This window comes from Canis lupus, chromosome 3 (genome assembly GCF_011100685.1).
Source record: "Canis lupus familiaris isolate Mischka breed German Shepherd chromosome 3, alternate assembly UU_Cfam_GSD_1.0, whole genome shotgun sequence".
NCBI lineage: Eukaryota > Metazoa > Chordata > Mammalia > Carnivora > Canidae > Canis > Canis lupus.
The window spans coordinates 61,307,466-61,444,853 of NC_049224.1; the positions used below are offsets into that span (position 1 = coordinate 61,307,466).

At 57.0% G+C, this 137,388-nt stretch overlaps 3 protein-coding genes and 1 long non-coding RNA gene across 11 annotated transcripts in view; 2 read left to right on the plus strand and 2 right to left on the minus strand.

Annotated features, from left to right (window-relative positions):
* The first annotated feature begins 8,832 nt into the window (after nt 1-8,832).
* On the plus strand, nt 8,833-17,350 carry LOC119871229. Its single transcript, XR_005357167.1, has 2 exons — nt 8,833-9,014; nt 16,520-17,350. It is a non-coding gene; the product is annotated as an uncharacterized LOC119871229 (long non-coding RNA).
* A 46,901-nt stretch (nt 17,351-64,251) lies between these two features.
* On the plus strand, nt 64,252-77,180 carry LRPAP1 (LDL receptor related protein associated protein 1). The gene is made up of 8 exons (XM_038533166.1): nt 64,252-64,515; nt 69,067-69,211; nt 71,289-71,413; nt 72,367-72,487; nt 72,885-73,043; nt 74,045-74,127; nt 75,488-75,664; nt 76,853-77,180. Exons 1-8 carry the CDS (start codon nt 64,294-64,296, stop codon nt 76,913-76,915), a joined length of 1,095 nt encoding a protein of 364 aa, XP_038389094.1. The 5' UTR covers nt 64,252-64,293; the 3' UTR covers nt 76,916-77,180.
* A 13,389-nt stretch (nt 77,181-90,569) lies between these two features.
* DOK7 (docking protein 7) lies at nt 90,570-121,359 on the minus strand. 8 transcript variants are annotated; one of them, XM_038533182.1, is made up of 11 exons: nt 120,864-120,976; nt 120,749-120,794; nt 112,997-113,227; nt 111,637-111,837; nt 102,387-102,506; nt 100,582-100,701; nt 98,859-99,565; nt 95,295-95,341; nt 95,072-95,091; nt 91,665-91,793; nt 90,570-91,422 (listed from the first exon to the last, which is right to left on the minus strand). In XM_038533182.1, exons 1-11 carry the CDS (start codon nt 120,915-120,917, stop codon nt 91,286-91,288), a joined length of 1,812 nt encoding a protein of 603 aa, XP_038389110.1. In that variant the 5' UTR covers nt 120,918-120,976; the 3' UTR covers nt 90,570-91,285. The 8 variants fall into 8 exon arrangements, with proteins under 8 accessions (XP_038389110.1, XP_038389105.1, XP_038389106.1 ...); XM_038533177.1 differs by lacking the exons at nt 90,570-91,422; nt 91,665-91,793; nt 95,072-95,091; nt 95,295-95,341; nt 120,864-120,976 and adding an exon at nt 121,286-121,359 and having other exon boundaries at nt 97,660-99,565; nt 102,387-102,621; nt 111,637-111,743; XM_038533178.1 differs by lacking the exons at nt 90,570-91,422; nt 91,665-91,793; nt 95,072-95,091; nt 95,295-95,341 and having other exon boundaries at nt 97,660-99,565; nt 111,648-111,743.
* A 7,806-nt stretch (nt 121,360-129,165) lies between these two features.
* The window catches only part of HGFAC (HGF activator), an 8,252-nt gene continuing 29 nt past the window's right edge, over nt 129,166-137,388 (minus strand). The window contains exons 1-14 of the mRNA NM_001031815.2: nt 137,292-137,388; nt 136,539-136,719; nt 136,290-136,386; nt 135,946-136,025; nt 135,136-135,258; nt 134,899-135,030; nt 134,657-134,767; nt 134,386-134,560; nt 134,094-134,179; nt 133,111-133,366; nt 131,123-131,262; nt 130,496-130,636; nt 130,269-130,417; nt 129,166-129,427 (exon numbers count right to left, since the gene is read on the minus strand). The exon at nt 137,292-137,388 is cut by the window's right edge and continues 29 nt beyond it. Coding sequence (NP_001026985.1) covers nt 129,245-129,427; nt 130,269-130,417; nt 130,496-130,636; nt 131,123-131,262; nt 133,111-133,366; nt 134,094-134,179; nt 134,386-134,560; nt 134,657-134,767; nt 134,899-135,030; nt 135,136-135,258; nt 135,946-136,025; nt 136,290-136,386; nt 136,539-136,719; nt 137,292-137,388 — 1,951 coding nt within the window. The 3' untranslated portion in view covers nt 129,166-129,244. The remainder of the gene's footprint in view (nt 129,428-130,268; nt 130,418-130,495; nt 130,637-131,122; nt 131,263-133,110; nt 133,367-134,093; nt 134,180-134,385; nt 134,561-134,656; nt 134,768-134,898; nt 135,031-135,135; nt 135,259-135,945; nt 136,026-136,289; nt 136,387-136,538; nt 136,720-137,291) is intronic.

Sequence of the window (137,388 nt, forward strand, 5' to 3'; positions counted from 1 at the left end):
GAAGGATGGCACACACAGACCCCAGAAACCAGCCCCCACCTGTGTAGTCACGTGATTTATAACAAAGGTGACACCACAGTGCATTTGGGGAGCAAGGAGGGAATCGTCTTTCAGTAAATAGCGCTGGGTGGATTGGAAACCCAAATGGAAAAGATCGTGAACCCAACCTCACACCACACACAGAAGTAAATCCCTGATAAGCTGGAGATCTAAATGCAAAGTGTCAAACAATGAAGCTTGTTTAGAAAGACACAAGGAAACATCTTCATGATGTTAGCATAAGCAAGGTTTCTTAAACATTACCTACAAAAAACCTTGATAAATGGGACTATGTTAACTTCTTTACTTTAAGATTTTTTTTTCGATTTTTATTTATGCATGAAAGACATACAGAGAGGCAAAGACACAGGCAGAGGGAGAAGCAGGGTCCCTGTGGGGAGCCTGATGCAGGACTCAATCCCAGGACCCCAGGATCACGACCTGAACCAAAGCAGATACTCAACCACTGAGCCACCCAGGCACCCTTTTTTTTAAGATTTTATTTTTATTTATTCATTTCAGAGAGAGTACCATTGGGGAGAGGGGGAGAGAGAGAAGCATACTCCCTCCTCACTGAGCAGGGAGCCCAATGTGGGGTTCGATCTCAGGAGCCCAAGATCATGAGCTGGACGGAAAGCAGACGCTTCACCATCTTAGCCACCCAGGCACCCCTATGTTAATGCTTCTTATCAAAACACACCATTATGATTACTGCAATTCATAATCTGACAAAAAACTCACAGCCAACGTATATCAAGATCTCACATAAATCAGTAAGACAAAGTTGACAAGACCACAGAAAAATGGACAAAAAACTTGAATGGGCACTTCACAAAGGAGGAAATTTAAACAGCCGATAAAAATGGAAAACAGGGGATGCCTGGGTGGCTCAGTGATTGAGTGTCTGCCTTTCACTAGGGGTATGGTCCCAGAGTCCCAGGATCCAGTCCCATATCGGGCTCCCCACAGAGAGCCTGCTTCTCCCTCTGCCCGTGTCTCTGCCTCTTTCTCTCTCTGTGTCTCTCATGAATAAATAAGTGAAATCTTAAAAAAAAAAAAAAAGGAAAACAGCGTTTAACATCATTAATCATCAGAAGATGCCCATTAAAGCCACCATGTGACTCACTCCCACAGCCCCGGGCCAGCACAGTGAGGGCAGAAAGGACCAGTGCTGGCTAGCAAGGCCAGTAGCCGTGGGGCTGCTGCAGCCACTGTGGGAGCCACTGTGGAGACCCTGCATCCCCGAGATCCAGTGCACCATGCCTTGGCACACACAGGTGTTTGCAGAAGGACTTGTGCTGGGATGTCCAGCAGCTCGTGCCCTGACAGCCCCGAGGTAGACACGTGCCCAGCACCGCAGTGGAAGGCACAGAGAAGCCCCGGAGCGGAGTCACAGCCCCTGCGGCAGGCAGCCACACCAGCCCTTGGACATGTGCACTGTGGCAGAGGTGGGCGCTGGTCCACCACAGGGCCCAGGATGGGGCTGCAGTGACCGGAAGGGGCTTTCTGAGGGCTGGTGACATTCTTCCTCTGGGCCCCAGACATGACACCCACCTCACAGTTGTGTCCAGTTTACAAAACTCCGCTGATGACTTGAATTCCACGCCAGCACATGTGCATCCGTTCGCCGGGGCTGCTGGCACAGACAACAGAAACTCACTGTCAGCTCCGGAGACCAGAAGTCCCAGACCAGGGTGTCCGCAGGACTGCACCTGTCCTGGCCTCCACACCCCTCCCCTGCTTCCGGGGCTCTGATGGTGGCTTTGGCATTCCGTGCCTTGTAGACATATCACCCCATCTCTGTGCCTGTCTTCACACGGCCTTCTCCTTGGGCCCTTGTCTAAATGTCCCCTCTTTATAATGTCTAATGGCCTCATCCTGACTAATCTCCTCTGTAATGACCTTATTTCCAAATAAGGTCACATTCTGAGGTTCTGGGAGCTAAGACACCACACACGAATTTTGGGGGAATGCAGCTCAATCTAAAACAATACATGTGTGTCTATGATATGCATTATACTTCAATAAAAGTATTTTTGCATTAATAGTAAGAACAGCTGAGGCTTAGAACGAGCTGGGAGCCGCTCCGTGCACTTCTCATGCAGGACCCCATCATCAAACAGCTGCTCCAGATCCTTGAGAAAGAGGCCTGGATTTGGGGTATGGCAGAGAGAAAGAGAGAGGGTCTGCAGTGTGCCTGAGGCAGGCTGTACCCCCTTCCGGGCACTTGCTCCCAGGAGACATGGGTTTGCATGTGACCCCAACAGCCAGCCACATCTTAGGTGTGGCCCACGCAGAAGGTCGGGCCCACGGGACTGGGGCTTAATGCCTGGGCCTGCCACACCTGCTCCTTGTTCCAAGAGGAACATCTTCCTCAGCAGCTCCTGAGACCCCCACTGCTTGGTCTCCACAGGGTAAGAAGCTGAGCATGGCCACAGGTCAAGTAGTTCGAGAGGCGGGCGTTGCCGATGGGGACAGGACCGCCACCTCCTTATCCTCACTCTCATGGCTGAAACTTGCTTTCTCCCCCTGAAGCTCAAGGCAAGATAATGCAGAACAGAATTCTAGACAAACCCTCCGTGGCTAAGAAGAAACACAACAGCCATAATGAAGTCTTCAAAGCAAGAAGTCAGTGGCAGGGCAGGCTTGACACCAGAGAGAAGCAAAAACTGGTTCAAAGGAGAAAGTTCGAGGAACGTATCCAAGACGCAGATGAACCAGAACCTCTGCTGGGAGCAGTAGTAAGCAGGGCGCACAGGGAGTGCTCCTGAAGGAGAAGGGGAAGCAAGGGGCCAGCGGGACTCCCGGCACATGATGGAAGGAAACGTTCCAGCTCCAGAAATTGAAATTATGGGTAAAAAATGCAGAAAGAAGCTAGCAGGGTAAAATATTTCAATTTCAGGAAGACCAAGGTACCTGAAAAGCTGGCGAGAGAAAAAAATGAAGAGATGACCCTGCAACAGACCACAGGGGAATCATGCTCATTCTCCCCAGTGAGATGGAAGATGCCCGAAGAGCGTGGGATAAGCAACATGGGCCCAGCGCACATTGGAATAACCAGCGTCGGAAACTCGGCGCCCTGAAGTGCTCGTTGTCTGAGAGCACCGAGATGTCCCGCCACCTCCTGGGTGAAAGCTGCTTGACCAGGATTCCCTGGAGACCCAAGGCATCCGTTTTAAATGACACAACAGGGTGTCCTGATGGAAAACAGTGATGTTGGGACCAGATAAAAATAAGAATAAAAGGGAGAAAGTCTGCAACAGATGGGAATTACAACTGCGGTCATAACAGGAGCTCCAGGGGCTCAACCGGTTAGCGTGTGGGGCTGGTAAACACACTATGCTGATGATGCCAAAGAGACAGGGCGCATTTGCAAACCCCGGAGTGACTCAGAGGTGACAGCAAGAAGCAGGAGGTCCACAAGGCCTGAGAAGTAGATGCACCCAGAAGGGGGAGGAGAGCACAGATGGAGGCTTCCCTCCTTGTCTACAAGCGGGGCCAGAGGCTACCGCTCAGACTTTGATGATTAGAGAAACAGAATAAATCTCACCGCAAACCTATCAGGTTTATTTAAACATAACAGATTCCTGATTATTAAAACAAACAAACAATGCTTCAGTGTGTCAGTACTGACAAGAGAAATTATAAAACAAAAGAGAGCAACGTGGGAGGTGAAAGAAGAGGAAAGGCACGGGAGGAAAAGCCAGAGCAGAGATTTGAACACGGCGACATTGATTTTACAGCAAAACCACCCTGCGTTAGCCCTGGGGCCACTGGATGCTCACGCATGCAAATAAAGATGGACAGTGACAGCAAAGGTTTCTGATCTGCTCAGGACAGCAGCCCAGAACCAAAAAGAAAAAAGAACATATCCATAGAGGGGATGAGGTCCAAGCTAGGAGCCAAAATGCCTACAGGTGGCAGGGATCCCAGAGTCCCGGGATTGAGTCCCCCAGAGGGAGCCTGCTACTCCCTCTGCCTGTGTCTCCTCCTCTCTTTGTGTGTCTCTCATGAAAAAAATAAATAAACTCTTTTTAAAAAATGCAAAATTGACACCACCCTTGTTCTCTTACCACGATGTGAAAAACCTACCAATAATGGCAGTTTAGGCGAAAAAAAAAAAAAACTACTTAGAAATGTGAACATTTTGGAGCAAGAAGGACATAAAATAAAGCTCTGTTTGTAATAAAATAACTACAAGGACACTAAATAGCAGAACAAAGGAGACAGAGCCAAAACTGTAATCAGGCGTAAGTCCGTAGCATCAGCAGCTAATGCAATTTTTAAAAGTAAAATGAAAGAAATAAGCTTGGCGTCTGGCTGAGGAGTTTGTGGTTTAAAATGGTGTCTGGCGGGCAGCCCGGGTGGCTCAGGGGTTTAGAGCCGCCTTCAGCCCAGAGCGTGATCCTGGAGACCCAGGATCGAGTCCCACATCGGGCTCCCTGCATGGAGCCTGCTTCTCCCTCTGCCTATGTCACTGCCTCCCTCTCTCTCTCTCCCTGTGTCTCTCATGAATGAATAAATAAAATCTTTAAAAAAAATAAAAATAAAATGGTGTATGGCAAGTGGCCCTTGACCTAGGCCCAGTGAGTCCCCACTGGCGAGGCTAGATGCTCAGAGAAATCAGGGCTCTCACCCCCGCCCTCTTACCCACTCTGCTGGCAAGTGACCCAAGCTGGGGAGACAGGATGGGGAAGCAATCTGCAGCGGCCCCGCAGGCATGCCTGCCTCCACGACCAGGACCAGACACCAGCGTCCCTGTACCTTGTGGTACCACCTTTGGGGGTGATGGTCACACTGCCCCTTACACACCACATCAGCCTGCTCTGTCTTCTCCTGTGATCCAAGAACTTTGTCCAGCTGAACTGGGCTGAGTTGTGTCTCCCCAAAATCTATATGAAGGCCTACCACCTCAGAGTGTGACTGTGTGTGGACATGGGGTCTTTAGATCAGTGACTAAGGCAAAATGAGATCACCGGGGTGGGTCACCTCATCTGACCTGTGTCCTTCCAAGGGGAGAAGATGAGGACACACACACACACACACACACGGATGACGACCACGTGAAGACACAGACGAGACGGCCGTCTACCTGTCAAGCAGAGAGGCCTCGGAGCATCATCCTGCCCACCCTGGATGTTGGACCTGCAGCCCCCAGAATGGGGAGGGTACATTTCTGCCATTCAGGCCATCGTTTATGGTTCTTTAGACTCTGCCAACTAAGACACACATCAATACTGAACAGTGGGAGGGAGACGGTGGCTCAGAGAGGAGAGAGGGCAGACCCAGCCTGGAAGCACACAGGCCAGAAATCAGACTCTACCACAGGTGCAAAGTTAGAGGGAGCAAAATATGTCGAGAAGGAGACATTAGGTGAGCTACAGGTGAGAGCTCCAAGCAAGGAATCCGAGCAGTACACACGACAAAGATGGCTAAGAGGCGTTGGAGTGCCGTTCATGCAACCCAGAGGGTCCCATAGTACATGTACAGGACACCAGCATCACTCTGAGGTCAACCTGACCAGGTGAGCCCCAGGTATGCAGGAGGACACTAGTTTCATCCCAAGGCTGGATCTGACCTAGGTGAGGGCCGTTGGCTCCTGTCTGGAGCTTGTGGAGACTTTTTGCCAGCCTTGGGTCCAAGGATGCAGTGGGGGACAGACCTCCCTGAGCGACCCTCACCAGAGCAGCTCCTCATGGCCTCGACATCTGGCTCAGTTCCAGAAAGGAGGAATGACAAAGACACTGGATGTGTCCTGTGGTCATGGTGAATGAAGCCAAATCTAGGAGATGATCACCCATCTCCAACACTGGTCTGCCGTATAGACAGATCTGCACCTCTCAACCCTGCCTCCCCTCCTTGGACCAGCATGGCTTACCATGACTCACTTAGACATCAGGTACCACCTGTTACAGGTGTCTCCCCAGGGGGAAGCCCGAGGCCTGACCCAGATGAGGTCAGGCTGCATTTTCAGCCTTCTCCCCTCTGCGCTGAGTCCTGGCTGTCCCAGGTGCCCTCGGTGCCTTCTAGGAAATGGGTTTGCTTCTGCTGAGGCTGGCAGCTGGCTCTTCTCATTCTCAGCAGGAGGCAGACGTCCAGGAACATTTTTCATCAAGGCCCCCAAACCAAGACCCAGCCTCAGACAAACCGAGGGCACAGCAGCAGAGATGGTGAGCCCAGCAACAGAGGCAAGCCTGCTGAGTCCCCACGGTGCAAGGATGCGCAGGTCTGAAAGCTGGACGGGCCCCAGGGTCTGCTCTTCCATCAGGGCAGACGGCTTCCAGGAACAGGGGCAAGAGCTCAGTGGGCAGTAGCCAGGCTGGGGCTTTGGGGTGAACGGGCCCAGGAAGCAGGGGGACAGAAGACAGGAGCGTCCCGGGTGGGGAGCAAGGTGCTTCAAGGCCCCAGCTGGGTTGTGACCCTTTGCCAAGCCCAGCAACAAGGCGGTGAGGGGCAGGTGCCATCTAGCTGGGCCAGGGCTCTCCAGTGGGGAGACGGGGCAGCCAGGGAGCACAGCCCTCTGAGAAACCCCGGGCGCTCCAGCCGGTGCCACAGCATCAGCACAGCGGAGCCTCGAGACCCTGGGGATACCTGCTGTGTCTCCCCAATGTCCCACATCGGCCAAGCCAGCAGGCGAGCACTCAGCCTTACTTGGAGGGAGAGCCACAGAGCCATCCCTTCAGACGCCGCTTCTCCCCACATGTTGATTACCTCCGCTTCATCATTAGCCCCTGAAAGGAAGAGCCCACTGAGTTACTCACTGTGCCTCCTCCCTCAGATTGAGGTTGGGGACACAGAGACAGGTCGGACCCATGCCAAGCCGAGGGAAGGACACCTGCGAACACAGTGACCACCCAATGGGAAGAGTCAGAGCTGCAGGAGGACAGGGGCATCCAAGGAGGCTTCCTGGAGGAGGCAGTCCTAGATCTGAGTCTTGAAGGAAGGAATGAGCAAAATGAGAAGGGAGTGTGAGCAAAGCCCCAGGGCAGGACCACAGACGCTACTTTCAGAGCTGGTGTTGTGGAGACACAGGACTGGCAGGAGACAGGGCTGTGGACAGGTCAAGTCAGCAAAGGCCTAGGAGAGTGGACTTCACTCTGCGGCAGGGGAGCCTTTGAAGGATGTTCAGAGGTGATGGGACATGAGCAGGCCGCCACAGTGATGTACGCCTCCAGCCCAGAGAATGAGCATCCAGTCTGGAAACCTTTCCGGGCTCCTGGCTGGGCCTGGGCAGGAAGCCCTGGGGATTGGAATTCCTCGGGCTCATGGGGTCACCACGTGGCAGCCCCACCCCACAGGCCCCCCACACCTACCACAATGGCTTTGGGGTAAGAAGAGGTCTTGGGGCAGCCTGGGTAGCTCAGCGGTTTAGCACCGTCTTCAACCCAGGGCATGATCCTGAAGACCCAGGGTTGAGTCCCATGTCGGGCTCCCTGCATGGAGCCTGCTTCTCCCTCTGCCTGTGTCTCTGCCTCTCTTTCTCTCTCTCTCTCTCTCTCTCACTCTGTGTGTGTGTGTCTCATGAGTAAATAAATAAAAGTCTTTAAAAAAAAAAAAGAAGAGGGTCTTGGAGAGACCAACCCGGTCCTTTAGTGACTGCACCTTCCAGCTGTGCAAGCTGGGGTACGTGCCTGGCAGGACCGGCAGGAGTGGGATCCCAAGTCCAGGCACCAGCACCAGACTCTCCGTGTGACACTCAGCTTCTCCATCTGGAAACCAGGAGGCTGGAGTCTCTTTTGAGTCACTTCTCTCTGGGTGTAGACGTCCTATGGGTGGTGGCCAGGGAACCACAGTCATGCCAGCCACATCAAGAAAGTGGGAACACGCAGGTGCCCGCGCCTCGGCCAGAGTCACGGCAGAGCGTGCCCAGGCACCCCGAGCACGAGGCTCTGCTGGCACCTGAGATCAAGCTCTCAGTGTAGAAAATCTAGAGCCCAACCCGTCATCTTCACAACTGGGGTGCCTGTGGCCTAGTTTGATTCCCCGGTGCCTCGGGGGACGGCTGTGCAGATCTCTGGACCCAGAGGGGCCACCGTCGCTACCCTTGGCAATGATTCAAAATCAGCTGGTCATTGGCAGTCCGGTACAGAAAACCCTACATCAAAGGAAACTGTCAAGAGCAGAATGACCCCAAAAGGATAGAGCTGGCATCTATGACCTTCTGTGTGTAGGGACCTTGGAACTCATGCTTCCTGTCCCCTCAACCTCACACCAGGATCCCCATGTCCCTATGAGAGACCGGAGACTGGAGCATGAAGCCAGCGCGCTCTGCCCGGGGAGCTCTGCTGACAGCCCTGGCGGTGCCCCTGGGGCCTGGTTCCTGAACACCGGGCCAGGCCGGGCACCGAAGCCCGGGGACAGGCCAAGTTCCCAGAGCAGCTGTGCCCTCCTGCTCCTGACTCCTGGCAGTGAATCCCGCAGACACAGGCAGGCAAGAGGGGAAAGGGCCCGGGGCACCCCTCCTACTCCTCCCACAGCAGCGCCCAAGTCCAGAAGAACCGCAGCAATTGGAGTGGTGATTTCCAACATTCCCGGCAGCTGGAGCTCTGCCTGACGGGGATGGGGAGGACCCGCTCCGGGCTTCTGGAAGGACTGGCAAGGTGTGGCACAGGCGGTGGTCACTGAACATTTCTGGACAAGTGGAGGCTGCGGGTCCCTGGGCAGTGGCCCTGATGTGCAGGCCACCTGGGGAAGGTAAAGCTGGGGGTGGGGCCGAGGTCATGCATGCCTCGTGTCAATCAGCTTTTGTTGCGTAACAAACGCCTACAGATGTGCACAGACACAAAGCCAGCCCTGATGTTGGCCGATCCATCTGGGCTCAGCTGGGAGGCTGGCTCTAAGGGACCCCTCGGGTGTGGGTCTGCTCCACACATTGCTCGTCCCTCCTGGACCAGCAGCCTGGCTGGAACATGTGGTTCATCACTGTGATGGCACAGACACAGGAGGACAAGCAGAAAGCCTCGCCACCTCTGCAGGTTTGAGCCCCAGAACCCGCACACTGTCCGCCTGAGGTCAATGCTGGTCATGCCGCTGGGCCTCACCAGGTCCCAGATGTGCATCCCTCTTTTGGCAGGGAAATGGCCCCAGGCGGAGGGCTTGGGCACAGGGCTGTGAACAGCCGCCATGTGTGCCTTCTGCCGTGCCAACCTGAGACACTCGGACATGATCCAGGGAGCTGTAGACAAGCCCAAGGGCTGTGGGTGTGGGTGGTGGAGGCTGCTGCAGGCCATTGTCCAGGGGACAGGTGACGGCAGCCTGGCTCCGGGCCCTGCAGGGGGGATGACAGAGAAGCTCAGAAAGCAAACCCCCTGGCCCTGGAGACTGCTAGGTGCCAGGATGAGGGCCTGCACGTGCTTAAGGATGAACCCATCTCTAGCTGTGAAACTGGGGAGCAGGGGCCCTGGGGGCGCAGAGGCCACGGGGTAGTGAGCCAGCTGTCAGGTCCAGCCACTGTCAGCTGTCAGGGGGCCACTTGCGATTGTGGCTGTGTCTGCTGTTGCACCGTGCATTCCGTGTGTGTCTATGTTGGGTGTTTGTGTGTGGGTGTGTGTGCGTGGTTCTCCACGGAGCCATCCCACTCCAAGGACACGGGGACAGCCACACCCTTCCCATGGATTCCACCTTGCCAGTCACCCCAGATCCCACACTGTGGGCAGGCTACAGCGTCAGCCTGCCGCTCCCTCCCCGCTTAGGTGCCTGGCCCTCCACAAGCCTGGAGACTGTCCTCCCAGCCGGAGGCTAGGACTGGGTCTGGTGGCCTTGAGGGTCACATCAGATGGCCTTGGCCCCACTCCTCTCATGAGAGAAGCAAGAAACAGTTTGTTGCCATGGCAACCTAAGGACCAGCCTCCCCTTGCTGCAATGTACCTGCCTGCGGACCTGGCCCTGACCCCAGCCCACTCGGCCTCAGGCGGCTGTCCGCTCCCAGACCCACACCTGCTGCCCACGGAGTCCCAGGAGTGGCAGGGCAGGACAAACGTCCTCCGGACTTGTGACGAGCCTCACTCACCAGGTCCACTGTGAACACCTGCTTCTCTGCAGCTCCTCCAGGTTCTTGAAGCAGAAGAGTCCACAGGGTGAAATAGGAGACCTGCTGTGTTGGGGGCCCTGCCTCAGATCCACCACACACACAGGTGACCTGAGGGGGCACCTTCCCCAAAACTGCTCCCCTAGGTGTGACCCCCAAACATGGCCCCATAAATAAACCCAGCCACAAGGAAAGCTCTTGTAGCACCGGCCAGGTGGGGCCAAGTCCTCCCCAGGGGAGGACTTGATTCTGCTTGCTGGGGGCCAGCCTGGGGGGCGTACGCTTAGTCCTATGGATCTTGGGTCTGGGCATCTATATAACTATGGTCCTTTGTCCCTGAGCATGCCGACAGAGCCACCTGCTGCCCATCTCCTCCGGAGCCGAGGGTGGTGGGGCAAAGCAGCCCTCAGGCCCCCACCTGCCCTCGGAGGATCACGCAGGCGTGGGTCCTGACGGGGGCTCCCGCTGGCTGTTTGCATGAAGGGCTCTCCAACAGGACCCCTCTCTGCCTGGCCTCAGTCTCCCCACACCTTCCCCACCTCCTTCTAGAGCTCAGCCCCCTCCTTTGGGACCCCCACCCCCACCTCTGAAGCAGAAAGAAAGCTCTCATCCCATCTTCAAGACCAAGAAGTCATAGATGTTGGTTGCACTAGAGACCTGGGGTGCACCCCCACCTGCCGAGGTCATCCAGGCACCACAGCAGAGGGCAAACGGGTCTGTCTGCCCACTCCAGGCCGGCCTGTCCTGAAGAGGGGGCTGATGAGAGAGAAGGGATGTCCCTGCTCCTGTTCAGCCTGGCCATCCTCACAAGGGGCAGGATCAGAAAAACAGGGAACACCTGGCTGTCCCCCAAAACTGGTCCTGCTCAGGGGCCCTTAGTGCATGGAGGCCTCAGGACAAGTGCCCTGTACCAGCACAGATAGAAGAGGGTCAGGGGAGGCCAGGTGGGGCAGCAGGCCACCAGGGCCCTTCCAGACACCAGAACCCATTCCCCAGAATGTCCCCCACCCACGTCCCTGGAGAAGGGAGTAAGAGAGGAGAGTAGAAACTCGAGGAGAGGTTACATCCCTCCCTAGGCAGTGAGCTCACTACCTGTCTGATCTATCAGGACAGCCCAGACATGGGCAGCTCCCCCCGTTCCTGCTCCTCCCTCCTGTCCCTGCCAACCTCACCCCCACACACACACATACACACACACACACGGGGCATGGCGGGGTGGGGGGGATGCTTCACGGAGCTCTCGGGCCCCTCTACCCAGGACTGCCCTGCAGAGATGGGAAAACAGTGCCTGTGTCCCTTGGCAGGAAGGGCAGGGGAACGTGCTGGTGGCCTGGGTGTGGGCCTGGCCCAAAGTCTGCACAGATGGAGGAGGCCCTCTTTGCTTTTCTATGTCCAGCATGGTCAGATGGCCCCTGCCATGGCCTCCCACCCAGTGAGTGTCTCGCCATCTGTGCACGCACTTGGCTGCCAGCTCCACCGCCTTGGCCTGCGCTGGGTCTGCCCCACCGGCCCTGGGCCCACCCTCCCCTGCAGCCCCTTCTCCAGCGAGGGTTTGACCCCATCGCGGGGCTGCCTACAGCCCTCGGTGGCTCCCCAGCACCTGTGGGACTGAACTCCACGCTGCTGGCCTGGCCTGGCTCTGCCCTCCCTGCCCCAGGACCCCCACTCCTGGCCGCCCAGGCTCTGGAAACCTCCGTAGGTGCCTCCTGCCCAGAGCTGGACAAGCCGGCCGGCTGCCTCTGGCCATCCCTCCAGGAATTGCCTTGGGGTGGAGAAACCTGGAGTCTCAGCTGCACTCAGCTTCCCGGGAGCCCCTCCCAGAGCCCCCCCCCCACTTTTTGGGGCTCTAACGCATTTTACCTTCCTTTACACGGACTGTTTCTTCCTTCCTTTCACACTCCGAAGGGCCAGACACGGGCCAGAGCGGTTGCAGAGGCAGGGAGGTGCCGCGACACAGCTGGCATCCCCGGGAGCTGAGGGGCCAGCGGGAGACAGAGCCAGATGCAAGGGGCCAGTCAGTGTCCGGCCCAGAGAGAAAATAATTGTCATCCCCGTGGCTTGTTCTCTGTGCCCACCCACCCCACGCGCCCCACGTGCCCCCCATGTGCACCTTCACACATGCTCGCCACTCCCTCACCATGGCCCTCTGCATGGACAGAAGCAGACACAGAGAGGGGAGGACACTGGCCGGCCATGCAGCAGCGACAGGGCCAGACAGCTGGCTCTGCACCCATGCCCAAGTCCCTCCAGGCTAATTTTCCTGTGAAAGGGGACCCCTGTCTGGGCCGGGTCAGGGGGTAATGCACAGCCGCCTGTAGTGACCAGTGACACTCCCAGGATGAGCTGAGTGGGTGTACCCCCACCAACCAAGCCCCGAGTTCCTGAACCCCACTCCCTCCCTCCCTCATCTACATACCAAGTCCAGCTAACCCTGGTCACGGCTCAGGCCCAAGCTGATGAGACACAACAGGCCCGACCCCAAGCTTGGCAGTCGGGGTGCCGGGAGGGTTGGACCCACAGAAAGAACTGGACACGGGCAGCTGAGCTTGAGGAGGCCTCTCCGGGGCACTTCTGTCCTGGGGGCTGGCTGCCCTCTCCAGGCCTTCAGAGCCACACCATCCCTTCCTGTCCAGGCATCTCAGGGACACTAGAGAACCTGAGGTCTCCTACCGGGCCTGTCACCCCACACCCACTCTGTGTCCTGGCCTGGGAGGGGAGGATGTCATCTGCCCGTGACCTGAGAGATGGCACGCTGCCTGCCTACCTGTCCAGGCTGGCACCAGACACTCTGCTGACTGCTGAGCTTCGAGAAGCCGGCAGACGGGCACAGGGCAGGGGTGGATAGAGCCTGCCAAGCCCTCTGGCAGACGGAGGCCCTCAGGGTGGGTTTGACCAGACCCCAGGCAGGGAACTTGAGGTCTGGGGTCTCGAGAGCCAAGGCAAACTGGGGCACGGAAGTAGGGCTTGTCCCGGCCTCACCCCAACTTCGTGGACAAGAGCAGCCAAGAGCAGTGGGAGACATGGTCACTGAGGCAGCTCCCAGGCACCAGATGCAGCAGAAGCTTAAGTCACAGGGAGCGGCTGCTATGGGCTGGGTTACACACCCCCAAATCCACCTGCTGCGGTCCTAACCTTTGGAACTTGTGAATGCCCGTACTTAGACTGCCCATACTTTAGAGTCCTGGGGTGGCCCTGAGCCAATCAGATTGTGACCTTGCTGGATGAGGGATCAGGAAACAGACACACAGGGAGCGACCACATGAGGACGCAGGAGGGGACGGCGTCAACACGCCACAGACAGAGGCCTCAGGGGAACCAACCTGGCCGCGTCTAGATCCCGGACTCCCGCCTCCGGGACCAGGGGAGAAGGAGTTCCCACTGTGTAGGCCCCCGGCCTGTGCTGGCTTGTTGTGGGCCATAGCAGATTCCCAGGTGGCAGCCCGAGTAGGGTCGCTTCCCGACAGGCTGGGCTCTGAAGTGGCTGTGACCTGGAGCCCCTGCAGCAGCTACAGAGTGGCTCCACTACAGCGGCAGTTGGGGTCCCCAGAGTCCCTAACAGCAGATAAGGCCTCTGTTCCCTATGGGTCTAACTGGGCCTCAGGGAGGCCAGTGGCCTCTCACCAAGGGGGCTATGAGTGCTGAGCCCTGGGGACCCCAAAACTCCTGGTCCCTGATCAGGCACTGGGCTTTTCACTCTCTCTTGCAGGGCTGCAACCATCCCTTCCATGGAAGGGGAAACTGAGGCCCAGGAGGGTGACTGGCTAGTCACCAGTAGGGGCTGGGAGTGGAGTGGTAGCCAGGCCCCCAGGAGAAGAACACAGACGCTGTCCTCGGTGTCAGGCCCTGGGCCCAGCTCCACCAGGCAGGCTGGGTGTTCTGTGCAGCCCATCCCCTCTCCACCCTGCCAGAGTGCCATCCTAGGCTGACCACACCTTCGGGCCACCAGAGGATCATAGAACCATCTTGGGGTAGTGAATACTCACTGCCAGTAACTTTTCCTTTTTTCGTTGTTTTTCTTCTAAAAGATTTTATTATTTATTCATGAGAGACACAGAGAGAGAGGCAGAGACATAGGCAGAGGGAGATGCAGGCTCCCCACAGGGAGCCCAATGTGGGACTTGATCCCAGGACCCCGGATCATGACCTGAGCTGAAAGCAGACGCTCAACCGCTGAGCCACTCATGCGCCCCTACCAGCAACTTTTCTAAACTTCACCTTACACCCTGCTTGGTCCCCTGGGGCTTGGGGGACACCCCCCCTCCTGCCCAGAGGACATGTCCTAACCCCAGCTTAAGCCTCCTGGGGCAGGGATGGCATGGAGGAAGGACCAGATGGAAATACCGTGTCCCTGCAACAGTAGGCTTTCAGGGTGGCTGATGTGCTTCTGTGCCCCCTGCCCTCTCTGGGCACTTCCCAGTGGCCCCCCGGGCCCCTGGCCCTCACCTGACCGCAGAGCACCTCAAAGCGGACGTCCATGTGTCCTCTGCCCTCCCAATAACCCCACCCTGCCATGGAAGCCTACTCAAATGGCCTGGCCTCTGGAATTCCTCCTCCCGAGGCAGCCCCAGTGTCTCCCTCACCGGGGCCCCAACTGCAGGGAGCCCTTGCCAGCTTCACCCCAGGGTCAAGCTCTCCTGAAACGTCCTCCCGGGTAGGCAAGTCAGCCAGCATCCAGTCAGGGATGGCCTCTTGCAAGGATTGCCTACCTCAATATCCCCAAGGCATCTAAGTACAGTCCCCCCAACAAGGCAACACCCCACCCTCACCCAAGCCAAAGCCACCTGCTGACTCTCTAGTTGTTTCTTACATGACCCAGAGGTGAGAGGTCACAGACAGAGCCTGGATAGCCTGCAGGTTGATCCTGCTCACCACTCCCACTATGTAGCCCCTAATGAGGTATCTAGTCACTGTCTGCCTCAGTTTCCCCACTGATGGACACAAATAAGCAAAGTTCACCTCCTAGCATTGAAAGAGCCAATATTTGCAAGGTGCTCAGGACAGTGTCTGGCAGGGAGGACCAGAATGGAGGGTACAGCACCCACCAACCAGGGTGTGTCCAGAACCTCCCTTGAGAGTGTGGGGCACGCCTGCCCCATCCTTAGGTTTGGGGCTCAGGCAGTGGGCACCCCATCCCACATCTGTTACACACACACTACCTTTTATCACCCCTCGGGCAGAAGCCCCAACATTCCAAGGAGGCAGTGGGGGATCCGGCAGGGCACAGGGGCGGGAGGCCGTGACCCAGCCCCACACGATCCACTGCCCTGAGACCCACTGAGTCTGCGCATGGCAGTCCATGAAACCCGGCTCTGGGGGTCAGTTCACACTCTGCCTGGAGCCCAGGACAGCAGGCAGTGCTGCTGGAGACACAAGGCTGCCTACCTCTAGCAGCTAACTGCCAAGCTCACCTCATAGACTGGCTCAGCTAGTGGCCAGCCAGAACTCGAAAACACAGGTGGCCAGGCTACCCCACGGCTGAGGAATGATGTGGGGGAGGCTCTAGGCTCGCCTCTCCCTGACTCCACAACCTCAACAGCTTAGGTCCCCACCCAGTCCACTTGCTCTGTGTTCATCCCACTGGGCCCCCAGGCCTCGGCCCCCCACAGCTTCTGAGCTCCATCTCAGGGGATCCAACTGCCATACTCTTTCTTGTGACCACACCTGCCACCCCCGCTGGTCCTCAAGGGTCCCTGCAAGCCCTTTTTGTCCCTTCTCCCTGCAGGAGTTCTGAGGCCCTACAAGGGGGTTGTGGTAAGTGGGAAAAGTCAAAGGGGTCTTCACAGCACAGCCCTGAGAGCCAGTAGGGCCCTGCAGAGTCCCACCTGTATCTTTTGTGGCCAGCACAGAGCAGGCACAGGGTGAGGGGCCAGCTAATCACTGGATGGACAGATAGACAGATGGGAGGCTAGATGAATGGACAGATGGATGGATGGATGGATGGATGGATGGATGGATGGACAGATGGATGACTGGATGGATGGACAGATGGATGGATGGACAGATGAATGGTTAGATGAAGGGTGGATGGATGGACAGATGGATGGATGGACAGGTAGATGGATGGATCGATGGAAGGATGCTTGGATAGATAGATGAATGGATAGATAAGAGGTGGATGGATGGATGGACAGATGGAGGAATGGACTCAAATGTGTCTCCAATGCAACCGATGTCACTGCTCTCCAAGGCCCAGATGCATATCCTTTCTGTCTTCATCAACAACTATTGGCTCTTAGCCTAAGTTCCTTTTCTCCCCTCAAAGCTCTGGGTCTTCTGCCCCCAACTTCTCCTGACCTGGGTCCCCACTCCCTTGAGCAGAGACATCAGACACGACAGAAGACAAAAGGAGCACTCAGGGCAGATGCTCTGTCCTTCTACCGTGTGCCTTTGGGAAAGTACCTCAGCCTCTCTGAGCAGCAATCCCCACTTCTAAAAAGCCCACTTATTTCCCAGGATCGAGTGAGAGTCAAACGGGACAGCAGCCAATCTGATCAGATGTGGGCTTACAACCGACTCCCAGCACCAGCAGGATCGCACTCAGTACACCCTGCCCAGTAAAGGAGCTCCCGGAGGTCCGGCTGACCAGCACCACCCGGTGGCCACGTCCTGTCAGCCTGCTCCATGCTGCACAGACCTCAGCCCGGGCGTCTGCTCTGGGCCCAGGGCCTCTCCCGCGCTGTGGGCCTGACCGCACATGGGCCTCTACTGCTCATATTTTCTGGAAGAGAAGACTGGACCAAGAGGTTAGCGGCTTGCCTGTAGCCACAGCTCCTAAAGGATGGAGTGGAATTTGAGCCCGGGGGTCCCTGGCTTGAGATTGCCCTTCTATTGACTCCCCTTCACAGGAACCCCAGACACACGCACACACACACCATGCTGGCTGCTTCTCCAAGGCGTTCCTCTGCTAGAATGCCCTTCAAAGTTTAGTGCAGATGGGCCACCTCCTCCAGGAAGCCTTCCCTGACTTCCTATCCTCCACCCATCTGCTTGGGTAGATGCCTTCTCTCTGGCTGAAGCCTTCCAATCACAGGCACCCTGCCATTGGCTCATTCGACACATTCTGCACAGAACCCTGTGCCTGCCCAGGTCCTCTCTCCACCTCCGGCACGCAGTAGGACCGGCACTTTGCTGCCAACTCTGATTTGTCCCGGTCTGAACAACGTCCATCACCGAGCGGCTATGAGTAAGCCTTTGGTACCTTCCGCCAAGATCTTTTCATTAGCCCTGTGTTTGTTTGGGCTGTTTTTGCCCTTTTAAAGTAAAAATAGTTTATTTTTAACATTTTGATGCTGTTGTTTTCTTTTAAGAAGGTGCAAAAAAAAAAAAAAAAAAAAAAAAAAAAACCATGCCTGTTTCTTTTCTTGGCCCAGCATGTCTGCGAGCAGCCTCCTCCTCAGATGCCCCGGAGGCTCCGTCTGGGTTCGCAGGGAGAGGCAGTCAGAAGGGCAGGGGAAGGAAGGAAGGACTCACCCCCTGGGGACAGACCAAAGATGCAGAGGATGCCCCAGGACCCCTCCCCAGCAGGGACGTGAGGCCAGGAGGAGCCCAGAGCCCCAGAGCCTCCCACCACACCTGGGAGCCACTCCTGGGAGCCACTCCTGGTTGCACACTTGCACCCTCCCGCAAGTGCCTCTGGACGCTCCCGCAGCCCTGCCTGCTGTGCACTGGAGCCCGGGGGCAGCCCAGTTCCAACCTCGGGAAGGTCGGGAAGGTCGGGAAGGTCGTGGGCCCGAGAGGGAGGCCGGGAGGGAGGCCAGGAGGGGCAAGGGATGGAGCCGCGAGGACGGGTCTAGAAGGCCTCCTGGAGGAGACCCTCCAGAGCTGAGCCCTGAAGAAAGAGCAGGAGCCCACCAGATGAACGAGGACAGGAAGGATACTGCCAGAGGCACCGGAAGGGTCGTGGCCAGTGTGCAGCGTGTCCGGCCAGGCAGGACCAACTCCGGAACTCCCTGGTGTGGTCGCCCGTTTACTCATTTCTCCAAGAGACAGTCGCTGCCCAGTTTCCCTCTGCATCCCCTCCCCCGCCCCCGAGCCAAAGCCTACAGACACAGACGAAGATCAGACAAGGCCCTAGAAGGTTCTAGATGCTCCCAGGCCAGGATGGGGAAAGAGACTACAGCCCCTGTGGCTCCGAGAGGAAGGTCTGAGTCCTTCCAGGGGGAGTAGTGTCTAGTCTGTCACTTGACTGAGATCAGAAAGGAGGGGCTGGCTCCAGTAGGCACACAGGGGGTAGGTGGTAGGAGGGAAAGGCCCCAGGCAGGGACTGTCCTCACCATGAGGGCAAAGTTGGGGCCAGAGACCCACTGTCATGAATTCGCCATGAGGACAGCACCGACCCAGTGTAGCCACCACCCGCCCACAGTCAGCCAGCGAGCCCCACAAGCACCTGCCATGGGGGAGAGGGGGCAGAGGGGGTGTCCTGGGCACAGACCCAGGGTGTCCAGGGACATCTGTGACCCAGGGTCCACAGGCCCGTGTCTCCCATCCAGGTGTCTCTATCCTTCCTTCCCTGCCCCCTCCCCTGTCTCCCATGAGGCCCAAAGACAAAATGGAGTCTCTGAAGACCCTACCTGCAAGACCACCATCAGTGCTGTCCCTGGCTAAAAGGGTCCTGTCCCTGGTGGGAAGGGGATGACGGGGGAGGGCAGGGAGCAGGAAGAGAAGAGCAGGACACAGCCCAGGGGCGGGGGGCTGGGGGCTGGGGACCAGGTCAGGCCCAGAAGCTGCAGGAGCGCCTCCAGGGTTACCGGCTATGCAGCGTGTGCAGGATTCCTGCCAAACGCCCGGGGATGGGAGGATTCTCAACTCAGCCCTCTGTCACCTTCAGGCCCACAGTGATGCCACCGACCCCAGCAGGGCCCAGAGTGCAAAGCCCTTCTGCACCCTTGGCCCAGAAGGGCAGACGGACCCAACCGCCCACTGGCTCCAGCCCCACCTGCCTCACGGCCACAGCCACCTCTGTGCCCTGCCGCCCTTGCACCCACAACAGGCGGAGTGTCCTTCTAAAGCAAGAGCATCACCCCCAGCCCAACCCTTCACAGCACGTTCCACAGCCCCTGGCTGGGAGGCGGTGGGCAGGGACTGGGGGCTGGTTCTGAATGTCGACTCCTCCACCAGGCAGCCAGGCCGGGCCCTTGCGGGAACCCAGAGGGACCGTCTGCTCCCAGGCCGCCCCCCCACCCCTAGGACATGCAGGCCCACCGGGCCCCACCGCACTCCCGTGTGCTCCCAGGTAAGAAAGCGGCAAGAGAAGCTGGGGAGGGAGGCTGGCTGCCAAACCCTCCGTCGGGGGATGGCAAGCTGTCACATGTGGAAGATTGTCCCTGTCTTTGATAAGACGTGTCCTTAACAGCCAGTCCACTTCCCTTCCCCACTCCACCTGAACTGGGATCTTTGGGCCTGAGGCCTGGGCTGCGTGTCCCCCACTTCCATACAATTTCCTCTGAAAGAGTCATGGCAGCATTTATGAGCCACCTACTGCATACTCGGCCCTAGGACAAAAAGAAACTATAGTTGGGAGGGAAGTTATAAAATGGAAAACACGGTGTCTGGGAGGCTCAGCTGGTGCAATGACAGGAATGAGATATTGAGACGGCCCCTGGCAGCTGTCACTGCTGCCAACAGTCTCCTGCCACAGGAAGGTCCTGTCCTCTGGCCCATCCCTGCCTCCCAGCCTCCTGGCCTCCCCATGTCCTGACCACAGGGAAGGAAGATCCCGGCCAGCCCCCTTCAGCACACACGGTGGGACAGCTGTGCCCCCCACACACACACCCATGCTGGGGACACACACGGGCTGAGGTCCCACTCACGGGTGCTCCACGGCTACCCGGTGTCCACACCGCACTCTCATGGGAAGTGCCGGGATGACATCTCTGCAGGTGGCCCTGCAACCCTCTCCCACGCATCCCAGGTCTGGGTCCCGAGGGCTCCACGGGAAGCAGAGTGGCCCTTACGGCCTTCTGTGACCTTCTGAGGAGAAGACATGTCAGGGCTGAGGGGCAGATCCTGGGAGGGTGAGGCACAGCCCTGGGAGCCAGCAGCACACCGCCCGGACCAAACCCCTCTGACCTTAAAATACGGCTTCACCTTCTGGAAGCCGAGGCCTCACTGGACCTCAGCTTCACTAGTCACCGGATCAAAGGCCTCCATCTGTGGTGGCCCGTCCCATGACTCGGCTGTCACACCGAGGGGCTGGGCTGGGGGCCCGGAAGAGGGGCATGTGGACGTGGTGGGGGGCTGGGCGGTGCTGGCGGAGGGCCTGTCTTGCAGCCCTGCAGCCTCTCTCAGGAAGGAGCACAGCTGTGGCCGCGCCCGAACCGAAGGGAGCCCAGCCCACAGCTCTGTGAACGGCCATCACCTTCTCAGCCATGGGCGGCAGGGGCGTCCTGGGCTCACCCTGCCCTCGACAGCAGGTGGCCTCTCTGTGCCCCCCTCAGGTCCCGGCGGTGACCAGTGCCCACCCCTCGCCCTGCTCGCTGCCCCCGCTGCTCACTGCTACCCGGGCTCCAGGGGAAAGGACCAAGTGGCAGGATGCACACGGACGCCAGCTCCACTCCCAGCTCCAGCCTCAGGCCCACACAGCCGTGGTCTCCAGCCACACACGGCTGAGGTGGAGAGGAGGGGTCCCCCCAGTAAGGCCCCCCAGGAGCCGCCTGCCCTTCCTGCACCACCAAGTCTTCAGCAGTGAAGTAAGACGTGGGACAGGCTGAGGCCCAGTGAGCCCGAGCCCTGGGTTTGAATCTGGAACATGCCGTGTAGGAGCTGGGTGACTGGACACCAGCCTCCCCGAACCTCTGACCGGAGGTCCAGGTCCCACTGGGAAAAGGGAGTGTCTTTCATGGAGAGGAGTAAACAGCCAGAAGGAACCCGCTGTGGGGCAATGGGGTGGGACAGCAGGTCAGAGGAGCTGCCAGAGGCCACCCTAAGGTGTAGAGTTCCTGATAAAACAGAAAAAAAGAACAAAACCCTATAGAAGAAAAAAAGACATGAATAGACAGGACACAGAAAGAGAAATGCAGATGACCTTCAAACATAAGCAATGAGCTGAGCCTCCCGTGGTAGAAATGCAAACTAAAACTCCCCAGGATCCCACTTCTTCCAGGCGCCCTCTGGGCAGGTGTGTGGACTCCCAGGCAGCTTCACTCTCTGCCCCCCAGGGAAACAAAGTGCTGTGGTGCTCCAGGGAACCTTCTGGACAGGACAGCAGCAGAGATGCGGTGACCTTTCAAACCAGCGATCTCCAACCTACCCTGGAGACTCCTGCACAATACAAGCTACGCATACATGCAGACTGCTCGGGGCATTATTAGTAACATCGAACAACCAGAATGTGCCAGCCGTCCTTCCACAGGGGCCTGGCTGGGTAAACCGAGGCCCGTCTCCATAGCAGGGCAGGCAGCAGCCACAGGAGGGACAGAGGCCGACCTTCATGTCCCAGCAGATGTGCTCCCAGGATGTGGCCCACCTTCTGTGAAAGGCAGGTCGGGCACCTGTAGGTGTGACTTCCTGCTGCTACCCCAACCTGGCTGGATGGGACGAACCTCTGTCACATGTGCATGCCAGACAGAATGGACAGAGGACATAGCGGTTTGCAGACGCTCAGCGACAGCCACTGCAGGACTGTGTGCCTAGGACCCAGGGGGAGCTCCGCGTCCTCTCTGCTTTCCTTCGGGGCCACAGTATGGGGTGGGGGGGCAGTGGTCCCACCCAGCTCTGCCAGAGTCTGGGAGTCCAACGCAGCTGGAACCTGAGGGGCAGAGCACTGACCAGTGAGGAGGCTCAGAATGTGCACGGGGCTTCCTAACATCTTCTCAACACTTAGCTGCCCAAGCTCAAGCAAGACACAGTGAAGCCTGGGACCTGGGGGCCCACCAGAGAGTCTGGAGGCCACCCGGTGCCAGGAGCCACTCTCGCCCAAGCCAGGCAGGCTGGGAGATCTTGCGGAGCACCCTGCTTCCCCCCTAAGCCACAAAGGCCAGGCCTTGAGAGCAGGCCCCCTGCCCTGCAGGGAGGCCCTGGCCAGACACCCTCCAGCAAAGCTTGAAACCAAGCCTCAGAAGGATGTGCTGGCACGCCAGCAAATAAACTGCCAGCCAGGACCCAGTTCTACAGTTCAGATCAACACAGGACAGGCCCTTGTGTCTGGGCTACATAAGACGATGAGCGGTGAAGAATAAGGACAACATGACACATCATGGGCAGGGTGGGAGGGGGTGTGGGGATGTAACAGGAACGGAAAACACCAGGGCACTGGGACCGGCAGGTGAGCACCCTGAAACAGCCGATGCCGGCTGCCCGAGAACTCCAAGAAGCAGATGTCCACAGCGAGGGAGCAAGTGGAGTGTCGCAGCAGAGAGCAGGAAGGTCCTAGAAAGCACAGTGGAAGTTCTACCACTATAAAGTACAGCGGGGGTGAAAGTCTCGTTGGGTGAGCTTTAACAGTGGTGGAGACTGCAGAAGGGATTCGTGAACTTCAGACAGAAATCACCCAATAGGAAGGAAAAGCCGAGACAAGGACTGAAAACCAGAGATTCGGTTGCACAGGGAGACACGGTCAGATGGCCCAACACGGGCATCTTGCACAGAGTCCGCTCCCGGGGTTCTGGGAGGGGAGGAGGGAAAGGCAGGAACACGAGGAAACATGGATTTGAAGAAATAATGGCCAAGGTTTTTCCAAACATGATGTAAATACACAGATCCAAGAGGTTTGGCAAACGTGAGCAGAATGCACACACCACCGCTGCCACCACTATCGCTGCCACCACCACTGCCACCAAGATGCTTTATGTTGAAAACCAAAGATAAAAGTAAAATCTTAAAAGCTGCCAGAAGAAAATAAAAACATTGCATATAAAAGAGGAAATAGGAAAAACTCCTAGCTTCTCATTGGAAATGATGTGCTACGATTTGGATATTTACGTCCATACAAAATTCACGTGTGGAATCCAACTCCCAAAAAAGGTGGCACTAGGTCGAGGGCCTTTGGAAGGTGGTCAGGTCATGAGGGCAGGCATCCGCTGTCACACCCCAATGGAACGGGGTTCCCGTGAGAGACCCCAGAGAGCCCCCCTCGCCTTCGGCCCTGGGAGGACTTAGGGAGGCACCCTCCTAGAACCAGGAGAGACTCTCAATCAGCCGTGCCAGCGCCCAGATCTTGCCCCTTAGGACTTCTAAAGTTTTTCTAAGAGAGATAAAGAAGTCAATAGGAGATATCATGAAATGATTTTTTTTAATGCTCTATCCAATCAGAAAAGGCAGGAAAAGAGGGAGAATAAGACAAGAAAACATGCAACCAACAGCCTCAGGTTGTGGGCTCTGAAGGGCAGCATCAAGCAACCCAGCTTTCCTATGGGGAGCAAGGGACTCCTTCTCTCACGAAGGACTCACACCTAACTTCCAGCTCGCAGACCACAGGGGTCACAAGGACATACTGAGCAATACCAGGATGGTACGTGCAAGCACGGGCTGATGCGGCCACCACCCGAGACAGCTGCCCCAGCCCCTCTAAAGTAGCTGCTGTGCAAAGAACAGGAGGGCAGTTTGAAACGTAACCAGAAAAGAACTCCTCTAGGTTGAAGGGAAGAAAGAGACAGCCCGGGATGCAGGGCATGATCTCGGTTCACACAAACAGCCACAAAAGGGACTGGGGGACACTTTGGATGCTCTCTACTAGAGAACTGATTGTTAATTTTCTCCGGTGGGATCATGGAATTGTGGTTCTGTGGGGAATGTCCGTCTCCTTAACAGAGGCAGGTGGCAAGATGAAGGCTAATGGGCCACAGTGTCTGCAGCCTGCACTGAATGTCCAGCAACACCCGGAGGATGAAGGGAGAAAAAGGACATGCAGGGGCAGTCTGTCCATAGTTACTGGGCCCAGGCTGGGGAGGGCCAGGTGTTCATTATACTGTTCTCCCATATTATTCTTCCATTATGAAAATTTTCATAATTAAAAAAAAATCCTGCAGTTATGCACAGATCAGATCTCCAGGAGGCTCAGCCATCTGGTGCACAGGCTTACGCCCAGAAGCAGGAAGGCCTGCTCAGCACCCACCGTGGCAGTCACCAAGCACTCCAGACCACGGCTGCCATATGGGTATTTATTGCTTGAGCCCCAGCATCCACCCCATCTGCCCATCAGCTCTGGTTTTCATTCATGGAGTTTGCAAGAAGCTTACTTCACCCTAATCTGATCATTCTATCCTTTGATCTCAGACATTGAGTCACAGACCAAATGTGATGGACCCAGTCATTCCAGAGTGGACAGGAAGGAATGAAGATGCTTCAGGAGTTGTTGGCAAACAGCTTGAGAATATATGGGAAGCCAACTCTAGGATAAGCTAACCCCGCAAAAGCAGCACATAGAGGCTAAGGATTGTCCTCGGTGACCTCTAGAGCTGCTGGAGCACCCCTCACCTGAAGCTACCACTACTGTTGGGTTACTCTGCTGTAAAGGCCGACAGATCACTTGCTTGCCCTTGCTTGCAACCTAAAGAAGCATCCCTCAGTGCTACACAATTCTACGTGAGGATCTTTCAGGACTTCCCTTATAGCCTTGAATGAGTAAATAAGTTGGTGTACAATTCTGAAATCTGTATCTCACTTCCCAGAACTCAGGAATGTGAAGCCTAAAAACTAGGAAAGGGATGGGCAGCTGCAGGTGGGCATGCCAACACCGTGGAGCAGTGAGAGCTGCATCACATGAGCAGATGGGCTCTCCACGGAAGAGGAAACCAGATGCTCACCCTCGTGCACAACTCGGGAAAGGCAAACGAAAACCACAACAAATATACCACTTCACACCCACCAGCCTGGCAAAAGTTCAAAACTAAGAAAATATCAAGTGCTGGCAAGGGTGTGTGATGCCCAGAATACTTGCACACCATGGGTGGGTGTGGAGATGTGTGGAATGCACTTTAGAAAGCAACCAGGCACATATATACACAGGTCTATACATATATGTGGTTGTTTGTACAAGAGTGCGTATACATGTATGTAGATGGCAAAATATGCACAGTTGGTGAATCTAACTGGAGGGCATTCAGGGGATCACGGTCTTATCCCTTCAACTTTCTGTTCGCTTCAAAAATCTCAAAAATGAGCTGGGGGAAAATAAGCAAAAAGAAGGAGGGGGGAAGAAAAATGTATACAGAACCAGTGGGGAAATTGAACAAAATAAAGCAGGAACTTCCAACGTAGCTGTCCTGGCGCACCTGCCAGTGGAGTCCTGCTCTGGAGCACAGAGGAAGCCGGACTCCGCAGGCTGCACGTGCAGGCTGGTGTGACATCCTGGAAGGGCGACATTATGGCTGTGGAAGAGAGACCCGTGGGCACCAGGGGGTGGCAGGACTCTCTGCTGCCGCAGTGCTGGTGGACACACCACGCAGTGCCCTTATCCAAACCCCCAGAACGGCGGCAGCCCACTGTCCCAGTCGCCTGCTTGGGCTGCAGAACCAAACACGCAGACTGGCTGCTCAAATCAGGAGACCTGTGTTTCCCGCCGATCTGGAGACCACAGATCTGAGATCTGGTGCCGGCGGCCAGGTTCTGGAGAACTATTTCCTGGCCTGGAGACGCAGTCCTCCCGCCGAGGCTCGCTGGCAGGAGAGGCAGAGAGAGCTCTCTCGTGCCTCCTCCCAGGACGGCAATGATCATGTTGGATCCAGGCCCATCCTTATGATCACTTTTAATGTTCCCCACCTCCACAATGGCCCTGTCGCCAAACACCATCTCCCTGGGACTGGAGGCTTCAACACGTGAATCGGTAGGGGTGTGGAGAGGGCAATTCAGTTTACAGCAACCACAGAGTGAAGTTTACTATATGCAAATCATTGTAACGTAGCCACCTTACCAACTCCCCATCCCCCCACTCCATTACCACCATTGAGAGAGCAAAGAACCAGACTTGTCTGTGGGTGGAGAGGGTGAGCACCCACCTCTGAGTGTTTGGAACCACAAGCCAGACCTCGTGGTAGGTTTACCAGCTGAACTCAAGATTCAGGCAGTCCTTGGAGGGCATTATGCCAAGTGAGATAAGACAGATAAAGACTAATACCACATGATTCCACTCACATGTGGAATCTAAGAAACAGAATAAAACCAAAACGCAGACACAGAAACATAAACACAGAGAACAAACTGGCAGCTGCCCCTGGAGGGTGGGCCTGGAGGGATGGGCAAAATCGGTGATTAAAGGGTATACATTTCCAGTTATAAAATCCGTCACAGGAATGAAAAGCACAGCACAGAGAATATAGTCACTACGATTGTAATCACTCCATCTGGTGACTACGATGAGCATAGCGTAACAGATAGAACTGTTGAATCACTATGTTGTACACCTGACACTATACAACACTGTGTGGCAACTGTGCTTCAATTAAAAAAAAAAACACTTGAGTGGTTCAAAAACTCAGGTTAGGGTGGAGCAGGGCTAGTGGGTCTCTAGACACCCAGCAGAAGTGAGCACAAATCCCTTCACACCACAGGATCACCACCAAGTTGTAGTTCATCTAGTGATGCCCCTAGGGTAGTGCAGCGCACAGCCTGCACAACTGTACATGGCCCCCTGCAGGCCTACTTCACCTAGGCTGCAAAGAATTACTACAAATAAATTTCAATTCCATCAGCAGCTCACAATCAAAAATGCCTAAATATACCAAGTAAAAGGCCCCTGAGCTACAATGTGCAGGAGGGAAAAAACACAGCAGACAGGCCCTTGAGGACTTCAGATAATGGCATTGTAACCACAAACAATGAGAAATTAAAATATCAAAAAGGGAAAGATTTGAAGAATAAACCCCTCCCCCAAAACTCATAGAATGAAAGCATGTACGGATGGAAGTTCACACCGAATGGGTACATGCGACTGCAGACCAGACACAGCAAAGGAGCAGATGGTGAATCTGAAGACAGTGTCCCAACTGTAGTGCACAAGCACAGAGACAGATGGTGTGCAAGGGAGAACAAGAGAGGGTGGGTTGGCACAAAAGCCCTGGCACTCATCTACTGGACCCCAGGGGGAGAAAGAGAATGAGGTAGAGAAGATCTGAAAGTGGCTGAGCACATGGATGTATGATCATGTCATGAAAATCCGAAAGAATCTCTAACTAGGCATTAAAATTAATAAGTAAAGTTAGCAGCCTTACTAGATACAAATCAAAATACAAATATCCATCCTATAGCTGTATACCAGCAACAAACACTCAGAAAATGTAATCTTAAAAAGATAAGTGTATTCGTTAGAGTTTTCCAGCCAAGTGAAACCAATAGAATGTGCGTGTAGAGAGTGGTTTATCTTAAGGAATAGGCTCACACAATTGCAGAGGTGTGGGGAGTCCAAAATCTGCAGGGAGGGAAGCAGACTGGAAACTTGGAAGGGTTGTATTTGGAGTCCAAAGGCAGTCTCAGAAGTGCTTCCTTCTACGGGAGGCCAGTATTCATTTTAGTAAGTCCTTCAGTTGATTGGATGTGGCCCACCCCCATGGTGAAGAGTCGTCTGCTTGGTACTCAAAGTCCATAGATTTACATGTGAATCTCAGACAAAATCCACTATCACAGGAACATCCTGACCAACTACCTGAACACCATGGCCCAGCCAACTGGACACACACAATTAATTATCACAGGTACCATTTATAATAATGTTGATAATGTGGAATACGTAAGAATGAATCTAACAAAACATGTGCAAGATATGGAGGGGAAAAAATGAAACTCTGTTGCATGTCATTAAAGGGGCTGACATTAGTGGAGAAAGAAAATGGGTATGTTTAAAAATACAAACATGTATGTGGATTAGAAGACCCAAAAATACTATAAAGACATCAATTTTCCCCTAAGAAATTATTTGTAGAGCCAATGCAAGCCATTGCAATCCCACATGCATGTGTGCACATATAGAATTTGACAATCTGAGGCCCCCCGGTGGCTCAGCCAGTGAAGTGTCTGCCTTCAGCTCAGGTCATGATCTCAGGGTCCTGGGATCGAGCCCTAGGTCAGGCCCTCTGCTCAGTGGAGGACGTGCTTCTTCTCCCTCTGCCCCCGCCACTACACCTGCTTGCTCTCTCTTGTGCTCTCTCTCTCTCTCTCAAACAAATAAATAAAACCTTTTAAACAAAATTAAAAAGAATTAGACAATCTGACTCCACAATCTCCACAGAATCACGAAGCATAGGAATAACCAAGATAATCTAAAGGGATGACAAGGTAGAAGGACCTGCCCCACAGATCCCAGGACTTCCTGGAGACAGTGAGGAACAGGTGCATGGGTGGGAGAAGATTGACAGAGACAGGACAGGTTTTTCCTCACAATCAGTTTGGATACTTGATGAGTCATGGAGGAAAAAATATTACTCAGCCTCTTGCTTCACACCGTCCACAAAAATCAACACCAGGTGGATTAAAGACATAACTAGGAAGGATAAATCCACGGATCCCTTGGAAAGGAATAATGAGGGGAGGGGAACCACATGAGGTCAGGGTAGGGAAATTTCTTGAGCAAGACACAAAGGGTACCAACTATACAGAGAAAGAAGAATTAATTGGGCTGCATTAAAATTTCGTGCTTCTTCCTATTCACCAAACAGCACACGGGAAATGAAAAGATAAGGCACAACGGGAGATGTTTGAAGCATAGATGTCTGGCAACAGCTCACTTAGGAAAGACACGAACAACTCTTAACTGCTCACTAAGGAAAAGATCAAAACAAATTCTTTTTTTAATGGACATAGGACTTGGACACGTGCTTCACAAAAAAGGAAATTCATACAGCAAATGAACACAAGCAAAGATGCGGACCTCATTAGCACCTAAGGAAATGCAAAGAGGAGTCACTAGGTGCTCAAAACATGTGAAAATCTGACAAAGCCAAGTGTTGGGGGGGACATGGAGCAGTGGAGTCTACTTCATGGGTGGCTGTGGGGGTGCACGGCATGATGGATGCTCTTCAGAAAACCTGGCCGTGGCCTCCAATAGCGCGGGGGGGGGGGGGGGGGTGCAGCATGGACACATGGTAAATAAATGTTTGCTCCCAATGCAGCACCAGATGACTTTTAAGTGTGTGCAGCAGCATTGTTTTAAGGCGTGGGGCAGGTGTGGTGCAGGTGTGGTGCAGGCATGGCACAGGCGTGGTACAGGTGTGTTGTAGGCATGGTGCAGGCGTGGTGCAGGTGTGATGCAGGTGTGGTGCAGGCATGGTGCAGGCGTGGTGCAGGCATGGCACAAGCGTGGCACAGGTGTGGTGCAGCTGTGATACTCAGATGGTGTGGGTGTGGCACAGACTAGCACAAGAGCCTGGAACAGATGAGCTCAGCTACACACGTCTGCTTGCAGGCAAGCTGGTTGCAGAGCCCAGAGTGTGAACCAGACAAGAAAGAGTAAAGGGTGTGTGTTTCGGTGGCAAAACTGTAACTAAAAGCAAGAAATGATTGTCACAAAAGCCACACTCATGATTCCAAGATTCAGGGTGGTGGGGGCTTCTAGGGAGCTGCCCGGGCTGGCAGTGCTGCTGGTGGTTACAGCTCCAATCTTGTGTGCTACACTTCCCTGCCCTCCTCACCACCCCACCCCCACCCAGTCCTTCCTTCCCTCCATTCCTCCTCCTCCTCTCTCTCTCTGAAAATTCACTTCCCATGGACCCTACCAACTCACACAAGCTGGAGCCTGGCACACAGTAGGAGCTTAAGTAGTGTCTCCTCCCTCCAGCCAGTGCATTGGTTCTGCACACACCCACCTTGCCCGTAGCACATACAGGCTCCAGTGACCTGAGGTCATCCTGGGGACTGTCCTAAGCAGGTGGCCTGATCATGGAGGGCATTTGAGGATGGCCCCCAAGCTGGAGAGGTTCCCTTGCTGCCACAGGGTCCATCCACCAGGAAAAGCTGCCCCTCTTTATTTCCTGTCACCATATTCCAGCCCTCTTAATTCCCATGATGGCTGTGGTTTTATGTTTGTGTCCGTCATGCCCACAGACAACTCAGTCCATACAGGCACACACTTGCTGGGGGTGGGGGGGGAGTCTCCAACAGGGCATCCGGTTACGGTCCTGACAGAGCAACACTGACCAGCGGCTGACCACACACCACATTCACAGACCCCACAACCCTCATCATGAACCTAAAACCACACAACAAGTAGAGGGAGGAACTGGGATTTAAACTGGAGCTATTGGGGCAGCCCGGGTGGCTCAGCAGTTTAGTGCCTGCCTTCAGTCCAGGGCATGATCCTGGAGTCCCAGGATCGAGTCCCACATCAGGCTCCCTGCATGGAGCCTGCTTCTCCCTCTGCCTGTGTCTCTGCCTCTCTCTCAGTCTCTCTCTCTCTCTCTCTCTCTCTGTGTGTGTGTGTCTCTCGTGAATAAATAAATAAAATCTTTTAAAAAATAATAATAAAATAAAATAAATTGGAGCTATTGGTACCAGGTCTGAGGCATCTACCACTGCACTTGTGACCCTAGATGGTTGTGGAGATAAGGTGGCAAAGTAAAGGGAAGGGGGCAGAGAAGAGAGCGGGGCCAGTGCTCCAGTGCTGAGATGCCACAAAAGTTCTGTGGGTCCAGAGGGAGCTCACTTTTAGTTGCAGTTCTTCTTTCTAGTGTCTGCTGCCTATTTAGGTCCCTTAGACAATAGTTATTGGATGGATGGATGCATGGATGCATGGATGCATGGATGCGTGGATGAGTGAACAGGTAGGTGGGTGGATGGATGATAGACAGATGGAAGGATGGATAGCTGAATGGATGGATGGAAGGATGGATGGGTGAATAGTTGGATGGAAAGATAGATGGACAATGAATGGATGAAGGGATGGATGGATGGGTAGATGGGTGGATAGATGGGTGAATGGATTGTGGATTGGTGGATGGGTGAGTAAAAGATTGGATGGATGGAAGGATGGATGGATGGATGAGTGAGTGGGTGGTTGAGTGGGTGGGTAGACGACAGACAGATGGATGGAGGTTGAATAAGTGAATGGGTAGGTGAGAAGGTTGAAGAACAATTGGACAAGAAGATAACCAGAAGGGAGGATGAAGAGTATGTAAGTAAGTGGATGAATGGGCGGACAAATGAGTGGGTGCATGGTGTTACTGTGAGATTGTTTTTATGTCCTCAAGCTGGATTTTTATACTCAGAAAAGATTACTTAGAAATTAGGTTTTTTAAATTACATTTAGGAAAATTTAAATTTTAACGTATTAATGTTGCAAAACCAAAACCCTTAGTTTTCTCCTTTGAACCATTAATTCAATCTATGAATCTTATCATTATACTTAAAGTCTAATAAATTTTGAAATTCTTTTCCAAGAATTCTTTTATTAACGTTAGGTCCCACTTTCAAACCTACTTAATAAAACACCTTCCAATTTTTAATCACATTAATAAACTTCGTGTATTTTATCTGACAAATCTTCCCAAGTTCACAATTTTTGTAAATCTAAAAGATAACTTCCTTATCTTTGTTGGATGAGCCGCAGATCCCTTTACGTGTTCAACACTGTCTGGGCACCTGGATAGTTCAGCCAGTTAAGCAGCTGACTTCTGCTCAGGTCATGATCTCAGGGTCCTGGGATCAAGCAGGGAATCCGCTTCTCCCTCTCCCTCTGCCCCTCCTCCTACTCATGCTCTCTCTCTCTCTCTCTCTCTCAAATAAATAAAAACATTTTTTAAAGTGTTAAAAAGTGTCTATAAACTTTATGGTATTTCAACTTAAAGTCCCAAATCTAAATCAAGTAATCAAATATGTATCTTACATTTAAATTAAAGGTTGACTTTGCCCAAGTTATCTTGAACATCACAAATGCTTATAATATCAAAGATGCCCAGTTTCCTTCACACAAACATCAAAATTATTAAACCAATAAAATATTTCTATACTTAATTCTAAATATACCATTGGGTTCAAAAGCACTTATTCACTAAGGAAACAACCAAGAGATTTGGGGGGCACTATTTGGTTATCTGAGGTTGCAAAATACTAGCCTTCAAATCTCCTGGTCATTTCCATCTGCCACACAGATGGAACTCACATAGATCTTGATTATAGGACCTCAGAACTTACAAATTTGGTCTTCAGCTCTTGACCCCATACAGAACACCATCCTGGTCCCCTCACACACACATCTACAAACCCCACCCAGAGGGTTCTATTGGATTTTGCATTTATAAAACCCTCCGTGATTATCATAGTCTGCCTAGTGAGACCACACATTTGTGGTGTTAAAATGACACCTGTTGGATGCTACAAATCCCAAAGCTGAATTGGAACTGGTGGATAAGACTTTGAAGATCACATCATTGACATGTGGTGTTCCCATGAACAGATGGGTGGGTGGATGAGCAGACTGTGATCAGATGGGTTGATGGTTTGGTGGGTGGATGTATAAATGGGTATACAGTAGTTTAATGGGTGTGTAAAAGGGTAGTAGGGCAGGTGGATGGTGGGTGAATGGGTCAATGGGTAGGTGGGTAGATGTGTAGATGGATAACTCATGAGTGGGAGGTTGGGTGATGGGTTGATGGGATACAGATGGAAGAGAGGCAGATAGGTATGTGGATGGACAGTTGGTTAAGGGGATGGGTGTGTGGGTGTCTTAAGGGGTGGGTAGGTAGATTGAGAGATGGGTGGGTGGATGAAGTCATGGATAGGTAGATGGATGGGTAGGTAGATGAATTTTAGGATATATGGGAGGAAACATGTTAACTTAGGTTTTTGGTGAATAGATGAGTGAGTAGGTAAATTCAGGAGTGGACGCTGGATGGGTGGGTGGATAGATAAATGGATGGATGGGTACATGGATGGGTAGATGGACGAGTAGAGAATGGATGACTAGGTAGGTGGATGGTGAGGCAGCACATAAGTAAGTTTCTAGTCAAGCAGACTAGTATCCCCCTGAGGACACTCAGAGGTCCTGGGTCCTAGTCCTGGCTCCACCACAAAGTTGCTTTCTGACGTGGAATGAGCACCTGCCCCTCCCTGGGCTGTTTCCCTTCTGCTCCGTGGCGCCATAGAAAAGATGGACTTGATTAGCTCTGCCCTGCTTTGGTCCCCTGGCCCAAGCCTGGGTGCCTGGGAGGCACCCCCAGGACACAGCCCTTGCCACATGGGGCCAGGGTCACCAGCTTCTGCCAGACCCACCCTCTTGGGACAAGCTCAGACAGGGAGAGAACATTCTGCTCTGCTGGTGGTTGCCATGGAAAACCCTTTGCTGCTTGTTTTTCTCCTCCACTGATTAAGGAAGAGACTCATAAAGTGACAGAGCGTCCCTGGGCCTCGCCGCTGGCCAGCTCTGACTTATCCCCTGACATTTCCCAAGGGCCAACTAACCTTTCCTGCCACAAATAGACGGATGTGGGTCCCTTGGGGCAGTCTCGCCTGCACTGGCTCCTGTCTCGGGGGAGTCGGGGACCCAGGGGACACAAAAGGGAGGCGGATAATGATAATAATCAGGCAAGAGGGTAGACTGTACTGTCAGACCAGCCGGCTCAGCAGGGCTTCTGGGGGAGCCGCGGGGAAAGGAGACTCTTGATGGAGAAGTTGGCCATTGGAACCCACTGCCCCGTAAGGTGGTAAGTTCCCCGTCCCTGAAAGTGTTAAAGCCAGCCAACCACCCAGGCAGGCAGGTTGGAGAGTCCAGGGGACAGTGAGATCTGTAAGTTGCCACCCAGTGAATCTGACACTCTCACTCGATTCCAGGATCCTGGATCACCCTGGCAGGAATTAGAGCATTGGGCAGCCACTGTCTTGTCAAGGAGTAAGGCTGCTTTAGCTATGTGGTCAGGGAGGGCATCCTGGAGGAGGTGCTAGTCAAGAAAAGAACTGGGGGAAGCAGCCTGTGCTGAGGCATCATGTTGGAAGGGCTGGCAAAGTCGACGAGGGGTCTGGGTGGCCCAGCGTGGCTGCCAGGGCAGGAAGGATCAAGCAGGTTGGGCAACTCCTCATCACCACCCAATCCCCCTGCTGCCACCCCACAGCAGGAGCCAGGTGGAGACTTCCTGTCTGGCCTCTGCCTCTCACTGTCTCTCTGCCCACAAGCTGGGCAGGGGGAGACGCTGGCAGCCCCCTTCCAGTCTGACAGCCCCACAGGTGCCCCTGGCCTGCTCCCCGCCTCATACACAGCAAAGGGGGCTCTGCCGAGACTGGGTAACTGCCACGGCAGGGGCCTCTTGTCGAAGCTGAGCCTCCAGCACAGATTTCTTGGCCACGATCTCCATCTGCCCGGCTCTAGGGACCATGTGTCAACAAGGGGAGAGAGAGGGGCGACCTTCTTGGGTGCCCCTAGGACCCCAGTGGGTGGTGTGCTGAAGCAGAGCGTTCTGGAGGGGCTCCAGGGGCCATCCAGCGGCCACCCAGCCCTACCAGCAGAGCTCAGGGGTGCTGGGCCACAGGGGATACGGTGGGCTCTCCGCGGAGGGAGCAGTCAGCTGGGGGAGACCGTGGGGCGGGGCCACATTACCGCCTCTGGGCCTGGGCTTCTGGACCAGGGAAAGGGGTGGTGACAATGCCTTGCACCTGCAGGTCTGCCTCCTGGTGCCCAGAGCAGGATGCCCGAAGGACAGGGTCTGCCTCGAGACAACAGCCACCCAACCCGGGAACTGTGCTTCTCGCATGACTGCGGAAGGCCCACAAAGTCTCCCAGTCACTGTGCCAGGGACCCCTCCCCACTCGGGCTCCAGGATTCCCAACTGTCAGCAGGGAACTACAGCCACCCGTCTGCTGGAGAGGGCTCTGGGGATCCAGGGCTGGTGGGGTGGCTGGGGAAGCCAGAGATTCAAGCTCTGCCGTGGACAGGTGCATGCGGACCCTGCAGCCCATCCTTCTTCTGAAGGCACCAGGTCTGGCCCACCAGACCCGGAGACTCGTGGGGCTTATGTGCTCTGGCACCTTGTCTACCCTTTTGGCTATAAATCAAGAGTTAGTCACAGGAGCTGCTGCCTAGATGGAGGAGTGAGTCAGCCTGCACCTGACCCTCCTCCCAGCCCTGTCTGGGCCTCAGAGATAGAGGACTTCCCCCCACAGGCCTCACATGAGGCAAGCAGAGATGCTTGGATTATAGATGGGGAAACTGAGTCTCCAGGACCTGCCCAGGGTCCCACAGCCAGGACAGGGCAGAGCTGAGACTGGTGGTCAATCTCCCTCCTCCTTCCTTCCTCCTTCTCCTTCTTTCCTCCCCCTCCTTCTCTTAGCTCTTCCTCCCTCTCTCCATCCTCCCATCTTCTCTTCCCCACCCTCCTCTGGCTCCTCCACCCCAATCACCTTCTCCTCCTTCCCAACCCAACCACCAGGGCTTGGCCAATCCTTGCCATGTTCCCCACTTGTCTCTGTTTGATTGGGGAAGAACAGCCCCTACCCTGACACAGCAGGAAATGGTTCTGTCTTCAGAGAGAAGGTTCCCTGACCCCGGCATTGGGGAAGCCCAGCACACAGCCCCTAACAGCCCGTCCCCAGTGGTGACAGGCCAGTTCCTGCCAGGCTGTAAGGCAGGCCTCTGTTAGATCAGAGCCGGGAAGCCAGGAGTGCCCGGACATGGCCTGGGGTCTGGCGGCCCCTCCTGGGGCAGGATGTGAGTGGGAAGGCCGCTGCCATCCTCAGAGGACAGCCAGGGATACACAAGGCCTCTGGGGCAGGGACAGCAGGTGGTGGTGGGGGACTGTGCTGTGTCTGGGCTCAAGAGTGCAGGCCAGGGGATCCCTGGGTGGTGCAGCGGTTTGGCGCCTGCCTTTGGCCCAGGGCGCGATCCTGGAGACCCGGGATCGAATCCCACGTCGGGCTCCCGGTGCATGGAGCCTGCTTCTCCCTCTGCCTGTGTCTCTGCCTCTCTCTCTCTCTCTCTCTCTCTGTGACTATCATAAATAAATAAAAAATATATATTTAAAAAAAAAAAAAAAAAAAAGAGTGCAGGCCAGACCCAGTTGGGCCACTCTGGGGAAGTGGGGAAGCCACAGGCTCCTCCCCTTGTATCAACACCCGCATCTCTTCTTCTGGGAGGTGTTAGGCCAGTAAGCCAGGCCATGGCCAGGACGGGGGGGCTTTGTAAGCTGTAAGGTGCCACCACCTGAAAGGTGGGGCCCCTGGCCATGGGGTCCAGCACCCCAGGGAGTGGGGTACACGTGCAATTCAAACAGGCCGAGAGGTGGATCCCTATCCATAAGGTCTAGTTCTATAATTTTCATGATGAAGTTGGAACTGTAGTTTCAGGGAAGTATACCAGGGACCCCAGAGGCTGGTGCTGAGGATCAGGGATGATCCTGGGCCAGCAGCCGCAGTCGCTCAGCTGGCTGCACCTGCCAGAAGTAGGCAGAGCCATCCCAGGGGCCTGGGCACACTCCTGGATCCCCAGTTGACACTCTTCCAAATGTGTAAGTGTCTCACTCCCTGCATCAAATCCATCTCTACTGGAGGCACCTGGAGGTCGCTACTCTGACTGTGAGCCCATAGAGGCCTGGAAACCAGAAGCTTCTGTGGCTCCCCATGCCCCATACCCCAGTACCCCTCAGGGCACCAGCATTTCCTAGCAGGTCCACACCTCATGGCGTGGAAACGAAGGGATGTTGGGCTCTCGGGGGCCGTGTGTGAAGTGCCAGCAGAGAAGGGCAGCAAGGGCCGAGGGGTGGGCACACACACTGCCCTGTCCCGTTACCCGCTGGTCTTTCTTTTTAAGTTGTGTTTCTTTAAGTTGTCTTTTAAGTTGTGGTTAGTCCAGGGTGTCTGAGAAGCGGATGCCGCAACGAAACGCAAAGCACATGGACTTAATTGAAGGAAACATCCCTGAGAGATGATGGGGGCGCGGCTATTGGTGACACAAGCGTGACCTCATTCCAAGGGGGGTTGGCTGGAAGCAACCCAGGCCCCGTGTGATCCCAGAAGGTCCAGAGGCCTGTTCAGGAATCCTAGAGTCAAAGCTGGCTGTCAGAAGGGCCCCCCAGGGACGGGCCTGCCTCAGGCTCCCTGCTGGCCTTAGCACCAACGTGTCTATGGAGCAGCCAGAGGTCTGGCTGTGGTTCAGACCTGCGAGGTGTCCCATGACCTGCTGTGTGTGTTTGTGAGATTGTCTCCCCACAAAATGAACCCTTCGGAGAGCAGGTGCCCCACAGGTGCCCCAGCCCTGAGCTGAGCCACATGCAGACACTTAACTGATGTGTGGACAGGGCCATTGGGGCCCCAAGCCCCCTCACTCTGCAGGCAGCCCCCGGCAACTCCACTCCCCTGCATCAGGAAGCAGAGTCTCTTCCCACACCCCTGCAGGAAGCTCAGCCACCCCGCCCCTTCCACCAGTGGACACCAGCACACGGGAGGCCCTCAAAGGCTGGATGCACACCCATCCAGGGCCGGGACAGCGGGCCGCACCTCTACCTGGGGACACCAGCCAAGCCGTCCCTGTCCCGCAGGCCCATGTGCAGCCCAGCAGATGGGGGAGGGAGGCCACCCAGCCCTCAGCTGCAGCCCCGCCAACAGCCGACTTCAGGGACTGGCAGGTCACCTCCAACCACATGGGCTGTCCACTCGGTACAGACTCCAAGCAGGATATGACAATCAGGGGTGTAAGCCACTAGTTTTGAGGGATTCCAATGTGGTCGAAGCTAACAACCGAGTCTCCTGCTCCTGCCCAGGGTCTCTGTTTCCCTGGAATGTAAGACCCGGACCTTGGGGAGATGTAGACCCCACACGGACCCCCACCTCCAGACAGAGGGCCGGGCTTCCAGCTCCCTTGGCATCCTCCCTCATCACACTCTGAATTCAGTGCATCAGGTTTGCTGGAGACTCAGAATCCCAGGTTGTGGCAATAAACACACGGCCATTTATCACCTCGCTTTCTGAGCTGGGGAACAGATGATACAGTGAGTGCTCGTTCCCCCTTTCTGGGTGAAGGCGCTAAGAGGGAATCAGCCTGGCCGTGGCAACAGCAGGTGGAGAGGCCACTGGGCAGTGTTCGCTCGCAGGCCTTGTCCCTCCTTGTAGAATCTCTGGATTCGTGCACACTGTTCATTCAATGTTCATCATCATATTTCCCAAGTTTGGCCCCCAGGACTCCTGCAGCCTGACCCTTGTGTTGGGGACGTGTCCCCATCAGTCTCCGAGGCCTTCTGTGCTTTCCAGCTCACGAGATGCTACGGGTTCATCCTAGCCCAGGTCTGGCCTTGCTCACAGGGCTCCACGCTCTTGGACATCATTGCATCCAGCTCCCTTCAGGGCTCAGAGCCACAGAATGGATTACTTCCTGGGGATGGTGTGTTCTTCTGCAGCTTCATGTTCCAACACAAGACCCCAGGTTCTTCCCCGCTCTGCGCTCAGGGCTTAGCTCCCACCGCCCACGGAGAGGGCCCCAGTCCCCAAGGACTCACTCTAGCATCTCTCCTACAACCTCAAATACACACACAGCGGCTTCAGACTTGTGACTCAACCCTGTGACTTCCAGCAGCAGCCAGCCCGCAGAGGGCAGCCCAAGGTCGCTTTGCGTTTAGAGAACCATGCCCAGAAAAAGCAGCGGATTGCTCCCGCCCCTGTTGTGTCATCAATTTATTTAGGTTCATCAGTTCTGTTTGGACTCAATTTTAGAGGTTTTTTTATCCTTGTCTATATAATTTTATTTTCTGAATATGAGAATCATACTCATGGTTCAAAAGTCAAAACAATATTGAAAAGTGACCCACAGAATTCTTTCACCTGCTCCCCGGGGACCCTGGTAAGAGGGTGGGCCCCACAGTGGTTCAAGAGTATAAAGTCCATTTCAGAGTTCATCCTGCCTCCAGGTGAGGGGGCTGCTCTCACACCAGCCAGCAGCTGCCCAGGGGTGGCCCCCGAGGACGTGGACTCCCAGCTGGCACAGCTCCTCTTGCTGGGGGAAGAGCACCACGGGAGCCCTGGGCACAGCAGCTGGCAGAGGGCTCCCAGCAGTTGTGAAGGGGATTCGGGGGTCTGAGCAGAGTACCCGCAAGGGAGGGAGCAATCATCTAAGAGCCTGAATATTTTAATGACATGAATCCTGAGGAAGACTGACAACAAATAAAGTAAATCTGAGTTCAGATGCATCAGAGCAGACAGGAAGCCCATCAAACACAAAGAGATTTGCCCAGACTCTGGTCAGTGGTTCCCCACACCCTTCCCTGTCCACTTCCTGCCTCGGTGCTCTATCAGTCCTGGGGAGGGCGACGGGGCAGCAGCACAGACAGACAGGCTGTGGGAACAGAGGAGGGTCAGTGTGGGAGTGCTGGGGTCCCCACTTCATGTCTGCCGCACTCGAGGTCCCTCTCTCCACAAGCAGAGAGAACTGGGAGCTGCAAAATCACATGCAAACCACAGCATACAAACCACAACATACAAACCACAACACAAAACACATGCAAACACAACATGCGAACCACAATATACAAACCACAACACAAAAACCACAACATAAAAACCACATGCAAACCACATGCAAACCACAACATGCAAAGCCCATGCAAAAGAAACAAACAGCCAGAACAACTGGGGTTTAGGAATGGTCTGAGTGCTGGGCCAGGGGTCACAGACCCTGGCATACAACCCCCAGGGCCATCGACACATTCTGTACCTGCAGCCCCAGGGTCTTGTCAAAACGAAAACAATCCAAGTCGCAGCCAGACAGAGCCTGTGGACAGAGGCTAGAGGTGTGTGTCCTGGATGGGATCCTGGACAGGAAAGGACATTAGGGAAAAAAAAAAAAGGAAATCTACAAAAATATGGGCTTCAGTTAATAATAATGCATCGATATTGGTCCTCAGCTGTGATAAATTTACCACGCCAACATAAGGCAATAATAGGGATAAGGTAAAAAAAAAAAAAAAAAAAAAAAAAAATAGGGATAAGGTATACTCTCGTATTATCTTCTCAATTTTTATGTAAATCTAAGTAAACAACTCTGTAAATGATCTCCTGCTGAAAATGCCTGCTGGGTCCCTAGTCCCCACAACACACCCCCCTCTGCTGGGCTCTTCAGCCCCGCTGTGCACCTCCCACCCCCACCCAGGCTCCTGAGAAGGGGGGCGCACCTCCCCACCATGGGCCCCCAAGGCCAACCTCTGTGGGCACCGATGTCTACAGCCTTCCCTTCTGCCCATAATCGCACCCAGACAGCCAAACCCCAGAGGTCCCTGCCAGGAAAGCCACCAGGAGGGTGGCCAGGGTGCTGGGTGGGGGTCTGGGGAACCCCCTAGGAGAGGAGCCACAGCAGGGGAACAGGGAACTCAGATAAGCTAATTCGGGAAGTTGAGTTAACTTTTGAGTTAAAAGTGTGGGTCTTCGGCTTTTAAATCTTGAGGCAAGAAAGTGGATTTTCACTGTACCATCTCTGACCTAGAGTTTGGAGGGATCCCACCTGGAAACTGTTTGCATCCAGAGCTGTGATCATGGAAGCTGAATGCCTCCTGCAACGGCTGTGTTGGTACGAAGTCCCCCTGTCATGCTCTTCCACACAGGGTGACAGTGGGGCAGACACTGGGGGACAATCATCAGCTTTGGTACGAAGGGGCCTCGAGATCAGCCTTGCTCATCCTGGGGGTGAGCCCAGACCACCCTGATGCTGGGGAGACAGGCCCTGCCCCCGGCTCAGCACCTCTCCAAGAGGACCGAGAGGATCGCAGTAGGATAGCGAAGCCAAGGGAGGGAGGCAGAGTATGGAGGAGTTGGGGCACCTCTCCCCGCCCCAGCTCTTGAGGCTCCTTCCACAGAGGAAGAAAGATTGCTCTTCTCCTGCTTCTGCTCGTCCCACTCCCATGCAGGAAGGGGGCTGGTGAATTGGGACAGGGTCCTCCAGGCTGCTCAACCAGCACCCACCTTCATCTCACGCTGGGGTTCAGGTCGGAGGCCCACCCTGCCTTCACGCTATATTCTCTGACCAGCTGACGTCAGGAACAAGGGGCAAACCCACATGGTGACCTCGGTAGGCCCCTTACTCTAAATGCAAACATTAAAAATCATATTTTACAGTTGTGTTGGTATGAAGATGAATATAATCCAGGCTAGATTGTGTTTTCTTCTGTTTTTAAAAGGATTTCAAACATTTCTATGGCCCCTAAAAGTCTCATGGACCTGGCACTGAGCCTGCTTCATCTGGGGAAGAAATCAGCCTAGTAAAGGTTTTGGGGTTTCCGAGTACTGCTTTCTTGCCTTATTTCTCCAGTTTCAGGACTCGGAACAGAAGAGCAGGGTATTTACTGAGCTCCTCAGGGACTTCACGACTCTCTGTCCCATCTCACTGTTTTATTTTCTTTACACACTTATCTTTACACCATCTGAGACCATCCACTAATTATCTGCTCCCCCCAGCAGGAAGCTCAGTCCAGAGAGCAGGGCTCATGACTGTCCTGAGTGACTGTGGGCTCCCAGCACCTTGGCTCGGCAGGTGTTCTGTAAATGACTGTTGGATAAACAGGAAATGGGTGGATGGATGATGGATAAACGGATGGGCAAATGGATGAATGGGATGATGGATAGGTAGATGGATGGACGGATGGATGGATGGATGGATGGATGGATGGATGGATGGAGTGATAGATGGGTGTGTAGGTGGTTGGATGATGGATAGATGAAGTTGATGGGTCAGTGAGTGAATGAAGGATGGATAGGTGAGTGGATGGGTAGATGGATGATAGATACATGGATGGATGGACGGACAGATGGTGGATGGATAATGGATGGATGAGTAGATGGGTGGATGGGTGGGGGGGGGTGGACAAATGGGTGGGTGAATGGATGGGTGGATAAGTGGATGGATAGATCATAGAGTAAAGCACCAGCACCCAAGCAACCACACCGTCATACTTTGCACAAATCCTGTCAGTCCCTGGGAAGGGTACAGTGGGAGTTTACTGAGTGGTGATGGGGAACCAACCCATCAGAGGGATTGAAATGACCCCTAGGCTTAGCCCCAAGACCAGTCCTTGGGGCTTTCCCCGGCTCTTCCTGGGCAGTGCTCACAGGGTTGTTGCTCATGTTTGCTCTCATTTCCTATCGGAAGCAGAAATACAGAACTGGGAGGCCTGGGTGGCTGAGTAGTTGAGCATCTGCCTTTGGCTCAGGGCATGATCCTGAAGTACCAGGATCAAGTCCCGCGTCAGGCTCCCTGCATGGAGCCTGCTTCTCCCTCTGCCTATATCTCTGTCTCTCTGTCTCTGTCTCTGTCTCTCTCTGTGTGTCTCTCATGAATAAATAAATAAAATCTTTTTTAAAAATTGCAGAGTTGATTGACACAGAGCCACACCTCAATGTGGCTATTGGCAGAGCTGACTGTTCATTTCTGCTATGCCCCTGGGAAGCTGGAAGGGGGTCTTGTGACTCTCCCCTAACAAGGGTTCTTCTCTGTGAGCTCTCAGCCCCTCCAACACATCCCTCACGGCTGTCATACGGTCCGGGGACACAAACTCCTCCTCCTTGGTGCCCAGCTCAAGCCTGGTGCGAAGCAAGCTCTCGACACCCAGGAATGAATGAACTGTCCCAGAAAACTGGGGACTTCACACAGTGACAAGAATGCCTGATGCGTTTCCATGGTTTAGAAGGACTAAGAAGAGAAGGAGGCTCCCCAAGGAAAACCCAGAAACCATGCATGCAGCCGTGGCCAGATGCCTGCAAAAGCATGGGAAAGTGGCACATTTTCGCCTTCAGAATGGTGATGCAAACAGTGACGGGCACAGAGCACATCCTCTGTCACTGAGGCCAGAAAGTGACACAGCAATTGTTCTGCCACAAACAATAGCCCTTCCCTCCATAGCATTCCAGAAATAGCAAAGCAGCCCTCCTGAGCCACGGGATTGCACAGGGGAGCTGCTGCTCCCATGTGCCTCCAGCGTGGATCTTCACCAGCAGGGTGTCATTGGCACTCAGCTGCTGGGGCAGGGCCTCCAGGTCCCACTTGAAGCTGTGGAATGCTGCCGAGGAGGAGGGGCAGGTTTGGATTCTGCACCCACCTGCCTGCCCTGCGAGTGGCCCTGGGTGACACCATCTGCATTCAGGTAAAGGCAGCAGCAGGCTCTGGGCTCTGAGCTCTGGAAAAGGCCAAGCACCCACCTCTCTTTGCTGATGGGGAATGAGTCTCAGAAGCCCAGGGACTAGGTGCCCTGGCCAGGTATAGGAATGGCTTGCTCTCCCTCCCGGCATCCCCACCTGGGTCCACTGAGTGGGCACCTCGCCCTTTCAGAAGCACCAGGAGGTGGCTTATGGGCACTCGGGGCTCCAGGAAGGAGGAATGACCCATGGCCCATGGCCCATGGCCGGTGGCACTGATGCAGCCCTGGGCCCTCCCTGAAGACTGCCCATCCCAGGCTGCTCCCCAACCCCCATGTGCCACGGGTAAGCTTAGGTCACCCAGGGAAGGGCCAGGTAAGAAGGCTCTTGTTATCTCTAAGCCCATCCACGGTGGGGGTCCCATCCCATGCTAAACCTACCCTTATGGTAATGAAGCTGTTTTGACCTCCATCTGTCTATGTCCTGTGTCGTTGTTCTTGGTTCGTCCAAATACAGGGAGTACAGGGACAGAATGCTCATAAAATCCCCTCAACAGCTGGTGGGGAGGACAGTCTGACTCCGTGCCATGTGGGCTCTCCAGCCACTTCAGGAGCTTGGGGTGGCTTATCAGACAGAGGGGCCATTGTGTGACCCAGAGCAAACCACCCCATGGCCCCAAGCCCTGAGGTCCAAGTAATGCCAGGCAGAAACTCTGAAGCACACAGACCTGGGCCCATCTGCCACTTCCAGCTGCATGGCCTGGAGTGAGGAACTTCCTGAGCCTCAGTTTGTCCCCCAGAAGAGTAGTCTGGGTCATGATGAATGTGAACAATAACATATCCATCACAGTTTGACTGCATATAATGGACCAGTTGAAACAAAAAAAAAGCATAAGCAAGATAAAAAGTGACTTCTTTCATAAGTGGGAAAGTCCACTAATTCAGGTAGCATGGCAACTCCACAATGGCCTCAGGGACCCAGACTCGGATCATCCGGTCCCCCCATCCTAAGTGTATGGTCTCCATCCCCAAAGCCGCTTCTTGCCCTGAGATGGCTGCTGGAGCTCCAGCCATCGAGGCCATGCGACAGACAGAAGACATTTGGGAAAGCATGCCTTCCTCTGATTCTGCCCCAGGGACCTGCTTCGTGCCCACTCTAGCATGGGAAGCATGCCCCACTGGCACTGCAGCACAGGCTGAGAAAAAGAGCCCCGTTCCCAGGTAGTTGTCATCTTACTTGGTTATTCAAAGGCATCTGAGGGCTCCTGGCTGGCTTGATCAGTAGTAGAGTGTGGGACTCCTGATCCCAGGGTCACGAGTTCGAGCCCCATGTTGGGTGTGGAGCCCACTTAAAAAAATAAAAACAAAAATAAAAAAGCAAACAAGTGAAATGTCTAGTTAAAACATCCAGTGTTTTCAATGTTTTATCATGAAAACCTTCTAACACAAAGAAGAGTAGAATTATTCAGTGAATGCCCCATGGCCTCCACCCAAACTATCACTAGTTGTTTTTCTTTAAAGATTTTATTTATTTGTTCATGAGAGACATACAGAGAAGCAGAGACATAGGCAGAGGGAGAAGCAGGCTCCTTGCGGGGAGCCCAATGCAGTACTCGATCCCAGGACCCCAAGATCACGACCTAAACCAAAGACAGACGCTCAACCACTGAGCCACCTAGGAGCCCGGACTGTCACCAGTCTTTAAACGTGCTGTATCCCATCTCTGTCCTTTTGTCCATTCTCTCTACTCATCAGTCCCCCTTATTTCCGGCCACCTTCCCTGAGCTATAGGTATCAGTACACATCACCTCCACACAATCCAGAACACAAGTGCATGAGCCTGGAGTTCAGCATTCAGCGGAGTTCAGCATTCAGCAGAGTCCACAAACAACAATCACACCAGTTTCCTGGGGCCACGGTCACAAAGTACAAAGGACTTGAACAGCAGAATGGAGGCAGAAGTCCAAGGTCAAGGTGTTGGTCAGGCTGATGCCTCAGGAGGCTGTGCGGAGAACCTGTGCTGGGCCTCTCCTGGCTTCTGGGGGTTTGCTGGCATCCTGGGCCTCCCTGGCTTGCAGCTGCGTGGCCTTAAACCCATGCCTCCATCCTCACATGTCATTCATCCTTGTGTCTGTGTCAAAACATCCCCTTTCTATAAGGACACCAGTCGTACTGGACGAGGGCCCCTCATGCTCGTTCTCACTAATTACATCTGCAAAGACTGTATTTCCAAATTATGTCATATCCTGAAGTGCTGGGGATAAGGACTTCAACATAGATATTTGGGAGGGGAAGGAGGGGGACACAATTCAACCCTTAACAGGACACGGACAAATATCAAGTGTGTCACTAAGAGAGTTTTGACATATGCAAATCCCATGAAGGTACAGAACACGGCCATCCCCCCAGATGCTTCCTTCGAGCCCCCCTTGCTGGTCTCTGCGGCCACACCCTCCAGAGGCGAGCTCTGTCCTGACTTTTCTCACTGTGAAGGTTGTGCAATGTGTTCTAGAACTTCACATGGAACCAACTTGGATGGACACACACAGGCCACCCGTCAGTCATGGACCAGCATGCCACCCACTGTGACCCAGGACTACAGACGCTGAGGAGGAGCCAGTGAAGCCTCAGGACAGGAACGAGTATGCTAAGGGCTTCCAACATTGTCTCAACAGATCCTCACAGGAACCATGGCCCCACACCTCTGCAAGAACCTTCTACAAGCCCAGGGGAAAGCATCTGTTCAAATATGAGCAACAAAATGAGCATGTGCTCCACTTATCAAAGGAGCTCTGTTGTGGTCTCCCCTCCGAGCTCAAAGTCATGCTGGAATATTCCATTATGAGTGTCATTGGCTCACTGGAATACTTGTCTGGTGAGCTTTCCACATCTTGATGAAGATAGCACTCCTTTGAAAAGTGGAGAGCATGCTTATTTTTCAGTTCCTATTTGAACAGGAAGCAGTGTTCCAACATCAGGGCCATGTGAACACCCAAATTGTGATGGATCAGAGCAAATGTTTAAACCATTACTCAGGAAGTTTCTTGAGATAAAGGAAGATGTGCACGGACACATAGAAGTGCTTGCCTTATTCATGGGCAGGTCGGCCCAGCATGGCCACCAGCAGGACAGAGCCTGGGAGAAGCACCTTGGAGGGATCCATCCCAGCCTCTGATTCAGGCAATAAGCGGTGAGCCCTGGCGCTGCCCTGGCCACCTGCTCCACCCCGGGAACGCGAACAGAGCACAGAGCTCTGGCCAGGTTTGCCGCCAAGCAGATAAACTTATCACAAGAAAAACCGATAACTCAAGAGACGAGAGCTTGGACAAGATGAGGGGAGAAATATATTTCAGGTGCCGCAACCAAGGGAGGTGGTGGGCTTGAGCCTCAACACCCAACCTCTCCGGCCCGCAGGTGGACACTAGCATTTTCGAGGGACAGATTCTGCAGCACCTGCAGGAGAGCAAGTAGGGAGTGCATGGTCCCAGGTGGGGCTGTGTGTGTCCTGCTTGTGACCATGGACAGAGAGAGGGACACGTCAGGCATGGTGCTCGAGGTGTTCCATCAGTGTCAGGGCTTCTCTGGTCCGGCGTTGGAATGTTCTCGTTTGATAAGAAATAACTGCTGGGGTGTGTAGCTGGGCAAGGGGGCTCGCTGACAAAATTCCTGGACTTCTAAGGTAAAGAAAGAACCCCAGGATACAGTGCGGTCCTCAAGGAGAGAAAGTGCAAGCCAAGGGCTTCCTGGCCAGCCTGGCTGTCGCACGTGCTCCTTGGAGTAACTACTGAGAGTGAGTGCGCTCTCGCCGCCAAAGCGCCACAGAGAGAACTTGGGCAGAGGATCAGCAGAGAGCAGTAAGTGCAATCAACTGAAGACATTTAAGAAACTATCCAAAGGAGGCATGAGAACAGCATAATAGAAAGTGCTGGACCACAAAAGCACGTGGTCCATCAACACAGCAGCAGCAAACCAAGGCACTGGGGAGATTCAGGGACCATGCAGCTGGCTCTGTCCAGCTCTGTCCTAGGAGCCGAGCGTCAAAGGACAACAGGCTGACCAGCAGTAGCACATTCAGCAGGACAGAGGTAGAGCCTGACAGCGGAGGAGGGAGGGGATCAGGAGACACAAGCGTGGCATCCTGCCAACCCCCACACCCAGAGAGACATGCCCCAAGTACCTGGGACAGCCCTGTGAGAAGACAACAAAGTGTGCAGAGCAGGGCACACATAGCCCCTCGTGCCCATCCTGCAATAGCAAGACCCCCTTCTTGTCCAGAGACATCCCTCCCCATCCTGGGCTCTGCCCAAGGCCCTCTCCTGTGTGTTGTCCCATAAACACGGCCTCACAGGGGCCCCACAGGAGCTGAAGGGACTAGAACCCTCCCCCAAGATCCCAGCATGGAAGGGACTGGAACCCCCCCCTTCCCCCACGAGCTCAGGGTCCTCTGCCTCAAACGGGGTTATCACTGCCCTCAAACTGACTTTCTCAGCTGAGGGTTTGATGACCTGGTGTAGCCACTTCTTTGGAGCAGGGACAGTGAAGAGCCCAGAGTTCCCTTAGCAGTAGTGGGTTTCAGGCTCTGAGATGACAGTGGGGGGCTTGCATCCCTTAGGGCCCACAGGGAGCCATGCCCTTACCAGGAGTAAGGACGAGACCCTCCTCCAGGGACCACAGTGGTTCTGGGCTCCTGGGTGTCCTCCAACCACTAGGAGAGGCAGTGTGAGCAGGGCCATGGAAAGGAAAGGGGAGAGTGAGGTCTCCTTTCCCACCTCTGATTTTAGACATGCCCAAGAATTATTTGGCTGCTTGGACTTCGCTGAGCTTTTTCCACCTGGGGAATGAGGGTGATCGGGGGACCCCAGAGGCAGCCCTGCAGGGACGAGGCCTGGCCCCGAGGCTGAGAGGTGGGATGCAGGGCCTTCCCAGAACTCCACCAGCCTTCCGGGGAAAGGCCCGATTGGTAGGGTTTGCCACCTTCCACGATATAGACACTCCCACCATGGCTGACCTCAAGCCACTGGCTTCAAACCTGTTTGAAACCTTTCATAGTAAAAGGCTGGAGGGGAAAAGACCACTCTCTGCAGAAACGTGCGTATCACTAGTTCATATACCCATTTATAGCCACCTTCCCAGGCAACATGTTCCAAAAGTGACCCCCAGAACCCAGTTCTGCAGGGAGCCCGGGAGGAGTTCCCTGGGAAGAGAGCACAGCAGCCCTGAGTCCCCACCTTGCCCAAAGCACTTCCCTCCCAGGCTGGTTCTGACTCACAGGTCACTGGAAGGGCATAGCCAGGGGTAGGCACGGTCCCCACCCACCCAGGGAGAGGTCCTGGTGCTGCGCTAGAGCCTCCACCCCACCAGGGGCCGCATGTTTCCCCATGGGTCCCTCCCTGGTCCACAGTGAGTCTGGCCGGTCCGCATCCCCTGCCCAGGCCCCCACCCCCCAGCCCCGGGAGCCATCCACTGGTGTGGCACAGATGGAAGAGATCCCAGCCCCCTCAGTACAGAGGAGCAAACTGAGGCTCAGAGATGTTAAGTCAGAGCCCAGGCGGCACAGCCCAGATGCAGAGTAGCAGGGACCTGTACCCACACCTGCTCCCTTCTCACAAACACTCAGCCCCACGCCCAAGGGCAGTGCAGCATCCCGGGCAGCAGGACAGGCCACACAAACCCCATCTGGGCAGCCAGACCTGGAGGCTGAGAGCAGGGAGGGGGGCCACGCCTCAGCACCCCCTTGAGTGTCTATGGGCCTCATGGGGTACAGGTTGGCCCAGGCCAACCTGCTCCCCCACCTGCAAGCAGACCCTCATGGCCTCCCCTGCAGCCTGGGTGTTCCACTCAATGACATCACCCCAGGAAGATGCAAAGAGGCCCCGAGGACTCATTAGAGTAATTTTCTCTCCAATTAGCTAAGTAATATGTTCTGAGAGATCTGAGCAGCTCCGCCTTGTCAGGGGTCCCGAATAGGAATCTCATGGGCCAAGCTCAGAGGGTCTGTAGGACCTGGAGCCTAGATTCCAGAGGACCTCCACGGCTGGGAGTGTGGGGCAGAGCAGGGGGTTGGGGGGGTGCGGGTGCTGGGAGGGAAGCACCCCAGCCCATTTTCTTCATCTGTAAAATGGGGCAGGTACATTTCCTTCTTAATTCTCAGAAGCTGGCGGCACAAAATCAGAATAGGTTAGAACATCCCCCAACACAGGGGACTGTGAGGTGGGAGCAAGAACCCCTGGCCACCATGGCACTGTCCCCTGCACTGCTCCAGAGACCAGCAGCAGTGTGCATGGCCAGGGTGCCTCCAGGTCTCCAACAGCCCTGTTGCCAGCAAGCTTTCGCCTCTGCACCAGGGCCCCCCTGTCCAGGCCCCTGCAAGACGCTTAGCAGTGTCCCTTGCTCCACCGTGAGAGGTCTGTAGCAAGGCCCCCACCCAAATGTGATAACCATCTTTTTTTTTTTTAAGATTTTATTTATTTATTCATGAGAGACACAGAGAGAGAGAGGCAGAGACATAGGCAGAGGGAGAAGCAGGCTCCATGCAGGGAGCCGGATGTGGGACTTGATCCAGGACCCCGGGATCACTCCCTGAGCCAAAGGCAGACACTCAACCGCTGAGCCACCCAGGCATCTCATGTGACAACCATCTTATCTCCAGGCACTGTCAACCATCCCTGCAGGAAAACTGCCTCCCCTCCCCCCGCCCCAGCTGAGAAGCAATGATCCAGAGCCAGACTGTCCTCTTTACCGTGTCTGACTCCTGCAGTCTGGGGTATCTCCAACACAGCTCTGGTCCAACTTGGCTCCTTACAACCTTGTCCAGCATTGTGCTGACACTTAGCAAGGGCTTGGCAAGGAAGGGAGGGAGGGAGGAACAGAGGAGAAGGCGGGGGGGGGGGGGGGGGGGGGGGGGGCGGCCTCTGCTGTGAGCAGGAGCAGCAAGCCTCAGGCTGACGGGGCAGAGAGCTCCCCTGGGTGGGTGGAGGGCACTCCAGATGCCAGGTGCTAGCTGAGCACTGAAGGTGGTCACTTCCAGGCAGGATTCTAGGATTCCATCAGCCACCAGACGGTGCAAGGTACACAGGCCCCATCCTAGCAGGACCCAAGGGCCTCCAAAGCTCAAGGAGGACAACCACTCACCACGGTCCCCCCACCCCGAGCTTCCCAGTGCTCAGTGGTTGAGCATCTGCCTTGGGCTCAGAGTGTGATCCCGGGGTCCTGGGATCGAGCCCTGCACCAGGCTCCCCACAGGAAGCCTGCTTCCCCCTCTGCCTGTGTCTCTGCCTCTCTGTGTCTCCCATGAATAAATAAATCTTAAAAAAAAAAAAAAAAAAAAAGAATACAAACGTACAGAATCAAAACCAGGTATGAAAGTGGATGTTGATTCAGAGTGAGAAAAAAATTAAGACAACTTCCAAGTTTTAAAAATCTGAGCAGCACCACAAACATACACAATGTGGGGGGAGGCATATGTGCATTAATTAGCCACCTGGTCCACCTCTATGATACTTTTTCCTGCATTTCTGGGCCACATACTTTGAGTCATCCCAGTGCATGACAATTTTACATCATGTTTCACACAAGGAACAGAAACAGGAACATAGCTGTCTTCCTTATAGCACGGCTGGTTGCAACTTGCTTTTTCTCATTTATGGTTAGGATGCAGGATGCAGCCCCCAGCCCGGGCTCCAGGCTCACGCTGTTTGATGCACAGCCTGTTCCTGGGCTTACCCAGCAGGATGTGGAATCAACTCTACTTGAGAAGAGTCCCACGTTTTGTGAGGTTCACACGTGTAATTGTGTTGAATGCATTCTTGACAGCATCTCCCTTCTGACCAGGTGTGGCTGCGCACCGAGCGCCCTGCAGACACCTGCATGCATCCGCCAGCTGTGCAGGAGGGCTCGGCTCATGGGTCTCATCTCATTCCCTCCGCCACCCGCGTACTTGCAGCTTGTGGTGTGTGTGCCGTCCCATATCCACCCTTGCCCTGTACCTCGAGGTCATGTTGCCAAAGAGGTGTCCTGGACCTGAATCTTCACTTATAAGGGTGAATGAATGATGACACAGAGGCCAAAGCCACTGAAAGATACACTCGGCTGCACTCACAGAAACCTAGACCAGAGAGGCCCACAGCCCCTGAGCACCACTGCAGCAGGAGCATCAGGTTTGGGGCGAGGGAAGGCCTTCCTGGCCTCCACTGGGGTTTTTTCCATGGGAACCAATGGCAGAGCAGGGAAATTGCTTCGGAGTGACTCGATTAAGTACTTCCAGCAGGCTTTGGGCATGAGGCGGTCCACATTTATCTGGTACCTGGCCCCCCGGGTGACACTGATTTGGGAAATGTCAGCTTGGTATGTGCACGATTGGTTAGGAGGTGGGTCAGAGAATGGGCTCTGGATCATGGGCCAAGGGGACACAGACAACCTCGGCCTCTAGTTTTCCCATGTGACGACTGGATGCCAAGTGGACAAATACCAAATGAAGGAAAACAGAATGGGGGATGGGGAGGGGCTTATGTGGGAGGAGGGGAGCCTGGGGTCCTCACTCCTCTGGCTCCTCCCTTCTCAGGAGGAACTGTGCTCCTCTTCCCAGACCTCAGACTCTCAGGCACCCAGGAAGGTCCACACACTCACGTGTTGAAAGTCTCGACTCCCGTGACTGGCTCCGTAGACAGAGAAGCATTCAGTAAGACACAATTTCTGCTCAAGCTGCTTAGCAAGAGAAGGGAACACGGTATCTGATAAAGGCTGCCTACCAAAAAACCTAGAGCAGCAATCCAAGTTCCTGGGGAAATGGTGAAAGCTCTCCCTTTCTGACTGGCAAGGGGACAGAGATGCCCATCAGCGCGGAGGCTCTTGCAGGGTCAGCCTGGAGGTGGCAGACGATGCAGCCAAACAAAACTGTCTTTATTCTCCGACGGCACGGCTGTGTGTGCAGGAGGCCCTGAGGAGTCTACAGAGAAACAATGATAATTAATAGTGGGCTTAGCAAAGTTGTTAGATCCAAAATCGAGGTGCAGGATTCAACTTTATTTCTGTATGTTAGCAACAAGGTTAGAAAAATAAAAGTTCATAAACAGACATTATAACAGCATCAAAAATATCAATCAAAAATCTAGAAATAATGTATAAGATGGCCTTCAGGAAAATTATAAACCGTTACCAGAGATAGTAAAGAAGATCTAAATAGGGACACCTGGGTGGCTCCATGGTTGAGCGTCTGCCTTTGGCTCAGGGTGTGATCCTAGGGTCCCAGGATCAAGTGCCGCATCAGGCTCCCCTCATGGAGCCTGCTTCTTCTCCCTCTGCCTGTGTCTCTGCCTCTCTCTGTGTCTTTCATAAATAAATAAATAAAATATTTTTTTAAAAAAGATCTAAATAAACAGAGATGCCGTGTCTGTGGAGTAGAAGAATCATTCCAGCTGCTCCCAGATTCATTAATTCACTCCAAATTAACTTATAGAACCAAAGAAATTTCCATCCAGATCCCAACTAAGTTTTTGTGAAACTTAAAATACTGATTCTAAAATCTATATGGAGGGGCAGCCCAGGTGGCTCAGCAGTTTAGTGCCAACTTCAGCCCAGGTCATGGTCCTGGAGACCCGGGATCGAGTCCCACATCGGGCTCCCTCTGCCTGTGTCTCTGCCTCTCTCTCTGTGTGTGTCTCATGTCTCACGAATAAATAAATGAAATTTTTAAAAAATAAAAATAAAATATATATGGAAATACAAATTCAATTCAACAAACATTTACAGCTCCTGGTTCTTGGGGATACATCAGAGAACAAAATCAGCAAAGATCCCACCTTGTGCAGCTTTCTCTCCAGGAGGAGACACAAAAGGAACATGCTAACAGTAAGCAGCTTACCCAGTGTGGCACAGGGTGGTAGAGACTTTGGGGAAAGTGAAGAGCAGGGTAGGGTGAGGGGCAGGTGGGTGAGTGGGGAGCAGTTTGCAGAGCTGGCAGGTGGCCAAAGGGGGCTCCTTGGTGACATTTGCAAGACACAAGAACAGCTCAAACATAAAGTGAAAGGTGGGAGGATGTGCACTTGCAGATGCCAGGGCACATCACAAGCCCTCGAACCCTTGAACCCTCGTAATCAAGACAGTGTGGGGTTGCTGCAGGGAAGACTAACAAACAAGCAGGGCAGAATGAGGAGCCCAGAAACAGACCATTGTCTACATGGATACCCGATTTAAGGCTACGGCCGTATAGCCCAGCCGTGGAGAAAGAACAGGCATCTCAATTAACGGTTCTGGGACAACATGCTACTTGTGTGAGGGGAAGCGAGAAATTATACTCCTACCTAAAACCATCCTGAAAAGTCGATTCCTGCTGGATTAAAGATTCAGCCATAAAAGGCAGAGCATTTAGAAGATAACATACAAGAATGTATTCATGATTTTGAAGTAGGAAAGGATTTCGTAAGACACAAAAAACACTGACAAAGGAAACTATTGATAATTTCAAATATATTAGACTGTGTATCAAAATGTGCCATTGAAGGAGTAGAATGGAGCTGTGGGGCAGGAGAAGACCTTGAAACACATTGAGCTGATGAGACATGTGTGTCTACAATATACAAAGAGCTTCAATAAATCAATGGGAAAAGGCAAAAGCCCTAGGAGAAAAATAAGCAAGGGACCCTGGGCAGGAACTTCCCAAAGAGGAAATCCAAATGGCTGACCCGGATGAGCAAGCATGCACCTGCATCAAGGAGGGAAATGCAAGCTGAGTTTGTGCTGAGAGGCTCGGGCTGAACCACTGGGTGGGCACAGCCTGAGGGCATCAGGGACTGGCAGCAAGTTGGGTCAGCAGTTGTACCCACTTTACTGGTGGGCACACGGATACCTCTGACCTCCTTGGCAGACATGGTTGACTCATCTACTGAAACTGAAGTTGTGCAAACTTTGTGACCCAGCAATTCCACTCCTACATAAATATTCCATAGAAGTGCAAGCTTATATACATCTCTTCTAGCAGCAATGTTGGCAATAGCCAGAGGTCAGGAGAAAGCCACCAGATGGGACGTGTGGGATATTCCTGCGACAGAATAATATACGAGAGACCAGAGGGTGCAGGAATGGGAGCTACTCAGAATGTGGATGAGTCCCACTGTGACTCTGATGGAGGCGACAAGGCACCAGAAACACACACAGTGCAATTCGATTTGTACACAGTGCAAACCAAGCCTCGTTGTTTAGGGCTGCTGTGTCAATGTCGTGAGACCACGGGGAAGGCCAGGGAATGGTCACAGCAAAAAGTAGAGTAGCGACTGCTGACTATCTCAGAGGGGAAGGCAGGGCTTTGGGTGTGGAGGGGTCTCAGGGGCCAGCGTTGTCGTGCAGCTAACCCAGGCTAGAGTTAGGGTGGTACCTGCCCTGGAAGGTATGATCACCATTGCCCCTGCCCCCATCATGGGGCCCTCAGAGCAGTCCCAGCAGCCAGGTGGCTCCACTTGGAGACAGAGCCCTGACACCCTTCCACTGCCTGGTCTGGGATCCACACTGAGGGAGGCCAAGGGGCTCCGTCTTGAGACACCATCACCGTCAATACCAACTGGTAACCACTTACAATAACTTGCCTTTTTCCTGAATACTTGCCTTGAAATAGGAGCCCTGTGAGGGCAGAGACTAGTGGTTTGTTCACGCTGTGTCCCGGGCTCCTAAAGCAATGCCTGACATGCCTTGAGGGCTCAGCAAAATCTGCTTAGGGAATGAGTGAGCCTCTGGTTTACGGCAAATACTGTAGACACCAGCCTAGTAATGGGGCGGGGCAGGGCAGGACGAGGTCAAAGACAATCACCATCCTCACGCCTTGGGTAAGATCAGTCGATGTGGGCTCAGATCTTGCCTCTGCACGCTTATAGCTGGGTAATCTCCAGCAAATGACCCCCCCTCTCTAAACTTTCATCTACTCACTTATGAACTGGGGATGCAGTCCCTGCCCCACAGGATGCTTCCCAGCAGAATGCCAGACACCAACCCCTCCCTCGCCACCCATAGTGATCCTCATTGCCTCCCAGGAGGAGGAGCAGGAGGCCAGCAGTCCTATCCTCATTCAGGAAATTGCAGCTTGGTCCCAGGAAGTGGTGTGAGCTTCCTGGGATCACGTACAGGTCCCTCCCATCATCAGTGAGACAAAACCCCTGCCCCAAATTCCATAACTCATCGAGACGAGGGCCTTGGACATGGGCTGCTCAATAAAACACCTGGGGACCCAGTGGCAGCATCCTGGCAGTGACCACAGGCTCAGCCACAGGCCTGGCAGCACGGTGGGCCCGGGTGAGAGACTGGGCCCAGAGCCGCTTCAGCAGCTGCACACGGCATCGCAAAGCCAGAGTCGCACAAAAGTACCTACCTGCGTGTCTCCCTGGGGGAGGCTGGAGCACGGAGGAGGATGAACTCTTATAAAAACGTCAATTTTTTTAAAGCATGTTTTCAGTGATTGCTGTTCTGAGCCAAGTTTCAGCCTGGTGGGAGTTTCATGTCAGAATTACTAAGTGGGCGTTTAGAGCAGACAAGTTAATTGTCCTTGTGCAGGGTGAGCAGCTGAGCGATGATGTGGGGACCCAGATGGAGTATTCCTGGCTCGGCCAGCTCGGGATGCTTCAGGGAGGGCAAAGGGCATCGGAGCAGGGGCCCCAGGGGGGACCCCAGGCAGGAGTCCCCACATGTCCTCCACAGCGACACCCCTGGGGAAAGGCTCTTCAGGCGGGCCCCCATCCCCTTGGGACCATGATGCCTGAGCAGGCGAGACTGGGGGCAGGGAGAGCCTGGAAAAGGAGGCTTAGAGCTGCCTCCTCACATCCAACCCTCAACCCCAGCCTCCATCAGCCAACAGATCCCATTTCAATTTCTTATAGGCCTATTCTGGATCTGAAGTGAGTATGAGATACTTACCATCTATTCCTTTTTCCCATCGTTGCCAAGGACTTTGTGGCACCTAGTTTTTTAGAAAAGACAGCATATTCTACGGCCGGGCTGGAAACAAGGGAGAAATTCATCAATCATCCTTCCATCTAGCCATCCATCATCTGTCCTTCCATCTATTCATATCCCTTCATCCATCCATCCATCATCCACCATCTACCCACACTTCCATCCATCCATCCTTTCCACAAACTTTCACTGAGCACCAACTCTAGGCAACAAGAGACAGGGATGCAGGAAACACAGTTCCTACTCAGAGAGCACATGGTCCAGAGGGCAGAGGACATAGACACAAGCATTAGACAAAGATGGAGACAGCAGCCAGCCTGCGGTCCACATCATGGAGGGACAACTGGGGGCATTGGTCTGGGGAAGAGAAAAATTAGGGAATTGGAAGTTGTTGCCAGCAATGTTGGAGGCCCACCACAACTGATGGCAGGGGAGAGGGAGGACGAGGGATGGGGTGATGAGCGCTAAACATGTGCTGGCGTCAGTGGTTGGTAAGATTGGCATGTGGTAAGTCCTAGCAGTTGAAGTTGTTGAGGCAGGGCATGGGGGACCTCAGATGGACAAAGACGAGGTGGTGACCACCTGAGTGGGTGCCTGAGAGCATTTAGGGAAGAGGGAGAACTACCGGCCACAGGTCACAGCGCCTGGTGTGTGGCCATGACTGTGGGTGGCTGGCCTAGGCTGGAGGTCCAGATCATCATTAGAGGAGAGCAGGCCAGGGTTGTGGAGGGATCACCCCCCTGGAGGTGAAAATCACCACAACCATAAGGGGAGGAATGTTAGAGCGATGCTGTTTTTGAAGGACTGGCAAGCACCCGTTTTTGGTTAGAGCAAGGTCAAGGCCACGTTCAGACAGAGGGTTTAGGAAGAGGGGATGTTGCTCATGGCTGGTGATCAGTTCAAGAGGGCACTGGGGTAGGTTTGGGGGTTAGGGAGTGGTGGGAAAAGGGGTCAGAGAAGGGGTTATACAGAGCTATAGGACAAGAGTGGCCTGGGGTCTTAAACTTGACAAACAGAGGGAGAAGGAGCATAGTCACATTAGTCTTAGGGTCCGCAGTAGCAGATGGTGGCGGGAAACAGTGAAGGTCATGGGTTTTGCCCAGAAACGTCACTCACTCCTGCTGGGAGCCAGCAGAGGGTGACCTTACCAAAGGACCCCTCTGGAATCCTGCAATTTGTTTTTCTCAGAGACACGTCCTACAAGCAAGCTCCCCCTGCTTTAGCAGGTGGCACATTGAGCCTGGATGTGACTTCTTCTTACAACACTGGAAAGCCCTGCTGTCCAACCTCCTGAAAGCTGAGGGCTCTTGCTCTAGGCTCCCTGGTAACATGTCTCTGTGTACACACACACACACACACACGCACACACACACACACGCACACCTTCACCCTCATCCCAGGCAGGCAGGGGCCTCTACTCTACGTGGAGTCTTCAGCAAGGGCTGGGAGTAGCAAGGCCAGGTGGGGTGCATTGAACTGAGTCAAGGAGAAAGAAGAAGTTGGAAGTTGCTAAAAACAAGGTCCAGCCCTGAAGGCTAAACACAGGAGATGAGGGACCCTGCTGTGTGCTAGGCCCTGCGCAGAGTGCATTCACTCATCAAAACAGAGATTTCTTATTTTAATACATATCATGCAGAGGAATATGAAAAATGTGTCTGCACGGCTTGAAGAACAATGACAGGATGCGGTACACCTGTGCACAACCTAGTCAGTTTAAGGGGCACAACACAGCATGTGACGGGAAGCTCTGCCTCCACCTCCATCACACTCTCCTGTCCCCCAGCCCAGGTTTCATCCACTATTTATGTATCTCTATGTCAGATATCACTTCGCTCTGGAGCATGGACAGCATGTGCCAATGGCTCTTCTAAGAAGAGAGTGATTTTGTCACTGTTAGATGAAGGTTTGTAGAGGGCTTTGGCTCTAATGTGGCTTCTCTCTCCCTGTGAGTTTTAAGAGCTCTATCTGGAGACACCAGGGAGAAAGAGGGAAATAGCATTTGTCCTTACAGGAGCACCTATAGGCTCTGTTAAGGACCAGGTATCAGATGACCAACAGGAACCAGATCCTCAAGGATGTGCCATCTGGAATGTCTCCACCTAAGCCCACCAAAAGCTACCCACAGCCTCAGGAGCATAAGGACACACTTATGTGGGGTGAAATGGATTACCTCTGTGTCCCAGCTATCAGAACACAGCCAGAAAAACAGGGACTGGAGAATACATGGTAGAGACAAGTCCACCTGAGAATTTGGGCTGGCCCACATGGGCAGTCCATCAATAGATTTAAACCTAGGGAGGAATGATAATGACAGGATTTGACCAATCTCTTGAGTCATGCTGCTCCAATGGGACCTCTGCATCTGGTCATCCCTCCCCCCATCATCTTCTTGGGGCGCTCCTTCCCATCCCTCCCACATACACCCTGCACTGGGCCTCATATCCTTATCTTCCTCATCTTGCTTTATTTTCTTACTTCAGTGGAACATTTGCATGCCTGGAATATCTTTATTAAGAGAGTCTCATTGGGTACTTGCATAAGTGGTAGTTTGGCTGGGTATAGAATTCTAGGTCAAAGGTCATTATCCTTCCACATTTCGAGGTCTCACTGTGTTACTATTATAACATTTGAAACATCTAAAGATATTTTATGCCATTTGCCAATTTTTCTCCTCAAATGCTTATAAAATCTTATTTCTGCCTCCTGTGTCCTGAAATACCACACCAATCTGCCTCAGTGTGGGTCTGTTTTTATTCACTGTGTCACTTGACAGGTCCTTTCAATCCGGCAACTTTTGTCCTTTAGATCCAGAAACGAGTTATTTCTGTGATAGTTCTATTGCACTTCATTTTCTAGTCCTTTCTTTCTGAAACTCCTGTTAGTCAAGAAATGGGTATTCTGAATTGAAAATCTAGTTTTTTTCTTGTTGATTCTTTTCCTATCTGTCATCTCTTCATTGCTTCAATCTGCTTGTTATCAGGTATTTCCCCGATATTATTTTCCTATATTCTACTTGGGTTTTCATATCTGCTACCATGTTTGTAGTTTCCAATAGTTCCTTTTTGTTCTCTGAATTGCATGTATTTTTCTCCTATAATATCAATATACTATATGTAAGTCTATACTTATGTGTGTGCATGCGTGTGTATGTCCCATGGATCTAACACCTTCTCTTATCTCGACGAAGATAATAATGGTCATTCTCCCCCTTTTCTTATCCCTGTGTGGTTTTTGTTTTTCTCCTGGTCACCTTTTGGTTGTTATTGCCTATTTGTTTTGGTTTCTCTGTCTCTGTCTCTGTCTTTGTCTCTCTCTCTCTCTTCCACATTAGGAAATGTGCTTAGATTTTTAAGAATCCTTAGCTGACTGTTCATGATAAGAAACAGGGATTTAAAAAGTTGATTGGAAGCCCTGCACACTTGCATGGTGTTTGTTGTCATGGGGTCTCACTGTAGAGTGATCTTGGTAGGCCCTTGTTGGGTTACTCCTACTGTCAACGTCATGGTTCTTTCCTACTGAGATGGTCTGATTCAATGGAAACATTTCTCTAATCTCTCATCTGGAAGCTGAGGACCCAGCTGTCAGTGTTCTGAGAGTTGAACAGGGAAAGAAGACAGGGTGTCTCTACAGTTATCATTCGGGATGACCAATCCCCGGTGTGAGTGTGTTCGCATGCATGTGTTTTATCTTAAGGTAAACTTTACACATAATGAAATCACAGATCTTAAACATACAGTGTAATGACTTTTCACAAATATATACACCCCTCTAACCAATATTTCAATCAAAATATCAAACATTTTCTTCACTCCAAGAAGTTCTCTCAAACTTCCTTCCAGTTAATCACCAACTCCTCCACCACCTTAGGCAACTAATGTTCTGATACCTAAGTAACAGAGATTATTTTTGCCTGCTTTTAGACTTTAGAAAATGCAGTCATATTCACAGTTCTCTTTTGTTTCTGATTTACTGAACTCCTCATGGTGATAAGACTTGTCCACACTGTGTGTAGCAGTTCATTTGTGGTTTTTTTTTTTTTTTTTTGCTAAGTAGCATTCCTTTGTATGCATATACCACAATTTGTTACCCATTTTCCTGCTGATGGGCAGCTGAGTTGTTTAAAATCTTTGTCTATTGTGAATAAAGCTGCCAAAAACATTCTCATACAGTCTTTTTATAGAGGCATGTTTTAATTCATCTTGAACAACCTAGCAGTTAAATCACAGGGTTTGAAAGAAGATGTCCACCACCTCCCATTCTGACCTTGGTCTATACTTTCTAACTGATATGTCCTTTCCAGCTCAGCTCTTAACTCAGGCAGAAGACCCAGGGGGCAAAACATGCTCAGTGGGAACCAGAACTAGCCCTCAAGCAATATCAGCTGTCCTGAGCCAGAAAGATGCCCCCCTACCCCCCACCCCGCCACCATTGATCGCAAGACAATGATCAACCTGACCTTCACTGCCCATCTGTAGGGACTCCCCAAACCTTGGTCCCACGTTTCCTTCATATAAACCTAGTAATATTTTCCACTTTGGAGACAGTCTAAGATGTTAGTCTGCTCTCTTCTGGGTGTTGGCCTCACTGAAATAAATTCCTTTTCTCTTTCACCACTGCTCATCTCTCTGCCTGAGGATCTCATCAGAGTGAGTGGCTGAACTCAGTCTGCTTGGGCCCCCCCAGAGCCAGGTGCCTGTGTACTCCGGCTCATGAGCCCATGGCTACAGGTTCAGAGAATTGAACCTATTGGATTGGGTCATAGAATAGATGTTTCTCGAATTTTGTAAGAAACTAAGGGTTTTGTCAAGCAGGTGAGAATTTGACACTCTCATCAGCAAAGTGTGAGAGTTTTAGTGGCTTCATATTTTTCCCAACATATGACACTGAACCCAATTAATTTGGGGCTATTCTAGTGGGCATGAGGTAGTGTGCTGAATATTGGTGATCATGGTTAACACCCTTGCATTCATTTATTAAAGTGCTCAACATTTCCCCATGGAGTATGATGTGAGTTGTACACTTGTGTAGATGCCCCTTATTAAGTTGAGAAAGTCTCCTTCTAGTGCTAGCTGGCTGAATGATTTCATCACAAATGGGTGTTGAACTTGTCAAGCGCTTCAACTACATTTATTTGTGAATGATACATGTTCCTTCTCTTTCATTCTATTAATAAAGAGAATTATATCATTCCACTTTGAATTATGAAGCCAAACTTATGTATAGATTGTAGAATTCTATTTGCTAGTATTTTGTTATGGATTTTTGTATCTGTGTCAATGAGGAATGTAGCTCTGGAATTCTCTTGATCAGAGGCATGCAATAATTGTGTGACTTGGCAAGTCAAACCCCATCTTGTGGTCTTCACTTAGCAGTCTGTGAGGTAAAGACGCACAGACAAGATGATCATTCAGGACTTTTGGAGAGCTGGGATCAATTTTTGGTCTGTGAACTTTCAGCTTCATGATGCAGGAAGCTGGAAACTCACTGCCTTTGACGTCTGCGGTCTGTGGCCTCTACGGGGGCCCAAGAGGTAAGAAATGCCATGAATACCCTGGATTAGTTCTTCCATCAGACCGGCTGCCTGAGAGTTCCATGTGTTTAAAAACAAAAGCAAAGGGGCACCTGGGTGGCTCAGTGATTGAGTATCTGCCTTCAGCTCAGGTCTTGATCCTGGGGTCCTGGGATGGAGTCCTGCATTGGGCTCCCTACAGGGACCCTGCTTCTCCCTCTGCCTCTCTCTCTTTCTGTGTCTCTCATGAATAAATAAATAAAATCTTTAAAAGTGAATAAATAGGGCAGCCCAGGTGGCTCGGAGGTTTAGCACCACCTTTAGCCCAGGGCGTGATCCTGGAGACCTGGGATCGAGTCCCACATCAGGCTCCCTGCAGGGAGCCTGTTTCTCCCTCTGCCTGTGTCTCTGCACCTCTCTCTCTGTGTCTTTCATGAATAAATAAATAAATATTAAAAAAATAAAAGTGAATAAATAAAAACAAAAACAAAACTTCAGCTGAGTGAATTTGCCAATCTCATTGGCTTTATTAAGCCATTCCTTAATTGGACAGCAACCCATCCAGCAAGTAGAGGGAGCTCCAAGGAGATGTACAAAGGAATTGTTTATAGGAAGGGGGGTGGGGCAAGAAGTTATAAGCAAAACAAAACAAAAAAAGGATTGTTTCAGGCAGTCACTTTCCCTTAGGGGAAGGGTAGGGGGTCTTACCATGCAGATAACCTCAGCTTCCTTTGGAGATTATTTCCTTGGTACTGACCAGAAAATTCTTGGCTGACCAGTTACAACTACATCTCTGGGCGAGGTTGGAACTGAAATGAGGTTAGATATTAAGCCTGATTTGGTGACTTGGCCTACCGTTACTCCATTCTTAGCCTGAGGTTTTCTTTTTAACAGATGTAGCCATATGATTGCTTCTAGACAGTAGGACATGAGCAAAAGGGACAGGCCTGGCTCTCTATCCCCTCACCTATGAGATCCTCAAGCTGTCTCTCCTTGTGCCACTGGGAAGCAATCTTGGAAGGTTCATGTTGAAGATGGGTCCCCACATCACCACTCAGAGGATAACTTTTGATTTGTCGTGAACACGGAAAAGAATAAACATCTATCCTCTTGGGGTCTGTATGCATTTATTAGGTAACTAATAAAGAGGATAAGTGCATTAAATGATGTAGAAAAGACATCAGGGTTCGAAGCTGACAGTCAAGAAGGAATTCTTGAGACATCTTTGGCACAAAAAGGTGGTTTCATTAAAGCAAGAGGACAGGATCCATGGTCAGGAAGAGCTGCCCTGGGGTCATGAGGAGTGGCCCATGATAGACTTTCCAGTTGGAAGGGGGTTGAGGAGAGTGTAAGTTTCTAAGGAATTTTGGAAGCAAGGTTTCCAGGACCTGGAGGGACTAGTTATTGTTGAGGAAGGGTCATTTATTACCGTCTAATAAAACCTGAGTCTTCAGACCCTTCAGACGCATGTCAGTGGGCCATAGGTTTGAGGGATGATCACCAACATGTATCTTGGGGGTTAGAGATAAAGGAAGTTTCTAAAGGAATTTTTGTATGTTCCAGTAGACTCACAGGATCCTGGGGTTGGGCTAGGATTGCCTTTTGCCCTCAGCAGAGTATCAACATTGAGGCAGCTGAGTTCCTAAAGGAATGTCACTCGGCCTGTTTCAAGGACTTGTCAGTAGGCTGTAGGGAGTAAGGAAATTTAATAATTTCTCTTCTGACTTTGTTTCACACATCATTCAATATGAACAGCCCAGCTGCTGGAGCCTGTACCCCGGATAAACTGGACTACCAGTAGGTAGACTGAAGTCAACCTTTGCCCAAAACAACTAAACAACCCGGCAAAATACGTGAAACGATGGCTCTCCAGATCCTGGGGTTAGGTGGAAAGGACAGCAAAGCCCTCCTTAATTGCAGGGACTTTCAACCCTCTCTGGACCACACAGGGCACAACGTTGAAGTAACTAAGTAGGATTCCTCCTAAGCTGCTGAGGTTTTCTCCACCCTTCCTCTATCTTCATCTCCCCTCCAATGCCAAAGCCCTCCCACCCAGGCATAATCTGATGCTCTGGGAGGCCTTGCAGGTCACTCTTACCAGGTGGGTTCACCCAGTCCCCTCTCCTGCCCAAAGCCCCTATTTGGTGCTCCTACTGGGCCATCTACCTGGAGCCACCTGAGGGCAATGACCTGCAGCTCCTCCCAGGGCGGGCCCAACCCCAACACATGGGCCCTCTAGGCTGAACTTGGTTTTTGTACTAAAATGTAGCAGGGTGGGAATGAGGCAGGTACACAAGTATCTCTGATACAGAAAAAGTGCATGGAGGTGTACGAGATGCAGTTCACACATTGTTGGGGTGCAGCGCCCCCCGCCCCCCAGGGTGACGCAGAAGGCTCCCTATCACTGCCGCTGACACAGGAACCATCTAAGTCTTCCGCCAGACTGTCCTGACTCCCGAACCTGGAGCAGAGGGGAGGGGCCTCGGGTCATCCCCGAGCCCGGGTCCGGGTGGTCAAGGGGAGGACCGGCTCAACCTCGCCATCTCAGGCAAAGCAGCCACAGGCAGAGCAGCCCCAGGCAGAGCAGCCCCAGCGCGCTCTGCCCACGCGTGGGCGCCCGGCAACTCGGGGCCGCGGTGGTTGCCCAGGAAACGACCACGTGCCTCCGCAGGGTTTGGTGGGCCTCGTAGTCCACCGGCGGCCTCGCTTGGGCGGCCCGCGCCGGTAGGGACTACAACTCCCAGGAGGCCGCGCGGCGGGGGCGGTCCCAGCGCGAGGCGGGGGCGGGGCCTCTTCGGCTGGAGGCGCGGGGTCCCGGCGGCCAAAGGAGGAAGATGGCGTCGCCGAGGCTCTGCCCGGGGTCGCGGGGGCTCCTGCCGGCGCCGCCGCTGCTGCTGCTGCTCCTGCTGCTGCTGCTGGTCGGGCCCCGGACGGCGGCGGGCCACGGCGGCAAGTACTCGCGGGAGAAGAACGAGCCCGAGCTGCCGCCGAAACGCGAGTCCGGCGGGGAGTTCCGCATGGAGAAGCTCAACCAGCTGTGGGAGAAGGCCCAGCGGGTGAGAGGCGGCCGCGGCCTCCGGGGATCCTGGGGGCTGTCGGGCCGGGGGCGTCCGGGTCTGCCGTGACCCCGGGGAGTGCGGGGCGGGGAGGGGGGCGTCCCCTGTCTGCGGTGACCCCGGGGAGCGCGGGGCCGGGGCGTCCTCTGTCTGCCGTGACCCCGGGGAGTGCGGGGCGGGGGGAGGGGGGGCGTCCCCTGTCTGCCGTGACCCCGGGGAGTGCGGGGCCGGGGCGTCCCGTCTGCGGTGACCCCGGGGAGTGCGGGGCCGGGGCGTCCTCTGTCTGCGGTGACCCCGGGGAGTGCGGGGCGGGAGGGGCGTCCCCTGTCTGCGGTGACCCCGGGGAGTGCGAGGCCCGGGGCGTCCTCTGTCTGCCGTGACCCCGGGGAGTGCGGGGCGGGGGGGGGGGGGCGTCCCCTGTCTGCGGTGACCCCGGGGAGTGCGAGGCCCGGGGCGTCCTCTGTCTGCCGTGACCCCGGGGAGTGCGGGGCGGGGGGGGGGGGGCGTCCCCTGTCTGCGGTGACCCCGGGGAGTGCGGGGCGGGAGGGGCGTCCCCTGTCTGCGGTGACCCCGGGGAGTGCGAGGCCCGGGGCGTCCTCTGTCTGCCGTGACCCCGGGGAGTGCGGGGCGGGGAGGGGGGCGTCCCCTGTCTGCGGTGACCCCGGGGAGTGCGGGGCCGGGGCGTCCTCTGTCTGCGGTGACCCCGGGGAGTGCGGGGCGGGGGGGGGGGGGCGTCCCCTGTCTGCCGTGACCCCGGGGAGTGCGGGAGTGCGAGGCCCGGGGCGTCCTCTGTCTGCCGTGACCCCGGGGAGTGCGGGGCGGGGGGGGGGGCGTCCCCTGTCTGCCGTGACCCCGGGGAGTGCGGGAGTGCGAGGCCCGGGGCGTCCTCTGTCTGCCGTGACCCCGGGGAGTGCGGGGCGGGGGGGGGGGGGCGTCCCCTGTCTGCCGTGACCCCGGGGAGTGCGGGAGTGCGAGGCCCGGGGCGTCCTCTGTCTGCCGTGACCCCGGGGAGTGCGGGGCGGGGGGGGGGGCGTCCCCTGTCTGCCGTGACCCCGGGGAGTGCGGGAGTGCGAGGCCCGGGGCGTCCTCTGTCTGCCGTGACCCCGGGGAGTGCGGGGCGGGGGGGGGGGGGGGCGTCCCCTGTCTGCCGTGACCCCGGGGAGTGCGGGCCTGGGGCATCCCCTGTTTGCTGTGACCCTGGGCCAGCAGGGTCCTGGGGGTGTCCCCTGTCTCCAGGGTAAGGGGGTCTGGGTCTCCTCTAGTCCTGGAGGTCTCCAGGGCCTGGTCCTTTCTCTCTTATGGTCCTGGGGACCACCCGGCCTGGGTCTCCTCTATCTTGCCAGCCATAGCCTAGTCTAGTGCCATGATGCCTGCCTTGGTTTGCAGCTGCCGCTGCGCGGTTGGGGTTGGGGTCCTTTGAGAAGACCCTGAATGTCACTTCTGGTCTAGTGAGCCCCGACTGGGAGCAGGGAACTACTGCTGCATCATCCCACCTTGGTGTCTTGACTTTCTGTGAGATTATCCAGTTCCTGTTTGATAGAAGCGCTTAGGAGAGCTGTAGGCGGGGGACAAGAACCAGGGCTACTTCTGCCTAGTACTGTGGGTCTTGTGACATCTTCCAGTGTTGCAAGACTCCTGAGCAGTGTGGGGGGAGGGAGAGGGCTGTCCCCAGAGCTTTGGGGTTTGAGTGAAGCCATGGCTTCTCCTCAGTGGGTTCCTCTATGGGCGGCACCCACCCACCTGCGCACTAGTCTCTGGCCGGTGTTGCCCTGCTCGGGGCTGCCTTGTTTGGGGCTGGGGACACATCCTGGGCAGGCTCACACACCCAGTTCTGTGAGCTCCAAGCCCTGTCGGGTTCTTATCCTGCCCTTGTGATTAAAATGTGTTGAAGTGTTGTCCTCTGAGGTGGGAGGGCCAGAAGGAAGGGGAGATCCTGTTTCCCTCCCCTGGTTCTCTGTAGGCCACATTCCTGGAGCAGGAGGTGCAGGTCGAGGTCCTTGTCCTGACAGCAGCTCCCAGGCAGGCAGGCCCTGTTCTGTCCTTGGAGCTGCTTCACCGTGTACCAGTAAGATCAAGTATATAACTGTGACACCGTCCCCGCCTCAGGAGCCATAAACATACCATTTGTTTGTGACGAGTGCCTGCCTTCCTGTGGGTTGGTTTGTCTCTGGATTAGATGATTTACCTAACTGTTTAATATTGAACACATTCTGTTCTGTGTTTGATTTTCTACTGACTAGTTCTTTTCGTGTGAGGCATTAACATTTAACTTGAAGTTAAAGAGGTTGAAAGAATCCAGAGAGTGGGTGCCAAGTGTCTGCACATGACCTGTATCTTTTCCTCCTTTTTGACGGGACACGATGGCTGCTGTGTGCGGGCATTACCACTTCAGGTGGTGTCTCCCGCGCTGAGCTCACAAGCCTCTGTATGTCAAAGGAAGGACCGAGTTGTGAGACACAGCGTGTAATTCAGATCCCCAGAGGCTTCAGACGTGAGAAGCAGTGGTTCACAGGGGCTGAGACAGTAGCACACAGGTGGGCACCAGAGTCTGCAGCCCATAGGGCTCCTGGCTGGATGCTGGGAGATTGACTCCCCGCAGGGCCCTGGAGACATGGACAGATAAGAAAGTAAGAGGTGAGTGGGGACCTCTACTGAGGTCCTCAGATCTGTCCCCCGACGGCGGTACTAGCTGGCAGTCAGAGAGCACTCAGGTCCTCTCCCTCTGCAGTCCCCAGGAGGGACATCAGGGCCATTGCACTGTCACACTAACCACAGAGGGCAGAGCCAGGAGCCGGGCTCTCCCTGTCCTTGGCTGTGGCTCTCGAAGCAGATAGGTCCCAGGCTTAGATGACAGACCTTATGGATGCCTGGACTTAAGTGTCGTGTCCTTGGTATCCTGGGTGGACTGCAGGCCTGCCTTTCCCAACTCCTCACCTCCTAGCACCCTACATACCCTTCCTGGGAAATCAGCCTGCCCCACACCATTCCAGTTTCTCCGCCGTGAGGCTGCAGCCCCAGCCTCCCCAGGGTCTGATGTACTCCTGAGAGTGCCCACAGAAGAAATCCTAGGACAGAGCTCAGGCGGGCAGGCGAGATTATTATGTAAGCCCACCCTGGATGCCATCTGAGGAGCCTAGGGCATCTAGGTGCACACAAGAGGCTTTGAAAGGAAGGGTTTGGGGCTCAGGAGAGGTGGTAGGAGTGGGGTACTGTGGAGACATGCCTGTCCCAAAGAGCCAGCAAAGGAGGGGCAAACCAATGGAGCAGGGTCAAAGAAACTTCTAGAGAATGAGAAGAGCTTCCCGCCTTAGGCCCTGCGATTCATTTGGTGCTTTTTTACTCCTGAGGAACTTTCCCTGACTAGTCTTCAAGCTGCTGGAGGGTGGGGCCCAGGTTTTCTGAGCATCAACAGAGAGGCCTAGCAGAAGCTGAACCAGGGTCACCATGATGACCCTTTTAATCTAAAAAGCACGTTGGCCGCAGTCTCCCCATCCCATGTGGTTGGCAGGGGGTTGCTCCATCTTGTAGCTTGTTCAGCAGCCCACCAGGGTCGCACTGGGTACCCAGGGAACACCTGCAGGAAAGGGTGGCATTGCGGTAGGTCATGGTGCCTGAAGTGCCATCTCAGCTGAGACTTCCTGAATGGCAGGTACGGCCTCATGAAGACTGGTGGAATGTTGTGGCCAGATGGACCAGCCTGGAGCACATTTGTCCCGCCGGTCTGGGCTGAGCTGATACCAGTCAGCAGGAATGGCAGGAGCAGGGCCCAGTCTCCTCTTGGCCTCCCTGGGCCTTGGGCTTGCTTCCAGAGCCTCAGGACCACCTAACACAGGCACAGTCTCATTCCAGCCTGAAGCCAAGGCCCCGCCCCACCATATTGTGGGCTGGGTCGTGGGGCAGAGACACCGCACTTAGAGCCTCTTGTCATTGTGTCATGAGTGAGTCCCTTGCAGGTGGAGGCATTGGTCAGGCAGGTTCACTAATGGATCTCAGTGTGGAAGTTTGCCACAACTCAGTCCACCATCCTCTAATCATCAAAGTTAATTTTTTATCATACTTGCATGATACAAGGAAAAGGTAGCAGTTTCCTCCCATACCCAGCATTCATGTCCCTGCATCCTCCCACCCCTATACCCGGTCCCCACAGATGTCCAGGTGCAAGGGGCGGGGGGAGACATCCTGGTGCAGGAGCTGGCCCTGCAGCCGTAGCTGACCTTATCGAGAGGAACTGGCAGCCCGTGCTCAGGCCGCTGATGTCGGGTAGCTCCTCACAGACTGGGCATTTCTGGATCATGCCCTGCCTGGACCTCTTCCAGTGAGGCTGGAAAGAAGGCTTCACATACAAACTGGTGATCCTCCCTCTGCAGGGTGGCAGTCCCCCGAGGGTCTTGCCCGGGAGCACGGGTGGGATTTTGACCTGCCAGGACCATGCATCCCCCTGCTCATTTTTGGTTGTTCTGAGTGCCCCTCGCTCAGGGTCACTGTCTCCCGGGTGATGCCATTGGTTCATCTTGGGGCCAGTTGTCAGAATCTTCTGCTCTTGTTCTGTAGCTTCAACTTTCTCCTGTGAAACTGTCCGAACTCCACGCAGATCTGAAGATGCAAGAAAGGGATGAGTTCGCCTGGAAGAAGCTGAAGGCCGAGGGCCTGGATGAAGACGGAGAGAAGCAGGCCAAACTCACTCGCAACCTCAGTGGTATCTTTCTTTCCCCCTTAGCATGACAGGGAGTTAGGGGGGCATCTCCTGGGCCCTGTAGCCTTGGCTGCCCATGCAGACGTGGTTTATGGCAGTAGGGGAGCAGGGCCACCTTGCTGCAGCCTGCACAGTGGCTCACCTCCGACCAGCAACCAGCTGTGGGCACGGCTGCTGGGCCGTTTTGTGAGGCTCTTGACAAAAGGTAGGCATAGTTAGGGCAAGGGTTCCCAGGCACATTGACACACAAGCAGTGGAAGGCCCTGCAACTCCTTGGCCCAGGAGAGAGGCTGGGGCCACCCGGTTGCCTAGGATGGAACTGTCTCACCTGGAAGAGAGAGTTGGGATGGTCCTATAGCCTGGAAGTTGGGGGAAGTCGATTTCAGATCATCTGTAATGAAAATAACTTTCTAACAGAATAGAATGTATTGAGATGGGATGTGGTGAGCTGCTTGTTCCTGCGGGTATTCAAGACAGAGCAACTGTCTGCCCAGCCTCCAGTATGCAAAAGATGTGCGTCCTCAGGACTGAGAGGTCTCTCAGGCTCCCTTTCCGCCTCCCTCCTGTGGCATGCTTCAGGTGGGGGTTAGGACTCTGAGCTCACTGCCCAAGAGCCCCTGTGTGCAGCTGAGTCTCGAGGCCGCTCCTGCGCTGACCAGTCTTGCTGTCGTCCCTCTAGTGAAGAGCAGAGAGCAGAAGTCATGTCCCCATCCTGCCTACTGGTGCTCTGGCCTGCCACCTGCCCCAGGACATGCACACACCCTCACCAGTCTGAGCCTGCTGCAGCTCCCCACAGAGCCCAGCTTGGGGGCTGGAGTAGCCATGGCTGCAGTGGCCACAGGTGTGGCTGGACCCAGAGTCTGCCCTGTAGGCCACCCACCATCCCACATGCCCACGGAGCCAGACACTGGCTTCCTCGGACATGGCAGCACGTGGAGCACACGCCATCTGTGGTAACAGTTCTTTCCTGAGACCAAATGCTGTATGTCCACCTGAGCCTCTGAGGTACTTACTGCCCGCAGTCACAGCTGTGAGCACGGCAGGACATGAAGCCAGGGTTTTCAGACTCCGCTCGTGACATTTCCCCAGCAAGCCTGCATCCTTACCGTCAGACTTCACAAGACACCTACCAGTTGTTAGGTCACATTGGGCATCTGCTTCTGGGGTGAGGACATAGGTCTGCCTGCCATTTTACATGACCTCATTCTAGAATGGTGAGACATATAAAGAAACCAGAGCAAGATAGCAGAAGGGGCAGGTGAGGAGATGCAGGATAATTGCACCCAGTCAGAATGTTTGGGGGCCATCCAAAGGGCCAGGAAAGAAAGCTCTGGAAGAAACTAGCCCCCAGCGGATGGCCCGGGGCCTGGACAGAGGAGCATGAGGGTATATAGGGGTCAGCCAGCTCTCATCTCCCTCCTGGGGCACATTCACCCCGGACTCCCACTGCCTGGGCACATCCTCCTGGGCACAGCTTCCCACCCAGACAGCATCCGAGTCCGTGTTCCCGGTGGAGCCATCTGCATTCTGTTTGGGTGGTGTGTGCTTCCCGGGTGCCAGGGGGACAGGGCAGAAGGACTCCAGAGACTGGGAAGCTGGAGCACTAAGGCAGATGCTCTTGAGCGATCTGCTCTGCTGCCCAGACTGGCCACCCTCACCATGCCCAGCACGGATCCCCAGGTGCACCACAGGGGAGCCAGGGCCCCGATGTCCTCACCCGAGAGCAGAAGAGGCAGGGCTCAAGGCTCCGTGGGCCTCTTCCAGCTCCAGTGTTTATTTCTGGCTCCAGTTCCTGCTGAACGCAGCACAGCTGGAATCCAGAGCCTTCTGCCTTCCAGGCTGGTGGACACCCTGAGACTCCTGTGACTTGCCCTCTGAGGGATCCGGTGCAGCTTCAGATGTGGAAGCCAAGGCCAGGCTGAGCCCAATGACCTGGTTATCCTTCCGCCCCTCTTGCTGCTCCTCTGCGTGCTCAGAGGCTATTCACCTGTCGGGAGCGCAGAGCCTGGGGGTGTAGGCTGTCCTCAGTGCCAGGCAGGTAGTAGCCAGGACTGGAGTGATACCTCCCTGTCTCTCCTAGTGATCCTGGCCAAATATGGTCTGGACGGGAGGAAGGATGCCCGGGCTGTGAGTAGCAACTCCCTCAGTGACGCCACCGAGGACGACAGCCTGGAGGACCCCAGGCTGGAGAAGCTATGGCACAAGGTAACCCTCACTGCTTCCCATAAACCCTGAACTGTGCACCCTAGCATTGAGAGTTCAGGAGAGCTGCTGGGGGCTGCTGCTCCGCATAGGAGCCTGTTAGAGGGCGTCTCAGGGAGCAGGGCTTTCTTCTTGGAACCATGGGGTTGTGGCCACAGTCTCACCTGCTCAGAGAAGGAATTCTGTGTGGCATGGCGCTTCGAATGACAGAACGGGCTGGATAACCTGCAAACACCCAGGCTCGTGGTGTCACATAGGCTGCATGTTTTATGGTGTCCATTTAGTTTTGGGTTTGAGTCTGTGTGGTGTCTGGTTCAAAAAGGTATGCTCACAGTGTGGGCTGGGTGTGTGGGCACTGGGCTCACAGCATCTGGTCTCCTCTGGGGGCGGAAACCCCAGGTGGGTGAGGGCAGGTGGTGGGACCAGGTGGTGGCTGGCTGCAGAAAGTCACTCACTGTCCTGCTCTTAATCCTCCAGCTCCTGTCCAGGTTCTGTCTGGACCGCACTGAGTGGGGCCTAGAATCAGACTTCTCACAGCAGCCCATCGTCCTTGGTCCAAGGGGTGGAGTTGGAGCGGGAGAGAGGGAGGGTCCGCTGTGGAGGGGGCTGAGCCCCGGACCCACAGTATTCATGTCACCACATAGCTGTGTATAGCAGGAGGATGCCGATGAGGCCACTGGCCTGAGGTCCCTCCCAAGACGCTGCCTCCCCTCCTGGGGGATCCTGCAGCTCCCCACACTTTGATGGTTGTCACCTTTCTATCGAGTCTGGCGACAGGTCCTGCTGCATCCCCTAGTTAAAGGGTCATCTAGGCGAGAACGCACCCAGCACTTCACACAGGAGCGGGGTCCTGCCCCATCTGAGGGGATGATCAGCGGTGGCGCCTGTGGAATCACGGCAAACAGCCTGAGGGGTGACCCGGGGTGGGGCAGGCTCACAGTGTTCACTCCTCCCAGGCAAAGACTTCAGGGAAGTTCTCCAGCGAGGAGCTGGACAAGCTGTGGCGGGAGTTCCAGCACCACCAGGAGAAAGTGCGCGAGTACCACGTCCTGCTGGAGACCCTGAGCAGAACTGAAGGTGCCCTCCCCACCCTCCAGAGCAGTCCTGGGGCCGTGGGTAGGGCAGGGAGCTTCCCTCAACGTCGGCCCCATTTCTGAGTGGTACTCCCTTCCGGGGGATTCATCGGGGCGCCTCTGACAAGAATGTTTGGTCAGATGCAGTGATTTGGGTCATGGGCCACTGTTGCTGCCCACCCCGCACATACATGAGTGCCACCTAGCCCCAGGGCAAGCCGCTCTGGGAGGGCACCGTCGTCTTGGACCCAGAAGCCACATCAGCAAACCGAGTGTCAGGGTGCAGGGTCACAGGGGTCAGCCCAGGGCCCCTTCCTCAGAGGGCAGTCCTGGAGCACTTCTGCTCCTGCAGCAGGGCAGGGTGGGTCCTGGCCACAGCTCACAGTGCCTGTTCCACACAGAAATCCAGGAGAATGTCATCAGCCCCTTTGACACAAGCCGCATCAAGGAGGATGTGCTGCACAGCAAGCACGCGGAGCTGAAGGACCGGCTGCGGGGCATCAACCAGGGCTATGACCGCCTGCGGAGGGTCAGCCACCGGGGCTACGGCACCCAGGCCGGTGAGCACACTGCTCCACTTCAGGCCCTGTGTGGGGGGATCGTGGCCATGTGGCCCACACTGCCCTGTGGTGTGGCCCTGATCCCCATGGCCAGCTGCTGTCCACCCTGCTCCCGCCCCAGGCCAGGCTGCCCTTTGTTTCCAGCGTCTTGGCTAGTCACCTCTTCTCCACCATGAGCCCAGGGGCATCCATGCGGCAGGTGCTGCTGTCCACCTGGGGACATAGCGGGTCAAGCGACACGGTGCTGGGGTGGCCACTGTACCTCTGCCCCTCTGCACCTGAACCACCACCTTCTAGGATCCTCACCTGGCCAGCTCCTAGTTCTCCTGGAGTCTGCTGAGTCCTTCAGGAACATTCTCCATGGGCCCCTGAGGGTCTCGGGCAGGAAGGGGTCAGCTAAGGGAGGGGGTAGCAGCTGGTGGCATGGCCCCCAGGTGGGCAGCTATGACTCACTTGCTCCTAGTCTGCTCCAGGGAGGGAGGAGAGGTGAGTGGCCCAGCTGGACACCCATCACTGCATCTGCTCATCAGCACTGGTTGAGGTCAAGGAGTTCTTTCCTTGGTGGTTGGTTTTGCTTTGGAGCCTGAAGGATGGACGGTGGCCTAAGCTTCAGCCCAGAGCTATGGGTAGACTGACACAGTCCTGGCCCAGAGGCCCCAGGAACCCTGCTGTCTCTTGATTCCTACTGCCCCTCCACCCCCAGACGGCTCTGCCAAGGGGGACCCTTCCTCAGGGGTGCAGGGAAATGCTGGTGGGTGCTGCAGACAACAAGAATGTCACCGAGGTCACGTTCCAGTGGTGCCTCAAGCCACAGATTGGACATGCACGAGAACAACACTCAGTTTGCTGCCAGATGGCACTGGACACACACATACACATGCATTGGTGCATGTGGCACATGCCCAAGTCCAGGGACGCTCACACTCGCAGTGTTGTCAGGGCCCCTGGGCATCATGGGATGCCACCATCCAGCACTGGGCCTGCTTTTGCCTCTTTGCCAGAATTTGAGGAGCCCCGAGTGATCGATCTGTGGGACCTGGCCAAGTCCGCCAACTTCACTGAGAAGGAGCTGGAGTCATTCCGGGTAAGGAAGGTGCTGGGTGGCGCTGGCTCACAGTATCTAGTGACACCTCTTCTGTTGAACTTTCTAACGTGGAAAAGACTCTGAACTGCGGTGTGAGTGGCCAGTGTGTTCACAAGCTTTTTTCCTTGTGTTCCTCTGCCAAGCTGGTCGGCAGCCATGTGGAACTGCCATGTTCACGTCTGTATGGACAATGTTGGCTCCAGTGGATGAGGGTCTGGCTCCAAGGGCATGTGCCCAGCTTTGGATGCACTGAGTGTGAGGACGGAGGGCTCCTGCAGGAGCATTGTGGGTTGAGAAGTGTCTGGAGGAGAACAGCAGACCCCATGTGGGGCTCTGGCAATGGGCCTGGAGAGAGGGGCCTTTCACTTGCCCAAGTGTCACCTCAGTGGGTCAAGCCATAACCACACCACTCTGGGCCAGTGTGTCAGGGATCCGAAGGGTGTGGGCAAGAGGCTGCTGTTGGCTAGGACAGGACCCCGAGGTGGGCACTCCAACTGGGGCCTGTGGACTGAGGTCATTCTGCCACGTGGGTCCTAGAGGCCACCGCTGAGCTCACCACAGTTGACCCCATAGTCACGGGGGTGGGGAAGGTGGAAAGGGAGACAGCCCCTGTGGTGGGGGGATCATCGGCAGGTGGGAGACGCAGCAGGGAGGTCAGTGAGTGTCCAGCAAAGGTCCCTGTATCTGCATCCATCCAGAGCTGGGTGGGCAGGGCCACCCTTGTGGAGCTCAGCCCAGTTCAGAGGGACATGTATTGTCGGCCCTTGTGGCCCCCAGGCAGGCCACTTAGCCCCGCTCTGGAGGTCTAGAGGAGGTAACAGCTCAGCCAAGACCAGGATGTGGAGGACCAGCCAGTGAGACTAACCCAAGAGCACTGTGCAGGTAGGAGCAGCAGGAAGGCAATGTTGCAGAGTCTTCCAGAGTGGTGGCTGCTCCAGATGGGACAGAGGCTGTGGGTCCAGAGGACAGGGCAATGCAGCCAAGCCCAGGCCTCAGGCTGGATTTGGGCTCGGGGTAGAGGGAACCAGATGCCTGGCAAGGGCAGATGGCCTGCATCTCTGGCAGGTGGGGACGCTCCCCTCCCCCTTGCTTCCACGTGTGCTGCTTCGAGATTGGGTGGCAGCAGGGATGGCACCCTGAGTGTCCCGGGCAGGTCACACGTTGAGGGGCTTGGAGTGTGTGCCCTCAGAGAGGGTAGCCCCTGCTTCCCCATGCTAAGCGCTGTCACCCAGCAGGACTGGCTTGCTGCCCTGGGCCTGTAGCTGCCACTTGTGCTCTTAAGGGGTCAGAGAGGCATGCCAGGGGGGCCGGGACACAAGGAACCGTTGGGGGACTTTCAGCTGTTGAAATGTTATTCTAGGAGGAGCTTAAGCACTTTGAAGCCAAAATTGAAAAGCACAACCACTACCAGAAGCAGTTGGAAATCTCACATCAGAAACTGAAACATGTGGAGAGCTTTGGGGACCGGGAGCACGTGAGCCGGAACAAGGAGAAGTATGCCATGCTGGAGGAGAAGACCAAGGAGCTGGGCTACAAGGTGCGTGCACCTGGCTCTGTGTGGGTACTGCTCCCGCCTCTCTGGTGGTTGTGTGGGCTGGTGGCACCTGGTGGGGTGCCCATTGCAGCCACACACCCGCTCCCACGGGGGCCAGCACTGGGCCATCCCCTTGAGCCTGTTTAGAGCCAGGGGATACCTGTGCTGCCAACTGGTGCTCTCAGCCAGGTGACCCTGCAGAGGGTATAAGCATGAGACAATGGCTTTGGTCCATATCACAGGAGGACGGTCCCCTGAGAATCCCCATCCTCTCATGGACCAGAGACCGTCCCTGGGCAGTGGCAGGTAGCCTGAGCAGAATGGGGTCACTCTGGGTCTGGTTAGGTCATTCGTGGTGACCCACAGATCAGGTGCCCGTCCAGCCACTGAAGCGTGGGCTCTGCATGCAGAAGAGCCTCTGGGTCGGACTAAGCAGGAACAAGCAGCAGGGCAGTGTGGACGCTCCAAGGAGCTGGTAATAGGAGGAGTGGGAGCCAAAGGTGGCACTAGGGTGCACAGAACAGTCTAGAAACAGATGAGGTGGGTTGTCTCTAGAGGGAGAAAGGGAGGAGGGACCTTCCTTTGTGTCTCATTCTCTGGAGCCACAGGGATGTGCCATCTATTCAAACACAAAAAAACTTTAGAGTGAAATGAGGCAGAAGTGCCACGGAGGAAGGGCGCGTGGGTCTGTGCCCACGTTTGGCAGCATATCAGAAAGAAGGTAAGCAGCGGCGTGGGAGGTCGGCTCCAGAGTGATGTCACAGGGCAAAAGAACTTGCAGCGGGGAATTGGGCTGTGATGGAAAGGGGCAAGCGAGGGCTGGCCCCTGCTCACTGCCGTGGCAGAAAGACATGAGCCGGGTAGAGAATCATGTGCAACAGACTCGGCTCCATGGGGTTGGGGGCCGGCCAGGCAGCATCCCTGTTCACTGCCTTTGCAAGTGGCTGGGGCTGACGATAGAAACGTCACTCTTCCCTCCAGCGTGATCTGCTCTGCGCTGTTTGTTTCTAGTGGGCGGTCATGTTCTAGTCAGCGTGGAGCTGCTTTTGTGATTTATTTATGACGGTTTCCGGATGGGTGGACTTGTAAATTAAGAAAAGCGGGGAGCTGAGAAGTTTGCAGTTTGAAGTCTGTGTGTCTCATGATATGGGACAGACGGCTGCTGGGTTTACACTGTGTCGTTGTTTTCAGGTAAAGAAGCACCTGCAGGATCTGTCGGGCCGCATCTCGAGAGCTCGCCACAACGAACTCTGAAGACTGCAGGAGCCCGCTGGCGGGAAGAAGTTGGGGCCGGGGGCCAGGCGTCCGCCTGAGGACAGGCCTGGGTGCTTCGGGGCGGCACCTGACACGGACAGGACCCTGGAGGAGGTGTGAAGGGGACCGGCCAGGCGTCCTTCATGCAGAAGGACAGTGAGCAGTGGTGTGCCAGATCGTGTGACTCTGCCCCTGGAAGTACTGTGTTCTTAAAAACATGTCACGGGGTTTAAATGGTCATGATCTAACCTGTCACTCGATGGTCTCACTGCGTCTACGACTCGTTCCTCTTCCATCCCCATTCCTCGCTCCCCATCTTCTCTGTGGGACATGGGAGGGCCCAAGAACCATCTGGGGCCACAGTCTCCCTGGTCTGATACCCAAGACCACTGTGGAGTTGAACCTCGCTGGGACAGGTGACCTCTGGCACGGGCCTGGTGGGGGCTCCAGCTGGCCCAGGGGCCAGCTCTCTGCCCAGCTCTGAGGACAGGCTCAGGAAGAGCCCCAGAAGCCTGAGGGGGTCGTGTCCAGTGAAAGTGTCTGTCTTGCTGAGGTGAGACAGCCCCACAACAACCCTTCTCTGGCCTCATAGCAGGCGGTCACGTGGGGATCTGACACAGTACCCAGGTTGGAACCTGAAAGGGCTTGACCCAGTGCTGCATTCAGCATCAACGGTACCCGGTCTCAGCTGGCACGTCAGGATCCCCCAAATACAGATACCCTGTTAGCCATTATTATAAGAAGAATCAAGTCCATGGGGTGCATGCTAGGACTTCGTGTGTCAGGATGCAGTGAAACTGAGCAGGGAGGTGGTGGCACAGTGCAGGCCCTCCCCCGCCCCAATCCCCGTGCCACTGGGCACGGGGCAGCCCTTCCTGCTCTGCTCCCCAGCACAGGAGCCTCACCCTGGGCCTCCACGTCATGTCTGCCATTGTCCAGGGCAGCTGGTGTGTCCCTTGCAGCATGCAGTAGCACACAAGGCTGTGGCCATCCCTGACAGGCAGGGCAGGGTGACTGACCCCTCAGGCAGTGGCCAAGGACCAGAGAAGGGCTCGTTGCCAGGCTTCCCCACAGCGGCCTATGGGGGGCACAAGGCCTGGGAGGAGATTGGGCCCAGGATTGGGAGGCAAGCAGAATAGGACACTTGACTCGGTTTACTATCTCAGAAACTGACAACTAGAGGGAGCTCTTGGCCTTCAGAGATGCCAGAGGACCCGATGGGTCTCAATGACTTGTCATTGCTCTGCTACTGGAGGCCACAGTTAACAGCGGCAGTACCCCCAGGCCAGGGGCCAGGGGCCACATTGCCTTAGATTCTAAGTGATGCTGTGAAATAAAACACAGATTCATAAAAGGACACAAAACACAGCTCAGTGAGTCCTTCCAAGCGAGTGCTCTGGAGCCCACCCCCAGGTCAACAAGTAGAGTACCTGGATACTAGGACACCCCCACACTCCTGTTGCTGACCGCTCAGCTTGTGTCCCCCAGAATTCATATACTGGAACCCAATTCCTACGGTGAGGGGGTAAACACTGGGACCTTTGGGTATCAGATTGGAGCCCTCAAGTAGGATCAGTGTCCTGACAAGAAAAGACCCCAGAGAGCTACCTGGCCCTCCACAGGTGTGAGCACAGAGCAAGAAGTCCACATCTGTGAACCAGGAAGCAGGCCCTCACCAGACCCCAACTGCCCGCACCTTGTCACTTCCAGCCTCCAGAACTAAGTCAAATGCCCATCGTTACAGCTGCCCCGCCTGTCTGAATTGTTAACGGAGCCCCAACAGACCCACTTTCTTCACTTAGGTTGGATTTGGACGTGTGTGTCGCGGTGCGGTGTCCAGCTTCTAGTTGGTGTGTTGATGTGATTCAGCCATGCCATCTAGCGGAAACGTGTGCCTCTTTGTTGCCGCATAGTGTTGCACTGTATGAATGTACGATGTGTTAGAGCTGTATCCCATTGTGGTTGAGAGCACGGCTGGGAATGCTGTGGTGAAGGTTCCTGTGCACACACACGTGTGGCTCCTGGGAGCAACAGTGATGGTCCTACAGGACGCATTTGTTCCAATGCAGAGGATGGTCCCAACTGGTTTTGCCAAGGACCTGCACTCTGCCACCAAGCAGCAGGATGGCGTGAGGGCACTCGGTCTTCCGTCTTTAGTCAGATGTTCCAGCTGCACATTCAAGGTTTCCAGCTGTAGACTTGCTTATCCCCGGGGCTTGGGGTGACTGAGCAGTGAGGGAGTACATGGGCAGAAGCACCGGTGCAGAGTGTGCTGTTGGCTGTGAGTGCCCAAATGGCTGTCTCCAGAACAAGCTGCCCACCTGCCAGGCAGCCGTCAGCTTTTCTCACCTCCGCTCACTTTCCCTGCTCATGCATTTCACACACAAGGGAGCAGACCATGAGGCTGTGTTTGCATGTCTGGTGTCTTCCACTCAGCATCTGTGCTTCATCCAGCAGTGGCAACAGGCTCCTTTCATTGCTGAAGGGCGTCCTGTGCCCGGATGTCCCCTGGTCCGGTTGCCGACCAATGCCCACTTGTTTCCTTATGTTCCAGCACCGTTTTTCATACAGATGTTTTCCTATTACTTGGTTCAATGCGTCAAAAATGACATGAGCATACATTTGTGGCTCTGTTTCTAGACTGTCTATCCTTACACTCTCGCTGTCTTGATTGTTAAGCTTGGAATCGGTATGCATTTTCTTCTTTTTTAAAGATTCATTACAGGTGTTTTGCATTTCCATATACATCTTAGAATCGGCTTCTCATTTTTTATAAAACAACTAGAATTTTGACAGGGATCACCTTGAATATGTAGCTCACTTTGGGGAGAATGGACATCTTAGTATCGAGTCTTGCAAGCCTTTCTTGTCTGTACCTGTTTATTTAGCTCATTTTGCAACTCTCTGTACACAGACCCTGCGTGTTTTCATGAGATTTATTCCTGGGAATTTGATGTTTTATGCTACTGTCAATAGTATGTTTCCGCTTCATTGTGTAGTTGTTTTCATAAGATGACCTTACAGGCTGTACCACAGATCCCTGCATGTTGTGAGCTATGAAGTTTTATAGATGCTTTATTATAGATTGCAGGGATTCTATCCTAGCTGGCTAGGAGTTTTTTGTGAATGAGTATTGAAAGTTGTCGAGTGCTTTTCATGCATCTATTGAGATGATCATAAAGGTTTGCTTCTTGACTGACTTACTGTGGTGAGCCTCGCTGATTTTCGGATGCTAAAATAACCTGCATTTCTGGACGGTCATGATGACTGTCCTTCCTCTGTGCAGCTGGATTAGATTTGTGGATGCTTGCCTAAGGACGTTTGCTGGTATCGCCTGAGGGACACTGGCCCATGGTTCTTGTTCTTGTCACATGCAGTCTGTCACGTTTGGTATCACATTGGACTGAGCCAAGCTGGGAGCAACCCATGCTAGGCTCTGCTGTGCTGTGTGTGGGCTTGGCCTCCTTCCTTTCTCAGTGCACAGCAGCCTTTTTGGGTGGAGCCATCTGGGCCTGAAATATTCCTCATGCCACAGTTTTTTATTAAGAACTGTTTTTAAAACTAGATACAAGGCTGTTTGGATTTTCTTTTTTTTTTTTAAGATTTTATTTATTTATTCATGAGAGACACAGAGAGAGAGAGGCAGAGACATAGGCAGAGGGAGAAGCAGGCTCCATGCAGGGAGCCCCATGTGGGACTCGATCCCAGGACCCCAGGATCACATCCTGGGCCAAAGGCAGGCACCAAACCGCTAAGCCACCCAGGCATCCCTGTTTGGATTTTCTAATACTTCCTGTGTCTTTATATGTTTGTTCAGGAGTTTCATCTGAGTTGTTAAAACGATATGTGTAAAATTGTTGTTCCCTGCTTAATGTCTGTTAGATCTGTGGTGATGTCCCGTTTTATTCCTGGTGCTGGTATAGCTGGTCCCTTCCCCCCATCTGGCTAGCTGAGGTTCTAACCCGTTGTACATTATATCCTCCAGAACCAGCTTCAGCTTCACTGATTTCCCTCTGTCATTTGCTAGCTTGCTTTCATCAGCTTTTACTTTCTACATGTCTTTTCTTATCTCATTTCTGTTTAATTTGTTGCCACTGTGCCAGCTTCACACCATGGAAGCTCAGGTCACTGATGAAGAACACAGATGGATGGACTACACAGTCAACAAGCATGATCTATTCATGCTTCCTGGAGAAAACATGTTCTTAAAACACATGGGACATTTTAAAAACTGACTGTCCTAGGACACAAAGCAAGTTCCAGAACTCCACAGCAAGGCTAGATGATACAGATCACCTTCCTTAACCTAACTGCAACTAAGGAGGGACTCAGTAATGAAAAGACAATTAAAATAAGTACATTTAGGAACTTTAGGAGTGCCTGAGTGGCTTAGTCAGTGAGGCTTCTGCCTTCAGCTCAAGCCCATGATCCTGGGGTCCTGGGATTGAGTCCAGCATCAGGCTCCTGCTCAGCAGGGAGTCTACTTCTCCCTCTTCCTCTGCCCCTCCCCCAGCTCATTCTCTCTCTCTCTCTCTCTCTCTCTCTCTCTCTCTCTCCCTCCCTTTCTCTCTCTCTCAAATAAATAAAGATAAATAAAATCTTTTTTAAAGGTTTATTCAGGAACTTTAAAAATACATATGGACCAAAGAAAGAATGATATTAGAAGGTAGAAAATACTTTAATTGAATGGTAGTAGAAATACTATACACCAAATTTGGGGGACGTGGTCCAGGTGAGCCTCTGGGGCAAATTGTGCAACCACAGATGCACTTGACAGGAAAGAACAAAGGGGTCTCTGACCCCAGGGATGAGAGGCTGGGGGCTCTAACTGACTGAAAGGAGCCCCTGCACTAGGGATTAAAAAGCCCTCTCTTGAGGAGCCATGGAAATCTGACAGCCCGTGAAGGTATGACCAAGGCATGATGGACCATGGGAGCTCAGGAAGGCGGTGCAGCATGAAACTGCACATCCACCCCAAGGACATGGCCATCCAGGTGTCCTGGGTTCAGGGCCACAGGCTGGTGTATGATGGGTGTCTAAAGGGAGAGTCTCCATATGAACCTGGACCCCTTGCCCTGCCCCAGACAAGGGGGGCTGGCAGGCTCCTGCTCAGAGAGGGTGAAGACAAGAGGGCCCCCATGACTTGGCTCTGGTGCTCCTGGACTGGCAGAAACTAAAGACCCTTCTCTGGGAGAAACTGTCATCCTCAAACAAACCCAAGCATCATTGTTCACAAACATTGACTTGAAAATAACCAAGTGAAAAAGACAGTAAGACCCCTTGAGTGAGAATAAGCAGCCCCCTGAAGACAAGAGATTGGGGTGACCAGTGGAAACTGTAACACATGATGATAGAGCAGTCCCATGCATTGTTTACAGAATAGAGGACAAACTCAAAACTATTTCCAAGAACAGGAAGCAACAGAATCACCTAACCAATTTAGAGAATCAAATAAAACCTAGATTCTGGAGGGGAAAACTAGAAACTTCTAGTTTGAGGAGAGAAATTCTCTTCAGTAAATGGAGCAACTTGTTATGTTTGGGGGGAAAGTCAACCTCACACCACATGCAAAAAATGATTTACAGTGATTCATAGGCCTGCATGTGAAAGCTGAAATTGTAAAGCTTCTAGAAAACAGGAGAGCATTTTCTGACCAGAGGGTAGACAGAAATACATGAAACAGGCCACAAAAGATAAGGAAACAAGGTGTTGTATGTCCTCAAAATCAGAAACTTCTCATCAAGATGTATCATTAAGAAAGTAAACCAGCCAACCAGAGAATGAGGAGCAATCACAATGCCTGCGTTTAAGACAGGGCTCAGATCCAAAATTATACACGCAGTATTTCAGTGGGCACAGGAATTAAACAGGGCTTTCACTGAAGAAGACCTCCAAATGGCCAACGAGCATAGTAAAGGTGCTCAACATCATTAGTCATCAGAAGAATGCAAATTGCTACAATGAGCCAGCACTACACACCCATAAGGATGACTAAAATTACACAGGCCCACACCAGCTGTCAGCAAGGATGGGCACCTACTGGAATTCTGTTGCTGGTGGAGTATGCAAAATGGTAAAACCACGTGCAGAACTTCGGCATTTTCTCACCTGTGCTCTGCAGGTCCTCTGCTGATCACACACGTTTCCAAGGGAGGGGAGGGTGTGTGCCCACAAAAGACCTACGCAAGAAAGTTGTCCAATTTATGATCAACTTGGTCTCATTCAAAACAAGAAAGAATCTAAATGTTCACCAACAGAATAGACAAAAAGTTCTGGTATGTTTGTAGAGCAGAATGGGTGTATATTCATCTACAACAACATAGATGAATCTTGAAAACATTCTGAGCAAAAGAGGCAAAATGTGAAAAGAGAATTAGTTGCTAGGGATGGAGGTCAAAATAGTGGTCACCTGGAGAGTGGGCATTGCCTCAAAAGGACTGGGAGGAATTTCTGTGATGGGAAATGCCCTCTGTCTCACACACGTGTAAAAGTCTGTCAAGCTGTCCACATAAGATTTATGTGGCTTTCTGTTTGTAAATTGTAACTAAGAAGTTCCTCAAAGAGGGACACCTGGGTGGTTTAGCAGTTGGGCCTCTGCCTTTGGCTCAGGGCGTGATCCTGGAGTCCTGGGATCAAGTCCCACATCGGGCTCCCTGCATGGAGCCTGCTTCTCCCTCTGCCTCTGTCTCTGCCTCTCTCTGTGTCTCTCATGAATAAATAAATAAAATCTTTAAGAAAACAAATTCCTCAAAGAGATAAAAGTGCATCTGAACAATGATGGGGCACCATAAGGAGCAGGAATGAAGATTTGATAGCAAAAGAAAAACTCTCCGAGACTAATGAGATGACAGTGGAGGAAATCACACAAGGAGCCACAAAGAGAGATGGAATATCATACACACACTCAAAGGACAAGCTGGTGGGTGGTTCAGCAGTCGGAGCAGGACCCAGGAGAAGCCAGAAAGGAGACACCAAACTGTCCAAGAAGAGCCTGCATAGGGCGCCTGGGTGGCTCAGTGATTGAGCATCTGCCTTTGGCTCAGATCTTGATCCCAGAGTCCTCGGATTGAGTCCCACATAGGGCTCCTCGCAGGGAGCCTGCTTCTCCCTCTGCCTGTGTGTCTGCCTCTCTGTATGCCTCTCATGAATAAATAAATAAAATCTTAAAAAAAAAAAAAACCCACATAAACGAAGAGCAAGTTTACAAAACAAAAGGCCCCAATAGGAGATGAAAGTAATAACTGCAAGACTTAAGGGCGATGGAGGCAGAGATCAGGTTCCAAGTATTACAGGAAGAGAGAGGAGGGGACTCAGAATTTAAGAATGGCGCTGGATGGGGTGTCTGGGTGGTGCAGTCGGTTGAGCATCCAACTTGGTTTTAGCTCAGGTCATGATCTCAGGGTCACGAGATCGAGCCCCACGTCGGTTCTTGCTGAGCATGGAACCTGCTTAAGATTTTCTCTTTCCCTGTCCCTCTGCCCCTCAACTTTGCCCTCTCTCTCTAAAAAAATGAAAGAGAGAAAAAGGGAGGGAGAGAAGGATGAAGGAAAGAAGATTCAGTTTTAAATCACGTGGAATGGATCTCTGATACAAAACACTCAAACATTCCACAAACCAATGTTATTGTCTTTTGATAAACAACTAGTAGAAAGAGGGCAACCCAGGAGAGCAGGCAACCCCAGGAGAGCACACCCCTCGTTTAACGAGCACGTTTGTCTGACTTTGGACAGGGAGAGGGAGTGACCGTGAGATGCCATCTCGGTCACTGCAGCAGCCCGTCTTTGGGCCTCTTCTCTCACCGTGCATTTGTGGCCAGGTCAGAGGGCAATTTGGCAAAGCCCAGGAAGCCAGGACACATGGCCTCCAACCCAGCTGCGGCCTCCTCCACGGGCCCTAGCCCACCTGCATGCCCACTCTCACGAAGGCCATTTCGGGATATTGGAGCCATGTTGTTCCTGATGGTGCATGGCCCCAGGGTGTCCATGTGGACCTGGGACAACTGGACAGCACCTCAAGGTCAGAACTGCAGAGGAAGGATGGTCATGGAGGGGAAGGCAAGCCATGGGGATTCCCACTGTGTGTGCTGCTCACACAGACTAAAAATGTGTGAAGGGATGGTGGGGAGGAGGTTTGGGGAGATGATTGGGCATGGCGGTCACCTCTGGGACAGGGAGCCTGTGGGAGAGGCCTCAGCTTTTCCTGCACTGGGTTGTGTGTACATGCATGTGCAATGTTCTTTTTTCCCATCTATGTGTCCTAGTGTCTCAGTGAGGCCTCCGTCCCCAAAGAGAAACTGCATGGTCCTCCTGGATCCTCCGGAGAGTGAGCACTCATGTACACAGGTGCATAAACAAACTGCCGCTTTTGCCACACTGCACACCTCACCTTCCACCCCACAGCAATATCTTGTGGGGTCTCCCATCCAGGCACACAAAAGCAGCCTTTTGTCTTAATGGCTGTACAACATTGCTTTCACCAGTTTTCTACTGATGGGCAGTTGTTTCTAGTATTTTGTTTTCCCAAGATGAGGGTCCTCAACACAATAAAGGCCCTTTGTGATGAGCCCACCAGTACTACACTCAAGTGTATGGAAGTCCTACTAGGAGCCCTAGCCTTCCATGCTGGGAACCCTAGCCACAGCAACCAGATAAGAAAAAGAAATTAAAGGGATCCACAACAGAAAGGAAGAAGGAAAACACTATTTGCAGATGACATGATAATGATATGCAGAAAACCCTAAAGTCCACACACACACCTGCAAGAACTAATCAATGACCTCAGGAAAGTTGCAGGATTACAAAATCAACATACAGAAATTTGTTTCTATACACTAATAACATGCTATCAGAAATAGAAATCCCATTTGTAATCACATCAAAAACATAAAATATGTGGGAATAAATGTAACCAAGGAGGTGAAAGACCTGTACACTGGAAATTATAAGACATTGATGAGAGAATTCAAAGACCCAAATAAACAGAAAGATTCTATCCACATGGATTGGAAGAATGAATATTGTTCAAATGTCCACACTACCCCTAGCAATGCACAGATTTAGTGCAATTCCTATCAAAATTCCAATGGCATTTTTAACAGATATAGAACAAATTATCCTAATTTGTGTGGAACAACAAAGATCCTGAATAGCCAAAGCAATCTTGAGCGAGAAGAACAAAGGTGGAGGCATCATCCTCCCTGATTTCAAACTATATTACAAAGCTGTGGTAATGAAAGCAGTATGGTATTGGCATAAAAGCAGACACATAGGGGGTGCCTGGGGGGCTCAGTTGGTTAAGCATCTGCCTTCTGCTCAGGTCATGATCCCAGGGTCCTCCCTGCCGAGAGCCACCTCCTCCCTCTCCCTCTGCCTGCCCCTCCCCTTGCTTGTGCTCTCTCCCACCCTCTCTCTCTCTCTGTCAAATAAATATTTTTTTTAAAACCAGACATAGATCAGTAGAATACAATAAAGACCCTAAAAGAGGCCCACATATATAGTCAATTAATTTACAACAAAGGGGTTAAGATTATACAACAGGGAAGGGACCGTCTCTTCAAGAAATAATGTTGGGAAATCTGGGTAGCCACGTGTGAAAGGCTGGAACTGGACCCCTACCTCACACCATTGACAAAATCTAATGTAAAATGGAGTAAGGGCTTGAACATAAAACCTAAAACCATAAAACTAGAAGACAGGCAGTAAGTATTCAACATCTATCTTGGTGATGAGTTTTTGGATTTGACACCAAAAGTGAAAGGAAAAAAAATGGGACTGCATCAAACACAAAAGCAAAGGACACCCATCAACAAATTGAAAAGAAGCCTCATCTGATAAAGGATTACTATCCAAAATATATAAAGAACTCAGACAACTCAATGGAAAAATTTTTTGATTAAAAAATGGGCAGGGACGCCTGGGTGGCTCAGTAATTGAGCGTCTGCCTTAGGCTCCGGGCATGATCCTGGGATCTGGGATCGAGTCCCATATCAGGCTACTTGCAGGGAGCCTGCTTCTCCCACTGCCTGTATCCCTGCCTCTTTTTCTGTGTCTCTCATGAATAAATAAATAAAATCTTTTTTTTTTTTCAAATGGGCAGAGGATCAGAATAGATGTTTTTCCCCAAAGACCTACAGATGGCTAACAGGTATGTGGGGAGGTGCTGCACATCACTAACCATCAGGGAAAGACAAATCCAAACCACCATGAAATAGCACCTCTTGCCTGTCAGAATGGCCAAAATCAAAAGGACAAGAAACAACAGGTGTTGGTGAGGACGTGGAGAAAAAGGGGGGCCCTTGTGCACTATTGGTGGGAAGGTAAATTGGTGCAGCAGCTGTGGAGACAGGATGGAGACTCCTCAAGTCTCAAAAAAAGGAAAACTGGAACTATAGATATGACCTGGCAATTCCACTTCTGGGCATTTATCCAAAGGAAACAAAAACACTAACTCAAAAAGATACGTGTACTCCCGTGTTCACGGCAGCATTATCTACAATAGCCAACAGGGAATCAACCCAACAGCTTAAGTGTCCCTGATGGATGAGTGGATTAGGAAATTGTGGTGTACATGTGTGCGCACACACGTATACACTCATACAGAGATATATATACACACATTCACACACATATAATGCGATGCTATTTAACCATAAAAAAGGAAATCCTGCCATCTGCAACATGTGGATGCACCTTGAGGGCATCATGTTAAGTGAAATAAGTAAGAAGGACAAAGACTGTATGATCTCACTTATATGTGGAATCTTTAAAAACAAAACAAGGGCAGCCCTGGTGGCTCAGTGGTTTAGCGCCGGCTGCAGCCCGGGGTGTGATCCTGGAGACCCAGGATCGAGTCCCACGTCGGGCTCCCTGCATGGAGCCTGCTTTTCTCCCTCTGCCTGTGTCTCTGCCTTTCTCTATGTCTCTCATGAATAAATAAATAAAATCTTAAAAAAAAATACTATATCTTTGAAAGTTGCTAAGAGAGTAGACCTTAAAAGTTCTTATCACCAGACAAGGAGATTTTGTAACTGTTCACAGTGATGGGTGTTACCTGGACGCGGTGATCATGTCACAATATATACAAATATCGAATCTGGATGTTGTATCTGAAACTACTGTAAAGTCCCATGTCGGGCAGCCCGGGTGGCTCAGCAGTTTAGCACCGCCTTCAGCCCGGAGTGTGATCCTGGGGACCCGGGATGAGTCCCACGTCGGCTCCCTGCATGGAGCCTGCTTCTCCCTCTGCCTGTGTCTCTGCCCCCCTCTCTCTCTCCCTCTCATAAATAAATAAAATCTTAAAAAAAAAAAAAGTCCAATGTCAGTTACACCTCAGTGTAAAATAAGCTCTCCTGTCTGGTGCCGATATTCCAGAACTAAGACCCTAAATCCAAGCCCGGAACCTTGGGCCTCCGGCTGTACTTGCAGTGCTTCCCCCTCAGGGAGCCCACCCTGAGCCCCACAAAGGCCAGAGGGGGGCCCCCAAGGGCAGAGGGCACGGGGGCAGGGGAAGGGACTTGCAGATGGGGAGGTGGGGACCGGCAGCAGCGCAGGCGGACTGCGGGGTTCTGGCCAGGGACACTTCTTACCTCTCTGCAAAGGTGGGGCACCCTTCCTGGGCTCAAGTTGGGGTCCAGGTGAAACTAGTAAACCGAAGCATTAACAGGACCGATCGCTGAGACTGGTAAGTGCAGCTGCAACTTGTCACCCAGACATTTCCTTTGCCTTCACATTTCCTCAACTCTCCCCCTTTGAGGAGGCGACTCTCCCCCTTTGAGGAGGCGGACTGGAGGCTTGCCCCCCACCCCACCCCTTCCCCTACCACACCCCCAGCCCCACCCCAGTCTCCCCTTCTGGCTGCCTCTTGAATAAACCCTTTTCTTGCCGCAAACCCGATGTCTCCACTGGGCATCAGGCCGATGGAACTTGGGTTCGGTTACATGGGGTCCCCAAAAACCTCCCTCCACGTCCACACGATGGCCCGTGCACCTCACCTGCAGCAGCTGCAACAACTCTGCCTAATAGGCCCCAGTGCGGGGCTCGAGCCACTGAGCGCAGCGCCGCCTGTCACAGCTCTGGAGGAAGGACAGGTGGCCATCTGGCCCTGTTCTGCTGTGTGGCTGCCACAGACCCCCTGAGGCCTCATGGGCTGGAGGGCAGCCTCCCTCCGCATGCAGCCCTCTACCTGCCAAAGCACACTGCTCGCGGTGGCCTGGGCCGGGCCTGGCTGAGCCCCTCGGGGAGCTGTTCTTCACGAATGCCTAACACATCCATAGCCCAGCTTCAGCAATACAAAAACACAGCAGCCTTATTTCCTTTTGAACACGAGAGACCCCAGACGCCAGCCAGTCAAAGTCACAAGAACTCCAAGCTGTTTATCCCAGAGTTGATGCACATGGACGTCTGGGCCCCCTCCCACCCAGAGGGCAGCCCCTTACTGCTGGAACCCTGGGCTGGGGTGTGCAGCCCAGGCTTTGCTCCCCACCTTGTAATTTAAAGGGAAGTCTGACCACCCTAGAATCTTGTCCAGGGCGTTCTAGTGGGGGCCCTTTAGGCTGAGAACCTGATTTGCTTGTAGGATCAACACTTGAGGCCCTTGCATCCCACCCAGGACATTTGCCCTCATGGGCTCAGGGCTGGACCTGCTTCCTTCTGCCTCAACTCACAAGCTTCCCCAACAGGTGTCAGCTTAGAAGATAAGGCAAGGAAAAGGGCGCTGGTGTTCTGAAACCCATCAACCTGAGGGATCTCAGCTGAAGAGGAGAATATGAGGAACGTCAGTCACTTACACTACCCTCAGACTCGCTGGGTCCTTAGTGGATCAGGGATAGGGTGAAAGGGAGGGATATGGATGGATGGTGGATGGATGGTGGTTGGATGGTTGGTGGGTGGTGGATTGATGATGGATGATTGGCTGGATGGAGGATGAATGGAAGTTGAGTTATGGATGGCTTGATGGTGAGTGGATGGTGAATGGGTGATGGATGGATGGTGGATGGATGGAGATGGATGAATGGATGGATGACAGATGGTGGACGGCTGATAGATGGAGGATGGATAGAAGTTGGATGATGGATAGATAAGTGGATGATGGATAGTAGATGGATGATACATGGTGGATGGTAGTTGGATGGTGGATGGATGGATGGTAAATGGATGGATGGTGAGTGGATGGTGGATGAATGATGGGTAGTGAATGGTAGATGGATGGTGGATGGGTGGATGATGGATGGACGGGAGGGAGAAAGAGAGGGAAGAAGGGAAGGAGGTGCCTGAGTGGGCTATATTTGGAGACCCTGGCCAGGCAGAGCAGAGCCCCATCTCACATCTAAGACCAGGGTCAGAGGGCCTAGCCCGATGCTTCCCTTTCATGACAAGGGAGGAATGTCAGGAACCTGCACCACCAATTCTGGAAACTTCCCAGCACCCTTCCCTGTGGAGCCATGACCATTCCCTCCAGCTCACTGAGTCATGGAAATGGCACACAACTTCCCCCGGGCCACAGGCCCTGTTGGGAGGAAACATGGAAACCCCACGGCGACCCACCAAGGTGGGCATAACACGGCCCTGAGCACCTGCACCGTGTCAAGACAACAGAAGCAAGTCCATGGTCAGGAACAGCCCACGACAGACACAGCACAAGAGAAGGCACTTCATCCTTCAGAAAAATAATGTGCATGTTAAAAATAGAATATTAACAATTTTAAACTATTTACATAACTTAATGGGTCTTAAGAAGCAGTGCAGCCAGTAAACCCATGTGGGGGCCTTGCCGGCAGCCTGACAGGTCTGAAGGTGGAACAGTCCTGCCACCCCCAGGACTCGCTGGCAGCACGGTCCCCAGGCACAGGGCAGCGGTGACCCCGGACAGCTGGAGGCTGCTGCAGGGCAGAGGCAGGCAGGGTGGGACACTCGGCATAGGTGGGGCCTGGTCCGGCCTCGCTGTGCTTTGGGGATATGTGTTTTCCAAGGGCAGGCCTGTCATCAGTCAGGTGGCCACCGTCTCCAGGGACTGGGAGGGCCCCTTGCGGCCCAGAGCAGTGGAACCTGGTCTTCAATCCCCCCGGGGCCCCTGCAGCCCAGACGCCGCACCGGGGCAGGTGACGACCACAGGCTGCCTGACACCTGGACGCATGGCTCCTCCCGACGTGCTGGAGGTCCAGAGTGGCTTACTGAGGCCGAAGAAGGGTCGGGTCTGGGCCCCCGTGGCCGGTGGGGCGGGGAAGGGTGAGGACCGGCTGTGGCCACCCTGCAGCCAGGAGGCCACCGGCCCGGAGCTCAGACCTCCGTGGGCGAGGCAGAGGACGGGCTCCCTGGTGCCCTCGGCTGCTGGCGACAGAAGCGAGGTCGTGGTCGTGGCGGGGCTGGGGGGTCCTCACCGCGGGGGCCCCTTCCTCCTCTGCTCCAGCTCGGGCAGCCGCTGCTCCCGGGTCTGTGCGTGCTGGGCCCCCACCCTGTGGGCTGCCTCGGTGGCCGCGATGTCGATCTGTGCGTAGCGGGAGGCCCCGGCCCCTGAAAGCAGCCCCGGTGAGCCGGCCGGCACCCCCACCCTCCTCCAGGGAGGCCCCTGGCCCCCGCCCCCGCAGAGCCTCGGGCTGGGAGAGGTGAGGGGATCCGGGACGCGAGCCTGGGGGTGGGGGGCAAGCTGGAAGGAAGGGGGCCCCGCCCCAGGGGGCACGGCTCAGCAAGAGCAGAGACTGGGGGGCCCGGGCCACCGGCGCCCGGAGGCAGCCCCCCCACCCATGGGGACCCACCTCGGATCCCGGCGCCGGCCCCCTGGAGCTCCAGGCCCAGGTACAGCAGCTGCGTTTTGGAGGAGGGGCTGACGGGGATGTTCAGGTAGGGGGGCGCCTCGCTGCTCGGTCTCCCGGGCCCCGGGGCTCCTGTGCCGAGAAGGGCAGTGCGGGTGGGCGACCCGGGGGACCCCCCCGCAGAGAGCTCCACCCCCCCGCCCCCACCCTCTGGTCCTGCCAACTGACCATCTCTGGCCCAGCACTGCCCACCCTGGGGTCCACCCGCCTTCCCCCCAACACCGCACCACCTTCTGCGCCCCTTCACCAGTGAGCTTCTAGAAACCCTGGGCCCCTCTCCCCCCACGCCCCTGTCTGCTGCCACAAGCTAATCCCTGCTGAGCTGCCCTCACGGATGCCCCAAGGCCTGCTGCCGTCAGCGACCCCACTGTTCCGTCTTCAGCCCCCCTGCCACCCACCCTCACCCTCTCGGTCCTCCTGGGTCATCCCCATGCCCACCCCAGCTCCGGGCTCCAGGGACCACCTCTAGACCCGCGAGTCTCCACAGGAAATCCCTTCCCCCAAGTGCAGGCCCTCCATGCACAGTGACACCTCCATGCACAGTGACACCTCCTCCAGGATGGCCCCAGGCACCTCGAGTCCTCCCCTGTTTCCTAGCAGCAGATTTCACTGTGCACCCCCTCCTGGGGTATATGGGAGGTGCAGCACCCAGGGCACCTGAAGACCTGGCCCGGGCTGGGCTCGGGGGGACTTCATAGTGGGCCGCCTGGCTGTGCACCTGACCACACTTCCCCACTGGCCCGAGAGCCCAGCACACCAAGGCCACAAGGAAGGAGCCCAGCCGTGGGGACCAAGGGTGACGTCCTGCTGGCTGTTCTCCAGAGGCTCCCCCACACCCCTGTCCTCAGGGTCCCCCGGGCACAGCCACATGAGGGTGGCCAGCTCTGCTGCTCAGAATAGATCAGGGATCAGATAGAGGGTTGAAGCTGCAGGGGACACCCTGTCTCTGAGCCCCTGCGCAGGGGTCGAGGGAGCCTAGCGCAGGGCCAGGACCTCAGGAGGCAGACCCTGTGTCCCTCAGGTCCCCGTCCCACCACAGGGCACCCACTGCCAGGGGGCGTCTCCTGAAGGTCCTTATGGTGCCTTCCCCCCTGTGCCCTTAGCTGCCGCAGCAAGGCCGGGGGTGCAGGGCACACTGTACTGCCTGCTTGCTCCCAGTGAGGGGGTGAAGGCCACAGAGCCCGCACCCCGGCCAGGGCCAGAGCCAGACCGTGGCCAAGTGGAGCCAGATCTCATGAACCAAAGCCAGTCACATGGTTCCTGCCCCTCCCAGCCTGGGGGCCCAGGAGACCCACCCCCCTCCTTACACGGTCCCTGCAGGGCAGGGCCCCCTCAGGATGCTGTGCCCACGTCCCTGACGTCAAAAACAGGACACTGATGCCCCGGGAAACTACTGTTACCAAACATTCCTGCTGCTGACCCTGCAGGGAGACCCTCCGGCCAGTGCAGGGGTGTGGGGCTCCCAGGAGCGGCTCCAGACCCCGGCAGAGTCTGCACACAGGCAGCAGGGGTGCTCCAGGGGCACAGAGCCGGGGGTGCTCCCTGATGAGGAGGTGGCCCTGCTGCAGAGCGAGGGAGGGAGGTCCTCGAGGAGGGAGGCTGGAGGCTGCTGCTGGACACGGGGTGGGCAAGGCCGGATGCGTTGACCCCAGGGAACACGGGGAGGGCCCTCTGGACACTCAGCTTCCAGGCCAGGCTTGGGGCCCTGGCTGCCTGTTCGCGCACGGCCCTGGCCAGCCAAGGCCCGGCGCTGGGCTTCTCCGATTGGCAGCTCAGCGTGTCCTGTGCTCTCATCAAGCCAAGAACGGGCTGCTTTCCGCCTCTCAGCTGTGAGGCGAGGGGTTTCTGTAGATCTACCGCACCTGCAGCGCCCCGAATGCAGCCTAGGACAGGAAGGGGTGCAGCCTTGGCAGGCAGAGCAGGGCGAAGGCCCTCTCCCCACACCCTCCCCGGGCACGCCGTGTCCACCTGGGCTCTGCACACCCATCTGGACACCAACAGTGTGAGACTCTCCATCAAGCAGCCTGGAGGGGACCTGGGCACACAGAGGGGCAGACGCAGGCCCTCGCCCATGTACCCCGAGGTGATAGGCAGAAGCACCCAAGAGAGACACTTAGACCAGTGAGGCCAGGGGAAAATCCAAGCAGACTGCCTGGAGAAGGAGGCATGTGCCAAGGAATAGAGGACGAGAAAGAAGGAAGGGCAGAGGCAGAGGCCCGGGTGCAGCGGGGAGAGCCCTCAGGGGCTGAACCAGGACCTGAGGGGAGGCTAGGAAGGACGTCTGGAGCTGGTTCTAGGGCTGGAGCCACGTCTTGCCCAGTCCACAGCCGGCAGGGGAGGAGGAAGCAGGGGAGGGGCTCCCTCCTGGCCTCCATGTCTAAGCAGTGTTCGTGGGGGCAGATCCCCCTCACCCTCCTCCCTCCCGCTCCTTCAGGTAGAGCTGCTCCCAGCCTTGCTAGAAGCCGGAACAGAGCCGAGGACAGAGGAGCACAGCCTGACCTCTCCTGCCTTCCCGAGGCACCCCCGCCGTCACCAAGGCTCTGGCCGCACCACCCCAGGCCCAGTTCATCCCCGTCTCTGCCGGACTCAGGCCCCACTTCCCCAGACCCTGGCCTCAGTGGAAAGAGAGGGTCTGTATCCTCCAGTAGATCCTGACGCCTGGGCCCCCGTCCCCTCCTGTTCCTGGGGGCCCACCCGCTGTCTGGGTAAAAGACCTCCACAGGGCCCTAGGGGCAGCCGAGTGGACAGCAGGAGGAGGTGTCTGGGACCATCCGGGAGTGGGCGTCAGGGGATAGGTTGCCCTGGGGTGGAGCTCAGTGCCCCATCCTGACCCAGAGAACCCAAGAGCAGCTTGCTGGGGCTTTCCTGTGGACCCGGCCTGCCCTGCCCGCCCCCTCCTGCCCCCAGAGGTCCACTGCAGGTCAGCCTGCAGGTCTGGCCCCAACAGGTGTCATGTGTCTCGAGAAGGACAGAGGATCTGAGCTCCTTAGGGCCCCCAGTCCTAAGGCTAAGGCCCAGAGCTGACCCCTGAGCCTCCCTGACCCCTCCACCCTGCCTAAGGCCAACCTTCCCCAAACTTCAGCTTCCCTCAACCCTCCAGGCCCTCCCCTGGGCAGCAGCCAGCTTCTGCCCATCCTTCACCTTCTAACTGAGCTTGGAGACCTCAAGTCTTCCCCTCACTCCCTGCTCATCACCAGGACCCCTCAACCCTGTTCTCCATCACCTCAAGGATGGGGCTCCCCGCCGCAGGCCAAGGCTCCGAGGCAGCCTGGCCCTGCCCGCTCCATGCACACAGCCCTCCGGGCTAGCTGGCCACGCTTAGCCACCCTGTCCTCATCCTCCGACTGGGCCTGCCCCGCCCCTGCCAGGGCTCCTTCCGGCTGCACTCTGTCCCCCGACCCCACAGCCACCCCTCCCCCGTCCATGTCACCTTCTGCCCATTGTCTCCATCATGGCCACTAACACCCGCTGCCCCATCTGCTGCAGAGCCTCTGGCTAGGCCATGACTGCAGTCGCCATGCCCCCCACTCCCTTGTCCCGAGGCCACACGGGAGCTGGTCCCAAAGCTGGGGCCTACCTGAGTGTGTCATCAGAAGGCCGGGGGGTGAGGCAGCTGCTCCCTGGACCAAAGAGAACATGTGTCAACCTGTCCATCTGGACCCCGTTCCCCTTGCCCCAGCCTGACCAGCAGGATACTAACCCAGCTGCACCCAGGTCACTGGGGGCCTGGCTGCCTCTGGCGGACCCCAGCCCAGACTCCTCATCTCCCAGGGGGCCCCGTACCCACGTGTCCCAGGACCCCCAGCTGGCAGCCCTGACCCTTGCTTGCCCTCTTCTGAGCCCTAGGCTAAGTCTGGGCCTCCAAGGTCTACTCAGGGCTGTGCAGAAGGGGGTGTGGCTGTCAGGTGCTCAGAGGTTGGAGCAGGTGCTCCCTGGGCCCTGCGGGCCCCGCCCCACCAGCACCTGTGGAGGTACCCACAGAGGCCATGAAGATGAGCCAGGACCCCCTGAACTGCACAACGGCCTCTTGGGGGGGCCTGATTAGAAGTGCAGAGGGGCCTGCAGGAGGAAGGGGCCATGGGGGCCTCAGAGCTGAGGACAGGATCTGATCAGGAGGGAGGGACAGTGGCCCGTGGCCAGCAGGTTCATTGTCACCTGGGCCTGGGCCTCCCACAGCCCTTGGGGGATGCCTCCCTACCCCCGCCCCCATCCCCACCCGGGCCCAGGGCAAGTGACTGAAGCGGATCCAGCATCCCCAGCAGTCTGGGGATCACAGGCTGGCGGCAGGGCCTTGTGAGGAGCTGGGAACTGGAATGGGGGTGTGGAAACCCCAACCCTGCCCTGGGGGCCTCTGCTTGATGCCCCAGACTCAAGACACAGCAGCCTGACCCAGGTCCTGGCCAGGCCCAAGGGACACACTGAGCTGGTCTAACCCATCACCTTCCTAAAGGAGCTCTTGTGCAGGCCCGGGACCTGGGCAGAGCGTGTCTAGCCCCCCGACCCCCCGACCCCCCGACCCCCGACCTAAGGGCCCCCAGTCTGGTCGCAGACCAGAGGCCGGCTGCCCACCGGGAGCCCTCACACACAGGCCTCTGAGGTACTAGAGGAGATCACCATCTGCCCACGGGAGCCGCGGAGCAAGCGCCAAGGGCCCACGGCCCCACCACAGCCCGCACCTGCTTCCGGGGCCGCTCCTGCGGGCACAGCATCAAAGCCAACGCTGAGCATGGGCAGGGTGCAGCTCAGCCCATTCCCCCTGCTGGGGGCCAGGACCCCAAACTCCAGGTCTGGGCCAGTGGGCTGCACACGCCCTGGAGAGACAAGGCAGCAGGACTCCCAGCATGGATCTGCCCACTCTGCTTGCGAGGGGCCCTGGCAGGGGCAGACGCCACCCCACCTCACTCATGGCGCTAGCAGCTCGCAGCCTTATTACTTTTGCAGCCAGAGGCTGGGGTGCCTCAGGGGTGGAGGTGACAACAGTGGATCTAATGACCGCTGCTGTGAATAGACATCTACTGCCCACGCGCATCTATCACCTCATTGGACCCTCTCCATGTGCCCAGGGAGGTAGGCATCCTCGTCTACGCAGGAGGAAACAGAGGCTCAGAGAGGTGTAGAAACTTGCCTGAGGCCACCCAGCTGGCGTGGCGGGGTGCCGCTCAGCCCCCAAAGCCTGGCTTTCCTCACGCTACAGTTCACAGGCACCCCACCCAGAGCTCCCAACTCGGCCTCCACAGAGCTGGCCCCCCAGCAGGGTAAAATGGGAGTGATAGGGCAGGGCGGGGGCCCCTGGATGTGCAGGAGATGGGAGGTGGGATCCCTGGAGCTCGGCCACCCAAATGGGGAAGATGGAGGGGGGCTCCAGGCTCAGAGCCAGGACTCTCACTGGCCCAGAAAGCAGTGCCCACCCTCACTTGGACATGGGAAGCCACCTGCCTGAGCCCAAGTGGTCTCCAGTGAGCAGAGAACATGCCACACATGTGCACACACACACACACGTGTGCATCTGTGCAAATAGCATACACACGGACATCACACATGTGCGATGCACACACCACACACAAATGTATGCATATGCACAAATGCACATTCCTGTGCACGCACCACACATGCACACACGTGTACACACACCGTGCAGATGAATGCAGCATCTGTACACACTACGTACACACACACACAGGTCACACACCACGCACAGTGCACACACATGCAGCTGAATGCACACGTCACACGCGAATGCAAGTGCGCACGCACACACGCCCCATGGGCTGTCGGGAGCTGCCTCTCCTGCTTCAGGCCCCCAGTGCGTTCAGGCTCAAGGCAGGCTACTAGGCGAGGCCCCGTGCTGCCCCCTGAGACCCACAGGCTGGAGACAAAGGCCCCGCGGGGAGGGCCTGGCGGGAGGTGGGGAGGCTAGCAAATGGAAAAGGAGAAGATGGTAAGAAAAGAAAATTTTATTTCCAATCTAAGAATGTATTACAAACAGGTCCGATTTTAAAAATGTAAAAGAGCAACAAAGGTCTTTAGCCGACGGTAAAGGTACAAAGCAAAATATTTACAGGTGAGCCGTTGGCCCCCTGGATGGGGGCGGGTGCCAGACAGCGCAGGACGGCGCCAGCCCAGGTCCCGAGCCGCACGGGCACCGGCCCGCCTCTTGGGGTGCACGAAACTGCAGAACAATGTAGGAAACCAGGCAACGCAGCTGCACCCCATGCAGGCGAGCAGACAGGCCACGGAGGGCGCCGGAAGCAGCTCTACTCCGGGCGACCCACGTGCCTCCAAACGCAAACGGATGGGCCTTGGAGCCCCAGCCCCTCTGGTCCTGACCCCTAGCCTTGCAGCTCAGCCAGGAGGGTGGAGGGGGTGAGGCGCAGCTTCCAGAGTTTTCCCAGGGGCCTCCTGGTGTCACCACCTTGCTGCCTGCCCACCCCTGGCCCGGGAGCCTGCAGGTTGAGGAACAGGCTGGTGGGTGAGCAGTGGAGGTTCTTGAGTCATGAGACCCAGACCCCACAAGTCCCTGCGCCTCCTGAGCCTCAGTTTCCTCCCCTGTAAGACGGGCCACCCGTGGCGCTGCTTCACAGAGGTGTGCAGTGGACAGGTAAAGCTCGTCCTACATGCACCGTGCCACGCTCCTGTCCCGGGAATCTGGGTCTGCAGCTGCTGCAGAGGAAGCTAATTTTTAGCAGATGACCTGACTGTGCACCACGGAAGGGATGTATCTGAGAAGTAAGAATGGCCATCCAGCGGGTAGGCAGGGGAACTGGACGGGAGGTGGCTGCGGCCCGCGAGGGGCCTCCCAGCCCTGATCACCCCGAGGGCCTGGCTAAAGCCGGCTGGGACACAGCACCAGCCTGGGTCCCCTGCACCCCATCCTCAGGCTTTGGGACTGTACACGCCCCCAGCCTGCTCCACCCAGAGCTTCCCACTTTCCAGAAGGCACTTGAGCTGCAGGCTAGTCGCCCTCTCCAAGTCCTGGGGGCCCTCCCTGCAGGCTCCACTCCCCAGAGGGCAGCCTCTGGGACTGTCACCCCTCCCCCCAGGCCCTCCCCCCTGTGCCTCACCAACAGCACCGAGGGCACCCTTTCCCCTCCCCGCAGCAGCGAACCTGAGCTGTGGCTCTCAGGGAGGGGGGTTTACCTTGAGTCCTCCACAGGCCGGACAGGTGGAAAAGAAAGCTGGAGGAGGCCCTGCATGGGGGCTGCCTGCCTCCCAGGTCTCGACAGGGGCCTCGCTGCCCGGGCCCTCCGCCACCTGTCCCCGCCGCCTCGCGCCCAGGCAGCCGGAGGGACACCCCGCGGACATCTGGCCACCCGAGTCCCCGGCCCCACCATCGTCCAGGCTGCCCTGCACAGCCGAGGTCTGGTCCCCGGGGGCCTGGCGCAGGCTGCGCGGCGTGTCATAATGGTGCCGCAGGGCCGTGGGCACCTGGTACTCGGCTGTCCCCGGCGGGCAGGCGCACAGGCTGGGCTCGCACCCCCCGGCCGCAGGCGGCAGGCTGAGCAGGGAGCCGAACTCGTCGCCCGCGCGCCACACGTCCAGGCTGCTGCCGGCGCAGGAGGAGAAGCTGCCCGAGTACGAGGAGTGGCTGCCCGTGGCGATGCCGCTGTCCGATGAGCTCTGGCGGCCGACCTCCTGCAGCTGCCGAGGCCGCAGCGGCTTGGGGGGCGGCCTGGAGGTGCCCGGCACGGTCTCCGCAGAGGCCTGGGCGGCGGCCAGCCCTGGACCCTCCTGCGACGTGCTGGCCGAGGACGAGGAAGGCTCTGGCCATGCGGTGAGGCGGCCGCCGGCGCTGACATCCGAGTGGCTGGCCTCTGAGGAAGAGCTGGACAGGCTGCGGTCATCCCCTAGACAGAGCACAGGGCGGTCGGGGTGTTGACACTGCTCTGGGGGCTGGGGTGGGCTCAGGGAGGGCTGAGGGCGACATCGGCCGAGGGCCAGCACTCTCCAGGCCCCCATCGCCCCCTCCCCAGCACCCCCCCCCCCCGCCCCCACCCAGAGGCTCCTGCACAAACCAGCTCACCCGGGTCAGGCCCCTCCTTGAATACCAATCTTTCACACACACACACACACACACACACACACACACACACACTGCACCACCACCACCACCACCACCACCACCACCACCCTCCCGCCCCCCGCCCTCTCTGGAACCCACGTCCTCCCGCTGCCCCCTTGGTCACTGCCCTCTGGGAATCAGAGGATCACGGCTCAGTGCCAAGAGGCTCCTTACTTCTGGGGACAGGCTCACAGTGCACCCCACCAGACTGGACTGGCAGCAGTAGAGAGGACAGACAGGCCCCACAGCATGGCTCCCCCCCACCCCCCGCCTGGCAGCAGCCCCTTCTGTCCAGTTCCCAGCAAACAGAGAGTCCTCGGGCTGCCGAGGAGGACCCTTTTGTCTGGGCACCAAGGGTAAAGCTGAAGCCCACAGGAGCCCACAGCCTTACCCAGGCCACAGGGCTACTGGGCAAGCAGAATTTGCACCCAGCTCTCCCAGCTCTCCCAGCTCTCTGGCAGCACCACTCATGATGTTTGTGGCATCATGAGTGAGGGGAAGAATGAGTGAGCAGAGAGGAGGAAGGAATGAATGAGTGAGTAGGAGGGAAGGAATGAAGGAGTGAGCAGGAGGGGAGGCATGACCAAAAAGCAGGAGCCTGGCTCAGGCCCCATAGCGGTGGCCCCTCCCCACAGCAGCAAGGCAGCCCACCTACCTCCTCCTCCCCCTCCTCCCCCACCGTCCCTCCTCCCCTCCTCCCTCTCCTCTCCCTCCTACCCTCTCTCTCTCCTCCCCCACTGCACCCTCCTCCCCCACCTCCCCTACCTCCCCCACCTCCCCCACCTCCCCCACCTCCCCTACCTCCGCTACCCAGACGACCGGCGTGCGACAGGAGGCTGAGCCGCTTCTCCAGCCTCAGGGCCTCCAGGGCCTCCTGGGCCACACGTTCCTCTGCAGCGGCAGGACCCCCGGGGCTCGGGTCTGCAGCAGAGAGGAGAGTCAGGAGACGTGGCCTCCTTGCTCCCACCCAGGGCCCTCGGCCGCGGGCGCCACCCAGGTGTCACAGTGAGTGAGTCCAGCACCACCAGGGCCACACATGTGCTGGGGGTTGGGGCTCACGGCCATGGCAGGGCCCCGGGTGACGCCCTCCCCTGCAAGTCCCAGCTCCTCCCCAGCCACGGGGCACCAGTCTCAGGGCACCTGCCCCCTCCAGATCCCCCAACCAGCAGCCCATATCTGGTGCCCCAAAGCCAGCAGGTGTTGCCCACGGTGGGGACGCTGGCATTGGATGGACTCTCTGAGCCCCTTGTCCACATCTACAAAGTGGGGGTGTGGAGAGAGTGCATCTCAGTCAGGGCAGGACCAGGACGGGGGCGCGCAGGGTTGTGCTTAGGGCAGAGCGGACGTCGGAACTCTCATCTCTCCCCTCCTGACTGTCTCCCCGTGGGTCCAGCTGAGCAGGTGTGAGCGCAGGGGCACCCCAGAAAGCCCGGGGTGTGAGGCTGCTGACCCAGGAGAGGCCACCTCGCAGGAGAGCCCGATCATCACAGGGCCTAGACCCAATGCCACCCAGAGCCCCACCAGCCTGTCCACACCCTGCCTTCACGCCTGTCCCACTGTCCTGTCCACACCCTGCCGTCTGCACGGACCGGTGGCTGCCAGGCAGGAGGGCGCCAGCAGAGGGCGCCACCGCACCACCCAGCAGAGCCCAGCTGGAGAAGAATGGGCCACAGGAGCCACCTCTTCAGTCCCCAGCCCGCCCCCAACCCGTCCCCCCAGGGCCCATGTGGGGTGTGGAGGTGGCGTGAGGGATCTGCTGAGCAACGGTGGACCCAGTCCTTCCCAGGGGCCCTGAACGACCCGCCCCCTGGCTGTGGCACCCGTGCAAGGAGACCACAGACGCGAGCTCACTGACCACTTGCCACGTCTCCCACCTGGACAATGTGACAAGTACCACCTCCCTGGGCTGCGGGGAGTACCAGCGATCCTGGGTACCACGCACCCGGTGAGCCTCTAAGGAGGCTGTGGGGACAAGAACCAGCCTCTGTCCCTCCTGGGCTGTCCCTGAGGGGCCAGGACCTCTGGGATCCCGCCCTGCTGGGGCCCCACAGTGCCCAGGATCTCGGGGGTCCCGCCCTGCTGGGGACCCACAGTGCCCGGGATAGCGTGGCCCCTCCGGCGTCCGGCTCTGTCCTGCCCAGGGCTCTTGGAGAATGCGCCCCAGCCACAACCAGGGAGTGGGGGCAAGATGAGGGGAGCTCAGTGCAGCCTCACACCCACCACCAGTGAGACCCCACCCGCCACCCACCACCTGCCACCCACCAGGCAAGCGCACAAGGCAGCTTCCAGCCAAAACACAAACTCCACCTGGGTCCCGGCTGGCTCTGGCCCCAGCCCACAGTCCCAGCCTCGTGGGGCAAGACCCCACACCAGTCCAGCTCAGAAGGTCTCCGTGGGCCCCACTCGGGGTCTCTGGCCTCCTGGGGCCCCACCTGGTACAGCCAGAGTGTGTGGGTCCCAGGAGCTGTGACCCCGTGGAGGAAGGGCGAGGACGGCGTGTGCTGTCCCCTCGGGAGCCCGGCGGCCGATCCCTCCCCATGGGCAGCCTGGCTGACCCATCAGTGGCCCCCCGGCCCCTCCCCGGCAGGCCACACTCCCACACGCACCTGGGAGAACCGGCCGCAGCCCGAAGGGGCCCTTGGTCGGGGAGATGCCGCGGACAATGCAGTCGAACAGGAAGCTGATCTGCTCTCCCTCGGCCGAGGACAGGAAGAAGACTCCGGCCCCTGCAGAGGGAGGCCAGACCCCGTGTCGGCCCGGCCCCAGCATCCACGGGGCGGGACCGCTGCAGAATGGGCCCAGGGGCCACCAGATGGAGAACGCGGGAACCCGGAGCGAACCCTGCACACGCGGGGGTGGGGTGGCGTGAGTGTCCCCTGAACGCCCGGGAGGAGCCTGTGCCTGGCCTGGGGAAAACCCCACTCTGTCCTTCAGGCCCACACAACTTGTCGCAGCAGCGTGGGCACACGTCTGGCCATCGGGCCTGTGCGCACCAGCCCACCCAGGCAAGCTTGCTGTGCGCCAGGCCGGCTGGGAGGAGGCGTCCCACCCTGCTGGCCCTCGGTCCTCTCCGTGGGCCTCCACTGGCCAGGACGAGGAGCCGGGGTGCCTCAGGAGGACGCGGCCCCAGGAGGAGGCCGGGAGGGGGTTCCAGCTCTCTCACATGCCCAGGCTCATCAGAAGCAAGGAGCAGGTCCCCTAGCGTGAGGTTCGCCTGCCAGGAAGCAGCCAGGGGGGCCTGGGTCTCAGCAGGTGCCCCCCGACCCGGTCTCCTGGCTCGGGGCTGCTCCGAGGGCGAGTGTGTGTGTGAGGTGGGCCTGCCCCCCACAGGAGGTGGCCGCGGGCTGCAGCCAGTGATGCATAGTGCCCACCTCACAGACCCCCTTCCGGGACCTGTTTTCGGGTGGGAATCGTGCCCAGAGGCCCTGGGCCAGCAGAGGGCAGGCCTCGTGAGTCAGCACAGCCCGGGGGTGGAGGGGGGAGGCCTCCTGCTGGGCCGGAGCCCCGCCAGGGTGAATGAAATCCCGCACCACCGCCCAGTGAATGGGGACACCGGGCCACGTGGGGCTGCATGCTCGGCTGGCGTCACCACACAAGAATGCCTGCGAGCCCTGCCTCGTCCGTTGCCCAAAGAAAGGCACGCTGGCTCCCGAAGGGCAGGTCCCGGGGCGGCCCTGCAGGCAGAAGGGGCTGCAGGGGGAAGGCTTCCCAGTTACACCTCTGTCACCCGCCAAGGCCACAGTGGCTCTCCTGGGGTTCTCGGGGGGTGCAGCACCCTGCCCTCTGATCCACCCACTCAAGGCCCCCCGAGGGTGTCCGCACCTGCTTAGAGACCCCAGAGGGGGCCGAGAGGGACAGCAGCCCAGCCGGTGGGCCGCCCGGGCATACCCCAGAGCCTCCGCTGCACGGATGGGCTGGGAGCTGCTGCCCTGCGGTGGTGGTGGCGGTGGCGGTGGCGGTGGCGGTGGCGGGAGGGCAGGGGAGGAGAGGGCCGCTCCCCGCCGCCCCGCCCCAGCAGCCGCGCCAGCTCGCACAAAGGGCCGGGCCTCTAATCCCGAGCTTACAGTCAGCTGGCAGCGGCCGCGGCACAACCAGTCCCCCGACTATAAAAAACCACATTACGAAGCAAGGGGAGCCGACAGCATTCCACCAGGCGTCTGCTGGGCGTCATGCTCCCCAAGACGCAGCCGGCAAGGCCTGGGAGCATGGCTGCCGCCCCCATGCAGATCTGCGAGCTAACCACAGAGGTTCCCTGGGGACGGGTGGCCCGAGCCCCCACGTGAAGCCTCCAAGACACAGCTCGCTGACCACTGGCCGGCCCTCTGTGGGCTTCCCTCCTGCACCCCAGGCTTTGGGGACACTGGGAGCTCCCTAAGTGGGGGCAGCTCACCCAAGCTCTCCACCCAGGAGGCCACCACTGGTAATGTCACCTCAGCTGTCCAGACTCCACGCACCTAACATCACTATTCCCAGCCCCTGACCCCTGATGGTTCATTTGGTGCTGCTAGGAGGGAGCACCTCCTCTGAGATGTACCCTGTGATCCTTTACTCTGCATGTCCCTTAAGTGGATGCTGTCCTGGCTGCCAGGCCGGAGTCTTATAGGCACACCACTTCTGAGGCATCCTGGCCCCAGTGCCTCAACCAGGGCCGGGGGCCCGGGGGACCCAGGCACTCAGTGTGGTAGAAAGAGGGAAGCAGAGACAAGCGGGCCTTCCCCTAAGAGAGTGTTCTTTGAATCTGTTTGCTTGCCTGTTTGCAGGGCCGGAGGAACTAGAGCCTGGCCCACTTTGCCACAAGCTCACCTCCTTCCATCCTGGTCCATAAAGCCCCACCCTGGGGCAGGATCCGTGCCAGAGGCCATCCTCCAGGCCACCCACCCACACCACTGACTGAGTGACCCGTCCACCACATTCAGCAAGGACGAGCCATCCCCGCCCAAATCCCCGACCCACAGAACCATAAGCAGTGAAACAGCCGCCAAGTGCTGCGCGATCATGACATGGGGAGACAGGGATACAGAGGAGCGAAAGTCTGCTGAGCAGGAAGCCAGCGGCTGCTGGGGTGACAGCCACCTTTTGCTTAGGGTAGATGCTGTGGGTTCCCGGGAGCTGCAGGCAAAACTCATGGGCTTTATAAATGCAGTTAGTCCCTAGGACAGCATCTCCAGCACAAAGGCCGATGCACCCCACGGAAAGAGTCCCCAGCCCTGAGAAAGAAGCACTTTCCATCCACACGTTCCATGCACCCAGTTCCTTGGGTAGATTCCTGTTGCAAGTTAATCCTGGTAACCACCAGCGTCCTGAGCTCTGCCAATGCTCAGTGTCCCAGCTCCGTGGAGACTGAGACCGGATGGTGAAGTCCTAGTGGGGACCGAGCGCCTGCAAGCATCTGGAGAAGGTTCTAGAAAGCTCTGTCCAGGCAGCACCAACCTGGCTGGTGCTGGACTTTCACTCAGAATGCAACTGACCCGGGCCCCTGGGGTATCATTTTGCACAGGGCTTCCTAACGGAGCCAAACATCGACCAACTGGAACTTCATTACTCTCTGCCCTTAGTTTTCAAGAAAGGACCGACGTTCAAGGAAACAAGTTCATTCGAAATCAAGTTTTAAATTTCACCCGATCATCTCTCCCACCAGGAGGACTGACTGAAGACCAAACAGCAGGATGCAACAGGTGTCAGCGAGGACATGGGGAGAGAGGAGGGCCAGGACATGGGGAAACCAGAACTGAGTGGTTCTCAGGGTGCGCTGCTGGGGGGCCACCGAGGAAAACAGCACGGAGGGTCCCCTAGAACTCACAAGCAGAGTCACCCGACGACCCAGAGACTCCAGACCTGGGTGGGGGCGGACAGATACCATGTGACCCCACCTCTGTGAGGCCCGCAGAGGCGTCAGATCCTAAATACAGAAGGTAGGCAGTGGGGGTCAGGGGCCGGGGGTCAGGAGGGTTGTGTTTGCTGGGGACCGAGGGTGGGGACGGCTGCAGGACACTGAATGCGCTTCAGGCCTCTGACCTGTACTCTCAACAACGAGTAAAAAGCAGATTCTCTGCCTCATATATTTTGCCACCGTAGACACAAACAAAGCACCCTCTCGCAGGCACCACCACACGAAGCAGCCTGCACTGCAGCCTTGCAGCCGCCACCCCTCCGTGCCCGGAACATGCCCCAATCTCTGTGACACCACCCCCTGTACACACACACACACGTGTGCACACACAAACACACGGTGGCTGGCATGCCGTCATGTCTGGACCGTCCCTTGAGGCCACACTGCCCATTCCCCAGGGGCAGGGGGACACGGAGCCTTCCCCTTGGGCCTTCCTGCCTGGGAGGAAACAGAGCAGAGCAAAGCCCCCTAAGGAGGAAGCCCGGGCGCTGCTGACAGCCGGTCCCATCCCCACTTCACCTGGTGCTGGGCTGGCCCTGGGCTGGCTGGCGGTGCAGTGGAACACGGAGTGCCAGATCCCAGAGAAGTCACCAGTGGCTCTGCGCCTCGCCTTCCCCATCTGCAAAATGGGGCTGGTGCCCGTACCTCATGGTTGGTGTGAAGACAGGGGAGCACAGAGAACTTCAAGCGTGGGACCCCTGCGGTTACTGCTCTCCACGCTCTCCCTGCCCAGCCTACGCTCTCCCACCATGTGACCTCCGTGTCCAGGTCGTCATCCTGGACACTCAGGGCACCCAGGACCAGCCTGGGAGGCCAGCCCCTAGTGAGTGACAAGGGATTGACGGATTCCAGGCTCACTCCCACCTCCAGAGTGGAAGATTCCCAGCAGAGGGGTGGAATGGACCCCAAACCACCTGAAATGTGACTAGTGGTCTAGACCCAGAGGGCAGACTTGATCTCCTTGTAGGAAACTGAAACCACCCCCATCAAATGACCCCAGTTCATAAATGTCCCTGAACATGCTGCCAAGTGGAGGGGAGCCCGGGCCTTTGCTGTTCCCCACCCCACCCAGGATGCCTCCCCGTGGGCAAAGCACTGGAGCAGGCCCGGCCCAGGGCAGGGGCTCCATCCTCCCGGGACCCTCACCCCAGCAAGCACTCTTCCTTCTCCCGCCCACCCTAGGCTGGTCCTCCCTCTCTCCCCATTTCAACCACCACCTAGTTAACATTCCTGCAATTCCCAGTGACCCCCCTCTCACACATGCTGCTGACTCAGCCTCAGGCCACATCCAGAGCTTTCTCACGGCTGCCTTCATGCCCCCCACCTCAATCCCCATGGGCATCTAGGGCCGAAGTCATCACCCTGAACACAGATCTGCTGGTGGCACTGTGCTGCTCAGGCTCCCTGCTACTCTGGGAAGACAGAGCATACTCTGGTCTGCATACTGGGCTTCCTCCTCCTGCAACCTCGCCTCTGCCACCACCTCCTAACGGGGTTCCTGCACACGCCATGCAGGTCACGCATCTGTGCTGGGGTCAGAGACCAGGGCTTCGGTCAGCTCTGTCAAGACCACCCAGCATTCAGACCACAAAGTCCAAAAGAGGCACCAGAGGACTTGTCAGAGGTGGATGATGCAAGTGTTTTAAAGGCGCAGCAAGAGGGGTACCTGGGGGGCTCAGTGGGTGAAGCATCTGCCTTCGGCTCACTTCTACGGCTTCCTGGATCCTGGGATGGAGGCCCACATCGGGCTCCCTGCTCAGTGAGGAGTCTGCTTCTCCCTCCCCTCTGACCTCCCCCTATTCATGTACACACAGTCACTCTCTCTTTCACTCAAAAAAATAAATAGATATAGATAGATACGCAGCAAGAGTTCCTCCTAGCTTATGGCGTCATCCTTTACTCACTTAAAAAAAGTCATTTAAAAAGGCCCACCATGGACAGCCTGATGGTTCAGCAGTTTAGCGCCACCTTACGCCCAGGGTGTGATCCTGGTGACCTGGGATCGAGTCCCGTTGGGCTCCCTGCATGAAGCCTGCTTCTCCCTCTGCCTGTGTCTCTGCCTCTCTCTCTCTCTCTCTCTGTCTCTCATGAATAAATAAAAATCTTTTTAAAAAAATGCCCACCAGGGATCCCTGGGTGGCGCAGCGGTTTAGCGCCTGCCTTTGGCCCAGGGCGCGATCCTGGAGACCCGGGATCGAATCCCACGTCAGGCTCCCGGTGCATGGAGCCTGCTTCTCCCTCTGCCTGTGTCTCTGACTCTCTCTCTCTCTCTCTGTGTGACTATCATAAATAAATAAAAAATAAAATAAAATTAAAAAAAAAAAATGCCCACCATGTCCCACGAGGCTGAAGTGATGGACTGCACCCAGAGGAACCGGGCACTAGTGGAGGAGGGGCCAGCACAGATGGCCGGCACATACAACGAAGGGGGTACATTTTTGACAGCCACTGTCCATGACACTCCTCTGCCACAGGCTTGGGGACCTTTCCACCACCTGCTGAATTCCTCAGCATGCCAGGACCCTGACCTCTTACAAATGCAACTAGCTCATGTAAACAGGGAAATGCCCTTGAAATGACCTTGACAGGAGGACCAGCCAATGCAAGGGACGGAGATCTTCTCTGGGCCCCGTCTTAGAAACTTCCATTCACCCTTAGGCCCAGCTTGCATGCCCCTCCCCAAAGCCTGCCCTCCCGGGGCTCTGGGCGGGGACTGCTTCTCCCATTCTCTGTTGGTGCCCCAAATCCCTAACCACACACAGTGGGCCACCACCGACCCAGAGACAGAGGATCAGGCCACGCTGGGAGACCCTGGACTCCCACCCAGCAAGCCTACTCCCATCTGACACTGAGCAGGCCATTGTCCACATGGAGGCCACAGAGAGAAATGCCTATCTGGGAGGGACCCAGATCTACCCCAGGCCCCCACATACCTGGCCAGGCCCTGAGAGGACTTCAGCCACACACAACCCTGGTCATACCCACCCTGATGCCACTCCCACACCTACCAGGGCCATGACCCCTCTGCTTTGCCCTCCCGGGTCCTAACCCCATCTCCACACCTTCTAGGCACCCTCTTTACACTCAGGGTGGGCAAAGGCAGCCAGGGATCATCTCCTGCTCTCAGGAGAGCTGTCTGTGGCCAAGAACCAAGGGTGTGTGGTTCTGAGGGGCACAGGGGTCAGGCTGGGACTGTGCCAGGGGAGGGAGGGGATGCTGATTCTTTATGCCCCAGACCTGCCAGGGCCTTCTGATGATCCCAGCCCAGCTCTCTGTCCTCCAGATGAAATGTGCCCAGGGCCACAGGCCCATCATGATCCAAATTCTAAAACCTTCACAGTCAAGGTGACCCACGTCATGGGCTAAATGGTGGTCCCCAAAGGATAGGTCACATCCCAAACCTGTAACTGTGACCTTATTTGAAACAATGGTCTTTAACCAAGTGAAATGAGATGAGGTGATCCTGGATTATCTGCGGGTCCTAAATCCCACAGAGTCGGAAGAGAAGTCACAGGGAGATGGTCTGTGACAGCAGAGGGCAGGCTGGAGTGGGCAGCCACAAGGCCAGGGCCATCTGGAGCCACCAGGGGCCAGAAAAGGCGGGAAGGGGCCTCCTTGGAGGAGCACAGCCCGGCCCACACCTTGATTGGGGATGCACTGGGAAGGAATTGTTTTTATTGTTCTGAGGCCTCAATTTGGGGGAATTTGCTACAGCAGCCCCAAGACCCTGACTCACGTGCCTGAGGGGATGCCCAGGGCCTGACCCCCCGGTGGTCCGACCACATGTGCAGGCGTGCACGGTCCCTCCACCCCAGCCCTGTATCATGTGGCAGAGCACCTCGCACCCCTCCCCGTGAGAGCCTAAAACCCAGCTTCTGCCGGCAGAGCCCTGGCAAACTTGTCCCTGGAGAACAGAGCCCAGCGGGACCCGCCGTGGGGCCACCCAGAGGATCTTCCACGGCGGCCTCTGGGGCGCACGGGGAGCAGCTGGGAGACTGAATCCCAGGGTGCCTGCACCCCTGGGCCCGGCCGGCCCAGCTAGCACGGGAGCAGCACCCAGCCGGCCCCACAAGGGCTCCCTGGGGCTGCTGGGCCTCCCGGAGCCACGGCCCGATGGCCGCAGCGTCTGCAGGAAGGAAGGAGCCCACCCACGCCGGCTCGGGATCATGAACTCCGAGGTCCTCTTACGTTACAACCGGCAAATATAAGGTGTCTCCGAGGAAACGGGTCCTCCTGACTGGCCTCCCTCAGGGCACAGCCGGTGCCACCCCCAGGAGGTCTGCACCCGTCTTCAGGTGGCCGCAAACAGTGCTCCCCCTGCCCGGGCCCCCACATGGGGGGATCTGGGGGGGGGAGGGCTGCCCCAGACCCAGTGCACCGTGGCCCAGCTCCGACTGTGCACATGGCTGGGTGCCCTGCCCCCTCCACTGTTCTGGACCGCAGACTGCTGCCACCTTGAATGTTCCAGAACAAGGTGCCCCAAGGCCACATCCCGCGGGGTGGGCGGAGGGGGAACTCCAGCTGGTGCCTCACCCACCCCTCCACCTAGCCCAGAGCAAGCACCCCAGCAGCTGTGCTTAGGCTCCCACTCGAACACCCCGGGGCCTGGCTGTGCCCCCCCAAGGCTCCGGGGCTCCCACCCCACAAGCCCGCTGCACCCCACCCCATCTGCCTGCCTTTGCTTCTTCAAACACCCTCCCCCAAGCCCAAGCCGAGGACCCAGCCCATCAAAATTCAGCCGGCTCCAGAGGTCTTGCTGCCTTGAGCAGGAATTCAAACCTCACTGCTCACTCTTTGCATCTTCATAGCTAATGACTTATGTCCTCGGAGGCAGGGCCCTGGGCTGCCCCCCAAGGCTGACCGGCTGGCACCCTGCCCATCCTTGGCAGAACAAGGGGCCAAGCCAGCCAGCACGAGCATGTGCTCAAGCGCAGAGAGACCCAGTCAGGGCCAAGGTCCCAGAGCCCTGTCGGCGCCCTCCCAAACCTGGCCGCCTCGAGCACGTGCCAGACTCTGTGATAAGCCCCTGCCACCGTCCTCTTCCCGGGAGACTGTCGGTCAGGGGATCAACGACCTTACGTGGAGGGGGCCATGACCCCCATCTGGTGAGGGTCCCAGGCTGAACTGAGATGGGGGTTCACGGCTCCCACTCAGGTCACCCTGGCCATGGGACAGGTCATCGGGAGGCCACTGGACCTCACTGCCAGCCCTGGGCAGCAGCAGAGATGGGCACGGGCCCTTCTGGGGAAAGAACAGAGGGTTCGTGCCCTTAAGCTGCCACAGGCCCAGACGTGTGCACACCCCCATGCCTGGAGAGCAGTGGGCAGGGGCGCTGGCACACCCCTGTTCCCGCAGTGGCCTGAGCTCTGCGTTCCAGGGACGGGCCGTGCCTCTGCTGCCCTGCTCCCCCTGGGGCTCAGCTCGCCAGCACCCTTCCTCCCCTGCACGCCTCACCTGGGCGTCCCCACGGCCCTCAGACCCCCCCTCCCAGAGCCTGGGGGGCCCAGCACTCAGCCTTCATCTGCAGCCTCGGGGCAGCTCCCCGCCTGTCCTGAGGCTGGTGTGGGAGCTCAAGGACCCCACAAGCTGGTGCACTCATGAGGGATCCTTGGTCTATGCACATTGCACATCCTTTCCCCTTTTTTCCTTTCTCATTAAATCCTACCATTAGTGGCTCTGAGGCTCTGTGATCAGACACAAGACCCTGCATGGGGTCAGGCAGGCCTCGCTCCGGGGGTCCGGGCACCCCACGTGTGGGCTGCGTGCTCCTCCTCCCACCCTTGGAGGCCAGGGCCAGACAGAGGCAGCCGGAGGTCTGGGCTCAGCTGAGCGTGGGGTCTTGGGAGACACAACCCTTCCCCGCCACGCTCCCCAGATGCCCGAGAAGCTCCAAGGTGTGGGTCTGGGGGGAAGCCAAGCCCAGGAGCAGCCTGAGGTCCGGGGCACCCATGGCCCCACATACTTACAGTACCCACACCTGGTCCCGCCTTCAAAGATGAATCCATTGGGCACAGCCCCATAGCGCCGGAGGTCGGACAGCTTCCACTGCCCCATGACAGCTGGAGGGATGTCCCTGGCCACGACAAGGACATCGTTGCAGAGGTGAAGCGTGGCAGGGCCGCTTTCCAGTTTGGTGCCAGGCGCCACTGTCACGTGGAACCTGTGCACTGAGGGCAGGGGTGGGGTGAGAGGGCATCACCAGGAGCAGAGGCCCCAGGGGTAGGAGGCAGCTCCCAGGGGTCCGCCCCCAACACAGGGCTGTCCTGCCCCCCTGGCCGGCACCTGCTAGCCCCTGGAGGCTGCATCCAGCTCTCCCACGAACTGGACACTGCTCTGCTTCAGAGGCAGGCAAGTGCCCAAAGGGGCCGCCGTGGCCACCCTCCCTGTCCTAGCCAGCCGGGCCTGGCTTCAGGGCGCCCCCGGAAGCCCCCACTTCAGGCAGCAAACACTCAGAGGTCGAGGTCAATGATATTGTAATGATTATTTTCAACAAATAAAAATTAATGCAAAAGTCCATGATGAGCGAGGTATCAAATGTTTAAACAAAAACAAAGCTGGTCAGGGTTGCTGGGGTTGGGTCTGGAAAGGAAGGGGAGGGCAGGGCAGGCTCAGAGCCCGTTTTTACCCTAAGTTTCAGTATTTTGCTCATCACAGGCTTTGGGCATTGATCCTGAGGTTTTTAAAGTGGGTTGAAATGTCATTGATCTTGATGGGTGTGTTTTTTGGCATCTGATGCAAGGGCCACACCCCCTCACTCAGGTCCAGGCCCTCCTCCTCCCCAGCTCACCCAGGGTCACCCCACCCCTATGCCTGCACCGGGCCACCCTGCAGGGCTGAGTGTTCTGTCCTCCAGAACAAACCTCCCCTGGTAGCACCAGCCCCCCTGGCCTTCCTGGCTCAGGCACAGAACCCATCCCACCCCTGGTGGGATGAAGACTCTTGGCATTGCTCCCCACTGGAGCCCCAGCTTGGGACTCCGGTGGACAGGGTACTGAGCAAAGGACAGCATTTAGGACAGTCACTCTGCTCAGACAAACCCGCTCGGGGTAATGGCTCTGGTTCCAACTAAAACGTTGGAGCCAGGGAGCTTGGAAAGCCCTGCGGCCCTGACTGCTCCCCGTGCCCCTCCAGGGCCCAAATGTCTCCAGGCAGCGCCCTGCCCTCGAGGACCACACCCTGATTGTAGAGCACAGCAGGAGAGGCATCCCTATTGCATCGTGCCCTGGAGTCACGTCAAGGTTCCCACAGCCTGGGGGGTGAGGGTCCTGCGGGACGCTTGAGGTCGCGGCCTGTAGCGCTGGAGTCCCGTGCCCTGGCCTCACTCACCCTCGCCGAGCGCGTAGCGGATCCGGGCATCCCAGGCGCACATGGCCTCACGGCTATCGAAGCCCAGCATGACAGCCTGGGACAGGCAGATGATGGCCAGCGTGTGGGCCAGGCCTTCGTAGGGCAGGCCGGGCTCCAGGCCACAGATGTCCTCCAGCGTCAGGCTGCTGCGCTCCCTGAGGCCCTTGGCTCGCTCCGACTTGTCCTTGTAGGCCAGCATCAGCAGGCAGTCTGCGGGCGACACCGGGCGAGACACAGTAGAGGCCGTCAGGGTCACCAGGCCAGCACAGACGCTGCCCTCAAGCCCACAGCATCCTCTGCAGAGGCCACAGCAGCCCACAGCCCGGGTTTTAGCTGTGACCCCAAGCAGGCCACCGGGCCACTCTGAGGCCATGTCTCATCCCGTGCAAAGGGAATCGCCCCCCCCCCCACCCCGCTCAGGGCACGGGCCATGTGGGCAGAAGTAGGCCTGCAACACTTCGCAGCTGGACCTGCCCACCTGACTCTGCCCCACGCGGGGTCCCGTCCCCCACCCGTGCATTCGCCCTGCCCCAGGCTCTCCGGCCCACGTGGGCCACTCTTGAGGGGCTGTGGGGCCCACAGAAGTGGTGGTGGGTGGCCTGTGGGGATGGGCACAAAGCCGGCCACGCGCTAGGACCCCTTCCTGCCACATCCAGACCCCACTCGCCTCTTGATTTCTCCTTCCCCAGAGAGCGACCAGGACTCTAGCCCTGGGGGCGAGCCACTGAGCCTTGGGTCCCATTGTCACCACCAAGCTGAGCCACTCCAAGATGCAGGCCTCTCTTGCCTCACTGCAGGTGATGCCTCTGTCCTGGATGCAGTCACTGTCCCCGTTATCCCCACGGGACAATGAGCCAGAGCCCGCAGCCACACTCAGCCCTGGACGCAGCCCCAGCGCCCTCCACCTGCACCGCCCCAGGCACAGCGCAGCCGGTTGGATGGCACCTGTCCCTCCCTCCTACGAGCCTGCCTTGCCGTCCCCATGCCCACTCAGGCCCTCGGCAGCATGTGCGCCCCGGGCATCCAGCCTTCAACAAGGGTGTGGGGCTGGGGGCCCCAACGTGAACACCTAAGTACGCTTCTGTGTGAGACCACTCGGAATCCCACCAGAAAGCTGGAGATGTCAAGTCCCTGGTGTGAGCCAGAGAGGTGGGGGGAGGAAGCCCAGGAGGCCCCGGGAAAGGGGTGCGGCGATGCTCCCACTCTGACCCTCTGCAAGCAGGCCCTGCAAACCCAAGTGACAACTAAATCCCACAAGAACTCAGGGCACACTAACTTTTGCCACCGAATCGAGGCCACGTCAGGGTGTTGTAGCTGGGCTCTCTGCCCCGGCAGGCCCCACGGTGACAGCTCCCCAGAGGGAGTGGGACATTCAGGGTGCACTGACCTGCCCCTCAACTCCCCTCTGCCCTCCTGGCATGAAGCAGCCACAGGCAGAGCACAGCTGTATTTACAAAATTGGGGACCGCAATGGGGGCTTCACCTCCTTCCTCCCACCTACTTAGCGTCTGAAGTGCTTATATCAGAAAAAAGCAAAGCTGTTCCCATTTGAGGGGGGAAACTCAGAGCCCACAGAAACCCTCGTGCTCATCTTAGGCTTCCGGAGTGTTCTTTCTCAAAAGCAGCCCAGAAAGAGGCTGTGGGTTTAAACAACTCCCTTTGGAAACCAAGACCAGGCCAACAAGAAATAAGTCACAGAGGCAGCAAAGGGCACGTGTCATTATGGAAATGTCCCCACGAGTCACCAGAGGCCTGTGGCACAGAAAGAGCCTCAGGAAGGGGCCCCCACACAGGACAGAAGGGCCTCTGAGGACTGCAGGACAGCCAACCGCCCCGCGCTTGGGAAGGCCGCCCCCATACTTCCAGGCACAGTGAGCATAGCGGCCACCTGGCTCTGGGACCCTCCACAGCGGGTTTTCTGTGTGTAGTCCGTGCCTTGTCTGTTTGCTGTGTCCACCCCCACGGACCCTGAGGGTGGGCCCTTGCAGGCAGGCCCCCATCTGCTCCTACACAGTGACAGCCCCATTGTCCTGCACCGGGTCAACGGGGCCAGAACTGTGCCCTGCAAGGCAGAGCAAGACTGTCACCTCCTCTGTTCTAGTAGTCACGCTCCCAGGAATAGAGCCACTAGCAGGGCCAAAACACTTCTCCGTAAGGAGCCAGACAGTAACCGTTTTTGGTCACAGCACCTGACTATGACAGCAGCCAGACTAACACAGAAGCGAACGGCTATGCCCCAATAAAACTTTATTACAGCAACAAGCAGAGGGCCAGATCTGGCTCAGGGCTGTGGTTTGCTGACTCCTGGTCTAAGAGAGCCGAGTGTGCCAGAACTGCCACCGTGCCCTCACGCCTTTGTGGTGCCTCCTGCGGCCGGGCGAGTGTTCCCGTCTCAGACGTGCACACTCGTGAGGCCGGTTTGGGGGCCTGCACGTGAGAGCCAACCTCTGTCCTTGAAGCCCCCCTCCCGCACCTGTTCAATCATTTTGGACTCTGTCTACGTGCGAGATGCAGCCCACATCCCGCTCCGTAAGAGAGGAGCAGCCCCGAGCGCCGTCATGAGCCAAACAGGCCCCCAGATGACATGCCCATGCGCTGCCCCCAGCATCTGCAAACAGGACCTGACTTGGAGAAGGGGTTTCTGCAGATATAATCAAGTTAAGGATCTCAGGGCAAGGTCACCGTGGATCATCCAGGCGAGCCCTAGCCTAACGGCGAGCATCCTACAAGACAGACGAGAAGGCACCGCACAGAGAAGGAGGCCCCGCGAGGACAGCCACAGAGCAATGCGGCCACAGGTCCAGGAGCGCCTGGAGCCACCAGGAGCTGGAAGAAGCCCTGTCCACACCCTGATCTTGGATGGTGGGAGAGCAGATCTCTGCAGCCCCAGGACACTAGCACATCATCTAAGCCACTGCTTGTGTTTCTAGATGTGAACAAAATGGGGTGAGGGCCACGGCTATGACATGCTCCCACCCTCCACACTGTGGAAGCTGACCCAAGTCACGGCCTGTTTTCAGCTGGAGCAGCTGCCCCCAAGTCCTAGCAGCACGGGTTCGGAAAGGGGTTGTGGGGAGGGGGCAGCAAGTGTGGGGCCCCGGGTCCCTGTGACCGCAGCTGCTCCCACCCCTCTTCCCTCTACAGCACCTGGGACAATAAATTGATCCTATTTTTAAAACCCATTCCATGGGAGAGCTATTTGCCACAAAGCTGCTATACCGACAGGCATCAGAGGGATGGGAACAGAGCAGGGTCAGCCCAGGAGAGACAGCACCAGGGCTCCCAGGAAGCAGTGACACCACCAGCCCCTTCTGGGCCCAGCACCCCTGCAGACACCCCTTCTGGAACCCAGCACCCCTGCAGCCCTCCTGGGCCAAAGCACCCCGGCACCCCTCCTGGGCCACAGCACCCCTGAAAACATCACCAGCCCCTCCTGGGCCCCAGCACCCCTGCAGACACATGGGGCCAGAGACACCGGAGCCTGTCCCAGCTGGACAGCTCCACCAGGTACCCTACAGCCTCGCCACTCCCAGGAAGCCCAGCAACACTGGTCACTTGGCGAGGTTTCTGGGTTGGTGACTCAGGAAGCACACTGGGCCACCCCACTCAGATGGCCTGTCAGGCTCCTCTCCGTGTGGTTCTGTGCGTGCTGCTCACAGTAGCAGGGTCGAAGGGTGCAGCCAGACAGCACCACAGCTCAGGGATGTCCACAGGGCCCAGAGAGGGTCTGGGCCAGGGCAGCTGGAGGCTGGCAGTGAGATAGACCAAGGCAGCAAGGACCGGCAGGTGCACACACAGACACACACATGGACACACACCCATCTGCACACTCACCCCAGCGCATGCTCACACACATATGCTTGCCCACACACCTGCACACACTACACATCAGTGCTGTGGCCACTGAGCCCCTCCATGGGCACGGGTGCCACGGTGGGAGAATGCACCGGAAGCCTCAGATGAGCACATGGGTTTCTGTGGTCTCTGGGTTTTTCAAACCCCACTCAGAACCTGCGTCCACCACTGTAGCCCACCCTCAGCCTGCCGTCTGTCTGAGGAACAGACGCCACCCAGCCCGTCCTGACCAAGTGCTAACACAGCCCCAGCCTGGCACATAGAGGCCCCCGGCAAATGCCACCCTGCCGGCAAGCACAGAGCAGCCCAGCAGACCTCAGTGCAGGCCTGGGACGGCCTCACATCATCACTCCGCACCAGGGAGGTCACTTGCCCGAGCGCACCCCTGCCCTCCAGCGTCTGTGCCCTGCAGTGAGTGAGGGCGGGGCCCAAGAGGTAGGTGCCCATTTTGGAACTGGCAGCCCTGCATAAAGACCCCTTGCTGGGATCCCTCAGAGCCCACCCATGTCTCCGGCTCTGCCCCACAGCCTGGGCACCTCCCCTGCATCCTCCACCCAGGTCATTCTGCTCCTGAGCAGCCACAGGGCCCAGGGGACAGAGCCCAGTCCCCACACAGCTGACACCCAGGACAGGAGATGGTCAGAGGAGGCTGCTATGGGAAGTAGTGTTCAGGGGATGACAGTGGCTGCAGGGGCCTGAGCGTGGGGGAGGTGGGCACCGAGACCCTCTCAAGTGATGCAAGAACCCAGTGTGGCAGCCCCACAGGGATCAGTGCTATGCTGGAGGGAGGAGGCAGTGCAAAGGCCCAGAGGCAAGAACCAAAGGGCCTGTGTGCAGTGGGGGGAGGGGAAGAGTGGTGCAAGGTGTCTGTCTGGTCGGGGTCCCTGGGCCCAGGGTAAGAGCAGAGGCAGGTCAGCCGGAGGGGCTGTGGCCTGGGCGGGCGGGCCAGGCTCCGCAGTAACCTTGGTGACAGATCGAGGGAGGGGCTTCCCCACAGGCCATCTCAGCGGGGGGGGGGGGGGGTGCAGCGGGGAGGGGGCTGAGGGGCGGGGCTCGGCCAGGCCCTTGGGGACACGTGAGTGGCAGAGGCCCATCGGATACCGCGCACGCAGGCGGCTGGACACGCGCGTCTGCAGATGTAAAAATAACTGTGGGGTCATGAGCCCTCAGAGGCGCTCGCAGCCAGGGCCGCGGGGAGCCTGGGGGAGGGCGGGCTGTGGGGAGGCCTGGGAGGATGGAGACGGAGGTCCACGCCCGCGGGGACCAGCAGCTGCTGGAGGGTCGTCCCTCGCAGTGACCTTGACCCCGTGCCTTCAGCGAGCGAGCGGCCAGAGCCCACGGGGACCCTGCTGGGGGGTGGCAGCTGGGGATGGGGGCTGTGAACCAGGCCCAAGCAGGGAGGGCCTTTGCTGACCCCGGGCCAGGATCGGGTGCAGGGCCAGCTCGGTTCAGGATCTGACCCAGTCCACAGTGTTCGGGGGTGACGGGCTGGGGGGCGTGTGCAGGGCTGGGAGGCTCACGGGATGCCACCCCCAAGGCACAGACATCAGAGGCGGCACACAGGCTATGGGGGACTCAGCCCTTCCCCCGTAGGCCACCTGTCCACCCCGGCAGGTTCCATGGCGAGCCCCACCAGGACTGGTCCAGGTCACACAGAGCGTGTGGAGCACCGAGATCCCAGCCTGGCTGCTCCCACCCCCAGTCCTGAATCCAGGGCTGCGAGGAGCCCAGGTCCTTCTGCCAGGTCCCCAGGAGGACGGAAGGCCGGCCACTACTTGCACTCCATCCTCAGGCTGCCTGTCCTGCCTGGGACTAAGCCGTCAGGCCCATTCCCATGGAACACAGACCCTCCCCATCACCAGCACCTGGTGCCCAGCCGTCTTGGAATACGCCCACCTTAGGGAAGCTGCCAACCGCATGGGGCGCTCGCCCAAGGCCCGCCCCCGGTGAGCCTGCGTGTCCCCAGGTGTTGCTGAAAGCAGCTGGGCTCACAGCCCTCACCAGGCTGCCTGCAAGTGGTTACGCAGGGTCCTTACTCCCCAGGACTGAGGGCAGGAGTCAGTGGAGAGATTCTGGGTCCAGGGACAAGAGGCGGTAGCGCGGGAGCCTACCTTGCACTGCTCCTAACCCTAACCCCCTGCACCCTCCAGGGCCTCTGCGGCTTCTTCACACAAGATCCTGCCTAGAACGTCCTTCCCCATCCCTCCAACAACCCCCTAAACCCAGTCCAGTGCGTGAGGCTTCCGTCCCCAGGCTCCTGCAGTGCTCCCCACACTGGGCCGGCTCTGTCTACTGCTTCTGCACACACGGGAAAGCCAGGAAAAGCCTGCTGACCACCAAGTCCTACAGATCCAGATTCTGGATGCCGGGGACCCTGGCCAACTCCCGGCGATGCTGAAAGGCCCTTCCTGGGCAGGCAGGTGCTCTCGGGTCGGCAGGGAGCTCACCTCTCAGGTAGCTCTCTGATGCTGAGATAAAATCCACCCCCTGGGGCTACAAGAGGGACAAAGACCATATCTGGGGCAGCCCTTCAGGTGGGGCATCGGCCCCAAGAGCCTGCTTGGAGGCCTCCACAGGCCCTGGCTAATGCTGTCCTGCCCAGCAACACCCCCAACCTGCAGCCAGCCCCTGCCTCTGGTCATGCTGGCCATAAGCCCTTTCTACATCACCGGGGGCCTCTGCCCTGCTGCCCCCTGCCCTCAGCCTGGGCTTCCTGCCTTCTGGGGGCCTCTCAGTCTCTGCAGCCCCTACACCTTCTCTACCAGGCCTTCCCCTGGACCAGGGCCCCCAGGGCACCGGGCGCCGGGTCTGGACACGAAGAGCTAACTAGCTGAATGAGCGGTGTGTGGAGCCTGGGCCCCGGGGAGGGGGAAGCTGAGGCCAGGCAGGAGGTGTGTCCATGACCAAACGTAGGCCCTTGGATTAAAACTGGAGCAGGCTCAGCAAAGGGCAGGAGGGGACCCAGGAGAGGGAAGAGGTAGCACGGCCCCCACCCGACCCTTCCTGGGAAATGACAGATACCCCAGGCGCCCCGGAAGACATTCTGGCAGCCCTACACGTGTGAGGCAGTGTGTGCTCACACCCCCCCAGCACCCCGCACAGACCCCGGGGTGCCTGGGCCTGTGCCAGGGCACCTGTCCCCTGAAACAGCTGCAGGCATGCGGCTCCCAGCCTCCCAAATGCACAAGCACAGCTCAGAGACCACATGCCCAACCCCGAGGCTCCTGGCCGCCTCCTCCCACGCGGGGAGGTGCCCACCCAGGTGGGGGGAGCTGCTGGTGCCAGTACCTCGCCCCCCCCCCACACACACACACAATCTAGACAGGCCTCCTCCCAGACACAGAAGCCACACTGCTCCTACTGGTGGCCTAGCCTCTGTCCCCCTGCACTTCACCCCTCCCAAAGGTGGGAGGGCCACTGGGTCAGCACAGCCTGGAGTGTCCCACCTGGATTCGGATTCAGGGACACCACCCGAACCCCCAGCAGCACAAGGGGGCACCTCGGGGTGCTCCTGCTGCCTGTTGGGGGGAGGGGGAGCACTCCTGCCGGGCGCTCCCGGCCCCTCCCGGCCCCTCCCGGCCCCCGGCTGCCCCGCAGGCCCCTGCGGGCCCGTCTGCTTTTCCAGGGGTGGGGGGTGCGGAGGGTCCCCGCGCCCGGCGCCGGCTCCCGGCAGCAGCAGGCCCGGGGCAGGCGGCGCTCTCCGGTTACCGCCCGCCCGGCGCCGCCGGCTATTTCGGGCGAGCTGGCCGCGCTCCGGGGCGGGCTGGGAAGGCCGGGCCGGGCCGGGCCGGGCCGGGCCGGGGCCGGGGTCGGGGTCGGGGTCGGGGTCGGGGTCCCGCCGCCCGCCCTCGCCCCTTGCGGGACCCGCTCGCTCACCTGCCACGGGCGACGGCTTGCGCAGCACCAGCCACCTAGTCTTCCACTGCGGGGACAGAGGGAGCGTAAGCGGCCGCCGCGCCCCCGCCCCCCCGCGCCCGCCGCGCGCCCCGACCTTCTTGCCGTCCCGCAGCTTGACCTGGCCCTCCACCAGCGCCGCCTCGGTCATCTTCTGTCATGGTTCCCCGCCGCCCGCCGCCCGCCGCCCGCCGCCGCGCAGCCAGGGTCACTTTCAAAATAGCTCGCGGAGGGCGCGGCGCGGCTGCGGCGGGGCGGGGCGGGCGGCCGGGGCGGGCCGGGGCGGGGCACCTGCGGCCACCTGAGCCCGCGGGGCGGGGGGGGGGCTCCGCTTGTGCGTCCTGGACGGGCACCTGCCGATCCCAGCACCCCGGGCTGCCCGCAGACACCCTGACAACCCACCGACCTCGGAGGACCCTGGCCTCCTCCTCCAGGGGCAGGGGAGGCGGAGTCCGCTCCCCCGCGCCCAGTGCGGGCTGCTGCAGGGTGGCGGGTGGGAGGGGCCCCGTGTGCACCCACCGCAGGGGCCAGGGGCTCTGCGTCTGGTCTGGTCTCTCTGACGCCCGCTAAGAGCCATCCCTCCCGGCGACGTGCTGTGCTGCTCTTTGAAAGGCCCACCCCGGGGGCAGCCCGATGGCCCAGCGGTTTGGCGCCGCCTTCAGCCAGGGCGTGATCCTGGAGACCCGGGATCGAGTCCCACGTCGGGCTCCCTGCATGGGGCCTGCTTCTCGCTCTGCCTGTGTCTCTGCGCCCCACCCTCTGTCACGAATAGATAAATAAAATCTTGAAAATTAAAAAAAAAAGGCCCACCCAGAGCCCCCTTCACAGCAGGGGGTGGGGGGCTCTGAGCTTCTGGATGTTTCCTCCCCCACCCTGCAGATCCAGCCCAGCTGCCCCTGGTTCTTCCAGAGCACATGTGGTTGGGGCACCTGACAGGTCTACACTTTGGACATCTGCCCCCTCTCTTTCTTTTTTAAAGATTTTATTTATTTATTCATGAGAGACACACGGAGAGAGGCAGAGACACAGGCAGAGGGAGGAGCAGGCTCCATGCAGGGAGCCCGACGAGAGACTCAATCCCGGGACTCCAGGATCACGCCCTGGGCCAAAGGCAGTGCTAAACCACTGAGCTACCTGGGCTGCCCCATCTGCCCCATTTCTTTCTTTCTTTCTTTTTTTTTTTTTTTTTTAAGATTTATTTATTTATTTATGATAGAGAGAGAGAGAGAGGCAGAGACACAGGCAGAGGGAGAAGCAGGCTCCACGCAGGGAGCCCAATGTGGGACTCAGTCCCGGGACTCCAGGATCACGCCCTGGGCCGAAGGCAGGCACCAAACTGCTGAGCCACCCAGGGATCCCCTATCTGCCCCATTTCTTTTTTTTTTTTTTTTTTTTTTTTATTTTTATTTATTTATGATAGTCACACACAGATAGAGAGAGAGAGGCAGAGACACAGGCAGAGGGAGAAGCAGGCTCCATGCACCGGGAGCCCGACGTGGGATTCGATCCCAGGTCTCCAGGATCGCGCCCTGGGCCAAAGGCAGGCGCCAAACCGCTGCACCACCCAGGGATCCCTATCTGCCCCATTTCTAAGACAGCTTCCAACACCCATGCCTTCAGGAGCTTCCAACAGGATAAGGGGACAGTGGCAGAGGTGGGGGGCGGCACCCTAGAAACACAAGGAAAAGCAGTGTGTCCTACTCAATGTTCCCGACCTTAAGGGGCTTCAGTTCCGGCAGGGAGAAGAGGGAAGGTGTAAAACCCGCGCAGGCAAGAAGGCTGCTGCTCACGGGGCATGGATAGGAGTCTCCACCCTTGGGCTGGGGCTTGCCTCTCACGAAGGAGGACCTGCTGCTCAGAGCGGCAGGCAGGGAGCAAGCAGGGGGGTCTCATCAGGGCCCATCCGTGTCAGCTGAGCCTGCAGTGGACTGGGGAGCAGTGGGGGCACACAGAGCCTTGGTCTGGAGTGCAGACAGTGCATGCTGGGTGCAGAAAGCCAGGTTCACCTCCTTTGGGCACACCCTCCCCACTGTCCCTGGGGATCTGATTAGGGGGTCCCTGCTGGGCCACAGGCTTGAATATGGGGCTAGGGCGATGTCTTACTGGGGCCTAACGCAGAGCAGGATCACAGCAGGCCCAGAAGCGGCTCTGGTTCCCCCACATCCCCCACTCCCCCTACCCCCACATCACCTGTGCAGCCACCAGCCGCCTTCTGCAGAGCAGTTGCCTGGCCACAGAGCCCCATTCATGCCCCCACACGTCTCAGGCCCCCAGGGGCTGGCATGGGACAGCCGGCCTGGAGCCGGATGGCGGCCGGGGGTTGTGGCCAGAGACACATCCGCCGCCCCGGGCGCCTGGCACTTAGTCAACCCCGCAGGGAGGGGCAGTGCCCTGCTGCATTCCCAAGTGCTGGCCCTGACCCAGGCTCCTGCCACGCCTGGCAGCTGCACCTGCTCTCCCACTGGTCCCAGAAAATGCAGGCTGGAGCACGGACAGACGACTCTCCTCCCCTCCATGTGGTCACCAGGCTGCTGAAAGGCGGGGAAAGCTTCCTGCCTACCTCCTACCCCCAGACTTGGGCCCTCTCTGCTCCTCAGCTCCTGCTGTGGACCGAATGCTTGTGTCCCCCCAGATTCATGTGTGGAGATCAAGCCCCAGTGGGATGGAGTTGGGAGGTGGGGCCTTCAGGACATGAGTAGGTCATGAGGGTGGAGTTCCCATGACCCAATTATAGATGGCTCGATTTATGATTTTTCAACCTCAGGATGATGGGGAAAGGACACATATCCAGTAAAAACTGTACTTGGGATTTTGACTCTGGATCTTTCCCCGGGTTAGCCATCTGTGGCACACTCTATGAGGCCAGGCAGCTCCTGGTCAGCCCCCTCGTCAGCAGGGTGAATGATTGGTACACTGACAACCATCTGTACCCACACAGTTGTTCTAGTTTTCACTTTCAGTGAGGCACATGCACTGGTCAACACTTTGTTATAAAATAGGCCTCGTGCTACGTGGTTTTGCCCAACCATAGGCTAACGTGAGTGTCCTGAGCACATGGACAGCGGGCCAGGCTGAGTTACGATGTTTGGTAGGTTAGGTGCATTCCATGCATTTTGGACTCAGGATATTTTCAACATAATCTCTTTGGAAGCTGAGGAAAAGCTGTTGTGCCCTTACAGTGTCCTTGTAAGAAGAGACACGAGAGATGCTCTCTGCTGCATGAGCACACCCAGAAGGTAGCCGTCTGCAACCAGGAAGTAGCTCTCACCAGAACCTGACCACGCAGGGCCCCTGATCTCAGACTTCTGGCCTCCATTTGTAAGGAACAAATGTCTGTGTTTTAGCCACCCAGCCTATGGTATTTTGCTGTAGCAGCCCAGTTGCAGTAAGACTTTCTCCAGCTGTTATGGCCAGAGTTGCTGGTTGCAAATGGCAGAAACGGACTCTGGCCACTGAAGCAGGAGGAAGGAATGTGCTGGAAGAATGTGAGGCCTCTAGTAGAACCCAGGAGAGGCTGGAAAGCCAGCAGGAATTTTGGGAAGCAGGGCAGAGAGGAAGCACAGCCACGTTCCTGAGACCGGATGCCACCCCAGCCCTGCACCACCACACAGCTGGACTCCGCAGCCACGGGACATGGTTGGCATCGTCCAAGAAGCCCATGGCCATGAATGACAGCTGCACCCCTGACTGACCAGACAGTCAGGGGTACTGGTGCTGGACATCATGGCCAGGGACACTGCCACTGCTACCAGTCTGTGGCCAGAGGGCACCGTTGTCCCATCAGTGGCTCTGCAGCCACAGCACCTGCCACCAGACTCTGCACCTGCCACTCACCACCTAGTGAACTTGAACCTTCACATGATTTCCTGGTGTCAGTATCCTCTTCTTGCCTCGTTATGATGCCAGGGTATGAGGCTGTGGCTGAGGGTCTCTGAAAATGACCCTGGCTTCATACACATAGGGATGCTCAGGACCAGGGCCAACTGCTTAATCCAGACCCGCGTGGCTGGAGAAAAACACATACCACCTGCCCATGGCAGACACTGCACCCCATGTCCACCCACCCCACTCACTCACTCACATTTCACAGCACCCCACAGGTAGGTGGGGCTGCAGGAAGGAGGCCTGGCCAGAGGAATGTGGGCAGAAGGGATGAGCACCACTCCCAGACCCATCCCAGGGTGCCCGGCAGGAGCTCCCACATACGTCACACGGTATGGGAAGGTGTCATAGGCTGAATCATGACCCCCAAACTCATGGGTTGAAGCCCTCACTTCCATATGGCTATCTTTGGAGACAGAAGTCAAGTAAGGCTAAATGAGGTCATGAGGGTGAGGTCCTGATACCACAGGACTTTGGCCTTACAAGTAAAGGGGGAGATATAGCCATCTCTCCTTTCTCGGGTGTACATGGACAAGGGCCCTGGAAGGACATGAGAAGACAGCTGTCTCCAGTCTGGAGGGAAGGCCTCACCAGAAACCAGCCCTGCTGGACCTTGATCTTGGACTTCAGCCTCCAGAATAGTGGGAAAATCAATTTCACCCCCCAGTGGGGCAGCCTTAGCCAATAGAGAATGGGGTGACCATTTGAAAAGATGGCTGTGATAATGCCCCCTCTTCCCACAGCCCTGGAAATGAGGCCATATCCCCCTCCCACTGAGACCGAGTCTGCCTCTCTGCCTGGAATCTGGCTGGCTCTGACAAGCGAAGCACAATCAGGGGTTCACAGCCACTCTGCTCTGGAGCCCGGCCTCCACCCTGTGAACAAGCCCAGGCCAGCCCGCTGGATGAGGAAGTACACGTGGCCCCGGCCGACAGCCAGTTGGGCCCCCAGGAGGAGAACAGCCCAAGGCCCACCAATGCCTCCAGTGATGGAAGGAGCCAGCCTGGCCCGGAAGAACCAGCCAGCCAAGTGCAGACCAAGGTGCCAACCCACGGAACGGTGAGCTCAGTGCATGGCTGTCGGGCTTCAGGGTCAGCTGTGACACAAAGTGTTCTGATGTAGTGTCAGGGGTGGACCCCAAGTGTCATGGGACATGGGGAGCTCCGGACACAAGGAGGCTGGATCCCATCATCACCAGGAAGGGCACCAGCCACCTCCCAGCCAGGCGAGAAGTCTCAGGGACAGCAGGCAGGGTGGGAGGAAGGAAGAAACCTACGTCAGCACCAGCGTCATGGGGACCCCACAGCACGTCACAGAGATGGAGGGAGAAAAGGTATTTAGGAAAGAACCACCGGTGCAAGTAGGCTCTCCACAGCAGCCCCGGAGGCCCGAGGCAGTGGTCTCTGGCAGAATGTGGGGACGCTGGCACGTCTGGCCGTCAGCAACTCTGTGCACAGCCCACTGTGAAAGCTCAGATCATCCAAAAAAGTGCAACTTCCCAGGACCAGCCCCAGAAGACACAGAATTCTCGTCGAGTCCGATGACTATTCAGGAACCCACCCAGTTGTTAAATGCCATCCTAGAAAGAAAACACCAGGTCCAGGGAATTTTATAGAGGGTTCTACTGAACTTGCAAAGACAGGTCATCCCAGCGTAATAGAGTCCTCTAGGGAATAGTAGGGATACTCTTGAACTCATTCACAGAGTGCAAGAAAGGCCAACCTCACTCAGAAACATAAATGTAAAACCCTGAACAAAACACAAGCAGATCCTAAAAAGCTTGTACAAAGTGAGAGAGTGTGGGTCAGCCAGGGGCCCAACAGGGACTTAATATCAGGACAATTCAGAGAGGTGGTCTTGGAGCGGAGCCCCTGGGGATAAGATGGGGCCCCCAGGCTGGGCAGGAGGAGTGGTTACACCTCTAGGCCCGAGGGAGAGGTCACTGAACCCCGAAGGACAGGGTCTTTCCCATCGTGGGAGGAACGGTGACCTCAGGGAAGGGACCTGGGAGCCAGAACACAGCAGCTCAGACTGGAGCGTATCCTGGAGACCAAGGGCTGAGACCCAGATGTGGGCAGGGTGGACTCCTCAGACTGACAACCACCTGTCCCAGGCCTCTGCCCTTGGCTTGCCGATGGCCATGTTCCCCTGCAGCCCTGCCACGTGCCGTGCCTGTCTGTGTCCACATTTCCCCTCCTTCTAGGGACACAGTCCTAGTGGATCAGGGCACCCAAGCGACCTCGTCTCCACTTGATCACCTCCGTAACGCTTCTCCCTCCAAATAAGATCACATTCTCAGGTCCTGGGAGTTAGGACTTGAACATTTGAATTTTAGGAGGACACAGTTTCACCTATTCCAGGGAGATGACCCCAAACAGAGAGAGCCAGGGAAACCAGTATCCCAGTTGTACCTCCTCCCTTCTCTGACCTGCTGCGGAGGGTCCCCGATGTCCTAAAGAACCCAAGGGCACAGGGGCCCTTTGATGCTGTCCGTGGAGATCAGCCTCCTGGGGAGAGCTCAGGGTGGAGAAGGCAGAGATAAACCCAGAGGCAGAAGGCAGATGCCGGGCTCGCTCCAGGCATGAAGGTGGGCTTGGCGCCAGGCAGCCACCCCTTTACCAGCCCCACAGCCACGGGGGAGCAGGCCCAGCGGTCAGGGTGGGGCTGCCGGGAGCCACTCTGTCCTGGCGCTCCCGTGGCAGTGGCACCAACCCCGGGTGGCCCCAGAGGCCCTCAGCCAGCTCCAGGGCACGGGGACTGCCCACCGAGGTCACCCTGCACACCTGCCTCACCTGCCTGTCCTCCCCAGAATGGGGCTCTGTCCCAGCAGAAGGGGAGCCTCCACCCAGAGCTTAGTGCAAGAACCCCAGGGAGGGGGCTCCGGGTGGTCGTCCTCTCCTGCACAGGGAACAGATGCAGCCGGCAGTCCCATGTCAGCGAGCGGCGGAGCGCCAGACTCCCCCTGGCAGGGGACAGAGCTGCCCTCGCTCCAGCTCTATAGGGCGGTTTCCGGACATAGTCGGGCTGAGGCGGGCTGAGAGCTGAGGCACGGGCAAAGCCCATGTTCCCTGTGCCATGTGCGTGTGTGCCAATGGAGAATGACCAGGAGGGGACCCCGCTAGACTGGCCTCGTGGGACGGCCTCCAGGAGTGGCCTGAACCCCGCCAGGTGAAGGGGGGAGGGGCGGTATGGGAGAGAACATTCCAGAAGCAGTGGGAACAGTATGAGCAAGGGCTCTGGTCGGTTGCATGGACAGGAGGCCAGAATGGCCAGAACACTGAGGGGGCAGAGCGGGACAGAAGAGGGGCTGGAGGCAGGTGGGGTCCGACTGCAGGGATTGGTGGAGGCTCCGAGGTGGGGGGACAGTGACATAGAGAAAGACTTGGCCTGTCACCTCAGAGAGATGGGGCTGTGGAGAGGACAGGAGAGAAGGAGGCCTTGGGGTGGAGGAGGAGCAGGAAGGTGGGTGGAGACTGTGCAGAGGACCCCCACCCTCCAGGCAGCTGTTGGAGGAGGGTCCCCTTCCTAGAATGGGATGGGTGGGTGTGGGTCTGGATGCACTGAATGTGGGGCCGTCTCTGGCCTCTCCCTGAGACCAGCCTCCCAGCTCCCCAAGGTGCCCACTGCTGGGCACGGGGAGCTATCTACGGCACCTCTCTGCCCGCTCGCACACGCCCAGGCCTCTCTTCCTGGCTGCACAAGTCCACCCTGCTGAAGCCCCATCAGGGCTCCCTGGGGCATACCCAGTACCTCACGCAGCGCCCCCCACCCCCAACCTCCATCCCTGCCTTCTCTGGCATCCAGCCAGAGTTCCTTATTTGGATTCATTAAGCCACACCCTGCTGCCCTAGGGCCTTTGCAGCTGCTGCTCCCTGTGCCCACTCCTGGGCTCTCGAAGGCATCTAGGACTCCACCCCCCAGGTGTGCTGGGCAGCTGGCTGCAGCAGCATGGCTCTGGGACATACATGCCAGTAGTGACCACTGCCCTCGACTCCCCGGACACCTGGGCCTGCTGGTTTCTTTGAGAGGGACTCTCTGGCCTTCTTCTAGGAAGCCATGCTGAGTCAGGGTGCCTTCCCGAAGCAAGACGAGGGCCCATAGCTCTTTCCAAACAACCTGCTTAAGTCCTCATGGTCCATGCGCTGCTGGACTCCGACCCTGCCAGGGTGCCTGGGCTCCAGCCCCAGCTGCCCACGGTGGGGGTGAGGGGCCTAGGGGAGTAGGTTCACCACAGCTGGGGCTCTGGAGAGAGTCCAGACTAGGTGCCCTGCCCTGACCCCTGAGCCTTGGGGCCAGAGCCTCCCTATGGGGGTGCAGGCTGCCTTCTCCACTGAGAAAGGGAAGGTGGGGAACTGGCCATGGCACCCCTGGCCACACCATCTACAAATGTGGGCCAGGGGCCTTGTGGGTAGCAGGGGGCAGGCACAGAGGCTTGGGGCCCTGTGGACCGGGTTCTGGCAGGTGGTGGGGGTGGGAGGAGTGGGTACAGAGGTTGGGGCTGAGTCAACTGGGTTCTTGGAAGCATCTTTATTATTAGGAGTCTAGGAATAGTGGGGAGGCAGAGGCAGGATGCCCCACTCAAGGATGGGTGCTGTCTCAGGAGGGATCCGAAGGGCGTTTAGAGGGCCATATCCGGTCTTTGATCCAGTCCACGTACTTGGCTACACGGGTATAGACGCCAGGTTTGTTAAGCCTCCCACAGCCGTCACCCCAACTGATGATGCCGTATAGGTAGGCCACGCCGTTCTTCTCACAGGCCAGGGGCCCGCCTGAGTCCCCCTGCGGCAGGGCTGCTGGTCAGAGCCAGGCGCTGGCTCAGCTCCCCCATAGCCCAGGAATACTCCACCACCCACTGCTGCTCTGCCTCCCTCACCCTGGCCCTGAAAATGTCCCCAGAAGGGTCTCAGTGCACTCCCCTCACCATGAGGACTCCCCAGGAACTCCCAAGGCAGACTTCCTGACAGCCTGGGGGAGGGGGACAGATGACCAAGGTATTGCCGAGGAAAGGAGCTACCCCACTTTTTCCCCTGCCTCCTAGACACCAGCGTCTGACCATTCACTCCAGTTCCTAAAGCTATGCCGTGGATTCCTCTCAGCTCCATGACCAGGAATGTGCTCCTCAATCTGGCTCCCCAAGCCACCCACTGGCACATACCCTACGTGGACCAGGTGGTCCTCATGTCCCAGGCTAATCTCCCCAGCTGCCAGGCAAACTCCTATTCACCCCTCAAAATAAATGCAAATGCCCCCTCCTCCAGAAAGCCATCCCTGACTCCCCACCCCCCCACAAAGTGTTTGTTGTATCATGTAGTCCAGTGTCAAACCCCCTTGCCACTTCTGAGTTGTGTGACCTTGGAAGAGTGACAGGACCTCGCTGGGCCCCAGTCTTCCCATCATGTGAGAGGGAGTCCTCTCCTCTGCCAGGGGAGTTTGGTGGCAGTGGCCAGGATGGCCTCTGGAATATGTGGGTGCCCATCCTTGGGGTGTAGACCACCGACTGGCAGGGGCACTCCCTGCCCTGGCTCCCTGGCTGACCCTGAGGGTCACAATCCCTCGTAGCCCTGAGCCCCCAGAAGGTGGGGGGCAGGTGGTCTTGAGACCTGGGACAGCCCTGGCTTACCTGGCAGGCATCAGACTTGCAGTCGAAGTAACCTGCACACAGCATGTTGGGGCTAATGTCTGCTCCGTACACCTCAGGGCTGCTGCACTTGTGGTCTGCGACCAGGGGGACCAGCGCCTCCCGCAGGGAGCTGGAGTAGCCACTCACATCTGCAGACAAGGTGCTCTCAGGCTGGGCAAGGCTCCCCGTGACCACGGCCCTGGGCCCGGCACCCCCACCAGACTCACTCTCATCCTGGTGGCCCCAGCCCGCAATTTGGCACTTGTGCCCAGCGGGGAAGGGGCTGCTGGGCTCAGGCAGGCAGATGGGCTGGACAAACTGGGAGCGGATGGCACAGCGGTCCCCCTTCTTCTTCAGCCGGATCAAGACTGGGCAAGAGAGAGAGCAGAGGTCAGCCCGGGGCATGGGGATCCCTGCTGGACAGAGAGTGGCCGCCAGGGACAGAGGGGCTGTGGCCACTGGCATCTGTGGCCTGGGAGACCCAGGTCGGAGCAGGACTGGCCAGCCAGGTCTTCCTCACAGGGTGCCACTCAGCCTTACCAGGTTCCCTTGCTGCCCTGCACTACTCTCCTCCCCTCCCCTCCCCCACCCCTCTATCTCTCCTTTCCTGCTCCTCCCCTCCCCTCCCCTCCCCTCTCCCACCCCTTCCCTTCTCCCCTCCTCCTGCCCCTTCCCTCCCTTCCCCTCTCCCTCACCCCTCTATCTCTCCTTCCCCATCCCTCCCCTCCCCTCTCTGCCTGGTGCCTACCCACCCCACACACAGACACACAGCCTCTCTCCTGGCTCCGGCCTGGAGTGTGCAAAGTGCACACACATCCCTGGCCCTGTGGCACCCCAACATGTCTAAGCCTTACCCAGGTCATGGTCACTGGGGTTGAACACTGAGTACATGGGGTACGGGATATACTTCTCGATGCCAAACGTCTGTGTTACATCCGTTGTTTGGTTGAAGAAGTGTTGGCCTAGGACCACTAAGACACTTTCCCTGCGGGGGCTGTGCAGGGAGGCTGGTGGAGGCAGGACTGGGCCCGCTCCTCAGGCCCCCCACCTCAAGTCTTCCCCAGCCCCACCCCCAGGTCCCACCCTCAGACTCCTCCCCTCGCCCCCCACTTTCCTCGCGGTGGCTCTAGCTTCTCGGAGATAGGAGATAGCCCCAGGAGGGCAAGGCTGCAAGGCTGCGCAGGCCCCCTGCAGCCCTGGAGAGAGGCCTGGGCAGGGGGCAGGGAGTGGTGGGCTATGGCCCCATGCACAGTCCTGGCCAGTGCCATCTCTAATGCACCCCTTTAGTCACCTCTGGGGGCCTCATGCAGGTGGGGTCCTGGCTGATTGGGGCCTGAGTGGGTGGAGACCCTAGCCCTGCCTGGCGGGCCTGACCCAGCAACTATGTAGCCCGGTCCCCCACAGACAGCCCCTCATGCCTGCTGGGCACAAGACCTGGGCCGCCCCGGCCCCCATCCCCACCCTGGGTCTCAACAGAAGCCCACCCTGGCTTGGCCCCCCTTCCCTGGATTCCAGCTCCAGGCCACAGTGGGACCTCCCAGGCCTGAGGGCCTTCTGGAGAATGGGCTGCTACCCCCATGGGCACCAGCCAGCTCAGCACACAGTGGATTTGGTGCCTGGCCTCTGGACATAGTGAGCAGCCCAAAGCCAGGCCCAGAGCTGGCAACTCGTGGGTCTCGCTCAGGTGGCTCTCAGGCGGACGGCCAGCACACTCCAGGGACAGGGGGAGGACCCGGCTGGCTGAAAGGCTGCCTGAGTGTGGGGCAGGGCAGGGCGCCCCATGCCCCTTCTGGGGGGCCACCTGGGAGTCCACCTGTTCACCTCCAGCACCCCTGCCTGACCCCCCAGCCCCGCCCTGGACGTGAGGACTGGGTGCCTGCCCCCTCCCCCAGCCTCTTAAGCCCCCACCCATCTCTGTACTGGGGAGGCCTCAAAGGTCCCATTTCCCAGGCCCCGTGGGGAGCCTGCTACAGGTCTTGGCTCCGCACAGGGCAGGCCTGGTACCCACTGCCCCCACCCATGCTGTGGTCCCTGGGTGACCAACAGAGGCTCAAGGCCAGACTCTCACGCTGCCAAAACCCCAGCCTCTGATCCCTGGGATGCCACTGTCAGGCCCATCTTCTCCCACTGGACCCCAGACAGGGAACCCTGTGCCCATCACAGTGGAGGAGGGGCTGGCCTTCTGGGTGCGTGGTGGTGGGCCTTGCATCCCGGACTCGCACTCCCTTAGCTACCAGACCAGGCCTGACTTCCCACAGAAAGCTCAGCTTGCTGAGTGGGCAGGGCCTGCTTAGGGGGAGGAGGGGACACCCCCACCTGGGCAGTCTGGGGTCTGGAAGGGGTGGGATCTTCTCAGACGAGGTCCTGCCCATCACCCTTCCCTATGGCTCCTCTGAGAGCCCCCCTGCCCCGCCCCAGAGCAGGACTGGTGGGCTCCTGGGGCAGGGATTGGAAGGTGACCTGGGGCAGGTGTGGGGCTGGTCTCTGCTGCTTCCAGGCCCAGCGCCAGGCTGAACACTGAGCCCCTCCATGGTCAGTGGGGCGACAGGAAAATGAGGGACCAAGGATGAGGGTTATATGGGTAGGTGGGGACATGCAGGGACACAGGTGATAGCCGGCTTGTAGAGTGTGAGGACAGGCAGATTGGGTGGGTGGGAGGATGGTGATGGGGGGTGGGTGGGGCATGGGTGAGCAGTTAGGGGGGAGGCAGAGGGTGTCAGGGGACAGACACAGAGATGTGGAGTGGATGGTGGGTGTATGGCCAGGTGGGCGGGAGGAGGTGGGAGGCAGACCAGTGGATGGGTTGAACCATGCCGTGGAGGTGGTAGGGAGAGCCCCTCACCTATTGGAGAAGCAGTGCGCTGCGGACACCACCCAGCAGGTGTGGACAAGACTCCCTGCACAGAAGCTGTCTCCGATATAGATGGCGGCCAGCCAGGGGTGGGAGCCAGGCAGAGAAGATGAACCTCCGATGATGCGTGGCCGTAGGAAGGTCCTTTTCTTGTGCCTCTTGCCACAGGTCTGGCGCCCCACTGGGGCAGGCTCAGCCTGGCTCAGCAGGACCGCAGTGGTCAGAGATGGAATTCTGGCCAGGGATTCTGGGAGCACAAGTCACTGGGTCAACCTCCAGGGCCCCTTCTGCACACCCCCATCCAGAAGGGGCCCTGGCTGCCATCCTCAAGCCCCCAGGCGGTTCACCCGGCTTCCGCCCCACCCCAGGCAGCTCCTCTGGCAAAGGACCCAGGGCTCGGCCCCAGCTCTGCCCTCACAGGCACACGGTCTACTCTGAGCCCGGTTCCTCTTCTGTGGAGAACGAGACCCAATCAATCACAAGGCTTTGTGGGAACCCAGGTGGTGTGGCATACCTGGCAGATGTTCCTGTCCCTCTCAGCAGCCTGGGACCTCAGAGTTCCGGCTGGTCAGGTGGCCCGGGGACACCAGGGCCAGAGGGCTGGCTGGCCTCGTGGAGCTGGCCACTCACAGGGTCCAACTCCAAGGGTACCTGCTGGACCTCCCACCCCCATTACTCACCCCTAACCAGTACTTTCCTGCCTCTGGGAACCATCAGGCTGTGCTCAGGCTGGGTGGGAGCCCCCCAGAAGACGTGGTGACTGGCTAGCCTGCTCTGACCCCTGGTGCCAAGGCATTGCATGCCCTTGCATTAGCCCTGCCTCAGTGAGCCTGTTTCCTCATCTTTCAGATGGAGCAGTGGTCCTCCAAAGAGGGGAGGCCAGGCATGGATGGAGCAGGGAGGGCCCAGGGAGAAGTGCAGGGACCCCCATGGGAGTGGGGACAGCGCAGTCCCCTGCTGCACACTTTGCGCACCGCAGGCCGCCAGGCGGCAGTACTCCCAGGAGAGCGCACTGTCCTTGACCACGTAGCACCAGGGCCTCTCGTCCTTGTCAGGGTTCCTGGAGCGCAGGGAGAGGAAGGTGGGCCGGGGTGGGGGGAAGGGAACCCAGAACCCAGCGGGGCGGCACTCCTGATACGCCCCCCTCCCCAGCAGCGTTTCATTCGTTTTGCTGCAGATGGACATAGTGGCCTTGACCTCTGGCCCCAGGACAGACCCTGCCCACCCTGGGTGAGGCGGCCTGGGGTAGGCCCGGCCAGTGCTGACCGGCAGTAGGCGTGGGGGCCCAGGCCGAGCAGGGCCGCGGCGCCCACCGAATCCACGTGCAGCTCCTGGTAGAGCAGGTCAGAGTTCCAGGCCAGACAGCTGAGCCCCGAGGCCGCCGTGCTGGCCACGCCTCGATACTCGGTGCCATTCCCCACGAAGCAGCGCTGGCTGGGCACTGTGGGCAGCGTGGTGCGCAGTGAGGCTGCGTCCAACACTGCGTCCACCTTGACACCGGCCCCAGGGCACAGGGCCCAGAGGCTGACCCACTCACCAATGTTGCAGAGTCGCCCAGCATGGCCCGGCGGGCAGGAGCACACGGTGGTCCCAGTGGCCACGATCAGGTGGCAGGTGCCCCCGTTCAGGCACGGACTGCTCAGGCAAGCTGGGGAGAGGGCTCAGAAGCTAGGCCTCAGGCTTTGAGGGTGTCAGCCATAGGAGAGTGGGGTCGGGGCCTTTCAACCTGCTGCCTGTGGCTGGGGGACCCCAGGAAGCCCTCCCCTGGCCATGGCCTACCTGTGTGGCGGGTGCCCTCGCAGCGGATCTGGCCCCCAGCACACTCACACTGTTCCACTTGGCCCTGGCTCACTCGGGCCCAGCGATCGCCTGCCTCCAGGTGCTCATAGCGTGTCTCATCAAAGCATTTTTCTGGGGGTCACAAGTGCCCTGTGTACCGCTGCACTGGGGCAGGTGTCTCCTGTGCCCGTTCCCAGGCCCTAGCCCGGCCCCAGGAGCCCCAGCCGCCCTGCTCACCTGTGTCGCAGTTCCTGCCTGTGAAGGCCATGGGGCAGGTGCAGTGGTAGGACCCGGGGTCCTGGGTGTGGGAGCATGAGCCCCCGTTGAGGCAGGGGCTGGAGGCACAGGAGTCCAGGGCAGCTGGGGATATCCAGGAGGGGGCAGGTGTGAGGGAGCCCGGCCCACCGGCATGTCTCCCCCAAGCCCTGTCTGCCTGTCGAGGCCCTGCGGAGCCTCCATCGGACCTGCTGCCTTCAAGCTGCCCCTTCTGGGTTCCTTGCGGTGCATGTGTCCTAGGGAGGGGTACAGGCCTTCCTTCTCCTCCCAGCACCCCCTGCCCAGCACTCAGACCCTGGGCAAGCAGGCCTCTGGCTTGGTACCAGACACCCCGGAAGCCCTGTCCCCATCGGGGAGCACGGTTCCCTCCTGTGTTCCCTGGGACCCTCAGTAGGTAGAGCTGAGCTGTCCATACCTCACTCTGCGGGCCCTCATCTCTGTCCAGGGCTCTTCCCATGCAGCCACAGGGCCCAGCCTGACCACCAGGGGGCGCCTTGGCCCCAGCAATGACCCAGGCAGCCCTGTGGCTCCAGGAGAGGGCAGGGTCCTGCCTGGGAGGGGGCCCCCAGGGCTGCAGTGTGTAGGGTCAACCCCAAAGTCCCCTCCTGCACTCCAAGCAGGGACCCCTGTCCCCTTGGCTCCCACTCTCATAAGTGCTCCCTTAGACTCGCTCCTGCCCCAGGCCCAGCTGGCTCCTAGCCTGGGCTCAATGCCCCCCAGCCCACACCCCTCCCCCATCCAGCACATCCCCCCCCTCCCCTGGGCACCCACCTGGGCCCTCCCTGGACACCGGAGCCTGCACACAGTAGCCCCAGGCCCTGTCGCGGTCATAGTTGTGAGTGGTGGCACACCTGGGGGTGATGAATCAGGTGGGGCCCAGACCAGAGACCTGCCCACCCGGCCCGACTCTCGCAGGGCACCTCGACTGCTGATGGCTCTGGAGCTCTGCCCTCGTCACGCCCACCCCCACATTCCCTGTCGTATACCAGGCTCAGGCTGGAGTAGGGAGGGCAGAGGGCAGGAGGGTCTCCAGGGTGGACAAGGGACCGTGGGGACCTGGAGGAGGGGAGGCCGATGGGCTGTGCTTGCGGGCCTTGCCCCAGCCCGGGACCCACCACTTCCTGTGGGCGCTTCCTTCTGAAGTGCAGGCGTGGAGCATGCGGCCGCCATAGCGGAAGGGGAACCTGCAGGGCTGCCCATCCACTGTGAGCACTGCAGGAGGGGTGAGAAGGGTCAAGGGGCTCCCGTGCTGGGCACCTCTTGACCCCACATCGCACACCCCGCTCCCCAGCAGCCGCCTGCGTTCCTCCCCACCCACCCATCCAGGTGTAGCCCACCGCCTCCAGGAAGCTCTCCTGACCCACCTGGGTCCCCAGGGCTGCTGCTGGAGGGAGCTGCCCTGGGCGGGGGGGTGAGCCCCCTACCACGGGGTCCCTGTGCCTCTGGAGCACTCGTGGCTGGGGTCACAGGGGTCACCGAGGTTACAGGGATCATGGGGGTCCCAGGGGTCACTGTGGCGTTAGGTTCTGGGGGTTCTGTGAGGTTCTAGGAGGAGCCAAGAGGACTGTGATGGTGTCAGGGTGGGACGCCCCCCCCCCCCCCTCATGCTCAGGCCCCGCTGGCTGGGCTGGTCACAGTCCCCAGCCTCAGTTTCCATACCGGAGCCCGTAGGTCTTAGAGTGGAAACCCAGGGGCCTCTAGCCACTGGCTGTCCCAAGGCCTCTGCCGAGCCCACAGGGTTAGATAGGTTGGGCTGCGTGTCTGCCCAGACTGGGGCACCCCTGCCTTCTAGCTCAAATCCTGGTGATCTGTTCTTAGGGTGGACGAGAGCAGCTGAGGCCCTCAGAGGTCCCCCCGCCACCCAAACAATGGGACTCAAGAGCGGCCCAAAGGGAGGGGAGTGGCCCTCATGCCCCCGAGTGGGGGCCCAGGTCAGACCCCCAAGCCTCTTGTCCCCCAGGCCAGCACAGCACCCACCTCACCCACCAAAGGCCAGGAAGCCAGCTTTCACCATGTTGGGTCCCCCTCCTACTCCACAGCCTTCCCTGGCCCCGGGCCCCCACCCCAGAGTGGGCACAGGGAGCCCATGGTCACAGCGCCATGGGGTCAGTGCTCACCCCACCAGCCTGGGGCTGAGCCCCGTGAGGCACCAGCAGCAGCAGCAGGAGCAGGAGCAGGGCCATTCCCGGCAGGGGGCAAAGGCTGGGACCCCAG

What these genes read in the sequence shown, in the direction of transcription:
- LRPAP1 (XM_038533166.1), top strand. Translation starts at nt 64,294, where the DNA reads ATGGCGTCGCCGAGGCTCTGCCCGGGGTCGCGGGGGCTCCTGCCGGCG. An exon ending in TGTGGGAGAAGGCCCAGCGG is followed by an intron (nt 64,516 to 69,066) that starts GTGAGAGGCGGC and finishes CTTGTTCTGTAG; the next exon opens with CTTCAACTTTCTCCTGTGAA. An exon ending in GGGCTACGGCACCCAGGCCG is followed by an intron (nt 73,044 to 74,044) that starts GTGAGCACACTG and finishes CCTCTTTGCCAG; the next exon opens with AATTTGAGGAGCCCCGAGTG.
- DOK7 (XM_038533182.1), bottom strand. Translation starts at nt 120,917, where the DNA reads ATGACCGAGGCGGCGCTGGTGGAGGGCCAGGTCAAGCTGCGGGACGGC. An exon ending in CGGGACCAGGTGTGGGTACT is followed by an intron (nt 102,507 to 111,636) that starts GTAAGTATGTGG and finishes CTCCCTCTGCAG; the next exon opens with GGGCCGGAGTCTTCTTCCTG. An exon ending in CCCTGGCAGGGGCGGGGCAG is followed by an intron (nt 91,794 to 95,071) that starts GCCCAGTCGGAG and finishes TTCTCGGCACAG; the next exon opens with GAGCCCCGGGGCCCGGGAGA.